This window comes from Lycorma delicatula, chromosome 1 (assembly GCF_047948215.1).
Source record: "Lycorma delicatula isolate Av1 chromosome 1, ASM4794821v1, whole genome shotgun sequence".
NCBI classification, from domain to species: domain Eukaryota; kingdom Metazoa; phylum Arthropoda; class Insecta; order Hemiptera; family Fulgoridae; genus Lycorma; species Lycorma delicatula.
The window spans coordinates 7,115,118-7,235,742 of record NC_134455.1 but is presented as its reverse complement, the minus strand read 5'-3'; the positions used below and the strand labels follow the sequence as shown (position 1 = coordinate 7,235,742).

The following is a 120,625-nucleotide window of genomic DNA, read 5'->3' as shown; positions in this document are numbered from 1 at the left end:
GTATTATACCTTGCTAACAAACAATATGTTTGATTATTTTTAGTTTGTGTTTCCCATGACTCCACAATAGCTTACATAGTTTTAGATCAAGTAATAATATCTTTTTATTTCAAATTGCAGATTTTCCCACACTTCTTTACAAAATTAAAAAAAACCTGACTCATATGGAACTCATATACCCAAGAATATTATTTGTTTTAGATTTATTCTTATTCAAGTAGTTTAGTAAGTGTGAATCCTGTTTTACTGTATATCTAATTATACACTTATATGCCTGCCATTTGTGCCATAATTGTACTAATATGCTAGGCTTCAGTATTAAATTTAAGTACTGCTAATATTAAGATTTATGTAATTGGCTTTTACAAGATCCATTTTGCATAGAACATAGGATTATCAGATTGTAAATTGGTGCTTTAAATTTTTCGTTCCCATTAGATTACTGCATAATAATACCATTATAGCCACGTATTGATTTTATTTTATATTAGGTTATCAGTATTATGTTTAAACATATTACAAATTTCATGTGCCATATGTATGTTGTCTTTTAATGTGCCATAAATGTAATTTAACAGAACTTAAAAGGAAATAATTATTTTTTAGTATTGAAGTTTTACTTGAAAAATTCTCCATTGTTTAGGAAAATGAAACAGACCTAAACAAGAAGGGTTACAACTGTATATAGTCAACCCAGTGTTGGTTTTTATTGTTGGTTTTTTGTTAATTATAACAATTAATAATTAGTAGCTTTACCTTTAATGTATATTAATTTATTTTCCGTTTTTATTCCTTGCAAGGCACTTAATTTAAAAGGATCACATATATAATGATATATTTTTAGAAAGTAAAATGTAAAGGATGTTTTTAAATTTATTTATTGTAAATCTATATAAGTAGTGTTTTATTTATTAGTTAAAATTTGTTATATTATTTAATTTTTATTAGAAATTATTACCTGAACTAAAAATTTTAAGTAAAAAAAGATATTGAATGAATGTTATTGATTATTCAAAGAGCAATAGTTTACAGTTTTTATAGATATGATTTATATTATTTATTTATTGATAAGTAATATATAAGCTTGCAATATTATATTGTATTAAAATATTTGATAAATGTAACACAAAGTAGTAAAAAGCTGTGTCATATTTATTTAATATTTTAAACTACATTTTTTTTTAATTTACTTCATGAAAATATTAAATAGAAAAAATGTTTTATTGTAAACCCCCTTTTAACGAAAACCCATGTTAACTGGAAAAGGATAAAATTAAAAATTGAGTTAACCAGAAGACAGTACAAAAATACCAATATAAAAATACAAATTTTCTGTGATTTAATTGTTTATATTCTTAAACTGAGGAAGTTCCTTTAAAGTTAGTAAACATATGAATAAACTATTGCTTTTTGTGAAGACATGATGCAGTTTGGATGATTACAGAAATTTGATTCAAATAGTGATCACAAAATACTGTTTTTTACTTATTTGGTTGGTTGCTTTCATAACTTTTTATAGCAGTTGTTGGCATTGTTCTGTATAACAATTACATCAGTTTGTATTCTGTACTTGGAGATGTTATAGTAGCTAATCAATATCAGTTGGTTGATTCAGTTGCAATTAGTTTGTATATTTTCTTAAATATGCTAGTCCATCAAATGTGTTATAATATTTTATTTATAGTAGTGTTTATTAATTTATGTTACTTTATTGCTAGTTTCATATGTGGTGTGAATCTGTGATTATGATGAAAAATAAAGGAATATCATTATCTCAATTGTTGAATAAATAATAATAATAATAATTAATAATAAATAATTGTTAAATAATAATAAATAATCAATTAAATGAATAAATAATAAGTGCTTTTAAAAAACATTACACCAAAATTTAAGTTAGAATTAACAATTTCAGAAGAAATGAATGTGAAAAATAAATTAGTTCTCTATTTGACAGAGTATTTCAATGAATCAGAATCTAATTTGAAGTGTAATTAGCTGAATGTGAACAGTCAAATGAAATAGTTTTTCTTAAGTTTGTTTAGCAAAGACAAAGGAACTTCTTTCAGGATCAACTTTGCCATTCAAAGTGGTTTTATTAGCTACTCCATATAATGTTTCACAATGTGGTATGTTAAAATGAATATTTTATGTAAAATATTTTTTATGGCAAAAAAAAAAAAAAGAATAAAATTCAGAAAAAAGTATAAATTTTTTTCAGATTAAATTTAACAACCCATCGGAATTAGGTAAGTTTTATATAGTTTCTTTATTCGATTATTTTAACTTTTATATTTTATCAACTTCTTCTGTGGTATTAGTTTTGAGTTTTACTTTGCCTTCTTGGCTTGTTTTAATAAATTTTTATTATATGATTAGTATTACATTTACACCTTATAAATTTTATTATTTTGTAGTTATTTTAACCTTTTATTAATAAAATTCCGGGCGATGATAACGCCCAGCCGTATTTCCCCACAAACAACAAAAAAAATTTAACATTTTTTGTGTATAACTTTGTATTTTATTAATTTTTATAGTCGAGTAATTTAAAAATTTAAAAATTTTTAATTTTAAAATTTTATTTACAGTGTGCATATAATCCTTTTTAGTATGAAACTTTGGATTATGCAAAATTCCTGCTTATCCAGATGAATAAGCCTACAGGCTACTTAGTTCTAGTTATATGGGGTTCTGCTGTAGTTCCCTTTGATGATACTTGTATAAATTCAGGCTTCTGTTCATCTTTACATTAAGATTTTTAGAAGCAGTACTGCATTATATTACTTTGTTGGTGATTGTAAAGTATTGTGGCATCTTAGGTATAAGAAGTGTAATAAATTCACATTATCTTGTAATAGGATGGTTTGATTTCATTTTTGTTATAAATTAGATATAATAAATTCAGTATGATAATAAAAGCTTTTTAATGTAATGTTTCCTAAACTTATTTGTTAATGTAAAATTAAATAGATTATAATCAGTTAATTATTAATTATGTTATGGTTTAAATAACACATGTTATGATGAAATCATAACATGATATGATGAAATCATGTTATGATGAAATCATAACATGATATGATGAAATCATGTTTTAAGATTGTGAATAAAATGTATAATAAACAGTAGAGTCTAAACAGTTCAGATGAGCAGAGTGAAACTTCAGTAAATAATACGTTACTGTAAAAGAATACAGAATTTTATGTGCATATGCATATTAGAATATTTGTAACCAGGTAGTGCTGTGAAAAGTTACACAATTCTTTTTTACCTTTTGATTATTTCAGTAAAATTCAAATCATTTTATTTTATCTGTCATAGTTTAATGAAAAGACATTTCAGAAGGTATCCATTTTACATAAGGTAAAGTTTTAATATCAGCTGTAATATCTTAGTTATAAATGTAAACGTTTGTATTAGCTCAGTACACAAGATGATATGTAGTGGGACGGTAACATACAATGCATTAAGCAATTTAATCAATCATTTACGTAATTCTGTTCAATATACTTCAAATACTCAAAATATTATGTGTATTATTAATATTCAATGTGTTCACTGAAATCAAATTACAACAAACAAGACTATCAAATATATCTAATCAAAAATGTATTCTACAAATGAATAAATATTACATAAATTCAATATGGATTCGTCTACTTATTCAAACTACAACTAATCAACATATTTTATCCTGTGAGAACCAATCGATCGACCGACCGATCCCTTTCAAATTTGCAGGATACATTTGTGTTATCCCAGAGAAGGTTTTAAGTTATAGATCAAGACCCTAACCCCCTTATGGGTGAATTTGTGAATTAAATATATTCATTAAAGAAAAAAAAATGAATCTTTAAAAAAAAAACAGGAGGTAGGTTGTAGATTTTCCCTCGTCAAAGGTCTGTGTGCTTTAGTTACTATTCTGTCTTCTGTAATTTTGTTTCTTTTTCAGATTTCTATAAAGCCTGAATACCGTAATTGTTTATCAGTATTATTCTCACAACCATGAGGGTAACGAACAACGCAGGGGGCCCAGGCTAGATGGGAATGGCAAGTGAAGTAGGCTTGTGGCCCTGGTTTTAGCCCTATGACTCCTTGTGGCCCTGGGGATCCCCAGGACTCACCTGGACCCTGGGGTCCAGGGCAGAACCCCCTGACTAGACTTTTTAACTACTCTTGTGAACATTGTGTTGGTGATTTCACTGTTATAACGATCATTACAATGTCAGTGATTGGTGATGCAGATATATAATATCAGTTGTCAGTGACGCCTGATACATACTATGAAATGAATCGATTAGTGATAATTCCTCACAGAAATTGCTATGAAACATTCAATTTTTAATGAAACTTAAGTTATTTAAACGATAATCCTATTAATACAAAAGTTTAATTAATTATCAGTTGTAATGTAAATACTACTGTGTAAATCAGATTTCATTCTGAAAGAAGTTTAAGCTATCCTGATTGTAATAATAAATTTGCTTAATTACCGAACTAGCAGCAGCAGCAACCATCTCAGCTTACTATTACTAGACATGGACAGTTTGGAATTTCAAACTGTAAAATAATGAAATAATTAACAAATCAGAATAAATTATGTTTGATTTCATTGTTTCAGAGCATCATCACTTTGATAACAAAAATATTTACTAGTTACAATTAAAATTAATAATGAAAATTAAAATGTCAAAGATTAACTCTACTTGGACAACATAAGCACCTTGGGCCTTCAATTGGTCAAACCTAAATATCTAAAGAATTAAAATACATCTCTACTGTATACAAGTAACAACCACAGTTCTTTCTGTTGACCGAGTGCCTATGTTCTTTGCATAACCTTTTACAGTTGACATAGCTAGGTGTCTCACCCTTATGCAGACAGTTGTCAAGCTTGTGGCCCTCATCACCACAATGTGCACAGACTGATGCAAACTTACAGAACTTGGCCCTGTGGCTGAACAGACAACACTTAAAATATCTCTGCACATAAATGTATTCCTTGATGCAACAGTTGTGAAGTTGACATACAATCTACCCTCAGACATAAACTTCTGGAAGAGACCAGCACCTAATTCAAATGCATCGTGATACTTTTGGGCATCATGCTTGCCTGCTTCAAAAAGAAGTCTACTTTCTTGTTTCTGTGCCACATCATCCAATTAGATGTTCTGCTCCCTGATGAGAAACAGAACCTCTTTGTCAGACAGGTGTCTGTCAATGTCGTACACAATGACCTGGGGCCTACGCTTCCTTTTAGGGTCCACCTTGACTTCTAGTTTCTTAACTGCAGGAGACTGTGGTGACTCCCTATCACTCGCAACAACCACCAAATCTTTGCCTGGACTCTTTGATCTCTGATTTAAGAGCCTTCCTTTTAGCACAAAGGACAATCTGAAGGTCCTCTTTTAGCTGGCTGCGTCTTAAAAGACCCCTCAGCCTTGTTCATAAAGACAACCTTGGGCTTTTTCTTTCCTTGGCTAGCTTCACGTTTGCCTCATACAACTTCAGCATAGCACCTTGATTGTACTGCGACTGGGACTGGTTTTTGGACAACTTTGACCTCTTTTGACTGGAGGCCAAACTGAAAACCCTCTGCCAAGGCAAAGAAGCATCTCACCAAACTGACGAAGTCATGGAGAAACCTACTTCATGCATTCATGCTTTGGGGGTTTTCCACAAAAGTCAGAAGGTTGCTTAAGCTTTCCTGAACAGCTTGCACTATTGGGATAGAACTGATGGTTCTGCACTTGGCTTTCTTGAAATCAGCAACTAAATTAGGTTTCTGTACCTGGTGGGTGACCCTAATCAAGAATTTTCATTTTCAGAAGAAGTGGAAGGAAAGCTTTTTGCCCTTCTTCTTACTCTGCCTGGACTATTAATTCTACAAAGTGTGTCATGGTTGAAGATACCCTAGCCTTACTGTCTATCATTGCTCACCTCCATCTTCCTTCTGTCTTTAATTTGTCCAAGCCCACAAATGTGACAACTACCTATAGCAAGGTACAGACAGCTGGAAACATAAATATGTCACTCTTTGCACCTCCTAGCCACTACTGGATTGCAAACGTAAAACATGCGACCACAAATTATGGCCATCATTCTGAAAAGAATGCAAGCAGGACTAAGGGCTAACCCTTGCTTGTTACAGGGACTTAAGACCAGGAGTCGTTGTCACTCTTTCGCCATGATGAGGTAGATGCACATGTATAAATGCACCTTGAAACTCTGTTCCTGTAAGAGGGATAAAGATAACCTAATTAAATTGATGCTAATCAGTAGCAGCAGTTCAGCACTCAATAAAACTCTACACCGGTGGAAGGTATACATATGACCACCAACTCAAAAAGCACTGAACATAATCTTGATAGCCACAGCATCTCTGAACGTATCAAAAGAGACCAGAGATTTAGCAACTGCGAGAATCTTGTTTAATCCAGTCATGTGCTTCACTAATTGGATGGAGGCATTTGGCTAAATATTTGTTTTATCTAATTTGCATCAGTAGGAAATAGCTAGTAGAAGAAGAAAAAATAAAGATGACAGAAGACTGAGAGGAAATGATGCAGAAATCCCAAGAAGAGAAGAGATCAAAACCAAACACACTAACCTATCCCTGCTCATGGATGTTGTCATTAAATGTCATCATCGATGCGATGAGTAGATTGAGAATGCTGTCTAAAAGTCATCTGCTGATAATAAGATATTTAATATTTAAAAAAAATTTTATTCTTTGGTTATCGTTTACTATATTAATGAAACACCGAATTATGAAATGTAATGTATGAGAAAAATTTTGAAAATCAGATGAGTAGATAGGATTCAAGATGAAGTCTTTAGACATATTTGAGAAAAGAGAAATTAGTGAAAATCTTTACAAAAGAACTAGATTGGTTGAGCTTTTTTTTAATTGGCCACTGTTATTTTGTAATAAAGAGAAGGAAAAATTCAAGGAAATATGGTTAGAATATAAAGTTTAGCCGGTTGTGGTTTAAAAGATTAGCACAAAAAAATGAGAGATGGGGAAGTGCATCAAAATAGCTTCACACTGACTTAGAAAAAGTTACGGTTTTGTGAAAAATTCATGAATTACTATATTACAAAGTAGTAGTTCCTCTCTCTACTTACACACTGTATAATATTCTCGCCATTGCCAGCAGTTACGTAGGATAGTTCTAATGCTAAACTTATCACAAATTATTCGATAATTATTTATTTTTATTCTAGCATTTTTAATTAAGCTGAATTCAGATCTTTGAGGTATTCAACATAAATTCATCCTTGTATATTTAATGTAAATTTTACACCATTGAAACATAAAACTATTAAGACTCTACTGCCTATATACATTTTAATATTAATAGATGTTACTGTAAAGTTAGTTAATTTTCTGGAAATTATAGTGTTCATTAAATAAAATAACTAAATGATGTAGAAGTACATTAATATTTTAATATATGTAGTGAATTTAGTTTTTAATAATAATTAGATCTGTTTAAACTTAAAATTGTACATTATTCCATTCTGGTATATTTTCAATTTATTTATTCTTTTATTACTCTTAATGATATGTGATATTGATTATTGTTATTATTTTGTTATATTTGTTATTTAAATTCATATTAAGAGATGTTGCCATTTTTTATTTCTTTATTTTTATAGTTAATTTGTTACAAAGTCAATTTTATGTACATTTTCATAGTGGCTTTGTTAATGTTTTATTTTTTGTTATTTCTGTTAATAATTAGTAATGTTAATTTGTTTTATTTGTTATTGTTGATCTTTTATTTAATAAATTAAACATAATCGATTACAAAATAAAATGTTTCAAAAAATGTTTTCATTAACAGATTGAATAACGTTAACTATTATCCATTTTGTTTAAATTTTAAATATCACTTTAGAATTTTGTAGTTCTTAATGGTTATGTTATGTAGTTTCCTAAAAGTTAACAGTACCATTTTTTATTTTTTTATATTACGTTAGGAATTGAGTTAAAAAAGACTTTTTCTCTTATATAATATGTATTTATACATGTATAAATTTATTTATTAAAAAGTCAGTTATCTTATTTACTTAGGAATGGCTTACCATCAAAACTTTTTAATTTAATAAACATATCAGAGTTTTATTTAATAGTAGTAATATTAAATAATAGTAATATTTTCTATTTATTATTAAACTGTATCGTAATAGTCATTATACTATTTTTAACTTGATAATTTCTTTTAGAACTATCAGCATGTAAGCTGACATAGAAAACTACTGGCATTCAGGAAACATTTGGCATAGTACTAGGGCGACTGAAAACATTGTCAGTTTAATTTAGGTGATATTTATAACTAAAAATACATACAATGCTATTTAATTAAAACCAGTTTAGTAATCCAATTAATATTATTATTTTAAAGTACTTTAAATTGTTTTAAAATAGCAATCAATGTCCATAGTTCAACACAACACTCAGAAGCTATTTGTTATCTATTGTACTGGTATGCTCAGAAAGAGAAAAAACAAAAAATACGAATATGTGATTTTGTAATAAAATCTTTTACAAAACAGTATGAAAATTGCTAAATAACCAAAGAACAATAAACTAACATTACATAGACAACTTAAAAGAATGGGTTTGGTCAAGCAGTATTGCCACAACATAGATATAAACAAAAAATTTCCTGCTTTCAGATTAATTTGCATGCTACTGTATGTAATATAATAATTATGTGAATATAAATATTATTTTACCAAACACTTTAATAAAATTTCATTATTTTTATATTTTTAACTTGATTTAAAATAATAAAAAATAGGTAAATGTATTTTTAATTAATGTAATTTAAAAAATGGCTGGTATGTACGTATTAGTATTTAATTTATTGTAATAGGCAATGAAAAGTATGTGCATTACTTACTTTATTCAATTTTAAATTAGTTAACATAAAAAAAATATACATTACAAAACTTTATATAAGTAAATTAATCATGTATTCAGAACTAGTCATATTCTGTTTAAAATTTGTAAATAATTTTAAAAATTCAAGAACAACATAGAAATGAAATAAAATATTATTAATAAACATATCAATCACCCATATAAACAATCACCCTTATAAACATATCTTGGGCATTAACAGGCATTAACACCCCTAACAGAGCGCTCACTAAATGCTATTTAGTATTCTTAGTAATTAATCAATATTTGGTCTATTCTTTCTAAAAGGTGCAACCTAAACGAAAGGATGTATTTCATAAAAATCAAGTAGCTAGATATTTTGAATATTCAAAGATAAGAAGATGCTCTTAATTTTAGAGAAGCAGGAATTGTTTTATTCATAATTACCCTTATGCCTTTTGTTCCAAACAATTTTTATATTATATATTATTACAAAACATAAATAGTTATCGTAATGTACATTTTATCAGGACATCTGAATTTGTGTTCTGCATTTTAGGGCAATATCAAATGGACTGAAGAGACTATAATATTATTTTTTATCGAATGACTAGAATTACTGAAATCAAAAAACAATATATACTTCAAATTTTGTTTATTGATAAAGCTTGTGTTAATAAAATGTTAAAAAAATAGATATTTTGTCTGTAATTAACAGCAAACATACTTATATCATATTTTTATATGATATCTAATTTTTTACTACATGTGCTACATTTTTATTTTATGGCCAAGATAAACATATATATTTAAAATTAAAAAAATGTTTAATTTTATAATTAAACACAGTTATGATTGTAATGATTTTTATATTTCTTAAAATCTGTTTTTTTTTTTTTTTATTTATAATATGCACTGTGATTATGATAGATGAAACATTATTCACTTATATTTGTGGTTCTTGTAATTTATCGCCTGATAAATATGTGAATTAAACTTTATTTTTTCAACTATTTCTATTTTTTTTTTTAATAATTTCATTTAAGCTTTTTTATTAACAAATCATTGAGATGTTTTTAAAATAAGGAATATTTATATTTAGGACTTTTTAACTAAGGTTCATAATATCCCTCTTTTGATTTTTATGGAAACAAATACAACATAAAAGAAAAAAGAAAGAGAGAGATTAGAAATAACGGTTGGGTCTCTTACAAGAGTGGAAGGTTCATGTAATCACTTGCTTTAAAGACAATATAAAATTATTTCAAATGTATAGTAAAATTTAAAAGGTATAAAACATGTAAATATGAGTTGCTTTTTCTGTATTACACTATGTTTCTCCGTTGTATCTTTCAATGTATCTTTCAGCAAACATTTTTCCATTTTTTATCAGAGACAAACCCAGATACACTAGTGTATACAGATGAGTCGAAGCAGGATGCACTTTTGTTGTAAATGACAGAACTTATTTGTTTGGTCTACTTGGTATTACAAGTGTATAATGCTGAACTGTATGCCATCAAAATGGCCTTGAATATCATTAGATCAGAATATAGTCGCATCCTTATTTGTAGAGATTCATTTAGTGCTCTCCAAGATTTAGAGATTCTATTTTAGACATCCTATTTTCACCAAAATACATAATACAATTGCCGAATTAAATCGTCACAATTTTAATTTTTATTGGATCCCTAGCCATGTGAGAATCCTAGCCATATGGAACGTGTGGATTCTACTGCTAAAGATTTGGATTCCACATCTTTCTCCACTTGAGTTACTACTACCAAATCGGTAGTAGTGTAAGTGTATGTTTAATGGAATTGATGAAATCCATCAATTCCATTAAACATACACTTCGAAGAAGGTAGCAAGATGATTGGACTGCTACAGCAGATAATAAACTCTTGATACATAAAAGACACAGTGTTACCATTGGACTTTTCATGCAGGTAAATTCGCTGAGAGGAAGTGGTCCTGTGTTGATTGTGATTGGGACATACCAAAGCTACTTATGGACACCACCTTATGTTAACAGAGAGCATACCACCACTGTGTATCGGATACGAATGCCGCTTGATTGTGCACCTACAGAACACTGTATCTCGCCTTGACACTGGTCCAAAGTTATCAGCTTTACATTTTCATATGAAAATGTTAACCTGATAATATAAATGTCTTTACTAGCCTGCGGGACCTCTTTATTCCGCAAGTGTTTCTCGGTGGAGAGCTAATTGCTATCTCTCTCGATGTCAGATTTTCAGGTTTATTCACTGAAAACCACCTTACGTGGTCAAACATCAAAGAATTAAAAACGAGGTGTTCCAAACTTTTAAATATGCTGCGAGCCCTTAGCAATACCAATTGAAGTGCCTATCGGCCATGTATGTTGCGTTTTTACTATTCCTTAGTTCGTTCCCGTTTGAATTATGGTTGTCGTCTACTCTTCAGCCCGTAATACGGTGCTTAAAATGTTGGATGATGTACATCATATATTCCTTCGGCTTGCTACAGGTGCCTTTAGATCAAAACCTGTCGTAAGCATTCTTGATGACTGGGGTGAGCCGTCACTAAGGGATGGACGGAACCAGGTTTTAGCATCTTATTTTACCCGTTTTAATGGAGAGCCAAATCACCCAGCTTTTGACGCAGTCCTTGGAAATCCTTATTTTCGAAGGTATGAGGACCATCCATGTTATACTGCACCTGTAGGTATTCGTGTCCGACGTTTACTGCACCTTCTGTATGTTGACGCACCTTCTGTATGTTGACGCACCTTCTGTATGTTGACGCACCTTCTGTTTTTCCATTATATCCATGTACATATCCTTCGTGGAGAATCAACCTTATAAATTTTATGTTTGACCTCACAATATATAATAAAAAGAATCAACACCACCTATTTTCTTTCAGTAAATGTTTCACCATATTCTCTCCAAGACAAACCCAGACGTGGTAGTATACACGGATGAATCGAAACAGAACGATACTCTTGGATGTGCATTTATTCTTAATGGTGGAACCTATATGTTTGGTTTACCTGGTATTACGAGTGTCTTTACTGCAAAATTATACGTTGTAAATAAGGATTTCAATATCATTAACCTTGAGTACTGTCATATCCTTATTTGTAGAGACTTGTATAGTGCTCTCCAGGCTTTAGAAAATTTTTATTCCAGACATCCTATTATCACCGATATTTACAATGCAATCGCCGGGTTTAACCGTCGCAACACACAAGTGAATTTCTGCTGGATCCCAAGCCACGTGGGGATTCCGGGTAATGAACGTGTGGATTGCGCTGCTAAAGACGCATGTTGTCAACCATCCATTACTACCAGTGTTACTGCAATGACTTTATTAGTTGTGTAAAACTCACTCTTCACGCAAAGTGGCAGGATGACTGAACGGCTACAGTAGATAACAAACTCCGGCACATTAAAGGTTCTGTGTTGCCATGGGGTTCCTCATACAGGAAAATTCGTCGTGAGGTTGTTCTCTGCCGATTGCGCATAGGACATAACGAGAGCTAATCACGGATATCTGATGTCAGCAGTAAACGTACCAGTATGCATACTTTGCGACTAACGCTTGACTGTGCGCCACATCCTTGTGGATTGCATATGTTATGCGGCCTTGCGTCGAAAATTTAAATTGCCCACCAACATTCGTCCAATCCTGGGCAATGACAAAGAAGTTTTGGGCCGGGTGTTTTTATTTCTTCTAAATGTTGGTATTTTAGGTACTTTTTAGTAAGGTTGTTTAAATTTTTTATTTTATTTTTATACTGTTATGAATTCCATTTAATGTTTTAGTTTCAGTTTTATTTTTGTTTCTATAATTCGTATTTTAATTTAAGTTTTAATTTTATTTTTAAATTTCTAGTATGTTTTATTTTCTATTGTTGTTTTATTAGATTTTATATTTTGTATTATTGTTTTCCGGTCAATGATAACGTTTTTCACCAAAAAAAAAATAATTGTAACAATAATATTATTATAATATAATATTTTAACAATAATATATATAATTTTTTTAATTTACCATTTGGCTTAATTTTATCACACCCTTATTATATTCTATAAATACTGTAGAGTTAATAGTTTTATTTACGGCATTAGAAAAAGAGACAAGTCATTGCAAAATCAGAATTCTATGTCTCAAGAAATCTTTTATGTTATTTTTGCCTAAATAAATGAGAAACTTCAAAACATTTTTTTTAATTTACCCACCTTATCACTTTACATAACAAAACACTTTTGTCATGTAAATTTGAAATCTGAATAAAAATATAGAGAAACTAATTCAAACCGTGATATTTATTCATTTAATTTGTGAATAATATCGCTTTATAATGCAATTATTTGTTAGTAATTTATGATAGTTTTTAACTTCTAAAAATATTGTATAATAAATGTTTCATTAAGAAAATGAGAGTGGATAAGAATCTATGTTAATGGTTCAAGTTGGTGTTTGTGGGATCAGAATTTTTTGTAATATGAAACAATTTTATGAAAAATGCCTGAACATTTTCTACCTTTTTTTGACCAGTTTTGGTAACAGAATGATATCACACATATTTGTAATTGCAATAAAAGAGGGTGATATTCAAGATGAAATGTCCATTCTCTTGATTCTGAACAGAGTTATCATATACTACTCCTTGTTTGTAGATATTTTTTTGAGTCTGAATATTCTTTTAATATACATAAAACTTTATTGCTTTAATGATTAGGATCAGATTTTCTAAGTTTTCTCCAAAATAACAATTTTAACAAAAGTCAGGTTGAGCCTCCACATGGTGCACCTGGATATATAGCTGGTACAAATGGAGAAATTTATTAGTTGAACTGAATCTAAACAAACTATAAACCTTCATTTATCATCAAATCACACCTCACTAGATCACATCTAGAGTTGTAACTCAGGACCTAGTCTCACCACAGGTAACCCCTTGGCAGTCAATCATGAAAGGTCTTTTTAGGAATACCTCACTGGCTGAACCAATCAATACCAGAGTTCAGAGAAGGCAGCATTTGGATACAGTGGCTGCCACTTAGAAGATAACATGTGATGAGAAGCATTGGAATGCTCCAATACTGCACACACAAGGAAGAAAATATAAAGTCCAAAATCAAACCAAAGTAGATCACAACACATTTCCACACACAGTGTAAACTAAAAATAATAACTGGCCTAATGAATGAACACAAAATTCTCATGGGTCTGCAGGAACTAATAAATACTGACCAGAACAGCATGGAATTTCAAGGATGTAGGCTCCACAAAGATATACCTGGGAAGAGAGTGATGAAAAATGCCCCACAGTTTAGAACAAACTTTTATTCAGCCTCAAAATAATAAACTTCATACAAGAATTCAAGTCACAATCTCCCAAGAATCTCAACACTCACCATTTAAAAGCATATAATAAAATCTACATTGTAATAAATGCCTATATGCCCACTAATAATAAAAATAACTCTTCAAAAGACTTTACAGAACAGAAAAATTCTGGGATCTACTTGACCTGACTATAAATAACATCTCCAAAAACCATGTTAAACAATTAATTGGAGACTTAATGCCCAACTAAGCAGAGAAAGAAGGTACTGCAACATCATCAGAAAATGGCCCACCCAAAAGAAAACAGACAGAGACTCGTCGATCTCTGCAGAAACCAATCTCAAAATCCACATATTTTGAGAGGAAACCTCAAAACCTGGAAACATCCCAACTAACTAAAGGAGAATGGCAGCTAGACCATATCTTCATGGACAAACACCACCACAAGGAGATCTACAACGTAAAAGTCCTCCAAGGAGTAAACACAGGCTCAGGCCACTAATGAATCAAAATTAAAATTAAATTTGCTCCCAAAGAAAGCAACAAAACCAAGCCTCTAAAACTAAAAGATAAATGGACCCTACCCAACTAATTAAGAATGAAAATTACAAAAAAGAACCGAAAAAATAACAATCACGGATAAACTTGAAGAACTAGATCTAGATCTTAAACAAATCGTAGAAGAATTAGCCCCAATAAAATCTTGTAAAAAACATTAATAGTGGAATAGTGAATGTGATGAAACAGTGAGAAAAGACATCAAGCATGGCTGTTTCACCAAACCCAAAAATCAGAAAAATCCTTAAAAACTCTAGTAAAATAAAGAAAAGAAACCATCCGAACCCTAAGGTGAATAAAAAGACAACACACAGTGAATAAAAAGTCAACAGAAAAAGTATTCAATAAAATAGTCAGAGACTACAAAACCTTAAAAAATCAGCTCCAAAAATACAAACCTTTAATAAAGCCTAATAAAAGCCTACTAATAAAGAATGAAAACAATTAACTGGTCCATAACAATAAAGACAATGCAGAAATCCTAGCTAAATATTTCAACAAACTCCTAAATTGCGAAGAACCGACAGAATTCCTAAACTTCAACACCAACACTCCAATAACAACACCATCAGAAAACATTTATCCTCCCACAATAAAAGAAGTCTACCAAGCACGATGAGATGATGAATTACAAAGCAGTGAGAGAAAATCAGACTTCTGTAGAGATCTAGGAAACATGCAGTAAGATCAGTAGAAATTGCCCTTCATCAACAGCTTGTCAGTATCTGGATCAAAGAAGAACTAACAGAGCACTGGATGACAGCCCTCATCCATCCGCTATACAAAAAAGGGGATGAAACAGATGCTACAGTTGCAGGGGAATCTCACTCATAGACACAACATACAAAATTCTTTCAAGAATCATTCTCAGCAGGATCAGTTCACAACTTGTGAAAGAACTAAGGTAATATCAGGGAGATTTAAGACCCTGGAGGAGCTGTCCATATTAGATCATGAGTCTGAAGCTAATAATGGATTACAAAAGGAAAAGAAACAGAGACTTGGTGATAACATTTGTAGATTTTAAGAAAGCTTATAATTGCAGTCACAGAGAATCCCTATTAAAAATTCTAAGACTCCTCGAACTGAATACCAAATTAATAAACATGATAAAACTGACCCTCACAAACACTAAGTCGAAGGTAAAATTTAGAAACGAGGTCTCAGAACCATTTGAGATCAAAACAGGACTGCGCCATGGCAATAGGCCCTCACCGCTACTGCGCTGTCAAAATGGTAATGTGGGAATGGCTAAAAAAATACCTCCCAAGTAAATATAGGTCGAAAAATATAAAAAAACTGTCTTAGTTTTGCAGACAATTTGGCACTGCTACCAAATTACATCAATGAAGCTAAATCACAGATATTAGAACAAAACATTGTGAATAAAATTGGTCTCAAAATATAATCCGAAAAGATAGAAAGTGTATCCCAAAAACCAACACAAAAGTAGTAAACATAAACAGTAATAAAATCATAATAGTAACCCAAATTAAATACCTCTGAGAAATGATAACAAACAACCTAAACGAAAAAACCTGAATCAAAGTAAGAAGAAACAAACTAGCTAAAGCTAAAAACTTAACCTGATACACTTTCAATAAAATATGTCTATCAATAAACGCAAATATAAGAATTATGACACAGTTATAAAACCAGAAGCCACTTATGCAGCAGACACACTCTTTCACCTGAATGACCAATCAAAGACAGACTAAAGAAAATCAAAAGAAGAATTGGAAGTACCTGCATCAATAAAAAGGACCAGAAAGATGGCCAATGGTGGATTGTGACCAACAAAGTCATGTACAAAGAGTTAGAACCCATCACTGATAGCATGAATAAGGGGGAACTAGGATTCTTTGAACATATCATAAGGATGTAAGATTCAAAACTTCTGAAACAGCTTGTACAGTACAATCTCAAAAAACACCAAGAAAGAATGCAGATGGATCAGAAAAATAATAGAGGATCTGAAGGAAATTTGCCTTTCACCAGAGGATACCACAGATAAAATAAAATTAAACAAAAAAATCAAGAACAAAAACACTTACTTCACAGTCACAAGAAAAAACTCACAACACTAGAAAGGGCACAAAATTGGAATGTATGAAAAACTAATGGGAGGATTGCAAGACCCAAACAGTCCAATCAAAGAGACTTGGATAATGGACTGACTAAAGTGATCCTATCCTATTTATTGTTATTATCTTTAATTGTCATAAAAGATAATAACAATACATAAAACTTTTATTGACTGAACAATTGTATCATGATTAGCATGTTTGGCTTTTAATTATCTGGTCTCTAATTCAAGGGTGGGTGTTCTTATGCCACACTTCATCCTTCTCACTGAAATGTATTTTTATATGTCAAAGACTGTTATATTAACATAAAGGATAAAAATATCACACCAAAAGAAATGATTATTATCTAATGCAATGGGTTTAAATTTGACAAAGCATTTTGTAAAGTTTTTCGTACATTAAGTACAGAGTATACTTCTGTTTGTTTGTAAAGCATGGATACTAAGAAAAAGAAAGGCTGGAGATTTTTAAAAGGTGAGTATGGAGGAGAGTGAAGAGTAAATGGATAGGCAGACTTTAAAAGAAATGAGAATAGAAGCTTAATCAGAATAATGCAGAAAAGGAAAATTTATTGACTGAGATATCTCATGAGGGGTGATCGTTGATTAAAACATAACAGGCTCAATGAAGAGTATAAATAAAAGATTAAAAATTATACATGATTTAATGGAAAATAGTATATCAAAAACTTAAATGTCTTGTTAGAAATAGAAGAGAATTTTGAAGATGTGGTGCAAGGGACCTGCCTCAATATAAATAATATTTTGACAATGATTATTGTCAAATATTCAACCGCTCACATTAATTTTTAAATGTATATGTTATATGATAATTTTTTAATTAATTTATTTGGGGAATTTTCTTCTTGTATATTTATTTTACAATTTTAATGCAAAACGTTAGTGCACTGATAAAGATAAAACATGTACCAGTTTTTCTTATGGCTGTAACTCATGTGAAGTACCATGTACAAGAGGCACCAGACAGAGTTGGTTTCTCTGTGGGTAATACAATCAGTTAAAGGATGAAAACGATTTGGTGCCATCACGTGAAGGGCTGAATATCACTTGCATTTTAAAGGGCTTGGCTTGCTTATATGCAACTATATATTTGAAGAGAAGAAAACCTCTTCATTCTTCAGTAAGTTTGACATTGGCTATTCTTAAGAATGGCTTAATCATTTTGGTGCTGAACTGGTGTCATGTTACCTACAAATTGATACAGTTGTGGTACTTTGCAAAGGTATATGAATTAAGAAGATAACTATTAAAAATGTAATCTGTACAAACGATAATTTTTTACTTAAGTTTTTCAAGCTAATCTTCTTTTTTTATGCAAAAATAACCTAAATATCAAAGTGATGTCAAGCTTATTCATTATGCTGGAACAATTCATTGCTGAGCAATAATAATTGATTTAATCATATACCAAGAAGCTGATGCACCATAATAGTTACTATGTTGGATGATAATGATTTATTTTTTAGAATGTGAAAAATTCATGCCTGATACTCAAACCCGTAAGAGAGACGACAAAAAAAATTAAAATTGTATCAAATTGTTTTCATTGTATTTTTCAATGGAGTAAAAACATTTTTTCTTAAAATCTGCACCAGACTTTACAACAAAAACAATTTACTATTTCATCATAAATAATTAATGAAGTCTTATCAACATTGTACATCTTCAAAAGATGTACCAACTCCTTTTATTGGTTTAGTAGAAAGGTGAAAACACTGAACATAGCTCAAAATTAAATGAAAAAAAAGTATCAGGAATTAGTTTAATTTTAGATTTTAATCTGGGCTATAAAACAAAACAGTTTTAATATATTAGATCGATGTAAAGTAATGAAAATTACTCTCTGGTGGACGTGAACGATTATGTATAACTTAAAATAAGAATTGTTTTTTTTTTTACAATCAGTGATCGTCTTAATCAGGCTAACGTACACCAGCTTAATAAGCATTACTAATTGATTACAATATACATCATGATCAAATTATATTAAAAAATTCATTGCCCTTGGTATGACTAAGCCTAGTTAAACAAACGTTATTTTTATGGGAAATTACACAACTATCCGCTATCATTGCTTTGAAAAACTGAAAACGTTACAGCATTAATTTAGAAGTTACAAAACTAAGAGAAAATTTATTTTATGCTGGTGGCAGCACTGTCGGCCAAGTGCGTCATTTGTTCATCTGCTGTTTCTGTGTCAAGATAATTATTATCATAGGGAATTTCTGTGCCAAATTTTTAGTTTATCTTTGTCTTGTTTTGTAGTCAATTATTCTGAAATCTTTTGTCTTCGTTTTAAGAAACAAGGTAAGTAAAATTGCTAGTTTTGCTTTCTTTAGCTAAATGATGTGTGTGAAATTATTTTTTCGTTCGTGTGTACTCAATATTTTCTGGCTTTCAAGTTTTATTTTTGACTACCAGTTGATCACTCCGCTTAGTGACGTATGTTTTTTACATTTCCTATTATTCTAAAACTTGACAAAATTTAGAATAGCTGTACTAAGTTAGTTTTAAAATGTGAAATGGCAACTTATCCCTTCTCAGGTAATAGAGTAAATTAATTTTACATAGCAAGCATTTTGTGAAAGTTAAAGTAATGTTAGTTGCAGTTGTGTAATAAACTGCCACCATATCTTAACTGATATTAGCAGCTGCTAACTTAAAATTAAGGAATTGTTCTTTTATCTGTAATAGGTAACAGATAGCAGCAGTTAAGTAGATGTGGCCATGTCCATTTCTTTCCTAAATTCCTAAGTTAATGTTTTCATTAATAAAAAAATTTATTTTACATAAATATGGTCTATAGAACTACTGTGTACGTTTTAATTTCATCACAGATTTAAAAAAATTTACATAAGATTTATTGGGGTTGGCATAGAAATGGTATATATAAAATAACTAAATGTGGTTTAGCGTTGATTTACTCATCGTGTTAATTTTACTTTCTTACTTGTCTGTTAATTAATCCAGGATCTAAATCTAGAGTGCTGTTGATGTATTTTTGTCATGTCACGTACAATTTATTTTCCAGTACTTTGTTTATTCTTCTTTGTTGTTTTTTTAATCACTAATTTCACATTAATTAATTATCAGTTCAGGTATATTTGTATAATTTTAATGTTACATGTTCATTGCAGATCCTTGTAGCGTGCAAGCTACTTGTAATATATTATTAGTACTACTACATTTTGCTTGTATCTTAGATACTACACTATCTTACCCTATTTCCAGCATTCTTCCAGCTGCTGTTTTGCAATATATAGAATACATATAACTACTCACAGCAAACCTGCCTTCAAAATAATGCCACATATATTTTTATGATTTCATCTTAATATATCAAGATAGTGTGAACAGTTATTAATCAACAAATTAATCTGTACAGTCGAATGTAGATACTGTAAACTAATAAATTCTAATGATGACCACCATTGCAAAAACACAACCAACAAAATAAACTAAAACAAACAATGACAGACATTCTCTTATTGAGCACCATAAAACATCCCACCTCATGTAAACTAGACCTGTCTACTTTTAGATGTATGGTGCAGTCAACCCAGTTACGCAGTCTAAAGAGCATATAGAAGAACTTGATGCTATAAAATACCTAACAGACATAAATGGATATAATGCACACTCCTATTCAAATCATAAACAAAGAGAAATGAAAGAACAACATTGTTAATGTTTATAAGCAAAAATAACATTTATAAGCTACAAATTTCCATTTTCTTATTGCCACATACAAGCTTCTTTGTCAGTTTCTGTGGTGAATTAATTCTTCGGTTCGAAAGAAAAAAAGTTATATTTGGCATTAACATACCTTAAAAAGTGTAATTGAAATAATGGATTAAAAGTTGTGCTCCGAAGAAGTTATTGATTAACAAAAATGTAAAGTTATAAGACATTTTTGGTAAAATGTTGAGTAAAATGTATTGCAGTAAATGGAAGAATGGAATGGAATGGTAAATGGAAAAGTTTTTCAACCATAATTTATAATAATGAATTTTTCATACACTTCTTAAAAATAATTTTTTAGGTTATTGGATTTCTCTAGATCGGTAACAAAATTTCATTTTCTGTAATTTTTCTTATTTATTTTTAAGGTATTAAGCAAATGCATGTTCTCCCAATTTATGTAATTGGGGAAGATTAAAAATAAATTCTCTGTAGTGTAAGTTTTTGCTGTTTGTAATTCAACATTTATTACAAGAAAACAAGTGTTTTTCATGTTGTGAAATTAGTGTGCATGTTTATATCTTGTGTTTTTGATAGTTTTGAGTAAATATGGCCGTGGAGTACTATGTTTGAAAAACAGTTTTTTGATGCTAATATTTAATTTCAAAATGTTTACATTATCTTATATAGCTAATTATCTGTTGTACTGGTCTTCTATTATAGGTTTTCTTTTAACACAGCTCTCTATTGATTCATTAAACATAGATATTTACTGTGTTATCAGCAACTTAGTTCTTCCTTTAGAAAGTTCTCCTATAAGGTCCTCTCACCTTATCTTTACATACTTTATCAATCTATCTGATATTTATCAGCCTACATTTTAAAAATCTCATATCTTTCTTTTCTGCTATGCCTGTCTGTTACGTATAGTCTTTATAACATTACATTTTGTAGAAATGTATATTTTTTATTTGTTTTTAGATTTAAATTTGATTCTAATAAATTAGTACATGGAAGCTTTCCTTGCTTGTTTAGTCATATTTTTATTATTTCTTACTTCATGCAAAGTTTTGTTAATTTTATTTAAGTGGCAAATTGTATGACTTGTGATATATGTTCTTTCATAAAATTTAATTTTGCTTGTAGTCCTTTTGCCAGGTTCCATCATCATTATTTTGTTGCTGCTTATTAAAAAATTTATAAGTGGTGAGAACCGATGCTGTTCAGTAAACATATAAATTGATATTTTGTTTCCAGATTATTCAGAAGTCATTCAAAAGAATGACATCTAAAAAATCTTCAGGCTTTATTTTTTCTGCTAGGATTGTTTAGATGTATCCACAATGTATGATTGAACATGAACAAGCATCTTGTTCATTAAACATAAAAATCTTTAGTTTTTATGAATCTTTTTGCTCAAATTGTTGAATTTTAAGTTTAAATAAAACACTTCACTTTAATTCAAATAAATTTTTCATTCCAAGAGTCATACACATTAAAAAGTGAAAATGAAATTATTTTATTATTAGGTTGTTATATATTTTTTGAGCGGCCATTTTATTCAGGCACCAGCCAAGTTTACATCTTTTTTTTGGTTTGCAGAAGCTTTTGAAATTTTCTTGTTTTAAAAATATCAGGTTCAAACAAAAACCACATTATTGAACATAAAGCACTATATTTAATGCTGAGAGTGTATTTTGCCTACATTGAAGGAACTGTTACAGTAAAAACTAATTTAAAATCTAAGTTATAAAAACACAGAATCCCAATCTTGAAGCTAAATAATTTTGGGGAAAACTTACTGATCCAGTTTTTTTTTTTGGTAGAGGTATTATTGTACTAGACTAACTCCTGAAAATTTATGAGACGTTGGAGAATTATCCTTAGTTTTTTGAAACCTTTGAGTATTGTAATTTGTGTAAAGTATATTCAAACTTAAATAACTCTTGAGTTTCTATTATTTTTACTATTGTATCTTTATTGGATGTATTTTCAATCCACAAGATTTTCAAATGTTCCCAATAACTTATATTTTCAAGCTCCTGCTTTCTTTTGTTTAGTAAAAATTCTAGTTCTTTTTGTTGAAATTTGATCACAGTTTTCCAGTCTTAAACATTATGCACCAATTATTCAGTCCTGCTTTTCCTCTACACCATAATAATTTTGAAAAGATATCATCCCCCCTCCCCTATTGCTGTATTCTTGTAAAATATTTTAGAGCCTTTTTTAAGTAGTTCTAAGAAAAGAATTGCGTTGTACCCTCTTTCTACAGAATTTAAAAAACTTTGCTCTATAATGAAGTGTAATTAGTAAAGAACCGAGTTTTTACTTGTAATTGATTGTGGAATGGTTAACCAGAGCTACAAATAGTTTTACTGCATTAGCAGTAATGTAAACAAGTTTCTAGGTGTTATATGTAGTTTACTGATGCTTGTTAAAGAGCGACTTCTTCTACATGTGTCTTCTTTTTTGCGTCTATTTATCTTTACCTGTTTTAATTTTCGTTTGATTAATGAGGTGTACAATGGAAAAGAATAAAAAGGTTTATTAAAAACCAATGTTAGAATAAGCATAATGAGAAGTGATATTGCTGTATGGTATTTGGGTCAGTATCAGTATTAACAATTTTAGAGATGAAATTTTGACCTAAAAATGAGTAAAACATTAAAGAAGTAAAGAACCACTTTGTGTAAAAGTATGCTTCAGCTACACAAAGCTGCTGAAACGAAATAGAAGTAGTGAGTGACATGAGGAGTGGCGGGGAGACCATGTTTTGGTGACTGAAAATTTTCCTCCATTGGAGCTCTTCAACTTCTGTCTAAGAAAGATAGCACCTACCATTTTGAAATGAAACATTTTTTTTTGAAAAACCATGAACATACATTCTTTTGCCTAAGATTACTTAAAAATGTCATAAAGATCAGAAAATGTGTTTCCCTTAATGGTGTTAAAAAAACTGATCAAATGTCAAAACTTCAAGTTAAAATAGGATATCGCTTTTCTTAGTAAAAGGTCTTCTCTGATATTATTGCCAACTTTTTTCAAACACAGCATCTCATCAGATAATTTTCCCTGTTAATATTCCGTCTGATAATTTCCTCCAACCAATCTTTCTGTGCTTTTTTGGAATTTTTCTTTAATCTTGTTTTGAATTGTCTTTGTAAGAAATGGAAAATTTTCCTTTACCATTAATTTTTTCATTGTTTGACTTTGCTTATCCTATCTGTAGTATCTACAATTTTTGTGTTTTTTTTTTTTTATTAACTTCTACCTTTCTACTTATTGTTTTCTCTCCACTTTCCAATCTTAATTTAACTTTTTTAGGATGTCCATTAACTTTCTACTGTAGAATCAGTGATTTAATTATGAAGTTTCTTCTGCATATTTTGCCACTTATTTAAAAATAGTCAATGGAAAATGTTTGACTATAAGTATACTTTTATAAAGGAAAAGTTCTTTTGAGATGTAGCACCTCATCATATACCTCCCCATCCTGGCATCTGAAAAAAAACCATTGTATATACATTCTCAATTATTAATTAGTTAAGGTAATGTTAATGTTACTTAATTAAGGTATGTTAAATTTCACATAACTACATTTATTAATGTATGTTATTAAAATACAGTCAATTTAATAGGAAACATTTCTCAGATCATTGGTGTTAAATATGTTATCAAGTGCAATCGAGATAACAGTTCTTACTAAACTGGCTGTAATTTTTAAATTTTAGACATTGCAGTTATTCATTTAGTGTAACCAGTTAACTTATTCAGGATCCTTTTTATTATAATAATCCAAGTTATTTTAATAACTGAATATAAGGGTGAATACATGTGCCCATGAAACCATGGGGACTGTAGTCGCATTATTTATTTTAAATAAGAATATATTCCTTCTTTTTCATCACACCATTTTGCGGTTCGTCAATGATGAGTGTTTTTTATGCAAGTGTACTGCTTATAATATTGGGCTAATTACTTATAATAGTGTTCAGACATTTTCTGAAATTGACAAGTTATATATCTGTGCTACTTTCCTTTTATTTTTAACAGTTATTCAGTGTGGCACTTATGGATCTGACTGAGTTATTGCTGGAAAGTTGGAATCCCTCTATTTTTATTTTATTCTGTTTACTACATAAATAATGTTTATAGATTTTATAATATAAATTAATAAATTTTTAGTGGCTTACACTCGCATCTTTTCTTAACAGAATTCAGTTTTCTGTTAATGTTTAATCCACTTTTTTTTTTTCTTACGTTAGTGGTCCAGAATTAGATTTTTTTTCCAGATCTTTAGTGGTGTTGATATATCTGTGCCTCAGAGGCTACACCATGCGTCATTTTCATGATTTTACAGAACTATTTGAAATTTTAAAATGTAGTATTTAGTGAATTCTTTCAGCTTTTCATTTCAAAAAAGTTTTATCAATAATTGCTCATTCCAATACATTATAAGGTATGTGTATTAAATCAAATGAAAATTCTCATTTTCCAGTTGGAATGTTGCATATGGTATACCTCTTGATGTACACATTTTTTGCTACAGTATGTGCTGGTGAAATATATTATTGCCAAAGAAAACACACACAAGAAAAGAAAGTTGAACTTTATCATAAATTAAAAAAAGAAAAGTTTTTAAAATTTAAAAGAAAGGAAATTTTTCCCCTTGCTTACAGGAGCTGGATATGCATTAAAGCATCATACAGCTTCGGAAAGTGCCTTTGCCTCCCTTGTCCATGAGGGTGGACATCTAGGCCCAGCTACACTATTCCCAGCCACCCCACCTCCACAACCAGGTCTTGGTCTTTGTGCCTACCTCTTAACAGGGTAACCCCGAGGGAACCCCTGCAGGTCTCGGTCTTAATAGCTCAGGGGCTCAATAGTCCCCGACCTTCATCGCCGCCGCCCACCCGTGTAACACATTCCCACGGATGGACGATGACTCCAGTCGAGGCTGTCTCTCACCCCCTCGTTTCCCCCTTTTTTCTTTTAGTATCCCCGACACAAACGTTGCTATCATGTGAAAATCTTCACATGTGCCAGCATGGTCTCTGCTATGGACTCTACGTCAATCGCCCCTATGTTTGCGACACACCCTCGCCGCTGCACCTCCCACTTTGGGCACTGGAATACCTTGTGCTCGGGTGTGTCAGGATCCCCACAATAAGGGCAGTTGGGATCCTCCGCCTGCACAGGTAGGTCCTAAAGACCCCATACCTGTCAAGAATTGTGTGTGCCAGAAGTTGGTCTCACCAAACCTTCTCCTGACCCACACCTTGATCTGGGGTATCAGCCAATGTGTTCACCTGCCCTTGGTAGACACATCCCATCTGTGTTGCCAATCACGGATTAAAACAGCCTGTGCTTCCTCTCTTGATTCGTTGTTATATCTTAGAGCACGTTGTTTGGCTACTTGCTGCAGAGGCGGAATTCCCACTACAACCATTACCACCTTGTTGATACAGAGGCGTACGCTGAGATGGTCTTGAGAGCAATACGCATGTGCACCCCCTCGAGTATTCGTTTATTGCACTCCACTTCTAAAGCTCTGTCCTACACAGGAACCCCCATACAATAATAACAAGTTCACTACATGGATATATTCTTCTTTTGGATGCCCGGGGTCCTCCAATGTTGCAAAGGTGATTGCATTCCCATAACTGGATGCCTTTGTTGTTTTCTACTTTCTTGATTAATCCTAGATTTCCTCATTATTTCCTGAGTTTTTTCTTGATTATTTACATCTTGAATGTTTTCAGCTCTATTTTTACCCTTACTAATAACATTGGCTTCATTGTCTGATTCTGAAGAATAATCAGTATCATTAGTTGGTATATAATCTTCAATTGATGTGTCATCTGGCTCCGAGCCAGATTTAGACCAAGACTTTTTATTTTACACCATTTATTTTACACCAAGACTTAAAAATAAGTCTTTGTGTAAAATACTTATTTTATCTCATATTTAAGTTTGAAAATTATTTGCTGAATTGAAGGAAGAGCCTGCTGTTCCAGTTGAATGTGAATCAATTATATGGTCATTTTTATCAGGCTCATGAATGTGCTTCTCAGAAATATCATGTTCTGCAAATAAAACAGAACCCTGACAGTAACCAGAGCAACAGTGCAATACTGAAGCATAATAATTATTACTACTTAATTATCTACTGTGCCTAAAAATAAACAGAAAAGGTATTCATAAAATAAACATCCCAAAATATTTATGACTATAATTAATTAATAGATTTATTAAACTTAAAATATTTTAAAGTAAGAGTTTATGTACTTTTCATTAAAAAGAAAATGTGTAAATGTAATTTAATAGGCATACAAGAAAGTCATATGTTGTCCACATCAGAATTTTTATTGTCAATGAACTAATTTCATAATCACTACATTCATAAGTACCCCAAGAAGATAAGCACTTTTGATGCAAATGTACCTGCTTTATGATATATTCTTTAAAAAAAAAAATACTGTTGTAATTATTAATAATTAAAGTTTATTAATTGAACTGGTTATGTTGTTGCGTCGGTACAAAATTATCACAAAACAGTGTGCTGAAGGAAACACTGTTTCCTATCTTTGTTTGTGTTCCAAGTGTGTTATCAGTCAAATATTATCCTTACATACTGTACCTAAGGTCGAAGCTACATAACATATATGCCACATGATGACCTTGCAACCAGTCAAAGCCTTGGCGACCAATTTATCTGTTTTAGATTACTAAGTCTGTTTTAGACTAAGTCTTCTGATTGATACAAGTTACAAATAGCTGCATGAATGACCATGAAGCGCAGCATCGCTGGAGCTTTGGCACTTCAACTTAATATTATTTTATTCCTTAAAAGAGAACATTAGTTTTGAAGACCTTTTCTATTATAATTTATCACAATTAAAACTTTACTGCTTTATTTACTTTTGTTGGAAACCATTCGACTTTCTTTCTGTTCCTCTCTACATTGTTTCTTAACCTTTCAATATAAATCAGCTTTCAGTATTTGTGACCCAATTTTCAATGATAATTTTCATCATGCCCCATCTCATATAACAATAATGTATTTTGACACTAAAGCTACAATTCAACCTTAATTATAGACCATAAAAATTACCAAGAATAAGTAAATTTATTGATGTTTGGCAACACCAATGTGCCGCATTGAAAAAACCAGAATTGATGCCTCTCTGTTGCTCTCTGTCTTACATCCACCATATCAAACACTCTTGCGGCTTTGCAAGAAGTTCTGATTTGTCCCAGACATTCTGGAATGTCTGTGTGACCATCTGCGCAAGTGTATATAAATGCTGCACCTCGTTCAGTTCCAGCCAGTCTTGGTCAAGTTGATCCTTTAATCGTGAATGTGTATGTTGGAGTTTGTATGTTAATTGAAATTCACAGTATTTAATATTCATGGCAGTTAGATTTATACAGAATCATGGATAAACTTTTAAGTGGGCGTAAGGGAGCATAAGATGATAGTGAAGCATCAAGTGCACAGACGAGCGTGGTTCCAAAAATAAAATCAAGAATACTTAAATTTTGGGTTTACCAGTGCTCAAGTAAATGAAGAAGAAAAGTCCCCTGTGTATTATTTGTTAAACATTTTGGCAACAGATAGCATGAAACCAAATAAACTTAAACATTTGGAAACACTTAGTGATTATATTAACAAACCCCTACAATACTTTGAATGAAAATTAAAATCATATGAAAAGCAAACATCATTTTTAAAAAAACTGTCTGTGAATGAAAAAGCATTATTTGCATGTTACAGAATTTCAAATAAAATAGCCTGATGTAAAAAGCCTCACACCATTGGTGAAGAGCTTATTTTGCCAGCTGGAATTGAGATTGTAGAAACTATGTTTCGAGATAATTTTGCCAAACAATTGCAGTCCATACCTCTATCAGATGATACTGTTGCGTTGAATTGGTGGTGTAGCTGAAGATGTACAGTATCAGCCTTTTCGGAAAATTGCATGACATTGTTTTCAATTCAGCTTGATGAGGCAACAGTTAGCAATAAAGATGTTCATTTCATTGCATATGTTCGATTTTGTGATTGTATGTCAGCAGTAGAAGAACTACTTTTCTGCAAACCATTAGAACTCAAAGCAACAGCACTCGCATTATTTGCTACCTTTAATGATTTTATAAACGAGGCAAACATAGAGTGGAAAAATTGCGTTGTAATATGCACTGATGGTGCTCATTCAATGTCTGGAAGATTCCAAAGTATACAAGCACTTGTAAAACAAAAATCGTTACAGTTTGTCTGGACACATTGCATGATCAATAGAGAAGCTCTGACTTCCAAAGAAATGAGCCCTGGTCTGAATATTGTGCTAATGATGGTTGCAACTGTGGTAAATTATATAAAAATGGGACCTCTAAAATTAAGAATCTTTTCTGTACTTTGTAAAGACATGGAGCAGTACATTCAGCATTATTATTTTATTGTAAGGCAAGATGATTATCACGTGGGAAATTTTTGCAATGTGTTTATAAATTAGGAATTGAGATTGCCATTTTTCTAGAAGTGGAAAACTGACCAAAAGCTGAGAAGTTTTGAGATGTTTTATTTGCGATTGAATTGAGCTACTTGGTCGACATATTCAAGAAATTAAATACCTTGAATCTTCAACCCCAAAGAACCAAATACACTTACGTTAGGTACAAGTGATAAAGTTAATGCTTTTTGTAGAAAATTGGAATTGTAGACCAGAAATTTAAAACAAAAACTTAGAAATAGTTTGCAAATGTGGATGAATGTGTTAAAACTCACAAGACTGAAGAACTACACGTGAAAGTTGTTTTTGTAACCATTGAAAATCATGTAGCCATGCTAGCAAAGAATTTTAAAAAGTTTTTCTTGCTGACTGCAACTTGGTAGCAAGTTTCAAGTGGGTTAGGCATCCATTTCAATATACTCCCAAAGGGCTGTCAACTGCCGAAGAAGAAATCTTCATAGACTTCACAGCAAGTGGCAAAATAAAAAGACAGTTTAGTAATAAATCACTCTGAATTTTGGGCAGGGTAAATGATGAGCTTTCTGCACTGAAAACAAGAAAATTTCATATACTATTACCATTTTCAACTTCCTACTTTTCCAAAGGTTTTTGGTGGTAACTGCTTTGAAGGCTAAATATATAGAAAAAGAACTAAGATTGTCTATTTCTAATATCAAACATTCCTTTGAAAAACTTTGCTCTGCAAGACAGATTCAATGGAGTCATTAATAATTATTAAACTTGCTTTTCATTTAGTAATGATAAGTTAATTACATTGTGCAGTACTGATACAGTTCTATTAGTAAGTGTATTATATCAGTGCAAATATGTATTTTATTATTTATTATGTCAGAATATATTTTGTTTTGCTTTCCTTTCAGTAAATCATTAAATTTTTTAACGGTTTTTCTTTTTGATATGCTCGTGCTCCCCATTTAGTGTTTTCACGTCTCCTGTGGGAGGGGGGCTCACCACAGGTTGAGAAACACTGTTCTATACAATTCATAATTTTGTAGTTGTTGTTATAAAATATACTTTACTCGTTATAAAACAATAACATTAACTTACACAGAATAAAAAGAATAAAATATGTTTTAGAAAAATAATCACACAAAAATATTTGCTACACTTTAATCTGGATTTAACATACTCTTTATTAGACTTTAATGGATTTATATATTTTGAAGGTCCTTGAGTCTGAAAATAAACTTTTAAAAGTGATGTGCTTGGGAACTAAGAACAATGAACTGTTGGCAACTAACAAGAACAAAATGGTGAAGAATTGTGTAAACTCATTTTAGATTTGTACTTGTATAAATATGCATATATGACATTGATTACACATCCTGAACATTCTGAAGAAAAAACAAAGTATGAGCCATACTGTGTTAGTAATAATGACCTTTAACAAACTCATATTGCGCAAATATTGTTAAGAGATATTGTATAACACTATGTGCATATAAGTTTATAAAAAATCTAGTTTTCAGAGGTAAGTGCATATGGTGTTGCATACATAGATTCCCTTTCAGAGGTGTAGAACATCATGTGCTTATAGTGTAAAAAAGACTTTCAGTTCAGAATGAAAACTATATATATATATATATATAGTTATATACATATAATTCTGTATATCACAGTTAAAAGAACCACATAGTGTTTGTTTAAGAATATTTCTGTTAATATTAGAATCTGAACATAGTCCAGTATACCACTAGAAACAGCAAAAAATGAAACTTTAACGTAGTGCCAAAAACTCAATTTTGTTAAAAATGGACATCATTTATAGTATAGCTTCGAGACTACAGATAATGTATAAACAGTGTTTAAAAAAATATGTTAAGACTAATTTAATATAATTAAAATTATGGATGAAAAATGATTGAAATTAAACTCAATATGTTATAATATAAATATTTATTGTTACTGCATTTATAAATATGTCATTGGCCAGCATTGATGATGTAGTTTTATATCTATGACATGTATACATTTTTTTAATAATCATTCTATGACTCATGGCTAATAACACACATTGTTAAGTTATTACGTCATACATTATTTATAAACTCATTATAATATGAATCATCGTAACCTTTTAGATAAAGATGTAAAGAATTGTTATCTCTTTTATTAACATTTTAAAATTCCTTTAAATTAAGGATTTAGAGTTGATGGTTTAATGTTAACAGTGAAGAGGCATTGCTATTATTTTGTTTGTGAAATAGGTGTGATATTAAAAGATAGGTTATTTTAAAGTGTAACTATATATTTTTTTTGTTACTGTTAATTGCTGTGTTTATTAATATAATAATTTCATTTATGATTAAATTAAAATAATTTTTTTTTTTTTAGTTTTATTAAAAGTTGAATAACGTGTGTTAAATGATGCTTTAATGAAACAGAACTAAAATGATTTGCCGACCTTGGTAATAGTGGAACAAAAGTAATTATATAATGCTTTTTAGTGATGTTGTGTAATAAATAGCTCTCAATAAAGTGATTCATTTTTTATTGTAATTAATTATGTTTCGTATTTCTCTGAAATATTAAATGAATTGCACTATTTTTTCATGTACAAATACGAAGAGAAAATTTTGTGTGATCTTAAATTTATTTTAATGGATTAATACATTTTGAAAGTCCCCGAGTCTGAATAAATTTTTAAAAGTGATATTCTGTCTATGACCTTTGAGATGTGAACCTTTGTAGAACTTGAACTATTGGACTTATGTACAAAATTGGCCTCTGAGTTGTAATTTGGAAAATAACCTCTGACCAGAAGTAAGTTTTTGAGAATTTTTTCTTAAAAATGGTTGCATCAGTTTTGAATACGATGCATTTACAATATTAATTTGTTTGTCAGTCACGTGCTTGTGTAGTAGTCGGCATGTTGGAGAATTTATGGCTTCTCATGAAGCTGTAGTTGAACGAGTTTGTGCAATGAAAACTGTTACGTTTATTATGTTTCTTATTCATTGCTAAATAATAGAAAAGTTTTGTAAAACTCTTTTAACAAGATTTTGATGATACACTACCACTAACAGGACTTGTCACTATCAAAAACATCTGATCTAATAAATTGCATTCAGTCTGATATACATTTAAAGAAATCATAAATAAAACAAAAATTATTTTAGAATAGATCGGTACCTCAAAATATAATCTGTTAATAATTGAAAATAATAAATAAACAGGATAAAAAATCCTATTAAAGGCAAATGTGTTGGGTTTATTGAAACCCAACCACCAAAGAACACCAGTATCCATGATCTAGTATTCAGATCCGTATGAAAATACTTTCCTTTACTGGGATTTGAACCTCAGAACACTCGACTTCAAAATCAGCTGATTTGTGAAGACGAGTGAGTTCACCACTAGACCAATCTAGTGCGTACATTATAAAATCTACCAGATATGAAAAATAAAACAGATGGGAGAAAGAAATATTTAAATGTTTGGAATCATACCCAAAACACATAAATCTATAGATTTAATTTCAACAACATTGTTATTGTGTAGAAATATTAGAAGCAGAAATTAAGTTTATATCAGCAGTTGATAAAATGGCATATCCAGTGAGGGTTCTTACATCTTTTAATACCCCTTATAACTAGAAACATTCTGCGGTTATGTGTACGTGCAATATTTTGTTTAAACAAGGGTTAAATTATTATTATTATATTTTTGTTGCCAGTCACAGACCTTAAAAAACTTATTTTACAATTTATATTGAAGTTTTTTTTATTTATTAACTTATCGTTAAGGTTGAGATTTGGTGATTAATAGAGTTGTTTATTTTTTCAAATATTTGGTTTTTTATTATAAATTTCTGAAAATCGATCATTTTAGTAACTCAAATTGTATTTAAGAAAACAAAAAATTGGAAAAAATTGAAAACCCCTGATTAAGTAATTATTAAAATTATTAATCGGTGAAAAATATTGAAAACTTGAATATATTATTGTTGAATAATTATTTCAAGTTCATGTTAAATTGATGAAAGAGTATTTTAACATCAAATTTCACTAGTCTTATCAGTAGTGATAATAAAAATAAACATGAAGTGAATTCAAAAGTAAATTTATTGTTTTTAATTAATATATTATTATTTTGCATTAAATTCTACTTCATATTCAGCAATAAACAAAAATCAGATACAAATTAATATCTGTTGTTAGCAGTCTTGAGAAAAATAATACTTATTGCACTAGTACAGTTGGTTACTGATAAGCCTACTACTGCCAGAATAATATTTGATTAAAGTTTACTTTGATTACCATTCTCTCAGTTGAATTATTTGTGTATGTATATGAAAATGTTATGAGAATAATTTATTGTATTTTGGCATCCTGGTTGCTTAAATTAACTTAAATTTTTTTCTTGATTCCATTGAATTTGAATTGTATTTTAACCTTTCGTGGGTGAGCTTACTTAATATTCCAGCCAATATCTATGCAGTCACACTGGAGCATAATTTTTTTTTGCAGAAGGTGCAAAATATTTTTTTGTTTTTGTGATATTTCTTGCTTAATAGTACGTATGACGTTTTGAAGTCAGTTGTAATTTTTTTGTTGAGTTTGTAGCGTAAAAAAATGTAACTGGATATTTCTGCATTAAGCTCTTACAGGCTTAATATATTTTTATAAAATATGAGGTGTATTTTATAAAGATATATCTTTACTAGCAGATATATCCACAATGCTGCGGTCATTGTGGATATATCTCCTAGTCCTTGAAATAAAAATGAGATCTTAATGCTATTTTGGTTAGTACGTACAATATTTTTTGTAATTATACATTTAGTGAATTTTTTGTACATCTAATGTTATAAACTAATATATAAACGAAAAGTATGAAGATATAAAAACGTTGAAGGAAAAAGTACAAATAAAATTAGTAATGAAATTATCATAAAAACATCAAAAATTATCTTTGTTATAATAAAAATAAAAAATTAAAACTCAGTTTGTTGAAATACAAATAGAAAAATGTTGATACATGAATAAAATGGTAGAAAACAGTTACTAGTATAAACTAAAAAAACTTTGTTTGTAGCGAATACAAAATTTCAAGATATGAAATAAAAAAGTTACAAATTGTCAATTACGTAATATAAATAATAAAAGAAAACAAGTTTTCAATAATATGTTTTTTGTGTTTCGAAACATTTGTTTGGGTGTAGATAAGGCTTGTCAGGGCATGTGGTGCAGAAATATACAGTCTCTTTGCACATTTTACTTTTGTAGCAAACATAACAGCAGATCGACCCCTTTCCTGCATTTCCAATAAAATGAAGTTTCCGTCAAGTCATTTTTCCATGGGGCCTTGTAAAGATCTTCCAGGTTTTCTTTTTTCTAAAATTTTCTGTGAAATTTATTAAATTCTCTCTTTAACCAGATCTTTGTTTAATTTGTATCAACTGCTTGTGAGACATTGGTTTATTGTCATTTTGTCGATGTATGTGTTTGTAGAGTACATATTGATTAATTGAAGCAACTTCTCGTAACCAGAACATTTTATGGTACCATTTCATTATGCATCTCAAAAATTGGTAACACAATAAAATGGTCACTGCAGTCTACACCTTCCATATGCTTTTCGTGTAATCTGCTACTGCAGTTTGGTTTTTAGTGGATGGTTTATTTGGAAATTTGCTGGGAACATCTGCCATGTGAAGCCTACTAATTTTGTGTTTATTAGTTAAAACCGTTACAGGTCTTTTGGCTTTCCAACAAACAACTGCGATACGTTTTTTATTGCTGTGTGTGTATAAGTTACCACACTTTATTTTTTAAAACTTATTTTAGGCATATTCTTTCTACGTAGCATGACAGTCTTTGTGATGAACATTTTTTTTTATAGCAGCTCTTCAGCAAGTTCGGGGTTATTGTAATAACTATCTACAAATACATGATGGCCAAATAGAGGATTAGCCTGATCCTGATCTGTAGTTAAAGACTGAACTAATGCTGATACAATCTAAGTTGTTTTAACTATTCAGAACTAGGAATTATTTCTTCTCTGCAAATATGAATTAAAGTTGTAAATGTAACTGTTTAAACTTTGAAGGAAATCGTACTTTCATCAACTGATAAGTGAGAACTAGAATTATAGAATAACTGACATTTGTTCTGAATCATATTTGTAAAAGATTGTATTTTTATACATCGATCAGGGCTCTCATCAATGCTAAATGTAGAATCCAAAATAGCAACAGCAAATGATCTCTGGTAAAGACATCGCTAAAGAAATGTATTTGGTTGACCCACTTGCCTGAAAAATAATCTTTCAGCTCTGATAATGGATGCAGATCCATACTGATAATTTCTTCCTGAAAAGGCTTCAAATTGGAAACCATTGCATTTTTCCACTTTTTCATTGAACTTAGGGTTTGTCAAGGCAAGTTTTCGCTTGTTAGTGAAACTATTTTTCTCCGAACATATCATTGTAAGTAAATCATCATCAAAAAATTAAACAAAAATAGTTTATGGGCAACATGTTTTCATTGAAAGACATCTGTAAAACTGCAGACGGTTGGTTCTTGAACTTTTAATTGCAGGGCAAATTTGGATGTTTCCATTCCATACTCTGCCGTTTACTCTCCGGCTCGTAATAATAAATCCATGTATAGGGTCTTGTATAGTCTCAGGTTGATCACTCCTAGGATGTGTGGTTAATTGAAACCCAACCAGCAAAGAACACTGTTATCCACAATCTAGTATTCAAATTTTAAAAAAGTACTTGCCTTTCCTAGGATTTGAATTCAGTTGATTTGTGATAACGAGTTTAACTGCTAGACCGACTCAGTGGGTATCATTCACACTCTTCAATTGTGATAAAACACTTAACATTATTAAGATAGAACTTGCAACACTGTCACCGTATTCCCCATCACTGTTCAATGTCCATTCCCTCATCATCGCTGTTGATTATCACCCTCTGACATAAATCTATTTAAGTATTTTGATGATATGATCAGAAAAATTTGAGCTATTTACATGAAACGCCATCTTACTATCACAGACAAAAAGACATTACTCGAGTGCCACTCCCAACAACCCACCTCAGAAAGCCATTCTTGCCCCAATTTTCATTGCTGGCAACTTGATTTAAAAAGAAACCTAAACACAATTGCATTAACGACAAAAATGGTGTAACACTACTAAGTATGTAACATTAACTAATATAATAGCTCCAGTAATATGTATTAACTTTAGCGGATATATCCGCTAAAGACCCATAAAATCTAGAACCACATAAATCCGCAAATCGCCCTAAATGAAAATTTTCTGTAAGCAGATATATTCGCTATTGCCTATGAAAAGGTAACATTGAGTTTAATGAACATTTAATTTTTTTGATTAGAAATTTAATTTGTTGTTGCCTTAAAAGATTTTAATTATGTATTAATAAACCCGCCCAGTACTTGTTATCCTGATGTGAGGAATAAGTTAATAAATATTTAGTTTAATAGAGGCCATTTTATATAGATATTGAAAAATAGTTGGTAATAGGATATTGTATGAAGGGATATTATATTATACTAGTGAATTGTATGTACTTATGGGAGATTACTTGTTAAACTGTTGATGTTAACTTGTGGTTTATTTTCGTTTAGTTAGGGGTATAACTATGCTACTGTTGTTTGTTGAGATCAACATGCTTGCCTTTATTCAGTATTATTTCTTTCATTGTATTTAGTTTGGAAATTTAACCCTGATGCCCTGTTAAGTTAACATGTTACTTTTTTTTATCAAATGTGTTATTTCGGTACTTAGCAGGAATTATCCAGTTTTGGGTCTGCTATTGCCGTCGTTGAGAATTTTGATTATTTAATGTGTTTTAAGATGCAGCAAGGTCATCCGTCTGAACTCACCATCTCATTTTGTTATCATAAACATCTGTTTGGTCTTTATTAAAATTGATTAACCTAATTATAATTAACTTTTCTTTTTCTCATTACTGTAATTTCGTAAATTTCACACAATTCATAATATGAATTTCAGTAGTGTTAAGACATTTTGTCCTGATAAATCAAATTTCAGCCTTGACTTCATAACCAATGGGATTGTCATAATTTGCATGCTACTCACTGTTATAAGAAATCAAATAATAAAAACTACTGAAAAAGTAGTCGGTTGATAATTACCAGATTTGACTTGCACAACTTACAAAAGGTGTACTATTAAGTTAAAAAGATTGTTTTTTCTATTAAATAGGAAAATCATGTGTTCATTCTTTGTTATATTTTGGGGACAAATCTTTTTTTTTGTGTGAAAATTCAACAAAGTTATTGGCTATAAACATTAAGAGACTGCCTAGTCCGTGTAGTTTGTATCAATGGCGACTGAAAATTAAGTGAAAATATTAGAAAGCCAAAAATAGTGTTTGTACTTTTTATTAAAAAAAATATTAAATTACATTTCTATAAATTGTTAAGTAATCTGGTGTGTTCCTTATCTGCTGCGGCGTACTTTCATTTACAGAGACTTGTAAAATTGTTTGTACAATGTTATCTTAAACTATTTAGCAGCTTTTATATATAATGATAAGTTTTCAAGGCAAAGAAATTACTGATTGTACCTAAATATTTCATTTGACTAAAATACATAGACTTAAGTAGTGTATTGAATTTAGTAATTTATAATTTTAAGCATTTATATTTTGATTCTACTTACATTATTTATTCATAAGGGTTTTTTTCATAATCTAAAGTTTTTTACTACTTTATGAACTAAGTAGCTTCTTTTTTTGTGTTGAGAACAAATTTGTAAAGTACATCATGAATTTTATATAATGTTTTTGTGATAATTTTATTTTATTATGTTAATAATTTAGTAATATTCTGTTCTCATTATATAGAACTAATTTGTTGAGTTCTTTGCATTAATCGATTACATATGTAAGATACCTTATTTAGTACCACCTCAGTCAGTACTTTGCCTTTTTTACAAACCATAGATAGGAATCCAATGTCCGTAGACAGCCTCTTGGCAGAGTAACTGCTGTAAACTGTGGTGAGCCAGTAAAGAAGTGGTTGCCTCTTCAGTTACTGGAAGATGCTAGGATATCAAAGATACTTGGTTGGTGACTGTTATAAGCCATATGGTGTTGACAGAGATAAAGAATAGAACAGAGATAAGGAGTAGGATAGTTTATTATCTTTTTCAGGACCAGTAATTAAAATAGTTTGCCTACGTAAAAAATTTTAGAAATTTATTTGGAATTGTCGATTTATGATCGAGTACATTATTTTATGTATGAATTAAATTTCAGTAATTCTCCATCTTTATGTTGAGATTCTACTGCCTTACACAAATTTAAGTCTGTTTAAGATATTGCTTCTGCTAATCTTTTTCAAGGTGTAGTTGTAAGTTTAATGTCAAATACTTCCCATGGTAGTGGTAAATTAAACCTAGAATATATTAAATTGTACTGAGGGTATACGATTCACCCATTTATTATATTCTTCTTTTAACATTTAATTTTCATTGTTAATTATGCTTTTAGAAATTAGAAGAGATTTTTTTGGTGTTGTTTGTTTCAGCTGATAAATTATTTTTATTTTTTAAGTTTTTATAATTGTATTAGTCTACAATTGCTAATCAAGAAGTTATTTAATTTTTCTGAATTCAGTCCTAACTGCATGAAATTATCTGTTTTGATTAATGACTACAGTGAGTTAGTATTTGCATGTTGTGAAATTTTTCTGACCGCTACACTGTGTTTTTCCAGATGAATTCTTTGATATATCTTTATTTACATTTTTAATGAGTTAGTTTTTAATAACTTCAAATAATGTTTTTTTTTTTTTTTTTTTACTATAATGTATAGTTAGCAGGATTTTATATTCAGTTACCAGAATATGTAATAAAAATAACACCTACAAGGAAGTTTCTGTTGGATACTGTGGGGGAAGACGAATTCAGTTTGTGAACCAGTTTATGAGCAGCATACTTACTTGATAATCATGGTTAATAAAGTAGCTGTCAAAACATTTCCCAGAATATTTACTTAGTAATTTTAATAAATAAAATAATCAAGGGCAGGATTATTATTATCTAACAATTACACGGCAGGCTAGATGGGATGAGACTATTGATGGGGCAATATTTGCAAGACCTGTTCCCAGACATTAGAAGTTTCAGGGTACCTTATGGGTTCCCCTTAACAAACACATAACTCAGTTTCTTACCAGTCATGGGGGCCTTCAGGCCCCATAGACTTGCAGTCTATGCCTGCAGTGTAGGGTGCAGGACGATGTGCCTTCCATGTGTTGTATGTACCAAATACAATCTGGAGCGCATCGCAGTAATTTGTGGTTTGGATATCGGAGCAATGATTGACATCAGTGAAAACTGGAAGGATCGGGCTTAATGGTCAATGGTTGCAGAATCTCTGCACTATTTGACTATGGAAATGGATTGTGGAGGGAATCTTGGATGCTGCTTGGTCTTGTTCCTGCATACTTTGTTTGTTATGATTTCTTTTTAGTGTTGTTTTTGTTTTGTTAGTTTTATATCTTTTGTTTGTTTTGTTATTAGTTTTATTTTCATCTTTTTGTTTTTCCGCGTATGTGTCGCATGTGAACTCATTTTATCTTTCAGGTAGGTAGGTAGGTGATTCAGTTCCTTCGGCGAGTATAATTTTCTGTCTTGCTTGAGACTGGACATGTTTAGAGGGGTGCTTTATTATTTTTAGTAATAGTTTCACTGATGGGAATGTCGCCTGTGGCATCCTGGCCAATGTGACTGAAAGAAGTCATATGCTGTGGTTTAAAGGATGAGCTCCAGTAAAGTCCATTAGGACTAGGTATTGAGGGGGGGGGGGGGGTTGCAGGGTTTCTTCCCTTATTGGATCAAGATAACAGTTATCATTCATTTTAATTAACTTTTTTTTCATTAATATGAGAAAAAAGTAAAAAATATGGAAGATTATTAAATTGGTTTTTTAATGCAGTCAAATAAAAGTTTTCAACTCCCATAAAATTAATTCTATATTTTTTTCCTGTGATGACATAAATTCTCAAGAAGTATCCAACTTTTTGTTGTAAAATTGAAAAAAATATTAGAAGAGTTGTTATGTAAGTTTTGTAATTGCTATATTCTTTTCCTGTTATTAATAATGTGCCTCTTTTTCTATTATAAATTTATTTTCAGTAAATACTTCCATCTGTAATTGATGTTCAGATACGTTATCGTTAAAATAAAAATCTACTTGAATTTTATCCTTAATTAGTTGATTGAATTTTTTTGGGGGGATAAACAAAAAACTTCATTTTTTAGGTTACGATATAAGTGATAGTCACTGGTAGCCAGATCAATCTCATCAACTGTCACACGACATAAAAAATTCCTCTGGATTGTGCCAAAAGAGCTCAAGACAATCACTTGAAATGTTTTTTCAGCACTCTTTTGGATGAGCGTGAACAAATGCGGCACCTGTTTACCGTACAGCTTGTTCATGCAAAATATCACGTGCATCTGTTGACATGACTACAGACTCTGCTAACTCGTTCACTGTCACTCGTTGATTTGGCAAAGTGATTTTATTCACTTTTTCTATCATTTCTGGCATGAAGGGTGTTAAAAGCACTGTAATGCTTTGATTTGTAAAAACATATAAATCAAAACATTACAGTTAGAAAGAATGAAACAATACTGGGCTAAAATAAAGGCACAGAACACAATTAATTGATTGAACCAACGTACCCCCCAGGTCGGGATAAACTAAAAAGAAGAATGAAGTAGTTAATAAAATAATCAGAAATAAAATAATTAAATTTGATCACTTAACTATTAAGAAATTTTAAATAAGTTTAATTGTAATTGTTGGAAGCATATATAAATTGGAGACACAAGTTTTGTTAAAGCTCCCTTCTCGTTGAAGATTTTCAGTAGTTAATTTTGAATGCTTATTGCGAGTATCAGTTTTATTTTGATGTTAATTGTTAGAACTTTTTCTGATACTTTGAAACCTCTCCAAATAAACTTTTCGGTAGTTAAAAAAATCCTGTTAACGCCAATGACATAGTATCATATTTTATGATTGTAGCAATGTTAATGTTTGATTTCCATAAAATTAAAAATTAAAATTCCAGAAAAATTGAACTGTTAACTCATTTATAATAACATCTCCCAGCTGACTTGAATAATTCAGCCAAACCTTTTACCAGTTTGCCTGAAGACAATTTTTGGACTTGAGCAAATTATGATTTTTAAGAATGTCGGATGCAGAAAAATCAATTACTAGTACAGACATATAAGATAAAAAATTTTTTACATTCTTTTAAGAAGATGATCAGTATATATGTGATTAAAATTGTAAGAGCATTATTAATGTATTATGAGAAATAAAAAAAAAATTGTGAATACTTTTTAGGTTGCTTTCAATAAAAAAAATAACCAATTTAAACATTAAAATAATAATGCATGGGCTGCTGTAGTTGTAAGATCTAGCTCTGTGCTAAGGAATGTACATGAAGTTTCAAAATTTAGATTATCTTCCAAAAATTACTCAAAAGATTACAAATCGATTATGCAATAGTTATTTGTAATATTAAAGTGTTGTGTTGCACTAATTTAATATCTAAATTCAGATTCAAGTTAAATCTTATAAAGAGAATAAAAATGAAAGAGGATTTGATAATAAAGTGAACAAAACCACTTAATCAAAAATACAACAGGACTTCTTCCATTATCTCATCTCATACTTTTGTAGCTGATGAGTTCAATCAATTCTTTTCTGATATTTCATCCTAAAATTTCATCTTTTGATAACACATAGGTTTTCTTACCTGGAAAAGAATAATTGAATTTTTCTATATATAAAAAATTTATTTTTTGCCTCACTTCATGTTACAAAATGTTAGGGTGCCACAGGGACATGTTCCCTCAAATCCATCATTTTTGTTATTGTTAATAAGCTGCCTGAAAATCTCAATTCATTTTTACCTTTTGCAAATTATACAGCTGTATTTATATCCATAGATAATCATTGATGGGACTAGAAGATTGTATGTTGACAGTTCAAAATATTATTCATGAGATAGGGGTATATTTTATGTAACTTAATATGGATAAAACCGTTGCATTATGGTAGACATAACATTGCTAATTTGAGTTTAATTTTGCTGTTTTTTTTAATGTTATTATTTCTGTTGTCCATATTGTAAAATTTCTAGATGTCCTATGTCTTAATTTATAGCTGATAAATTCTTATGGGAAAATCAAATTAATTTTCTCAGTAGCACAATGAAATCATACTGTTTTTTACTTTGGCGCATCCTAATAAATTACTAATTTTGGGATTACTAACATTTGTTATGTCTGCATTTTCCTATCTGAAATGTAATATCTCCTAGAACTTTCTCAAAATGTAAAAATGAGTTTTCAAGATATAAAACTGGGTTTTTAGATGATTGTTTAACTATAAATTTTAATCTATAGATTTGTATCCATAAGTTAGTCATTTAAACATGCTAATATATTCATACATTTATTTTAATGAATATATTACATTTGCTAAAAAAAAAAAAATGTTTTATTTTTGTAAATACTAATAATTACCACCTTTATCAAACAAGATAATAGACCTGTTTTTTGTTTGTTTTTTTTTTGTGTATCACTACAATTCTTTGGTGTATGAGGAAGGTCTTTATTAAATAAACTTCTGCTGCCATGTTTAATAGTTACCGACTTATTTAAAAGATGTCATCAATTTATCAAAAATGAAATGAAAAGTTTTCTTTTACAGAATCCATATTATTCTTTTCAATTAGTTTTTAAATAATTTCAATAAAATTTTCTGCATCTATGTGTAACATATACATGTAGCTTCTTCAAATATTATTTTATTTATGTAGTATCTTTAGATGTTAAAATTTTCTTTTGCATTTATTTCCCACGATCCATCCAGGCGAATGCAGGTGCAGTTCTTTTTTTGTGGTGTTTTTTTTTTTTTTTTTTTTGTGGATTAGCATACTTATCCATTCTTAGCATGCTAAGTTATTTTGTACTGATCAGAATAACAAATTTATTTATTTAGTTGTATTTTAAATTCAAATCAAGTATACAGTTCAGTTATTGTGAGTATTGTCAATGAATTAGAAAATTATGGATAATCATATAAAAAAAGATTTACAAAGTTTTCCACATAAAGATTAAAATTAGAAACCTTACTTACAAGACAGTGTAGCCAATCCATTTGACAAGCAGTTTCAGCAGTTCTACTTTCATTTCCCTTTTATGATAATCATAAAGATATATGAAAAATTAATACGTAAAAGTTTATTCATATCCATATGATTACAAGAGTTTTTTTATTTTTGGAGCTAGTATTTATTTTGGAAAAAAATAAACTTAAATTTTTTTGTCCTGGATAACCAGGACAAAACAAATAAATAATTTATTTATTAAATTATATATTTTATATTTAAGTTTATTATTTACTTATTTGATGTTAAATAATCATCTATGGCGGCAATAACTTAATCAATAAATTTAGTTTATCTTCTGTACTTTATGTATATGTAATCATGCTTCTCTGTTCATTTTTTATATGGGTTATAAAGATTTTTTTTATAAAATTTCATCATAATTTTAATGTTTTATTATATGTATATTGTGATTTTTTTTTTAATGTATAAGGCATTTACGAAGTCTGAATTTGTTAGTTCATAGGTAACAATATTTTTTTTTTAAATTCTGTTATGTATTTAAGTTACTTTTCAGATTTATATAACTGTATCAGTGAATTGATAATTATATAAATGTTTCTTTGTTATGTTTGTAAAACTTATTTATGAAAAATAAAACAGATGGGAGAAAGAAATATTTAAATTTGGAATCATACCCAAAACACATAAATCTATAGAATTAATTTCAACAACATTGTTATTGTGTAGTGTCTAATCAGTTGGATCCTATGGCTAATCTGAAATATTAGAAGCAGAAATTAAGTTTATATCAGGGGTTGATAAAATGGCATATCCAATGAGGGTTCTTACATCTTTTAATACCCCTAGAAACATTCTGCGGTTATGTGACGTGCAATATTTTGTTTAAACAAGGGTTAAATTATTATTATTATATTTTTGTTGCCAGTCACAGACCTTAAAAAACTTATTTTACAATTTATATTGAAGTTTTTTTTATTTATTAACTTATCGTTAAGGTTGAGATTTGGTGATTAATAGAGTTGTTTATTTTTTCAAATATTTGGTTTTTTATTATAAATTTCTGAAAATCGATCATTTTAGTAACTCAAATTGTATTTAAGAAAACAAAAAATTGGAAAAAATTGAAAACCCCTGATTAAGTAATTATTAAAATTATTAATCGGTGAAAAATATTGAAAACTTGAATATATTATTGTTGAATAATTATTTCAAGTTCATGTTAAATTGATGAAAGAGTATTTTAACATCAAATTTCACTAGTCTTATCAGTAGTGATAATAAAAATAAACATGAAGTGAATTCAAAAGTAAATTTATTGTTTTTAATTAATATATTATTATTTTGCATTAAATTCTACTTCATATTCAGCAATAAACAAAAATCAGATACAAATTAATATCTGTTGTTAGCAGTCTTGAGAAAAATAATACTTATTGCACTAGTACAGTTGGTTACTGATAAGCCTACTACTGCCAGAATAATATTTGATTAAAGTTTACTTTGATTACCATTCTCTCAGTTGAATTATTTGTGTATGTATATGAAAATGTTATGAGAATAATTTATTGTATTTTGGCATCCTGGTTGCTTAAATTAACTTAAATTTTTTTCTTGATTCCATTGAATTTGAATTGTATTTTAACCTTTCGTGGGTGAGCTTACTTAATATTCCAGCCAATATCTATGCAGTCACACTGGAGCATAATTTTTTTTTGCAGAAGGTGCAAAATATTTTTTTGTTTTTGTGATATTTCTTGCTTAATAGTACGTATGACGTTTTGAAGTCAGTTGTAATTTTTTTGTTGAGTTTGTAGCGTAAAAAATGTAACTGGATATTTCTGCATTAAGCTCTTACAGGCTTAATATATTTTTATAAAATATGAGGTGTATTTTATAAAGATATATCTTTACTAGCAGATATATCCACAATGCTGCGGTCATTGTGGATATATCTCCTAGTCCTTGAAATAAAAATGAGATCTTAATGCTATTTTGGTTAGTACGTACAATATTTTTTGTAATTATACATTTAGTGAATTTTTTGTACATCTAATGTTATAAACTAATATATAAACGAAAAGTATGAAGATATAAAAACGTTGAAGGAAAAAGTACAAATAAAATTAGTAATGAAATTATCATAAAAACATCAAAAATTATCTTTGTTATAATAAAAATAAAAAATTAAAACTCAGTTTGTTGAAATACAAATAGAAAAATGTTGATACATGAATAAAATGGTAGAAAACAGTTACTAGTATAAACTAAAAAAACTTTGTTTGTAGCGAATACAAAATTTCAAGATATGAAATAAAAAAGTTACAAATTGTCAATTACGTAATATAAATAATAAAAGAAAACAAGTTTTCAATAATATGTTTTTTGTGTTTCGAAACATTTGTTTGGGTGTAGATAAGGCTTGTCAGGGCATGTGGTGCAGAAATATACAGTCTCTTTGCACATTTTACTTTTGTAGCAAACATAACAGCAGATCGACCCCTTTCCTGCATTTCCAATAAAATGAAGTTTCCGTCAAGTCATTTTTCCATGGGGCCTTGTAAAGATCTTCCAGGTTTTCTTTTTTCTAAAATTTTCTGTGAAATTTATTAAATTCTCTCTTTAACCAGATCTTTGTTTAATTTGTATCAACTGCTTGTGAGACATTGGTTTATTGTCATTTTGTCGATGTATGTGTTTGTAGAGTACATATTGATTAATTGAAGCAACTTCTCGTAACCAGAACATTTTATGGTACCATTTCATTATGCATCTCAAAAATTGGTAACACAATAAAATGGTCACTGCAGTCTACACCTTCCATATGCTTTTCGTGTAATCTGCTACTGCAGTTTGGTTTTTAGTGGATGGTTTATTTGGAAATTTGCTGGGAACATCTGCCATGTGAAGCCTACTAATTTTGTGTTTATTAGTTAAAACCGTTACAGGTCTTTTGGCTTTCCAACAAACAACTGCGATACGTTTTTTATTGCTGTGTGTGTATAAGTTACCACACTTTATTTTTTAAAACTTATTTTAGGCATATTCTTTCTACGTAGCATGACAGTCTTTGTGATGAACATTTTTTTTTATAGCAGCTCTTCAGCAAGTTCGGGGTTATTGTAATAACTATCTACAAATACATGATGGCCAAATAGAGGATTAGCCTGATCCTGATCTGTAGTTAAAGACTGAACTAATGCTGATACAATCTAAGTTGTTTTAACTATTCAGAACTAGGAATTATTTCTTCTCTGCAAATATGAATTAAAGTTGTAAATGTAACTGTTTAAACTTTGAAGGAAATCGTACTTTCATCAACTGATAAGTGAGAACTAGAATTATAGAATAACTGACATTTGTTCTGAATCATATTTGTAAAAGATTGTATTTTTATACCTCGATCAGGGCTCTCATCAATGCTAAATGTAGAATCCAAAATAGCAACAGCAAATGATCTCTGGTAAAGACATCGCTAAAGAAATGTATTTGGTTGACCCACTTGCCTGAAAAATAATCTTTCAGCTCTGATAATGGATGCAGATCCATACTGATTATTTCTCCCTGAAAAGGCTTCAAATTGGAAACCATTGCATTTTTCCACTTTTTCATTGAACTTAGGGTTTGTCAAGGCAAGTTTTCGCTTGTTAGTGAAACTATTTTTCTCCGAACATATCATTGTAAGTAAATCATCATCAAAAAATTAAACAAAAATAGTTTATGGGCAACATGTTTTCATTGAAAGACTTCTGTAAAACTGCAGACGGTTGGTTCTTGAACTTTTAATTGCAGGGCAAATTTGGATGTTTCCATTTCATACTCTGCCGTTTACTCTCCGGCTCGTAATAATGAATCCATGTATAGGGTCTTGTATAGTCTCAGGTTGATCACTCCTAGGATGTGTGGTTAATTGAAACCCAACCAGCAAAGAACACTGTTATCCACAATCTAGTATTCAAATTTTAAAAAAGTACTTGCCTTTCCTAGGATTTGAATTCAGTTGATTTGTGATAACGAGTTTAACTGCTAGACCGACTCAGTGGGTATCATTCACACTCTTCAATTGATAAAACACTAACATTATTAAGATAGAACTTGCAACACTGTCACCGTATTCCCCATCACTGTTCAATGTCCATTCCCTCATCATCGCTGTTGATTATCACCCTCTGACATAAATCTATTTAAGTATTTTGATGATATGATCAGAAAAATTTGAGCTATTTACATGAAACGCCATCTTACTATCACAGACAAAAAGACATTACTCGAGTGCCACTCCCAACAACCCACCTCAGAAAGCCATTCTTGCCCCAATTTTCATTGCTGGCAACTTGATTTAAAAAGAAACCTAAACACAATTGCATTAACGACAAAAATGGTGTAACACTACTAAGTATGTAACATTAACTAATATAATAGCTCCAGTAATATGTATTAACTTTAGCGGATATATCCGCTAAAGACCCATAAAATCTAGAACCACATAAATCCGCAAATCGCCCTAAATGAAAATTTTCTGTAAGCAGATATATTCGCTATTGCCTATGAAAAGGTAACATTGAGTTTAATGAACATTTAATTTTTTTGATTAGAAATTTAATTTGTTGTTGCCTTAAAAGATTTTAATTATGTATTAATAAACCCGCCCAGTACTTGTTATCCTGATGTGAGGAATAAGTTAATAAATATTTAGTTTAATAGAGGCCATTTTATATAGATATTGAAAAATAGTTGGTAATAGGATATTGTATGAAGGGATATTATATTATACTAGTGAATTGTATGTACTTATGGGAGATTACTTGTTAAACTGTTGATGTTAACTTGTGGTTTATTTTCGTTTAGTTAGGGGTATAACTATGCTACTGTTGTTTGTTGAGATCAACATGCTTGCCTTTATTCAGTATTATTTCTTTCATTGTATTTAGTTTGGAAATTTAACCCTGATGCCCTGTTAAGTTAACATGTTACTTTTTTTTATCAAATGTGTTATTTCGGTACTTAGCAGGAATTATCCAGTTTTGGGTCTGCTATTGCCGTCGTTGAGAATTTTGATTATTTAATGTGTTTTAAGATGCAGCAAGGTCATCCGTCTGAACTCACCATCTCATTTTGTTATCATGAACATCTGTTTGGTCTTTATTAAAATTGATTAACCTAATTATAATTAACTTTTCTTTTTCTCATTACTGTAATTTCGTAAATTTCACACAATTCATAATATGAATTTCAGTAGTGTTAAGACATTTTGTCCTGATAAATCAAATTTCAGCCTTGACTTCATAACCAATGGGATTGTCATAATTTGCATGCTACTCACTGTTATAAGAAATCAAATAATAAAAACTACTGAAAAAGTAGTCGGTTGATAATTACCAGATTTGACTTGCACAACTTACAAAAGGTGTACTATTAAGTTAAAAAGATTGTTTTTTCTATTAAATAGGAAAATCATGTGTTCATTCTTTGTTATATTTTGGGGACAAATCTTTTTTTTTGTGTGAAAATTCAACAAAGTTATTGGCTATAAACATTAAGAGACTGCCTAGTCCGTGTAGTTTGTATCAATGGCGACTGAAAATTAAGTGAAAATATTAGAAAGCCAAAAATAGTGTTTGTACTTTTTATTAAAAAAAATATTAAATTACATTTCTATAAATTGTTAAGTAATCTGGTGTGTTCCTTATCTGCTGCGGCGTACTTTCATTTACAGAGACTTGTAAAATTGTTTGTACAATGTTATCTTAAACTATTTAGCAGCTTTTATATATAATGATAAGTTTTCAAGGCAAAGAAATTACTGATTGTACCTAAATATTTCATTTGACTAAAATACATAGACTTAAGTAGTGTATTGAATTTAGTAATTTATAATTTTAAGCATTTATATTTTGATTCTACTTACATTATTTATTCATAAGGGTTTTTTTCATAATCTAAAGTTTTTTACTACTTTATGAACTAAGTAGCTTCTTTTTTTGTGTTGAGAACAAATTTGTAAAGTACATCATGAATTTTATATAATGTTTTTGTGATAATTTTATTTTATTATGTTAATAATTTAGTAATATTCTGTTCTCATTATATAGAACTAATTTGTTGAGTTCTTTGCATTAATCGATTACATATGTAAGATACCTTATTTAGTACCACCTCAGTCAGTACTTTGCCTTTTTTACAAACCATAGATAGGAATCCAATGTCCGTAGACAGCCTCTTGGCAGAGTAACTGCTGTAAACTGTGGTGAGCCAGTAAAGAAGTGGTTGCCTCTTCAGTTACTGGAAGATGCTAGGATATCAAAGATACTTGGTTGGTGACTGTTATAAGCCATATGGTGTTGACAGAGATAAAGAATAGAACAGAGATAAGGAGTAGGATAGTTTATTATCTTTTTCAGGACCAGTAATTAAAATAGTTTGCCTACGTAAAAAATTTTAGAAATTTATTTGGAATTGTCGATTTATGATCGAGTACATTATTTTATGTATGAATTAAATTTCAGTAATTCTCCATCTTTATGTTGAGATTCTACTGCCTTACACAAATTTAAGTCTGTTTAAGATATTGCTTCTGCTAATCTTTTTCAAGGTGTAGTTGTAAGTTTAATGTCAAATACTTCCCATGGTAGTGGTAAATTAAACCTAGAATATATTAAATTGTACTGAGGGTATACGATTCACCCATTTATTATATTCTTCTTTTAACATTTAATTTTCATTGTTAATTATGCTTTTAGAAATTAGAAGAGATTTTTTTGGTGTTGTTTGTTTCAGCTGATAAATTATTTTTATTTTTTAAGTTTTTATAATTGTATTAGTCTACAATTGCTAATCAAGAAGTTATTTAATTTTTCTGAATTCAGTCCTAACTGCATGAAATTATCTGTTTTGATTAATGACTACAGTGAGTTAGTATTTGCATGTTGTGAAATTTTTCTGACCGCTACACTGTGTTTTTCCAGATGAATTCTTTGATATATCTTTATTTACATTTTTAATGAGTTAGTTTTTAATAACTTCAAATAATGTTTTTTTTTTTTTTTTTTTACTATAATGTATAGTTAGCAGGATTTTATATTCAGTTACCAGAATATGTAATAAAAATAACACCTACAAGGAAGTTTCTGTTGGATACTGTGGGGGAAGACGAATTCAGTTTGTGAACCAGTTTATGAGCAGCATACTTACTTGATAATCATGGTTAATAAAGTAGCTGTCAAAACATTTCCCAGAATATTTACTTAGTAATTTTAATAAATAAAATAATCAAGGGCAGGATTATTATTATCTAACAATTACACGGCAGGCTAGATGGGATGAGACTATTGATGGGGCAATATTTGCAAGACCTGTTCCCAGACATTAGAAGTTTCAGGGTACCTTATGGGTTCCCCTTAACAAACACATAACTCAGTTTCTTACCAGTCATGGGGGCCTTCAGGCCCCATAGACTTGCAGTCTATGCCTGCAGTGTAGGGTGCAGGACGATGTGCCTTCCATGTGTTGTATGTACCAAATACAATCTGGAGCGCATCGCAGTAATTTGTGGTTTGGATATCGGAGCAATGATTGACATCAGTGAAAACTGGAAGGATCGGGCTTAATGGTCAATGGTTGCAGAATCTCTGCACTATTTGACTATGGAAATGGATTGTGGAGGGAATCTTGGATGCTGCTTGGTCTTGTTCCTGCATACTTTGTTTGTTATGATTTCTTTTTAGTGTTGTTTTTATTTTGTTAGTTTTATATCTTTTGTTTGTTTTGTTATTAGTTTTATTTTCATCTTTTTGTTTTTCCGCGTATGTGTCGCATGTGAACTCATTTTATCTTTCAGGTAGGTAGGTAGGTGATTCAGTTCCTTCGGCGAGTATAATTTTCTGTCTTGCTTGAGACTGGACATGTTTAGAGGGGTGCTTTATTATTTTTAGTAATAGTTTCACTGATGGGAATGTCGCCTGTGGCATCCTGGCCAATGTGACTGAAAGAAGTCATATGCTGTGGTTTAAAGGATGAGCTCCAGTAAAGTCCATTAGGACTAGGTATTGAGGGGGGGGGGGGGGTTGCAGGGTTTCTTCCCTTATTGGATCAAGATAACAGTTATCATTCATTTTAATTAACTTTTTTTTCATTAATATGAGAAAAAAGTAAAAAATATGGAAGATTATTAAATTGGTTTTTTAATGCAGTCAAATAAAAGTTTTCAACTCCCATAAAATTAATTCTATATTTTTTTCCTGTGATGACATAAATTCTCAAGAAGTATCCAACTTTTTGTTGTAAAATTGAAAAAAATATTAGAAGAGTTGTTATGTAAGTTTTGTAATTGCTATATTCTTTTCCTGTTATTAATAATGTGCCTCTTTTTCTATTATAAATTTATTTTCAGTAAATACTTCCATCTGTAATTGATGTTCAGATACGTTATCGTTAAAATAAAAATCTACTTGAATTTTATCCTTAATTAGTTGATTGAATTTTTTTTGGGGGATAAACAAAAAACTTCATTTTTTAGGTTACGATATAAGTGATAGTCACTGGTAGCCAGATCAATCTCATCAACTGTCACACGACATAAAAAATTCCTCTGGATTGTGCCAAAAGAGCTCAAGACAATCACTTGAAATGTTTTTTCAGCACTCTTTTGGATGAGCGTGAACAAATGCGGCACCTGTTTACCGTACAGCTTGTTCATGCAAAATATCACGTGCATCTGTTGACATGACTACAGACTCTGCTAACTCGTTCACTGTCACTCGTTGATTTGGCAAAGTGATTTTATTCACTTTTTCTATCATTTCTGGCATGAAGGGTGTTAAAAGCACTGTAATGCTTTGATTTGTAAAAACATATAAATCAAAACATTACAGTTAGAAAGAATGAAACAATACTGGGCTAAAATAAAGGCACAGAACACAATTAATTGATTGAACCAACGTACCCCCCAGGTCGGGATAAACTAAAAAGAAGAATGAAGTAGTTAATAAAATAATCAGAAATAAAATAATTAAATTTGATCACTTAACTATTAAGAAATTTTAAATAAGTTTAATTGTAATTGTTGGAAGCATATATAAATTGGAGACACAAGTTTTGTTAAAGCTCCCTTCTCGTTGAAGATTTTCAGTAGTTAATTTTGAATGCTTATTGCGAGTATCAGTTTTATTTTGATGTTAATTGTTAGAACTTTTTCTGATACTTTGAAACCTCTCCAAATAAACTTTTCGGTAGTTAAAAAAATCCTGTTAACGCCAATGACATAGTATCATATTTTATGATTGTAGCAATGTTAATGTTTGATTTCCATAAAATTAAAAATTAAAATTCCAGAAAAATTGAACTGTTAACTCATTTATAATAACATCTCCCAGCTGACTTGAATAATTCAGCCAAACCTTTTACCAGTTTGCCTGAAGACAATTTTTGGACTTGAGCAAATTATGATTTTTAAGAATGTCGGATGCAGAAAAATCAATTACTAGTACAGACATATAAGATAAAAAATTTTTTACATTCTTTTAAGAAGATGATCAGTATATATGTGATTAAAATTGTAAGAGCATTATTAATGTATTATGAGAAATAAAAAAAAATTGTGAATACTTTTTAGTTTGCTTTCAATAAAAAAAATAACCAATTTAAACATTAAAATAATAATGCATGGGCTGCTGTAGTTGTAAGATCTAGCTCTGTGCTAAGGAATGTACATGAAGTTTCAAAATTTAGATTATCTTCCAAAAATTACTCAAAAGATTACAAATCGATTATGCAATAGTTATTTGTAATATTAAAGTGTTGTGTTGCACTAATTTAATATCTAAATTCAGATTCAAGTTAAATCTTATAAAGAGAATAAAAATGAAAGAGGATTTGATAATAAAGTGAACAAAACCACTTAATCAAAAATACAACAGGACTACTTCCATTATCTCATCTCATACTTTTGTAGCTGATGAGTTCAATCAATTCTTTTCTGATATTTCATCCTAAAATTTCATCTTTTGATAACACATAGGTTTTCTTACCTGGAAAAGAATAATTGAATTTTTCTATATATAAAAAATTTATTTTTTGCCTCACTTCATGTTACAAAATGTTAGGGTGCCACAGGGACATGTTCCCTCAAATCCATCATTTTTGTTATTGTTAATAAGCTGCCTGAAAATCTCAATTCATTTTTACCTTTTGCAAATTATACAGCTGTATTTATATCCATAGATAATCATTGATGGGACTAGAAGATTGTATGTTGACAGTTCAAAATATTATTCATGAGATAGGGGTATATTTTATGTAACTTAATATGGATAAAACCGTTGCATTATGGTAGACATAACATTGCTAATTTGAGTTTAATTTTGCTGTTTTTTTTAATGTTATTATTTCTGTTGTCCATATTGTAAAATTTCTAGATGTCCTATGTCTTAATTTATAGCTGATAAATTCTTATGGGAAAATCAAATTAATTTTCTCAGTAGCACAATGAAATCATACTGTTTTTTACTTTGGCGCATCCTAATAAATTACTAATTTTGGGATTACTAACATTTGTTATGTCTGCATTTTCCTATCTGAAATGTAATATCTCCTAGAACTTTCTCAAAATGTAAAAATGAGTTTTCAAGATATAAAACTGGGTTTTTAGATGATTGTTTAACTATAAATTTTAATCTATAGATTTGTATCCATAAGTTAGTCATTTAAACATGCTAATATATTCATACATTTATTTTAATGAATATATTACATTTGCTAAAAAAAAAAAAATGTTTTATTTTTGTAAATACTAATAATTACCACCTTTATCAAACAAGATAATAGACCTGTTTTTTGTTTGTTTTTTTTTTGTGTATCACTACAATTCTTTGGTGTATGAGGAAGGTCTTTATTAAATAAACTTCTGCTGCCATGTTTAATAGTTACCGACTTATTTAAAAGATGTCATCAATTTATCAAAAATGAAATGAAAAGTTTTCTTTTACAGAATCCATATTATTCTTTTCAATTAGTTTTTAAATAATTTCAATAAAATTTTCTGCATCTATGTGTAACATATACATGTAGCTTCTTCAAATATTATTTTATTTATGTAGTATCTTTAGATGTTAAAATTTTCTTTTGCATTTATTTCCCACGATCCATCCAGGCGAATGCAGGTGCAGTTCTTTTTTTGTGGTGTTTTTTTTTTTTTTTTTGTGGATTAGCATACTTATCCATTCTTAGCATGCTAAGTTATTTTGTACTGATCAGAATAACAAATTTATTTATTTAGTTGTATTTTAAATTCAAATCAAGTATACAGTTCAGTTATTGTGAGTATTGTCAATGAATTAGAAAATTATGGATAATCATATAAAAAAAGATTTACAAAGTTTTCCACATAAAGATTAAAATTAGAAACCTTACTTACAAGACAGTGTAGCCAATCCATTTGACAAGCAGTTTCAGCAGTTCTACTTTCATTTCCCTTTTATGATAATCATAAAGATATATGAAAAATTAATACGTAAAAGTTTATTCATATCCATATGATTACAAGAGTTTTTTTATTTTTGGAGCTAGTATTTATTTTGGAAAAAAATAAACTTAAATTTTTTTGTCCTGGATAACCAGGACAAAACAAATAAATAATTTATTTATTAAATTATATATTTTATATTTAAGTTTATTATTTACTTATTTGATGTTAAATAATCATCTATGGCGGCAATAACTTAATCAATAAACTTAGTTTATCTTCTGTACTTTATGTATATGTAATCATGCTTCTCTGTTCATTTTTTATATGGGTTATAAAGATTTTTTTTATAAAATTTCATCATAATTTTAATGTTTTATTATATGTATATTGTGATTTTTTTTTTTAATGTATAAGGCATTTACGAAGTCTGAATTTGTTAGTTCATAGGTAACAATATTTTTTTTTTAAATTCTGTTATGTATTTAAGTTACTTTTCAGATTTATATAACTGTATCAGTGAATTGATAATTATATAAATGTTTCTTTGTTATGTTTGTAAAACTTATTTATGAAAAATAAAACAGATGGGAGAAAGAAATATTTAAATTTGGAATCATACCCAAAACACATAAATCTATAGAATTAATTTCAACAACATTGTTATTGTGTAGTGTCTAATCAGTTGGATCCTATGGCTAATCTGAAATATTAGAAGCAGAAATTAAGTTTATATCAGTGGTTGATAAAATGGCATATCCAATGAGGGTTCTTACATCTTTTAATACCCCTAGAAACATTCTGCGGTTATGTGACGTGCAATATTTTGTTTAAACAAGGGTTAAATTATTATTATTATATTTTTGTTGCCAGTCACAGACCTTAAAAAACTTATTTTACAATTTATATTGAAGTTTTTTTTATTTATTAACTTATCGTTAAGGTTGAGATTTGGTGATTAATAGAGTTGTTTATTTTTTCAAATATTTGGTTTTTTATTATAAATTTCTGAAAATCGATCATTTTAGTAACTCAAATTGTATTTAAGAAAACAAAAAATTGGAAAAAATTGAAAACCCCTGATTAAGTAATTATTAAAATTATTAATCGGTGAAAAATATTGAAAACTTGAATATATTATTGTTGAATAATTATTTCAAGTTCATGTTAAATTGATGAAAGAGTATTTTAACATCAAATTTCACTAGTCTTATCAGTAGTGATAATAAAAATAAACATGAAGTGAATTCAAAAGTAAATTTATTGTTTTTAATTAATATATTATTATTTTGCATTAAATTCTACTTCATATTCAGCAATAAACAAAAATCAGATACAAATTAATATCTGTTGTTAGCAGTCTTGAGAAAAATAATACTTATTGCACTAGTACAGTTGGTTACTGATAAGCCTACTACTGCCAGAATAATATTTGATTAAAGTTTACTTTGATTACCATTCTCTCAGTTGAATTATTTGTGTATGTATATGAAAATGTTATGAGAATAATTTATTGTATTTTGGCATCCTGGTTGCTTAAATTAACTTAAATTTTTTTCTTGATTCCATTGAATTTGAATTGTATTTTAACCTTTCGTGGGTGAGCTTACTTAATATTCCAGCCAATATCTATGCAGTCACACTGGAGCATAATTTTTTTTTGCAGAAGGTGCAAAATATTTTTTTGTTTTTGTGATATTTCTTGCTTAATAGTACGTATGACGTTTTGAAGTCAGTTGTAATTTTTTTGTTGAGTTTGTAGCGTAAAAAATGTAACTGGATATTTCTGCATTAAGCTCTTACAGGCTTAATATATTTTTATAAAATATGAGGTGTATTTTATAAAGATATATCTTTACTAGCAGATATATCCACAATGCTGCGGTCATTGTGGATATATCTCCTAGTCCTTGAAATAAAAATGAGATCTTAATGCTATTTTGGTTAGTACGTACAATATTTTTTGTAATTATACATTTAGTGAATTTTTTGTACATCTAATGTTATAAACTAATATATAAACGAAAAGTATGAAGATATAAAAACGTTGAAGGAAAAAGTACAAATAAAATTAGTAATGAAATTATCATAAAAACATCAAAAATTATCTTTGTTATAATAAAAATAAAAAATTAAAACTCAGTTTGTTGAAATACAAATAGAAAAATGTTGATACATGAATAAAATGGTAGAAAACAGTTACTAGTATAAACTAAAAAAACTTTGTTTGTAGCGAATACAAAATTTCAAGATATGAAATAAAAAAGTTACAAATTGTCAATTACGTAATATAAATAATAAAAGAAAACAAGTTTTCAATAATATGTTTTTTGTGTTTCGAAACATTTGTTTGGGTGTAGATAAGGCTTGTCAGGGCATGTGGTGCAGAAATATACAGTCTCTTTGCACATTTTACTTTTGTAGCAAACATAACAGCAGATCGACCCCTTTCCTGCATTTCCAATAAAATGAAGTTTCCGTCAAGTCATTTTTCCATGGGGCCTTGTAAAGATCTTCCAGGTTTTCTTTTTTCTAAAATTTTCTGTGAAATTTATTAAATTCTCTCTTTAACCAGATCTTTGTTTAATTTGTATCAACTGCTTGTGAGACATTGGTTTATTGTCATTTTGTCGATGTATGTGTTTGTAGAGTACATATTGATTAATTGAAGCAACTTCTCGTAACCAGAACATTTTATGGTACCATTTCATTATGGATCTCAAAAATTGGTAACTCAATAAAATGGTCACTGCAGTCTACACCTTCCATATGCTTTTCGTGTAATCTGCTACTGCAGTTTGGTTTTTAGTGGATGGTTTATTTGGAAATTTGCTGGGAACATCTGCCATGTGAAGCCTACTAATTTTGTGTTTATTAGTTAAAACCGTTACAGGTCTTTTGGCTTTCCAACAAACAACTGCGATACGTTTTTTATTGCTGTGTGTGTATAAGTTGCCACACTTTATTTTTTAAAACTTATTTTAGGCATATTCTTTCTACGTAGCATGACAGTCTTTGTGATGAACATTTTTTTTTATAGCAGCTCTTCAGCAAGTTCGGGGTTATTGTAATAACTATCTACAAATACATGATGGCCAAATAGAGGATTAGCCTGATCCTGATCTGTAGTTAAAGACTGAACTAATGCTGATACAATCTAAGTTGTTTTAACTATTCAGAACTAGGAATTATTTCTTCTCTGCAAATATGAATTAAAGTTGTAAATGTAACTGTTTAAACTTTGAAGGAAATCGTACTTTCATCAACTGATAAGTGAGAACTAGAATTATAGAATAACTGACATTTGTTCTGAATCATATTTGTAAAAGATTGTATTTTTATACCTCGATCAGGGCTCTCATCAATGCTAAATGTAGAATCCAAAATAGCAACAGCAAATGATCTCTGGTAAAGACATCGCTAAAGAAATGTATTTGGTTGACCCACTTGCCTGAAAAATAATCTTTCAGCTCTGATAATGGATGCAGATCCATACTGATTATTTCTCCCTGAAAAGGCTTCAAATTGGAAACCATTGCATTTTTCCACTTTTTCATTGAACTTAGGGTTTGTCAAGGCAAGTTTTCGCTTGTTAGTGAAACTATTTTTCTCCGAACATATCATTGTAAGTAAATCATCATCAAAAAATTAAACAAAAATAGTTTATGGGCAACATGTTTTCATTGAAAGACTTCTGTAAAACTGCAGACGGTTGGTTCTTGAACTTTTAATTGCAGGGCAAATTTGGATGTTTCCATTTCATACTCTGCCGTTTACTCTCCGGCTCGTAATAATGAATCCATGTATAGGGTCTTGTATAGTCTCAGGTTGATCACTCCTAGGATGTGTGGTTAATTGAAACCCAACCAGCAAAGAACACTGTTATCCACAATCTAGTATTCAAATTTTAAAAAAGTACTTGCCTTTCCTAGGATTTGAATTCAGTTGATTTGTGATAACGAGTTTAACTGCTAGACCGACTCAGTGGGTATCATTCACACTCTTCAATTGTGATAAAACACTAACATTATTAAGATAGAACTTGCAACACTGTCACCGTATTCCCCATCACTGTTCAATGTCCATTCCCTCATCATCGCTGTTGATTATCACCCTCTGACATAAATCTATTTAAGTATTTTGATGATATGATCAGAAAAATTTGAGCTATTTACATGAAACGCCATCTTACTATCACAGACAAAAAGACATTACTCGAGTGCCACTCCCAACAACCCACCTCAGAAAGCCATTCTTGCCCCAATTTTCATTGCTGGCAACTTGATTTAAAAAGAAACCTAAACACAATTGCATTAACGACAAAAATGGTGTAACACTACTAAGTATGTAACATTAACTAATATAATAGCTCCAGTAATATGTATTAACTTTAGCGGATATATCCGCTAAAGACCCATAAAATCTAGAACCACATAAATCCGCAAATCGCCCTAAATGAAAATTTTCTGTAAGCAGATATATTCGCTATTGCCTATGAAAAGGTAACATTGAGTTTAATGAACATTTAATTTTTTTGATTAGAAATTTAATTTGTTGTTGCCTTAAAAGATTTTAATTATGTATTAATAAACCCGCCCAGTACTTGTTATCCTGATGTGAGGAATAAGTTAATAAATATTTAGTTTAATAGAGGCCATTTTATATAGATATTGAAAAATAGTTGGTAATAGGATATTGTATGAAGGGATATTATATTATACTAGTGAATTGTATGTACTTATGGGAGATTACTTGTTAAACTGTTGATGTTAACTTGTGGTTTATTTTCGTTTAGTTAGGGGTATAACTATGCTACTGTTGTTTGTTGAGATCAACATGCTTGCCTTTATTCAGTATTATTTCTTTCATTGTATTTAGTTTGGAAATTTAACCCTGATGCCCTGTTAAGTTAACATGTTACTTTTTTTTATCAAATGTGTTATTTCGGTACTTAGCAGGAATTATCCAGTTTTGGGTCTGCTATTGCCGTCGTTGAGAATTTTGATTATTTAATGTGTTTTAAGATGCAGCAAGGTCATCCATCTGAACTCACCATCTCATTTTGTTATCATGAACATCTGTTTGGTCTTTATTAAAATTGATTAACCTAATTATAATTAACTTTTCTTTTTCTCATTACTGTAATTTCGTAAATTTCACACAATTCATAATATGAATTTCAGTAGTGTTAAGACATTTTGTCCTGATAAATCAAATTTCAGCCTTGACTTCATAACCAATGGGATTGTCATAATTTGCATGCTACTCACTGTTATAAGAAATCAAATAATAAAAACTACTGAAAAAGTAGTCGGTTGATAATTACCAGATTTGACTTGCACAACTTACAAAAGGTGTACTATTAAGTTAAAAAGATTGTTTTTTCTATTAAATAGGAAAATCATGTGTTCATTCTTTGTTATATTTTGGGGACAAATCTTTTTTTTTGTGTGAAAATTCAACAAAGTTATTGGCTATAAACATTAAGAGACTGCCTAGTCCGTGTAGTTTGTATCAATGGCGACTGAAAATTAAGTGAAAATATTAGAAAGCCAAAAATAGTGTTTGTACTTTTTATTAAAAAAAATATTAAATTACATTTCTATAAATTGTTAAGTAATCTGGTGTGTTCCTTATCTGCTGCGGCGTACTTTCATTTACAGAGACTTGTAAAATTGTTTGTACAATGTTATCTTAAACTATTTAGCAGCTTTTATATATAATGATAAGTTTTCAAGGCAAAGAAATTACTGATTGTACCTAAATATTTCATTTGACTAAAATACATAGACTTAAGTAGTGTATTGAATTTAGTAATTTATAATTTTAAGCATTTATATTTTGATTCTACTTACATTATTTATTCATAAGGGTTTTTTTCATAATCTAAAGTTTTTTACTACTTTATGAACTAAGTAGCTTCTTTTTTTGTGTTGAGAACAAATTTGTAAAGTACATCATGAATTTTATATAATGTTTTTGTGATAATTTTATTTTATTATGTTAATAATTTAGTAATATTCTGTTCTCATTATATAGAACTAATTTGTTGAGTTCTTTGCATTAATCGATTACATATGTAAGATACCTTATTTAGTACCACCTCAGTCAGTACTTTGCCTTTTTTACAAACCATAGTTAGGAATCCAATGTCCGTAGACAGCCTCTTGGCAGAGTAACTGCTGTAAACTGTGGTGAGCCAGTAAAGAAGTGGTTGCCTCTTCAGTTACTGGAAGATGCTAGGATATCAAAGATACTTGGTTGGTGACTGTTATAAGCCATATGGTGTTGACAGAGATAAAGAATAGAACAGAGATAAGGAGTAGGATAGTTTATTATCTTTTTCAGGACCAGTAATTAAAATAGTTTGCCTACGTAAAAAATTTTAGAAATTTATTTGGAATTGTCGATTTATGATCGAGTACATTATTTTATGTATGAATTAAATTTCAGTAATTCTCCATCTTTATGTTGAGATTCTACTGCCTTACACAAATTTAAGTCTGTTTAAGATATTGCTTCTGCTAATCTTTTTCAAGGTGTAGTTGTAAGTTTAATGTCAAATACTTCCCATGGTAGTGGTAAATTAAACCTAGAATATATTAAATTGTACTGAGGGTATACGATTCACCCATTTATTATATTCTTCTTTTAACATTTAATTTTCATTGTTAATTATGCTTTTAGAAATTAGAAGAGATTTTTTTGGTGTTGTTTGTTTCAGCTGATAAATTATTTTTATTTTTTAAGTTTTTATACTTGTATTAGTCTACAATTGCTAATCAAGAAGTTATTTAATTTTTCTGAATTCAGTCCTAACTGCATGAAATTATCTGTTTTGATTAATGACTACAGTGAGTTAGTATTTGCATGTTGTGAAATTTTTCTGACCGCTACACTGTGTTTTTCCAGATGAATTCTTTGATATATCTTTATTTACATTTTTAATGAGTTAGTTTTTAATAACTTCAAATAATGTTTTTTTTTTTTTTTTTTTTTACTATAATGTATAGTTAGCAGGATTTTATATTCAGTTACCAGAATATGTAATAAAAATAACACCTACAAGGAAGTTTCTGTTGGATACTGTGGGGGAAGACGAATTCAGTTTGTGAACCAGTTTATGAGCAGCATACTTACTTGATAATCATGGTTAATAAAGTAGCTGTCAAAACATTTCCCAGAATATTTACTTAGTAATTTTAATAAATAAAATAATCAAGGGCAGGATTATTATTATCTAACAATTACACGGCAGGCTAGATGGGATGAGACTATTGATGGGCAATATTTGCAAGACCTGTTCCCAGACATTAGAAGTTTCAGGGTACCTTATGGGTTCCCCTTAACAAACACATAACTCAGTTTCTTACCAGTCATGGGGGCCTTCAGGCCCCATAGACTTGCAGTCTATGCCTGCAGTGTAGGGTGCAGGACGATGTGCCTTCCATGTGTTGTATGTACCAAATACAATCTGGAGCGCATCGCAGTAATTTGTGGTTTGGATATCGGAGCAATGATTGACATCAGTCAAAACTGGAATGATCGGGCTTAATGGTCAATGGTTGCAGAATCTCTGCACTATTTGACTATGGAAATGGATTGTGGAGGGAATCTTGGATGCTGCTTGGTCTTGTTCCTGCATACTTTGTTTGTTATGATTTCTTTTTAGTGTTGTTTTTGTTTTGTTAGTTTTATATCTTTTGTTTGTTTTGTTATTAGTTTTATTTTCATCTTTTTGTTTTTCCGCGTATGTGTCGCATGTGAACTCATTTTATCTTTCAGGTAGGTAGGTAGGTGATTCAGTTCCTTCGGCGAGTATAATTTTCTGTCTTGCTTGAGACTGGACATGTTTAGAGGGGTGCTTTATTATTTTTAGTAATAGTTTCACTGATGGGAATGTCGCCTGTGGCATCCTGGCCAATGTGACTGAAAGAAGTCATATGCTGTGGTTTAAAGGATGAGCTCCAGTAAAGTCCATTAGGACTAGGTATTGAGGGGGGGGGGGTTTGCAGGGTTTCTTCCCTTATTGGATCAAGATAACAGTTATCATTCATTTTAATTAACTTTTTTTTCATTAATATGAGAAAAAAGTAAAAAATATGGAAGATTATTAAATTGGTTTTTTAATGCAGTCAAATAAAAGTTTTCAACTCCCATAAAATTAATTCTATATTTTTTTCCTGTGATGACATAAATTCTCAAGAAGTATCCAACTTTTTGTTGTAAAATTGAAAAAAATATTAGAAGAGTTGTTATGTAAGTTTTGTAATTGCTATATTCTTTTCCTGTTATTAATAATGTGCCTCTTTTTCTATTATAAATTTATTTTCAGTAAATACTTCCATCTGTAATTGATGTTCAGATACGTTATCGTTAAAATAAAAATCTACTTGAATTTTATCCTTAATTAATTGATTGAATTTTTTTTGGGGGATAAACAAAAAACTTCATTTTTTAGGTTACGATATAAGTGATAGTCACTGGTAGCCAGATCAATCTCATCAACTGTCACACGACATAAAAAATTCCTCTGGATTGTGCCAAAAGAGCTCAAGACAATCACTTGAAATGTTTTTTCAGCACTCTTTTGGATGAGCGTGAACAAATGCGGCACCTGTTTACCGTACAGCTTATTCATGCAAAATATCACGTGCATCTGTTGACATGACTACAGACTCTGCTAACTCGTTCACTGTCACTCGTTGATTTGGCAAAGTGATTTTATTCACTTTTTCTATCATTTCTGGCATGAAGGGTGTTAAAAGCACTGTAATGCTTTGATTTGTAAAAACATATAAATCAAAACATTACAGTTAGAAAGAATGAAACAATACTGGGCTAAAATAAAGGCACAGAAATTGGCACAATTAATTGATTGAATCAACGTACCCCCCAGGTCGGGATAAACTAAAAAGAAGAATGAAGTAGTTAATAAAATAATCAGAAATAAAATAATTAAATTTGATCACTTAACTATTAAGAAATTTTAAATAAGTTTAATTGTAATTGTTGGAAGCATATATAAATTGGAGACACAAGTTTTGTTAAAGCTCCCTTCTCGTTGAAGATTTTCAGTAGTTAATTTTGAATGCTTATTGCGAGTATCAGTTTTATTTTGATGTTAATTGTTAGAACTTTTTCTGATACTTTGAAACCTCTCCAAATAAACTTTTCGGTAGTTAAAAAAATCCTGTTAACGCCAATGACATAGTATCATATTTTATGATTGTAGCAATGTTAATGTTTGATTTCCATAAAATTAAAAATTAAAATTCCAGAAAAATTGAACTGTTAACTCATTTATAATAACATCTCCCAGCTGACTTGAATAATTCAGCCAAACCTTTTACCAGTTTGCCTGAAGACAATTTTTGGACTTGAGCAAATTATGATTTTTAAGAATGTCGGATGCAGAAAAATCAATTACTAGTACAAACATATAAGATAAAAAATTTTTTACATTCTTTTAAGAAGATGATCAGTATATATGTGATTAAAATTGTAAGAGCATTATTAATGTATTATGAGAAATAAAAAAAAATTGTGAATACTTTTTAGTTTGCTTTCAATAAAAAAAATAACCAATTTAAACATTAAAATAATAATGCATGGGCTGCTGTAGTTGTAAGATCTAGCTCTGTGCTAAGGAATGTACATGAAGTTTCAAAATTTAGATTATCTTCCAAAAATTACTCAAAAGATTACAAATCGATTATGCAATAGTTATTTGTAATATTAAAGTGTTGTGTTGCACTAATTTAATATCTAAATTCAGATTCAAGTTAAATCTTATAAAGAGAATAAAAATGAAAGAGGATTTGATAATAAAGTGAACAAAACCACTTAATCAAAAATACAACAGGACTACTTCCATTATCTCATCTCATACTTTTGTAGCTGATGAGTTCAATCAATTCTTTTCTGATATTTCATCCTAAAATTTCATCTTTTGATAACACATAGGTTTTCTTACCTGGAAAAGAATAATTGAATTTTTCTATATATAAAAAATTTATTTTTTGCCTCACTTCATGTTACAAAATGTTAGGGTGCCACAGGGACATGTTCCCTCAAATCCATCATTTTTGTTATTGTTAATAAGCTGCCTGAAAATCTCAATTCATTTTTACCTTTTGCAAATTATACAGCTGTATTTATATCCATAGATAATCATTGATGGGACTAGAAGATTGTATGTTGACAGTTCAAAATATTATTCATGAGATAGGGGTATATTTTATGTAACTTAATATGGATAAAACCGTTGCATTATGGTAGACATAACATTGCTAATTTGAGTTTAATTTTGCTGTTTTTTTTAATGTTATTATTTCTGTTGTCCATATTGTAAAATTTCTAGATGTCCTATGTCTTAATTTATAGCTGATAAATTCTTATGGGAAAATCAAATTAATTTTCTCAGTAGCACAATGAAATCATACTGTTTTTTACTTTGGCGCATCCTAATAAATTACTAATTTTGGGATTACTAACATTTGTTATGTCTGCATTTTCCTATCTGAAATGTAATATCTCCTAGAACTTTCTCAAAATGTAAAAATGAGTTTTCAAGATATAAAACTGGGTTTTTAGATGATTGTTTAACTATAAATTTTAATCTATAGATTTGTATCCATAAGTTAGTCATTTAAACATGCTAATATATTCATACATTTATTTTAATGAATATATTACATTTGCTAAAAAAAAAAATGTTTTATTTTTGTAAATACTAATAATTACCACCTTTATCAAACAAGATAATAGACCTGTTTTTTGTTTGTTTTTTTTTGTGTATCACTACAATTCTTTGGTGTATGAGGAAGGTCTTTATTAAATAAACTTCTGCTGCCATGTTTAATAGTTACCGACTTATTTAAAAGATGTCATCAATTTATCAAAAATGAAATGAAAAGTTTTCTTTTACAGAATCCATATTATTCTTTTCAATTAGTTTTTAAATAATTTCAATAAAATTTTCTGCATCTATGTGTAACATATACATGTAGCTTCTTCAAATATAATTTTATTTATGTAGTATCTTTAGATGTTAAAATTTTCTTTTGCATTTATTTCCCACGATCCATCCAGGCGAATGCAGGTGCAGTTCTTTTTTTGTGGTGTTTTTTTTTTTTTTTTGTGGATTAGCATACTTATCCATTCTTAGCATGCTAAGTTATTTTGTACTGATCAGAATAACAAATTTATTTATTTAGTTGTATTTTAAATTCAAATCAAGTATACAGTTCAGTTATTGTGAGTATTGTCAATGAATTAGAAAATTATGGATAATCATATAAAAAAAGATTTACAAAGTTTTCCACATAAAGATTAAAATTAGAAACCTTACTTACAAGACAGTGTAGCCAATCCATTTGACAAGCAGTTTCAGCAGTTCTGCTTTCATTTCCCTTTTATGATAATCATAAAGATATATGAAAAATTAATACGTAAAAGTTTATTCATATCCATATGATTACAAGAGTTTTTTTTATTTTTGGAGCTAGTATTTATTTTGGAAAAAAATAAACTTAAATTTTTTTGTCCTGGATAACCAGGACAAAACAAATAAATAATTTATTTATTAAATTATATATTTTATATTTAAGTTTATTATTTACTTATTTGATGTTAAATAATCATCTATGGCGGCAATAACTTAATCAATAAACTTAGTTTATCTTCTGTACTTTATGTATATGTAATCATGCTTCTCTGTTCATTTTTTATATGGGTTATAAAGATTTTTTTTATAAAATTTCATCATAATTTTAATGTTTTATTATATGTATATTGTGATTTTTTTTTTTAATGTATAAGGCATTTACGAAGTCTGAATTTGTTAGTTCATAGGTAACAATATTTTTTTTTTAAATTCTGTTATGTATTTAAGTTACTTTTCAGATTTATATAACTGTATCAGTGAATTGATAATTATATAAATGTTTCTTTGTTATGTTTGTAAAACTTATTTTTTACATGAATGTTTGTGTTGTTTATTATATGATTTTTTTCTGTATGAAGGTACTGTATTTACAATTAGCTTATTTGTGACAACCTTCAAATTGATAAATGTTAAAGAAAGAAAAAAAACATATATCATATTTTCTTGTCAATGTGCATTTTGAATGATATTTTCTATGATCTGTGATCTCCATATCTGTGCATATATGTGTTGAATGATATTTTTGTTGATAAGTTTATTTATAAACTGTGATTTCTGAGTACAATAATGTTTGTTTTAATATGATTCATATGATATCATGGAATTCCTCTCAAGTTTCTTTGGAGAGAAGAAAAATAATAGTATTTCTTTTTATGAAAGTTATGAGATTGTTATAGATTTTTACATCTATGTTTCTGTTTCTTTGTTTGCGTGCGCGTGCGCTTTAGCTTAGACAAGCTTATAACATCTTAAATGAAAATGTCCATATGTCCACTGTTTGAGTCTATATGCCAGTGAGTATTCTCCAATTTTTCTGTAATAAAAATATGAAAAACCTGTTAAAAATATTCCTAAAAAAAGCTTGATAAGAAGAATTTTGGAGATTTCTAATGACCAGGTAATCAGTTAGTAAAAGTTTTGTTTTTCACATTATAAAACTGGTAGAAACTTAACAGTCAATAAATTTACTCTTTGTTATGTAATTTCCCTTCCAAAGCGTTGAAATTTCAGTTTACTGTTCACATTTATTTTGAGTTGAAAGTTTTGCAAAACTGAACTTGTTCTGATCAGTTACAGTTTTAAAGGGAGGGTATTGGCTTTGTACCTGTTATGTGTGCAAACATGCAATGATATAATTATTAGTAATATGATTCTATAAGATAACTATGTTTTCTTGTTACAGTAAAATTTCATAAAAAAAATATGGCTGAAAGAGCACCACCTCCAACATATGATGAAGCAGTCAATAACAAAGTACCACCACAAAGTGAGTATTAGAAAATCTGTCAAATATTTCAGCATTTTATCTTTTTTTTTTTTTCATAATACTTACCAAAATCTTAAACTGAATTATTCAGAGAGAGAGAATACTTACAAGCCCTGCTGGCTGTATTTGCTAGTTCTCATCTCTTATCTATAAATAATACAGAGTTTTATTATTCACTTGCAAAATACACAAACTCTTATTCAAACTTATATTTTGTATATATATGAGGGCAGGATGAAAATTTCCAGGCTGGCCAAGAAAACAATATTTTTCTTGGTACATTTTGATTTGCTTTACAATATAGTCGCTGTTAGGTTATATACACTTGTCTAGTATTCCACAAGAGCGCTTATGCCAGTTCAGTACATCGATTTATCCAACCCCTTAAAGTAATCATCTATGGCGACAATAACTTCATTATTGTTGAAATTTTCTTCACTCCAAGCCATTTTATTTAGATTAGGAAACAAATGGTAGTCACTGGGAGCCAGATCAGTCTCATTAACTGTCACATGACATAAAAATTCCTTTGGGTTGTGCCAAAAGAGATTGAAACAATCATTTGAAACATTTTTTCAGCACTGTTTTTGGTCAGGTCTGAGCAAACGTAGCACCCATTTATAGCGCACATCTTGTTCCATCCAAAATATTGCACATGTGTTCTGTTGACATGACTACAGACTCTGCTAACTCGTTCACTGTCATTGTTGATTTGCCAAAACGATTTTATTCACTTCTATTATTTCTGTCATGAAGGGTGTTCACTGTGTGGTTCATCACTAGTGTGTGTTGACCCATTTTAAACTCTGCAACCCAGCATTGTATTTAATACAGAAGAGTCTCCCAGTGTTTTAAATTAAAGGTCTTCTTTAATTTACTTTGCATTTAAGCATTTCAGAAAAAAGTATTTAATCACTGCATGAATTTCTAGTTTTTCCAAAAACTGTAAATACTATACTAAGTAATGCAGCAACCTGAAAATCTTACAGTAAACTAATGAAGAATGGAATCATGGATGCCAGCTTTCTGTGAGGCCTGAAATTTTTCGCCCCATCCTCATGTGAGTGTGTGTATGTAAGTTTGTCTAACATGTTATTTATTTATATGTACAATGATAGTGAATAGTGAAACGATGGTGATAATTTGGTAACTGCTGGATACAGTCTACCTTGATGAGTGGGGAAGAAGAAAGTACCTTGTAACCTTTGTTTTACCATTCAGTCACAATTGGATTGTAAAGCCTTGCACTTTATGCTTTTGCTGTTAAAGTGTATCACAAGAACAATGATAATTATGTGATCATACAGTGAGTGTTTAGAATCCTTTTAACATCCTCTGTAATAATCTGGTGCCTCCTGCTTGATTAAAACTGTGAGGAAATCAGACTCTCCAATTAAAAGAACTGGAAGCGTTAAAAGTATGCACACTAGGAAATTTGTGAGAGTGGAGACTGTTCCACAACAAAATCCTGCTCTTGTCAACAAAAGGACATGCAGTATCACATGCATTTCTGATTGCAATGTAAGTAAGATTTTACATCAAGACCTCCAGTATCATCTAAAAAATTCAGACTGTGCATGTGTTAAATGATGTTGATCATGTAACCTACTTGCTTTCATTTCTTTATTGGACATGCTAATTGTTAATCCAGACCTCCTAAACAATCTTTTAATGATAAGCTTTTGCTACTGGTCAGGAGTAAATCCTCAAAAGATTACATGAAAAACAGCCTCATAGTGTCTATGTGACTAACTGTTTGGGGTTTTATTTCATAATTTGAAATTATTGGGCCATATTTTTTTTAGCATGTTATTGAGCATGCAGTTACTGTAAATTCACAACACTATTTAACATTTTATAAAACTTCCTTTAGCCTGAATTAACTCATCATCCTGTTAATAAACATGTCATTTCTACAAGATGGTGTTACAAACCATACTTCAAGGACTGTTTCCATTACAGTTGTAAGGAATTGTTTCCTAATCACATCATCTAAAGAACGGGAACATCTTGGCCGACCATCAGATCTATGTGCATTGATTTTTTTCATTAGAGGTAGTTGAAATCACACATTTACCATGCAACCTCAAAGATGTTAAAAAACAAAAGAATGAAAAATAGGAGGCTTGAATCTATGTAGACGTGGTGGAAAATGTGATTGGGTAACCTATGCACTAGACTGTTGGAATGTGTGAAACAAATTGTGAAGCCATCTTTGAGATTGTCATTTTTAAAGAATTGTTTGTAAATAATGTGTTTTATTTCATATGTAATAAAGTAATAAAATAATACTTTTATACTTGTTTATGATGCATTTTTAATCATTCGATTCAATATTGGATGTATACATTAAGAGAAAGCTGGAAGTGGTGTGTCTAAATGTGACTTTTTAGTAGTTAATGTACTGATGGTTGCAGGGTTCATTCCTCTTTTTAACATTTAATACTTGTTTATTATTGCTCTAGAAACTAGAAAGAATTTCTAGATTTTTTTGGTAGTGTTTGTTTCCACTTGATGGGATTAGTTTTATTTTTTAACTTTTTGTCATTGTTTTGTTAATACTAATTGTTTTGTCCTTGTTTAATAGCTAATATTCAGAATGTTTGTTATATCATTTTTCTGAACTGATTATCTTAACTGCTTAAAATTTTCTCTTCTCATTGATTACAGTGACCTAGTGTTTGCATATTGAAATCATACATTGATCATCATACATATCATACATATTGAAATAAAATAGATTGCTAATTACTAAGATATATTATTTAGTTAACAGAACTTAAAAGTATTTAACAAAATAACATTTTAAAGAATATTCAACTGATAATCACAGTTAATAAAGTGGCTGTCAAAACATTTTTCATAAAATATTTATTTTGTACTAATTAATTAATAAAATAATGATTCTGTGGTTATAGTTATCTATAACCACAGAACAACTAACATTCATTTTAATTATCTTTTCTTTTCTTTTTTATTGATAATGGAAAAAATTATTTTAACATGGTGAATCTATGAATTTTCAAGATGATCATTCTTGAAATCAAACTAAAAATTCCTTCCTTCTTTAAACAAACTAAAAATTTCTTTATAACAAATTGGGCCAAGTGCCTAATTTCATTATAATTTTTTACAAACTTTATTTTCTAAATCTGTAATTTTATGCCTCTATGTGCTTGATTCTCTAATCGGCAGCATTTAAATTAATTAAATGGATTTCTAATATTTCATTTAACACTATAGTAGATTCAGTTATATTTGCTCCAGAGTCTGTTTCCGACTTATTGTAAACATTGCTATAATCTCAAGTAGTTTTACTAAAATATTATGACCTTAAGGTAATGTATCTTCTGAGACAAAGTTCATAGATTTTCTGGTATATAAATGTTGTCAAAGTTAATGTAAAAGTCACAGTTAATGTAATTGAGGGTGTGGTTTGTAAAAGTAAATAGTAATTATTATAGCTAAGAAAAAAAACTTGTTCCCTTGTGAAGTTATCCTGGGAAATAGCCTGCAAAACTTGATGGATCAATTCAGTCATTAAAAAAAACCCAAACAGGTTAATGTGATCAAATGACTTGTAAAGTTTTTTTTTCTCCAACTCCCCCAAGACGACCAGCCCACGCTAAAAAGCTTAACACAGTCGCCTCAGGGTTTCATGGCAGCGCAGTCTGCCCCTCCCTAGCTCGTCCGAACTCGGACATCCCATCGGGGTTTCCCTTGCCTCCTCGAAAACATACTAATCACCTCTTCCGGTGATCAGAATTTTTCTCCGCTGGAGAGCACCCTTCCAGTCCCTATTGTGATCAAATGTAATTTGCCTCATTTTCCTTCTTAGTAAAAAGAGATCTGCACTATGAAAAAATCTGATATGGACACCACATGACTTCCTTGTACATCTATTAAATTACATATACACATTTTTGCTGCACTTCATTTAAACTTATTTCATTTGAAACTGAGATATGATCCTTCAATTCTTTAATAAAAGTCGACAGTTATACAATTGCTGAAATATAAGTTTTTATTAACATCAAATATTTATACAAATATTAATTCAACAATCTTACCTTTGGTATCCAATATTAAAAACGTTACTTTAAGCATAAGTCAAAATTAATATTTGTAACCAGTATACATAAGTTCACTAAATGGAAAAGTTTAATTATTATTAACTTTTTTTAGTTTAACTTTAATTATACGACACACCAGAAATCTTATGCATATTATGCACAAGTGAAAAAAATGTTCAATAATCGCTTTAAATTAAACACAATTTAAAAATGTATTTTATTTTTCTTCAAATAATTAAATAAAAGGATTTTTTTAAAAATAACTATACAGTTTTTATAAGAATTTGCTAAGAAATTACACAAATAATACGATTTTAAATTATAATTTTCAATTAATATTAAATAATCAGATGTTTCTGCAAATCTATTATTTTTATTTTATTTTACTTCTAATTTTATTTTATTAATAATTTTTTTTATACATATATATATATATATATATATAATAAAACTATATATATATATAGTTGCATCAACAATTGTAGTCATTAGCGACTACAGTAACACTATCATGTAGTATTATATAAAACAACAAAAATCATAAAGAACAAAAATAAACAATAAAGAAATAGGAACAATAAATAACAAACGTAGACAAGTGACAACAATAAATACAAAATAAAATACATAAATTGACAAAAATCACTAAATCATATTCTTCATTCCACTGTAGGAGAAGAACCGCAACAGACATTTTATACCTTCGTTCTGGTGTAATAGAAATTTCATATCCAAACCCAGGTCTAAGTTTTGTCAGATGGTTCCAAAGATTGGGCAATCAACAAGCAGGTGGTACATGGACCATTTGACCTTGCAAGCTTCACAAATCTTCCGAGGAGAGCCAAGTAGGTGAGCATGGGTAAGCCTGGTGTGTCCAATCCTTAGCCGAGATAAGATGACTTGGTCTCTTGTGTTGCTCATGTGTTTCTCAAGCACATCCTCCCGGATGTTGTACTGCCATGGGAGGACTCAGCAGCCAGAATCTATTCCAATGAGCCCACAATTTTACACGGACTGATCTCATGAAATCTCTCTCCCATGTCAATAGTATTCGGATGCCATTTATTGCAGCTCTCTTGACAGCCTCATTGGTCTGTTAGTTCCTGAGGATGCCACAATGGCCAGGGACCCATACCAGTATCACAGTCTTATTTATCCTTGAAAGGATCTGAATAATCTGGACAATGGATTCAGAATGTTTGTCGCCCAAGCTCTCAAGTACACTCCTAGAGTCTAATTACTAGGAAGCTGTCATCATTATGGGTTTCAATAACTTACAAGGCGGAGTAAATCGCAGAGGCCTCGCAAAAACACAGAAGAACAGCCATTAAGTGTATATAATATCTCGGTGTCAGGAAGAACAACGGAACAGCCTCATCCATCAGCCTAGACAGACCCATCCATGTAGATGAGAGTGTACCCATTGTACGTCTTGGCCATGTTGTTAAATACGTCTCTTAACAGACTGGAAACCTGTGTCCCATTTATGACTTTCAGATTGGTAGATTTCTGGAGACGCTTGTAAATTCCCTTTTCAAGGATCTTTGGGGCAGGCAGATCTAGTTCTTGGAGATAGCGAAGTAGCCTGAGGCTGAAAGACTGGTAAGGACATCCTTCCTTCAAGTAGCGAAGTGCGAGCGTGTCTGGTCATTTGCCATGAGCAGTTGATCGCGTGTTTGATGCTCTCTTATTTCCTCCTGTAACGCAATGGGAGTTCATCCGATTCCACCAGTAAGCTTGGTATAGGGGAAGTGGCGAATGCTCCTATTGACATATGAGTGCAGGTGTTGTGCAAGTGGTCAAGTATGCCCTTAATTGTCTCTTTCGCAGTCATATACTATAGACCCGTATTCTAACTTCAAAAGAACAATGCTTCTGTATGTGTTCAGGATGATGGATTTATCCGCATTCCAGTTGCAAGATGAAATGAGTTTAAGGACATTCATTCTCCTTAGACATTCAGCTTTGGTACTTAATGTGTCTCAAAAAGGTCAGTTTCTCATCAAAAGTTATGCCAAGAAGCCTAATCTTGTTTGTTCCCTTTATCTCATCTTCACCTAAGTGCAGTCTCACCAAGTCTTTGCATCCAACTGGTTGCCTAGAGAAAACAATAAATTTGGACTTGGTTACAGACAATTTGAAACCACTACATTGTGGCCCATCTGTCCAACGAATTCTGCATTATTTTCCTTGTAGTTCCAATTTCCTTACCTCTGCAGGTGATAGTGATATCATCAGTGAAGATACATTTCTTAACTGGCAGAGTAATATTGTCAGCCACCCCATTTATAGCAACCAAGAAGAGCAGTACACTTAGGACAGATCCCTGTGGGACTTCGTTTTCAATTTTGAAGATCTTTGAAAGGACTCCATTAGTTCTACAAATCAGTCATTTACTCAAAAAATTGGCTATAAAGCACAACATATTTCAGTTGAACATCATTTTGTAACAAGGTAGCAATTACCTTCTCTCTCCAAGCCATGTCATAAGCATTTTCAATGTCTAAGGTTACAGCAAAAAGGTATCCTTGGAGGTGAAATGCCTCATACACATCTGTCTGTATAGATACTAGGTGGTCCATGGTAGATCTCTTTTCTCTGAATCCATATTGGTATTGGGAGAAGAATTTGATTTTCTCCAGATGTCATTTCAGTCTGTTATTTATCATCTTCTCCATCACCTTGCAAAGGGTGCACATTAGAGCAATCGAACGGTAGTTCTCTGCTGAAGTGATGTCACTATTGGGCTTAGTCACAGGGATGACTACAGCCTCCCTCCAGATCTCCAGAACATCCCTTCCTCCAATATAATGTAGAACAGCTGTAAAAGGTGCTGAAGACCCTCATTAGAGAGTTCACGTATGAAGACATGCAGTATTCCATCAGGTTCAGAGCTAAAAGATTTTAGATGTGCAAGTACATCTCCTAATTCACTCAAGGTGAGATGGGCAATCAGATCCTAGTTGATGTTATTCCATTGAAGTATGTCCTCTAAAATGAATTCAGGGCTGTTTTTAATCCTCAGAAAATTGTTATCAAGGTTTGAGTCACTCGAGTTCCATGAAAACCTGTCACCCAGAATATTTGCAATGTCATAAGGGTTGTGAATTACACGACTATTCTCAATCAGATCATGTATATGATTGGTCTTATACATTCCCTTGATTTTGTGGATTTTGTTCCATACCTCACTTGGGAGTGTTTCTATTAAGTGAGGCTAAGAAATTGCACCATGCTAGACATTTACTATCTTTATATGGCCTTCGAGCATCGTTTTTTATATTCGACAAAGGTTGCCTCATTCTGATGCCATTTTTATCTATGAAAAGCATTTTTTGATGCCTGCATCGCTAATTTGCATTCATTACTCGTATCGTTAATTTGCATTCATTTGAAACGTATTGCACCAGGGAATACGTTTCTTACCAATGAATCCAGACATTTTGGGTATACTGAGTTCAGCACGCATCACAAGATCAGCAAAATCTTTAACATATTCATGTATTTGAGCTCCGTCACCTGTCAAATGTAAATCTTCAACGTTTTTAGTAACCAGTCTCTTAAATCTGTCCCAGTTAGCGTGCTGTAGTTGCCACCTAGGGTTCGCTCTTCTTGGAATACTGGTTACACTGCAGTGTTTGATCACTATTTCAATGGGGAAATGGTCACTGCCGTATAGTTCATGTAGGACTCCCCATTCGTAGAGGTGGGCTGAGGAGACATCACAGATTCTTAGGTCGTGACACTAAAAGTCTCATATGAACTGTTGAGATGTGTATATTAGCCCAGCATAAGGATCTGGCCTCTCGAGGAATCTTTTCACTAACTTAACCGTAGCGTCCAACTTATTGCAGCCCCAACCAGTGCTGTGAGCATTAAAATCACCCATCAGTAGAAATGGTTTTGGAAGTTGCCTAACTATGTCTTCAGTTCCTCTACAGTAAAGTCCCAACTGCTGGGAGATAGATATTACATACTGTAAACGTTCCAGGAGCAAGCGTCAAAGTCACAGCTATAGCTTCAAGGCTAGTATGCAGTTGAATTTCTCTATAGACTAGTTGATCACTAATGAAGATGGCTACACCACCGCTGGCGTGGGAGACATCCAATCTGTTTGTGAGAATGACATTGTAACCTTTCAGAACTATGTAGTGGTTATCCTTAAAATTAGTCTCTTGCAGGCATATCAGAGAAAGACTGAGTCGATTGATTAGAAATTGTAAATTTTCTCTCTGGAGGATTGGGTGACAGAGTTGGAGAATTTTGTCTATATAAAAAGTTCTCCGCAAGTGTGACTAAACACTATTATCAGCGAGCGGGCTGCCATTGAGACTCGGTGGTGCTGTCATTACAGTTATCGTCAGACATGCTCGTAACTTCAGCAGCTTCAATTGACTCAAGACAAGACGTGCCAATTTATTTATTACACGCGTGAACCTATTTTTAATACTTCTTTCTGGTACTTTCAGGTATGTTTCCCAAAGCATATGTATCAGTTCCATCGTATTAGATGTGTGTGATCTCGTGATAACTCTAGTACTGCTAAGTTATCCCTGTAGCATTACAGGAAGCTTTTGAAGTCTACGTGATTCAAGACAAGGGTTGTTATCCTTGGCTTGCAAGATTTCTGCTAGGGGTTCCAGACCCGCGTCAAGCCTGTCATCATCCTTTTTTGGCTTCTTGCATCTTGTTTTGCTGACAGGTCTCTGGCTAGGAAGATCGTTCAGCGCCCCTACTGCATTCCCAATGTCTCCATGATGATCATATGTGCTAGAGTTGGTGGACAGTGTCCTCTTCTGCGCCTTACTCGGAGCACCTGGAGGTTGGCAAAGATAAGGAAAACCAGTCTCTAAAATCTGGTCTGTACTCCCTTGAGATGTTCCCTTGCTGGTTGCAGACTTGAGATGTTGACAGGTTTCCCTCTTGCAGGTTGCAATTTGCCCTGGTTGTTTACAGAGGAAGCAGAATACAGCATCAGCCGAGAGATATATCCGGTTCTGTGAATTATCGTAGGTTAGGTCCATGGTGCTTAGTAACTTTATAAGATATTCAGGGTGTGCATATACCTGGCGACGAAAACTCAGAACACGTTCGTAGCCCAGTACTGGGACAACAACACGCAGGGAGGTAATAGCTGATCCAAGGTGGATGCCAGAACACTTAAGTTCTTCCTCTAATAACTTATTCAGGATAACTGGGCACACATTAGAGAGGACTACTATTTGAATTTAATTAACAAAGGGTGAATCTCCAGGAGGTGGTTCCCAACATTGACTTTGTTGTACTTCTCGGTAATTGATTTAACAAGATAACTGTTTGCCAAGTAGATCTTAGATGTATATACAATGTTGTTAGGAGTAACCAGTTTACCAATGGTCACGATATAATGTACTAATCAGAATATCTCCTACGGCATCCAGTATGATGGCTTGAGTTTTGCTTGGGTAAAGTCAGTTTCTGGGCCATGGTAGCATAACTTCCTGGTCTCTTTGTCTGTCCAGTAAAACGGGTGTCATTCTCTGAGTGATCAGCATCATTCAATTGGTCACCATGTTTACTCAAGATTGTCTGTGGTTCACTTTTGTCAGATGTCTTCCCACAAACGTTTTTACAGATCTTTTCTTGGTCGGTCACACTCATAACTATTCCCTTGTACTCAAAGGAAACAGCACAGTTGAGATATTTATTTACGACGATTAGCTGGGCCGAATGTCGAAACAGTCAAACTTGAAAGGTTATGTAGGGTTATGTGGCTGTGTTACCCCAATTATAGAATATTAATGCTCCAGCGGGCCATTTTAAATATTGTCTAGTACTTACCAGCCCCAAGACCAATATAAATACAAATAAAGTCACAAGTAAAATAAAAATAATTAGGAAATGGGTCACTAAATTAAATATATAACTAGCACATCACATAGACAGCTGCTCTATTTTTTTTTTATTGTTAGTGAATTTTTATTTATTGTAAAAATGTTTTACAATCACGGGTTAGTAATTATTAAATCAATATATTTGAATTAAAAAAATAAATAAAATTAAAAAAAAATTTAAAAAAACAAAGGGAGATGAAGTCTGATTTGAACCGATGTGCCTTCCCTTTAATATCCGAATATTTCATTAATTAAAATTTTAATTTTGATTGCAATCAAAAAGGGAGGTGCACAACTAGATGTTGCAACAGTGCTAAATCCAAAATTTCAACATCCTACAGCTAATCGTTTTTGAGTTATGTGAGATTCATATGTACATACAGAAGTCACACCAAAACTAGTCAAAATGGATTCAAGGATGGTCAGAATTGATATTTCTGTTGAAATATGAAAACTGAAATGTTTTGTGATCACAGTACATCCTTTACTTTGTACAAGGAAGTAAAAATAGTGATCTGAAAATTTTGATCCTGTTTTCACTTCCTTCACTAATTGTAATAAAAATTATTAATAATTTTCTAGGTCAAGGTACATTATTGCTGTATTCATTATACTGGCTCCTGAATTTCCATTATCTGGTTTGTGCTATTTTTTGTAATACCAAAATACTTAAAATTTATTCATCTTTTGCTTTACTTTATTAATTCCTACTGTATCTGAACTTAATCTAGCCATTTATCTTTTTAACTTGCCTAGCTTATCATTCATGTTCGAAGTTCTGGCATTTTGTGCTAAAGTTTTGAGTCTTAGTCTTCTTGTTGAATTTGTAATGAAATCCTCATGAATTGTCTCCATCCAGAGATTCAGTTGAAAAGTATTTTACGTAACAGAACATCATAGTGGTTTATTAAAAAGAGGAGTGAAAAAAAAATTTCCAGAAAGTACATCAAAGCCTAAAGAAATCCAAAGAGTACAGAGAGTACTAAAAGCTTAGTGCGTACAATACTTACAGTCTGTTGTGCAACCCAAATCCGCTATTAATGTTTGGAAGTTATTGAAAGTATTAAGCCAGTTATCAGCAACTACTCCTTTGTCTGGCCTTTCCTCAGAGTTACACGCAAGCTTCCTCATCAACATCAAAGAGGTTACAATGAGGTTTTATAGGTTAAAAATTTTTATCTGTATAAAATTGTTTGATTTATTAATATTTTAAAATATGAGGTTCTCTGTTTTATAAAATTTGCAAGTAGTTTTATGTATTGTATATTTGCACAATTTAAGTGTGTGAAAATAAAGAAGATAATTAAATGATATCCATGGAAAAGTAAACTAATTATTTGAAATGATGATGAGTTGTGAAGATTTATCATGGCAGACACTCTCAGGTAAATAATGTGAGTTCTTAGAGTATCTTATTTTGCATATTTTATTAGATCTTAACCGATTGTTATAGGACCAGTTACAGTTGTTGTAGAACAAGGATTTGCACCATTTCCACAACGGATGACTTGTCCTTCTTGTCATTGCCCTATTGAAACCAGAGTCGAATACCGTCCGAATAGTAATACTCATCTTATTGCATTGCTTCTGTGTTTCCTGTAAGTATTGGTTTGTAAAAAAACCTGATAATCTATAACTGTTAAGTGTATAAATTATTCAAGTGTTTTTTGTATTATGTAATTGCTGATGATTTTTTGATAATGTGATTTTTTTCTGTCTCCTGGTTAATTTACTTTCAGAAATCTTATTTTGGTGGCACCAGTTATAAAGTAGTGATGTGAGTGTTCAAATGATACTTCTCTAATGCTTAGTTGAGGACCACTTGTATAACATTTTCTTGTTTAACCGTAAGTTGCTCTACGGGGCAATTAACAGTAAACTTATCCATTGAAAAAGATTCCTGAGATTGTAAATGATGAAAAAGTTATGCGATGAGGAATTTTTCTTTGAGAAATCTTTTTGTGTTTTGACCAGGGATTTTCTGAAAAATATAAATAAAAGCAATAAGTACATATTCTTTCTTTGAAAATTGAAATGTGATCCTAAAGTCATGTATTACAAAAGATACTGTACAAAATATACTGAACTGTATATTTAACTCAGCATACAGTTAATTCAGTTAATTTTATTACGGGGCTACTTTATTATGAGGTCATTCAATAATTAAAAAGACAAATGGCAACAATGGAAAAACTATTCAGTAGAAAAACAAACTGTTTGACATTCAACTGGGGGCACCGCTGATGTAGACATTATCCATTTGAAAACTCTTTTGACTATTTCAAAATGTCAGCTGTGATTGAAATATTTATCACAAAAGAAACAGTCTGCTCTGTACAAGTGGATTGAAGAGTTAAAATCTGCTAGCACAAACGTTACTGATTCTCATCATATCAGAAAACCAGTAAAAGTTTTGACTGTTGCATTGTAAAATTGCACTAATGATCTTATTCTCAACAATAAGAACACTAATGCTGAAATGGACAGTGTCTATTTCATTATCCATGATTAACTGAATTACTACAAAATGTGTTTAAGATGGATTCTGAGACATTAAATCAAAATCATGCAGATAACCAAATTCACATTTTTTCAGAACTTAAGAACAATTTTTAGTGGAAGGTAATGCTTTTCGTAGATCTCATAACAATTTATACTGAAACTTGTTTTCGTCATTTTGAGCCAGAATGCAAACTTCTGAGTACAGAGTGGAAACATGGCCAGGAAAAATTCAAAAACTACGCATCAGCTGGTGAAGTGATGCTAATGGTTTGTTGGGAAGATAAAGGCCCAATTTATTGCAGTTATTTGGAAGACCAACATATAATCATCAGTTAATACTAATGTGAGATGCTAGAAAATAAAGTGAAACCTTCAGTGAGAAGGAACCATCCTGGTTATCTCAAAATGTGTAATTCTTATGCATGATAATGCCCAATTCCATTCCGCTTAAAAGAAGTAGGAAGCTATTTAAAACTGGATCAGGAGGTGTTGGCACATCTACCTTACAGAGCTAATCTTGCTCATCAAATTCTTTTTTTGTTTGGTTTTCAAAGAGTTTTTATATTTTACCAAGTTTCGCAACAATGATGAGGTCAAGAATGGCTCAGACACCAAAGTGAACAATTTTTTACTACTGGAATAAGAAAGCTCACAGTAAGATGGGACAAGGGCCTAATTGTAGCTGGGGATTAGTGTTCATTTTATTGTCATTGATTAAATAATAATTTTTTTGTACCCAATTGTCTTTCTTTAATAATTGAACTGTCCGTGTCAGAATGAAATTTTGAATAAATATTCCAGTATTTTTTATCCACCTAGGCAGTTAAAGTTTAAGGAAAATATTTTTATCTTAATCATTTATGTCTATTTTGTGTTGAAAAATGTATTTTCAGAGAGACCTCAATCATTGAATTCATAGTAAGCAGAAATTATTTGAGTTAAGATACCAAAAGCTTAAAATTTAAAATGCCATATTACTTTGAAAAATGTTTACATCCAAATTAATTATTTTATCAATATATACATTATTAACAGTGCAGCTAAGATTATTAAATATGTTTTCATATTTTCTGATAATAGTAATTATAAATTTTTTGTTATAATCATTTTGTTTAGAATTTTTATAACAATGTCTTAACTTGTGTAATTTTAAAAATTTAGTATTTTTTTTGTATGAGAGAATTGATATGGGGTACAATGAGGTACCTTCAAAATGTATTCTTAAGAATAAAAATAGGAAAGAATTCATTGAGATTAAGATCTTTAAGATCTCAATTTTTTTTCTGCTAAGATGAAATACCAATATGTGTATATTTATATATGTATATTTTAATTTTACATGGTATTAATTATGATAATTCTACCGAATTACTCTTAGTATTCATTATACTGTTAACTTATTTATGGCATTAATCGATTTCTGTATTTTGAATGAAATTAAAGGGCTCTAATGGTATAGAAATATTGGTACGTACGTATTAGCCTGTTGACCAATAAATTGCAAGCTTTTGGGTTATTGTTAATATCCCCCAATGTAACCATTACATTACCATTTTTATAACCATTTATATTTATTAATTTTATAAATATAATTTAACCAAACCTAATTTTTGCTTGCTAACCTTGACTAATTAACACAGTAATGTTTTGAGTATTTAAATAATAAATTCAGTAATTATTATTTTTTTTTTTTTTTGTTTCACATACCCCGGGCCAGATCCTGCAGTTAAGTATAACACAGCTCAGGGGAGTGTCCTACACTCTAACAGGCCTCCACCAGGCCCGGCTATGCCAACCCTGGGTCCCTCTTGGGGAGCTGGGAGCAAATGAAACAGACTCGTCCTATCCGGACCCAAGCACTGTGACGCTAGGTATCCCACTCCCCATGACCTGAAACATCTGACCTCAACTTCCTTGACATAGGTGTGGCAGTGGACCCACTTTATCTTAATTCGTTCTTCCATCAACCTCTTCATCGCACGTTGGCTAGTGATAACCGTATTTTTAGTTGAGCCATATGCCAAATGCACCAACGTGATCCTTAAGATCTGTGCCTACTACTTTCGCCACTGCAGGCTGTGTCTCTTGGTCAGAGGTCTCAAGCTCGATGTCCTGTACATGGACAACCGCCCTCTTACCTCCTCGTGATTTATAATAATCAACTTGGAGGCTGGCTGCTTTACTCTGCAGAGTGCTCCTCAACTCTTTCGCCTTCTGCACCTCTTTGACCCTGATACACAGCCCCTCGTTAACTCCTTTCCTTATTGACAAAACCTCACCAGCCTCCTCCTGTGATACAGTCTCCTTCATCCTTCGCCACAAGTTGTAGGTCTTCCCAGCCGCCTTCACTATAATTGTGTGGGTTTCACCAACTGCTGGAGTGGACCTTGCGATCCCCGCTGCTGTAGTTCCCTGGGCACCAGTGGTCTGCGGTGGGGTAGGACTGGATGCTGACCTGATCCCCTCTCCTTTGAAACACATATAAGACCAGCCATTGAACATACTGCCCAATTCTGCCCACCAGCGGCAGAAAAACCGGCATCGGCGATTCATATTGGATTTTCCTCAAGGACTGTAGAATAACCCTTAGGGCAGGCAGGTCCCCTGCTGATGAGTCAAAATATAGACAGAATTTCCTATGTCTTTGCAGCTCATCATCTTGCCACAGGATCTTCGACTTCTCTTCCATAATGTCACCCAGTCTAATGTCATTCTGCAAGCTCGATGGATCACCAGAAGACCAGGCTCCCGATAAATCACAGAATTGACAAACATCAGCCTGTATTATTGCAAAATTTTCCACCCGCATCACTTCTCTTGGCCAGCTCAAAGCCGCTGCCGCTATTAATTTATCATCAGACATCAGCCGTGTCAAAATGCTCTTCATTTCCTGGTCCCTCCTTGAGGTCTGGCTACCTCCATTTGACTTGAAAACCATGCTACACAGACACTGCAGGGCGGTTTGGAAGTTGCCAAACCAGCCAATGTGACCTCCATCTTCCTTGTCAGTTTGCTTAAAGTCCTTGAGCAGGGCCTTAATCTTTTGTCTAGTGTTGCTGGTCTCCCCCACCAGGGCTTTCAGCTTCTTATCCTGTGCCACTATTCCCTGAAGGACTGTGTTGAAGTCACCGTAGAAGCCTCCTGGCAGATATCACTGCATTGTGGATGGACGTTAACACCACTGCCAGCGCCTGCTGGCAGTGATGTTGACAAAGGAATTGCCCTTCCTTTGTCAACTCTCCTTTTGAAGTACAAGGACTTGCAGCATTCCCACAGGACCTCTTCTTTGACCCTGTCTCTGTGGCGATTTAGGCTGCTGTCGCATAAGCTGGTGTTGTCTCAGCTCACTCTTTTCCATGTCTACTTCAGATACAGCCGTCATCGTCCGTGAAACTACCCAATTCTGAGTGCACAATGCCAGATGGCAGCCGATGATTCAACTGCCTGATTGGTCCCTGGAGGTGTTGTGACCATAGTTTAATTGCCTCAGGTTCACCATCCGAGTAATTTCAGCATGAACTGCTGTGGCAGAACCCAAACTATGGCCATTTGATTGAAGGAAACAAATGTCCTGCATTTGTGCTCCAGTCTCAACGGCTCCTGTCGGAGAATTATGGGTTAATTCACCGCTGGCCAATCAAGACACCAATAGAAACGGGATGATGATCCTCCTCAGTCTCATAGTCCTCTATATCAGTCATCTTACTCGCAAAAGTTGACAAAGTTAAAAAAATGAACAATCAGGTGTAATGAACAGACTAGGAAATGAAGCAGTTTATACTACTAAAATCGTTATAGATCCTCTCAAATGCACTAAAATAATTCTGCATAGCCTTGTTGCACTGTTAATAATCGCAGTTAAGGACAAAAATGTATTTATATTGCCAAAAACAATAAAATCGAAGTCTAGCCTAGATTACCCTGACAATGGTAGACTGTAAGAAAAAAGTTAATTTTAACACCAAAACACAAAGGAATGCAAAAAACAAAAATGAGAATGCAAGAAATAACAAAACTATCAGAAAACTATTTAAATAATCAAAACATTACTGTTAATTAGTCGAGGTTAGCAAGTGTAGGTTAAGTTTGGTTAATTTATATCTATAATTATAAACAATAATGCTTATGTTTTTAATATGTAAAATATGTTAATGATCTCTTCATTTTGAATGGTTATGGTCGATGACCATAATGTATACGGTTATGGGACCATAATGTATACGATTATGGTCGACAGGCTAATATGGAAGTACCCAAATACTACACACTCAAGGTAATAAACTGTACCCAGCATTTTTAAATTTGTTATTCATTAGAGGAACTATTAGATTACAAGGGTGAATTTTATCGTGTTGCCCAGGACACAGTGTTGCTAATTTGGTTTTATGATTGAAATCAGAGGATATGTTACTGATGCAAAATAGTAGCCACCTGATTTTAGAATAACATTGACTTTTGTTTGTTGCTGTGTTTTTGTTATGCTTTAATCATAATTGATTTGTCATTCAAAAATTATTTGTTTGTCTCCTGGCAATTTATTTTTATGTTTCATTTGTATTACTTCAGAAATGTTAAATGTGTAATAGAATTAAGGACAAATAAAATTATATATTACTGTCACAAACATAAAATCAAATTTAATTTAGGAATTACTTAAAAAACAATTGGCAAGATTCATTTTTAGATATTTAAACGGTATGATATGTGATTTTTTGGCTTAGCCGATTCTACATATGCTGGGAAGTACATGGATAATATTTTCTTAACCTAATCATTCAATCAACTACCAATTTGCCTCTCAAATTTGTTAATAATTGGTAACCCCACAACCCAAGTTATATCTTAAATTACTGTTATTATTATTATTGTTGTTGTTTGTTTGTTTATTAAAAGTGAAATATTTAAAAAACTTTTTTCCAGATTTTGGCCTTGTGCTCTATATCCGTATTGCATAGACACTTGCAAAGATGCATTGCATTATTGTCCAGAATGTGGAACATTTTTAGGGACCTACACGAATTGATAATTGATGATGTAATAAAAACATTCTAAACATCTAACTTTCCATAAGCTGCTCATCCACTACCAGTTTGGCATCAGTATATAATGCTGATTTTTATGATAGTAATATATTAATTTTTCTATTTTTCATTATTTTAATTACTTAATTGACGAAATCAGACATTTACTTGCTAATGAATAGTTGATAATCTTTATTCATAATGTTTTATTTGAATGTATTTTTTTTAAATTGTATACTCTGGTATTAAATATCAAATTATTACATTTGAATATACTTACTGTTAAGTGTTGATATTTTTTCTGTAACTATAAAAAGTAGTATGTTATGTTAAGTAAAGGAAATTGTCGACTACTATTAATGGTGTTGTTAGTATATGTATTTGTTTAATTTTGCACTGTGATTTTTTTTTATTTATTACTATTCATTTTTTCAGGTAGAGTAATTTATGTTTTATTATTTTCAAAACTGAAATTATTTTGTGTTTGTTACATAGTGGTTGTCAGTGCTAGCTGTTGTATGATGAGTGACAATCATTAAATCTAAAATATCAAATTTAGTAAAGCGAGCTGTTAAATTCAATTTCATTAATAGTCTTAGTTAAGAACAAATCAGTTTGTATTGATAGTGAGGCTTAAATTATATGTGATCAGTTTTTACAGCTTTGGTTCTGCTTTCTTACTATTTGTGAAGTAATTAGAACTTATACTGGACTGCAGCTAGCATTAGGGTTCCACTGTGTTAATGAGTTACATTACTTGTGTATCACTACTACTGTCATAGGTGTTAGGGTATCTTTAAGAATATAGTTTTGTGTCGGTAATTAAGAAACGTGATCGGTTTATTTTAATGTACTTTTTCCTTATTATTAAATGAAAATATGCGTATTTTTTTTAATTCAGTTCTACTTACATGTAAGATTGTCCAAACATAATTTATTAAAAATTAAATCTGAAGTAATTGTGTTTTAGGCCTTCTTTGTTTTAGAATATCATATCATGTTATAGATGCAATATTTTATATTTTTTAGATCTGATCATATTTTTAAATAAGTTGTGTAGCTACTATAGATTAGTTTTTATAAAAAATTATCACAGTGATTATTACGTTATATAAATTTATTTTTTCTTGTGCGTAAAATTAATAATTTTGCTATATTTAATTAAAAAGTTGATAAGATACTTTACCTTGTTTTAAATTATAAAACCACAAATTAAGTAGTAAGTTACTACTTACTATTACTTTACTGAATTTGGTGGCTTTATACTTATATTTTATTTTAATATTTCTTAGTTTTTTCATTTTGTGATTATTAATTGTTTCAGAAAATCAGTCTTGTTTGACCCATTTCTGTCTTATTATGTAATTATGTCAAATATTACAATTTAACAATATAAATACAGTGCATGATAAGTACAGTCTATCATTTATAATGAAGGCTTCAGTAGGTTAGATAGTATGTGGTGAGATACTTCAGCTTTCTTACTATTTGTGAAGTAATTAGAACTTATACTGGACTGCAGCTAGCATTAGGGTTCCACTGTGTTAATGAGTTACATTACTTGTGTATTGAAGTAGAATAGTAACTTACATTAAGAAAAGAATATTTGTTTCAAACTAAATTAGGAATTAGTGCTGCACTTTTTTGTGTGTTAACAGTGAAGCACCTGAACTAATGTTAGGTGCATCTTGAAGCATCTTTCACTACAAAACTGAAAGAAGTGGTGGTTCTGTAGGCAATTTTCTGCGGCTCAGCACATTTCACTTGTCACTTGTGAATACGTGCCCCTCTCCTCCTTCACCAAACCGTTTGCATAGTGGTGCTTTTTTTTTCCAAAAGCACAATTTGCTGTGTATGACCATAGATGAAGGTTAAAAGTTGCTTTCAGATGAATTTCATCTCTTACAAATTAAATACACACTAACAATTCTATTTACTATAATTTTACAAATTTATGGCCAGAATCTGACCACATTTTATAATATGACACTTCATAATATATGTAAATATGATAAAATCAAGAACCATATTCTATAAAAAAATGAAAAAAAATTCTCAAATTTTACATTTTATGATATTTATTTTTCAGCAACACAAGAAAAATATATGAAATAATTATTAAATTTATCATGTTTTAAACTTCACATCATTAAATATGTTTAGTTTCCAAAATAATCATAAGTTTTGAGAGGAAAAAGTGCTAGTAGAGTTCAAAGAGAAAACTAGTTTATATGAATACAGTATATTTATTTAATATGCCAACACTGGCAGGATTGGAAATGCGTGTGTGTGTGTGTAGTGTATGCGTGGTTACATCATGTAATTTTGATGACTAGCCAAAGGTTTTAGAAATTGTCCTGAAGTCTCCATCCAGTTTCAGTTGAGTAATAGAGTAATACATAATGCATATAGTGAGCAAACACTTGTAAATTTTGCTTAACAAAGTTTAAAGTTTATTTTGCTTTAGCCACTAGTTCTAAAAGCTCTTACAAAAGAATACTGTTAGATTTTGAATCCCGCCTGCTTCCATATTCATATGACAACTATTCTTTTCTTAATCTGTGAACAAGAATTAGACAGAGAATGATGATAAAGAAAGTGGATCAAGAATGTAAAAGCCTTAAAAGAAATGAAAAAATAAAGAATTTTATTTAGCAGTTATATGTTGTTCCCCCATTATTTATTTACTGTTTATATTTTATGTTTAAAGTGCATCTTTATCTCTGCTAGGCTTAAGTCTTTAGATGAAAATATGTAGACAGGAATGGATTAAACATGTTATTTGTCATTTAATTTATTTTTAAATAACTTAAATTTTATGCACACTTGTGCCTTAGTATGGTGTTCAGAAAAAAGCCAAACATTCTGTGTGTGATATGGTGTTAATGTATTATTAATAAATGTATTTTAGTTAGTGCATCACTCCTGGAGGAGGTGGTAAATCCCAATCATAGACAGTGGATCGTCTCCTTCTATCCTCTATCTTGTTTTCTTTCTTCTTCCTTGGATAAATACCATGAGGATTGTGTTAGCCACTGCTGATGTGCCATGGACAGTACGTGTTAGTGAAGCAGTCACTTTTTCACTGGACTCTGCTAGGTGGCAAATGTATCTATGGGACCATCCAGGGATTTTCCTTCTTGTTTAGGGCTGTACCAAATTCCAAACTAGTAGGTAAAGCCAGGCCTTCTATTCCTAAAATCGAAAACTAGTATACTGTATCATTGTTATTTCGATTTAATTCCATGAAAGTAAAAGTATTGTTATCTTTTTTATAATTATTTTAATAATTTTTTTTACCTAGTAAGTAATTTACTGTTATTTTTAAAATTACATTCCATGTATCTGAATTAATTTTTCTTATCGAATGTAAAAAAAAAATTCTTTTATATTATCTATATTTATATATAATTTTGTTTTGATGAAATACCAGATTGTTATTACTATATTTTTATTATTTTAGTTATTTTAAAATACTATTGCATGAAGATTGTGTATTTTGTATATAATTGTTATTGCTGTGTATTTGTATAGTAAATTGCATTAAATTGATCTTTTTCAAATAACTATCCCAGTTAATAATATGAATGTTTTTTTTTTAAAAACCTAGAGTTAAGAAATGAGACCTCAGCCATTGCAGCAATTTTTTTATCCTTAGTAGTCACTGCCCTGTTGTCATTTTTAATTAATTACATTAATTGCTTTTTTGTGCCATTTTCTGCACAATGAAAACATGTTGAACTACGTCAGTCTCAAGTCTTATTAAAAGTATTGAGAGAAACAGTATATAAAATCAGCCAGAATTTGGTAAAGCTGTGGAGTTAAAAAAAGAAAATATAAGGAAGTTACTGAAATATGTAAGAAAACGATCAGTTATAGTAAGAAATTTGCGATAATGAAGGTACAACACGTACAGCTGATTGATATACAGATGGCTAGAAATTTTTAACCCTCTTAACCCTTTAACATATTAGTTATGCAGGTAACTGTAACCCCCTATCTGCGTGGGTTTTTTTTAAATAAAAGTACAGAAATGAGCATGTTTGTTGAATTTACTTTATTTTAACTTGTGTATAATATTTCAAACTTTAATAGTAAACATTCTAGAATACCGATTAATAAATCCTTTAGCATGAAACAGGAGGTATGTAATTAGCTTAAAAGGTTTTGTTAGTGAGACATATCTCAAAATGTGGATTAATTCACAAGTCAGCTTCACAGTTAGGACACCAGTAGGAAGAATCCTTCCTTTTTTACGTTTTTATAGCAAACAACACATCTCTTTTGAGGATTGCTTTTTTACCTACAGCTGTAATTCTCTTTGGGAAATGTTGGTCAGTCAGTCTGGATGGAGAAGGCTTGATTGTTGGCCGTCCACAAAGGGTTTTTGTTCTTACAGTGTTGTTGAATAAGTTCACTGATTAGAGATAATCTAAATGACAGATGATTTATTGTTTGGCGATTCTTCTTCCAAATTATATAAGAATTTAAAATTGTAATATTTATTAATCTTTGAAAAAGTTTCATGTAACACTTTTTCTTACATTTGCGTTCAACAGATAACATTGTAACTGTTAGTCATGTACATCTTCACCACCCATCTACTTGTAATGTAAAACAATAAATGGTTTCACTTCATTTACTTTTGTGTGCTTGTTAGTCCTTTCTACAAATTCCACATTGTGATATGTGGGTATGAATGAAACTAATCATGTTTCATGCCATTTGAGGATGGACACATCATCAGAATGTGTTGCATACAATTCACCTTTCAGTCATTTTTTTTTCTTGTGGTATATTCTTTCTTCTCAGGTTAAGTGTACCAACACAATCAGTATTTTTATTTTTTAGTAAATGGGCTAAATTAGGATTGTTGTATCAATTGTCCATCCACAATGTGTAACCTTTACCCAAAAGTTTTTGTTTTTCTATGAGTGTGAGAACTACACTTTCAGATTTAGTTAGCCCATCGTAGATTAGATTTGAATCAAACCGCATATCTTTTCCAGTACACACAATGAAGGACCATGTGTAACCAATTGTTGATTCACAAACTTAAATGTTTTTTTGCCACATTTTGCTGCCTTCTTAGGCATGTACTGACGAAAAGACAAGCCTTTTCATAAAAGCAAAGATTCATCAGTGCAGATATGTTTCGATAGAATATAGGCTTCTTGAAACTTATTGTTAAGGTGAGAAACTATAGGATGAATTTTGAATTTTTGAATCTTTTTGGCCCATTAAAATTTTCTAATTTTGTATTGTCATTGAAATGAAGAAATTTTGACAGTAACTCATATTTCTTACATGACATGATTGAAGAAAAAATTCTGCTTTCCAGTAGTGGGTTTTTTAAAAGATGGGATTTGAAAGTTGGTCTGTTAATATGCTCATGAGAATAAACATAGATATTAGTAGGTGTATTTCATCAATGTCGCAGCCAGACCATTTACATTGTCATGAGAATAACATACACAACTTTGTTCTCTCTTGCTGAGCATATCTGTTGGTCTAATCAACATTGATTGACCGTCGGTCAATTATATTTGTAATAGTCTCATCAAAAAAGAATTTTAAAGTCTCTGAAATGCTATGGGAAATCTATCTGTGGTCCAGCATTACAAACAGTAAAATTTTCTACTTTACCCTGATAATTTTCCATTCCATCCCAAACAACAGTAGTGTTTCCCTCATTGTTTTTTGCAAACTTAAACCCCAAGTTGTTATTATCAGTGACTTGTAATGCATCACCAGAACCATTATGCATTATACTACCAAATTCATCCTCATCATCAGTCTCATCTAGTGTAACAATATCTAAATGTTCAGCATCAGAGCTGATGCTAAGTCATCTAATAACATTGCTACTTCATTATCAATCATACAAGCACTATTTTCTGCCATGTTTAACTGTTTACTTTCTACAAAAAATATCCCTGAAACACAAATTGAAAACAAGTCAAGCATATACAGATTCACAAAAACAAATTGCAGTAAAGAAAGAAAACTATTATAAACACGCTGTTTTTATAACCTCATTTAGGAAAGAAAACGTACTATAAACACAGCGTTTTTATAATAAAAATTGTGAAAACGTAAGAGTAAACTGAACAGCAACATTGAATGACATGATAGAAATATGGATGGCAGCATGGTGGGGGGAACAGGCTACAGTAAAGGAACATTCAAAACAGCCATTTATTTTTCTTGGCAGTTGTTAAAGAAATTAGCCTATTCCCTTATATTACTAAATTAATTAAGTCTGAGTCATTTTACCACAGCAGCGGCAGACAGCAATACATGAAGTGTACTATGGCAAAACACTGTTGGACTGAATTTTCACTGCCATAATAGTACGGCAAAACACTTCTAAAGTTAATTGAGCAAAAAAGCTTGTGAGCAAAATTTTGCTTCAAGTGATCTGATTTTCATAGGTGTATGAGAGGTTATATCTAAAGTAAAGACCATTTCATTGTAAAAATATTTATTTTGAAAACCATAAATATTTTTTATTTCTCTTAAACTGCATCCCTTATTTATACTACTTCTCTATATAATTGCCACGTGAGTTAAGACATTTATTGTAGTCATACACCAGCTTCAATATACTGTCATCGTATTTTTCTGCCGCTAGTTCATTTAGCCACTGATTTACAGCAGTTTTAAATTTGACTCATGAATTGCGTACTACTCAAAAACTTTCCATTTCCCAAACAAATGGTAATCAGAAGTCCGGACTGTATGGTGGGTGATAGTTAATTTCCCATCCAAATGTTTTAGTAAATCACGTGTCAAACCTGCAGCATGTGGACATGCACTATTGTGCAGCAGGACAACACCGTTGGTCAGCTGCCCACGTTGCACCATTTTGAATGGTGCGTCGTAACCTATGTAGAGTTTCGCAGTATGCTTCTGTATTTATAGTCGTTCCATGTGGTATGAAATCAATCAGCAGTATGCCAAACCAATTCCAAAAGACTGTGGCTTGACTGTTGTTGGTCTGATTGGTGATTGAAGATAACACCATTCACTTTACTGCCGTTTTCTCGCTTACGTGTTATACAAAATCCATGTTTTATCATCAGTAACAATTGAATTAAGGAATTCATCACCTTTTTCTGTGTAGCACATCAAAAATTCCAAAACAGATCCCATTTGGATTTTTTTGTGATGTTCCGTTAAGATGTATGGCACCCAACGTGCACAAACCTTTCTGAAGTCTGAATGGTCATGAACAATGTGATCAATAACACAACTCTTGAAACATCAGGAAAAAAGAAAAGCCAGGTCGGAAATCGTTGAGTGACGATCTTTTCTGATTTCATCATCGATGCGTTTCAACAAGTCCTCGGTGATTATCAAGGGCCTCCCTCAACGTTCTTCATCATGCACATTAATTCTGTTATTTCTAAACCTTTCACCATTTTTGGACATTTCTTTCATTCATTACATTATCACCGTACACAGCAACCAACTGCCTATGAATTTCACCCGGCTTAACGTTTTTATGGTTTAAAAGATGTAGCTGTTTAAAAACTGTTCATGTAGCCACTAAGGTGAAACGTCACCTCATCAGTGAAGAAAACACGTTCAAGCTCTGCAATTCCATGGTTGTCAACAAATGAACAAAACCATGTACAGTGTACATTACGCTCTTCTCTTTATCCAGCTCCTTCAATTCCTGAACTCTGCAAACATGATATGTATGAAAGTGCATATAACCGCTTCATCGCTTTCTGCATCACATTCTTAACCTTCGATTGTTTAGAATTGGTCAAAATAGCCAGTCTCTTGATTCTCTTCTTGTCTGCAACTGATCTGCATTCTCTAAAACGGGCAATTAATCTCATTATGGTTGAATTGTTAGGTACTGCCACATCTGGATATTTCCCACAAAATTCGTCTTCAACACATGCATAACAAAGACTAGAAAAATAATGTTCAATGAAAACTCGTTTTTCTTGGGTAAACGACATGTTTACCCAGCAATAAACACAGCACTCCTGCAAGCGTTATGTGATCACTAGACATCGTAGTGACATCTAGCTTTGTTGATGTTAATATCCTGATGCTATCTTGTAGTAGCTGATAGAATTTTTCAACTATACTATTTGTAGACACAACTTTTGGATCTCTCTGTATTAAGTATATTTTTAAACTTATTACTATGCCTATAGATTCCAATCTATAAATGGTGAGGCAGCAGCAGTTGTATGCCTCCTCTCTCTGGCGCATTCCATTCCAAATAATTGTCCAAAAATACATTGAATCTAGAGTGTTGTCTTAAAACTTTGCCTCTAACAGTCTGACTTTAAATCGTGTCGGGTGTTGTTTGTTTATAGTAAAATGTACATTTTTCAGATTTAAATAGTTAAATCCTAATAATTTATTATAACATAACAGAATGTCCTTTGTGGCAGTACTAGTGTTTTCACCTTTTCAAAGGTTTTGGATTTGATTCTCATCAGGGCTTGGCATTTATTATGTACTATAAATATTACAGCTGTAACTGAGCTCTTTGGGGCTGTTTATTCTCAAGAATTATGCAGTGTGATAAATAATCACACAAGTCATTTGTATAGGAAACCTCATACCCATTTGTCATTAGATGTTATTGGCAGATCTTTGTGATAATTGTTCAGAAAGAAAAATCTTTTGAACAAGAATTCATGGTATTGGAAAGCCAGTTATAACACATCTCAGTAAATATATGTTCAGACAGTAGCATTTCCTATCAGATTGATTTGAATATAATTCTTCGTTTATTGGCAGATTACTTGACACAAAAGTTAAGAACTCAGTATATACAGTTGGAATACTCTTGTTTGCTATTGATTATATTTTATCTACTATGAATCTTTGTCGACCCAAGTTATAGAAAAATTAACTTAAAATAATTAATTTTTTTTTTAAATTAGCAACAAAAAAAAAATATGAACTCTTACAATGCATAAAGTTTATGATTAATTAAAAAACTGAACAAATGTTAAACTTCTTATGGTACTTGTCCATATACAGTTTCAGAATTTGTATAAAAACAATATATAGTCTAATATATATTAGCCAATATATGTTGCTAGACACAAACTCCTTGAATTATATAATATTCAGCAACCTTCAACATGCACAGTCATCAAAATTTTCAACACATGTTTATACCATAGAAAAATTACAACCTTTTAATTAATTACTTTTCTATAATGCTAGGTTCCAGACTAACAAGTCGCATGTTAAGTAGGTGAGTGTCGCATATTAACTTATTAGGTGGTGAATTCCAGCATGCAACTTAACAATTATCCACTGATGACAATAAACATTGCAAGCAATAAAATATACACAATATATATATATATTTTGTATATTAAATAAAGTCACATATTCTGGGCTACAATTTTTACCAGTATTTTATATATTGGGGTGGGCTGATAAGTCTTCAGCCTGAAATAGATATGGTACCAGCAGGTCTAATATCTTACTGGCATTCTACACTTCTATCTTTCACTAGCTTATATATATATATATATATATATATATATATATAATTTCAGGTCAGTAACTTGGTTAGTATACATTTGAAGCTAGTTGTCTTTGTTTTATTCATGAAGATGGAGAAAAACACTATAAAATATTTCTATTTGCAAGGTTTAATGTCATTTCAGATCAAACAAAAACTGGACTCAACACTTAAAGACTTCTCCATCATATTCAACAATAAAACAGTGCATTTCTGAATTTAAAAAAGTTCATAAGAGCACTGTGAACGAGCCATGCTCTGGATGCCCTGCTGAAGTGACAACTCCCAAAATGATAGAAAAGATCCATAAAATTGTGCTGGAAAACTGCAGATTTAAAGATTATGAGATAGCTGAGACTGTTAAAATATCAAAAATGTAGGTTAAAAAAACTACCACAGTTAGCAAAAAAAAATCTTGTGTCACCGTGTGACGATCACCAGCACATTCGTCAGTCATCGCAATGACTAAAATCAATGAACTAAAGTTCGAATTGCTTGCTCATCTACCAGGTTTAGCACCCAGTGACTGCCATCTATTTCCTAACCTCAAAAATGGCTTGGTGGACAGTGATTTAAGAGCAACAAGGAAGTTATTGAAGCTGTAAATAAGTATTTTGAGGACTTGACGAATCACATTTTAAAATTGGTATAACTAAATTAGAGAACCAGTATGAAAAATGTTTTTGGAGATTATATTGGGAAAAATCCCCTAAAAAAATGTTTTCTTTATAGGCTGGAAACTTATGACCCCACCCTTGTAAAAGAGAAAATCTTTAGTGTAAACCAACCTAATTATTTAAAATAAGAAGAAATGTGATCAATCTGCAGATAAAAAATAAATCGAATCATAAAATTTGATTGCTGTTTTTATCCTAATATTCAGTTCAGAGGAGATACATTTTACAGGACAGCAATAATGAACCTAAACACAGCTTGTTAAGTTGAAATTCTGCATTATTTTCTTAACAAATATAGACAATATGTTTACCAGTTCCTTCATTGATTCATTAAGTTAGTAATAATATTTTTGTTAGCTTTATAAAAAACACATAATCATAATTTAGTTCAATCACTAATATATATTTTAGATATATTAAAAAAAGATCAACAGCAAGTGACCATAAATAAATTTAGATTGATTGATAATAAATGTAGGCTTATTTGAGGTGTTTAGTAAATTAATGAACCTTTGCCCACATAGTCAAAGATTTAATCAAGCTCTTATCGGCAACTATTTTTACTCATTTTGTTATAATTTTTCCAAGTGTAAATTTTTGAATGATTAGTATACTGTTGTTATGCAGAATTGTTTAATACTAGAAAAATTTAATTAATATACAAGTACGATAGTAAAGGAAGTGAACAAAGAATGGAATAATGATATATCTCTTGAGAGGAGTCTAATCGGTCAGCTTACCCCTCTGTTCATCTGAATTGAGATGAGCAGAGTTACTCTGTTCATCTGGTGAGACGAGTCAAAAAAAAAAATGAAGATCCAGCAAAATAGGAAAAATGCTATGAAAATTTACTTTATTCCAAAGAATATTTGGTTTCACACAATATTGAAATCAAACAAAACTAACTACATTTCCGTTCACCTAATCTTTCATAGTCATCCTTCAGTAATTTTTAGTGGTATAAACAGCTCTTTCAGTATTGTTTACTTGAATGAAATTCAGCAAACAACTGTGAATTATTTAAACATGTGCAGACTTGTCCATGAAAGAATTACTTTAATACTTTCGATTTAAACATAAAGTAGTACTTAAAAATTATAATTTTTGCTATGACAATGAACCAGAATGTATAATAAAATATTAAAAAAAATGTTTTTAGTCTCAGCGGCTGAGGATATTTATAAAGATAGAAAAATTTTGTAATAAGTTTTTTGAAGAATTCTAATTTTTTTTTAATTAGTATCAGAATGGAGGAAAACGGCAAAATTAAGAAATGCTAATTTGTCAGTAATTGGAATTTGGTAATGGACTACATTTTTCCTGGAATAGTATGAATTTTAGAAAATTCTTATTTCTGGGAGTAGGCAGACTAAAAAGAAAAGTCATATGGATTATATAGAGCAGAACTATTATATTTTTTTTTATAATGAGTGTTAGGAAAGTCAGAATATACGATCATTTTTATATAAAAAAAGGCTTCAGCTATTTTAGAAGGTGTCAGAAATTAAGTTGGAGTGCTATAGAAAATTGATTAATTAACAGGCAATTAAGAATCTACAATCATCAGTTATTGTTTCAGAGAAGCAAAATTGATTAATTTCATACAATGAAACTACTACAGGTGTTCTATGTACCATGGGCAAAAACATATTACTGCTCAACATTTTTGACAATTTAGATGGCAATTTTTTATGTTAGCATTTGGAAGGATGTTATCACTCAAAGAATTCAAGCATACGTACTTGTTACCTATAAAAAAAACTGACTACACCGTTGTAGGACTTTTCTGCCATGCAGTTAAAGCTGTGTTCCGGGAGAGTCCTACAACTGTGGGTTGTTTCTGATGCACAACTTACACACACAACATAATTTAAAATATTTATCATTTTATTAAAGTATAAATTTTTAGTTTATTTAATTCAGTGATTCTAACTAAAGCGCACACACATACTATATTTAATTCACGCAGGTAGTAGCGGTGATGGTCAACACTAACTAAACCAATATAATTTTTAGAACTTACATAGAATAAATTTTGCTTATGCAGTCAGCAGACATGCAGGGCTTAACACACCAGGTACCGATTCAACCAGGCAATCAAGTTTGTGACCCAGCCGAACTGAGTTACTTTTTTATACTTTATTCATTTATTTAATTCTACTGCCACCTGTGATATCACAACACAGCAGACTATTACTACAGCTTTTTTTGGGGTGGGTGTGCGATTTTGAAAAAACGTTTTTGCAAGTATTGTTATTTTTTTAATTCTTAACAAATGTGCTTAAGAAAAATATGATCTTAATTAAGTGAAATCTCGAGTTGCTGCGGGTGACCTTGCTCTACAGCCTCATCCCTGTTGACCTTATAAGTTGAAAATTTAATGGCATCAGTGCCCCATTTATAGAAGTAATCTGACCAAAATCAGTCCAGTAATCCTGGAGATAAAAGGTGATTTATAGGCTAACACTGAACACATAAACATTAACATCTGGAAAATTTCCATTCGGTTTTTTGGATTTCTTAGGTCTCAAAACGTCAAGATCACGTGAAAACTGCATATAGCCAAATTGAACCAATTTCAATACTTTCCCTTCTACAGCTATCTAGACAAGAAATACTTTACCTTCTATATAGCTCTAGAAAAATTAAAAAGAAATAAACATAAACATTCACTAATATCATTTTGCAAGAACCAGCATACATGAAAAAAAACAAAAAATAAGGCGTGGTTCACACCGGTTCATTGTATTAAAATAGAATATTCCTTTCAATGATTTCTGTACTCAGAAACTGCCTATTTAGGCAGTTTCTTAGTATAGAAATTAGCACAATTATTGAGTTACAGTGAACAGAACTGTTTTGTATAACTCAACACAATAGTTCAGCTTAAGAGAAACAGCCATATTATGCTTCCATTGGTTGCCATTTTTAATAATTACTGGAAAAAAATGTTCATGTCAATTTATTTAGAATAAAATTAAAAAGATTTACTTTTACACTTACAATAATTACTTTTGATGAATTTTTAAACTAATTTAGCAAAAATACCTGAGATTTTTGCATATCTGTTTAACATTTATAAAAATATGTACTCAAATAATTCACAACTTATGAATTGTGATTTATTTTGTATATTTGGTAACTTCATTATTTACTTTACTATTATTTCTTGAGTTTATAATTAATATATTTTTGTGTGGATTGTTTTCCCTAATGTGTACATTGCAATCTGTTCCAACAAGTGAACAATAAGCAATCCCTCCCATGGCCCAATGAGAAGAGAATGATATACAAATGAAGTCTAGTCTTGTACTGACTCAGGCTGACTATTCCTGAGATGTGTGGTTAATTAAATCCCAATCACCAAAGTACACCAGTATTCAAATCCGTGTAAAAGCAACTAACCTTTACTAGGATTTGAATCTGAGAACCCGTGATTGGAAATCAATTAGGTGTTAAATAAGTGATTTGCAATCTGGTGGATTTTAACCACAACTATTTTTATTTTTTGATTCTGTCCTTATCAAGGATTCACCATAGTTTTTCTTACTCTATTCAGCCAAATAGAACCTTTTTTATCTGTGCAAGTAATATACCTACTTAAGCTTGTTGTGATGTATTACCAATCAAAATAAAAGGTTATTTATTTTTGTAATATGTCAGATGTTTGGATTGATTTAAACGTAGCACTGACCCAACCCCGTGTTGTTCCTTAATATTTTAAATCTGTTCATACTGGAATCAAATTATGTTCAGTTGAAAGTCCTACTATTTTCTTGAATATCACGAATTTCCTTTCTCCAAGAAAATAGCTTTAGTTTCTTATTCTTACAAAGTGTACAGAAGCATATTTGTAAAAGCATGAAACTTCAAAATCTTATCATTAACAGTTTGTAAGTATTGAAACGGGTCCAAGAAAGAAACCTGCAGAGAGCTTCAGCTCTGGCTAATGGGAGTGATGATTACCATCTACTACAACATGATGTAAGAATTACAGCAAGAAAATTCAATTAACTTCTTTCAGTCTAACTTTTAACATTTAACCTGCTTAAGGTGATGTGCCCTCTTCTAAACTGAGTAACCAAGTGGAAGACTGTGTACCCAATCTGAGCGGGAAACTGTCAGCGAACAGATTTCAGTTTGGTGCTGAAGATTTTAGGCTCATTTAGAGAGCTTGAACAAGTAGAATGGGTATAAACTTCACACTATCTCAGGATGCAGGCAATGAATTTGCTGTACTGACTTTGCAGAAGAAACTCCTCAATTGTGCACTTAGGCACTGAGATGGCAGTGTACCACTAGGACAGGATAATGGAAGTCTATAACCCGTATACTGGAGTTTTAATTCCACAGAAAGAAATATTTTCTTCAATCAAGAAGAAATCTGATTTCTTTTGTGGAGGCTTTGAGTTTGTTAATGTTAGGTCTGCTGATAAACACTCTTGACCCTAGATATCCGCAGAGGAAATAGTTGCATACTGACAGGTTTGGAGAACATGTCAGTTTGCAGAACCATGCAAATTGACGTGGCCTGAAATCATCTATCAATCAATGCGCTGGCATTGTGGGCTGTTGTTGCTCCATCCTGCTGAAATTCTACCACAATCAAGTTGATCCCATGACAAAGCAGTTCAGGACCAAGGAAATCTTTTACTGCTGTTGTGTATCGGTTAGAATTGACCGTCACCACGCGCCCTTCCTCTTCAAAGGAATAATGGCCTATGATTACAAAACTTGCCAGCACACACCAGATAGTTGCCATTGACTGTGAAGAGGACGCATATGACGCTGCTTATTATTTCTATCAGACAAGTAATGAAAATTTTGTTTGTTCATTGTGTTCAATAGATTATAACGCGCTTCGTCACTCATCAGGAGGACCATTTCATCGGTAAACACGTTAAAATCTGTCTTAAATGTCATCAGATTTCCTTTGTCACGCTCACTTATCTTGCACCTTAATTTTATACAGATGAAAGTTCAAATCCTTGTGAGAATTGTTCTGACACTTCTGTGGGATAAACGAAGATATGCAACGCACTTTCTGTTTGAGCACTGAGGGCTGCTCATCATTGCTTGCCTAACTGTCAACGTTTGGAGGAGTTATAATCGAGTGCACTGGATCGGGTGGTTTGTTTTTCGTTTGAAAAACAGTAATTCGGAAATTTGTTATCTGCAGCTTTATCTTATTGCGCCAAGGAACGAACACTACTCGATTGATATTGAAATGGCATTTGGTGGGCAAGGTCATAGTAATTTCCATTAACGTCTACACGTCAGGATTAAGAACTTATCTTGCTTTAAAAACAACGTCAGATTCTTGTGACTCAGATCGGTAAAACTTATAAAAACTTAGGCCTAGCTCTTGATATCTTCTGGTTTATATACTGAATGGATGACCGGTGAACGTCAACTGGCATTTTGCAGTCAAAATAAATTCGCTGTTTATAAAATATATAAGAAATTGTCCTTTTGAAATTACAATGTATAAATCCTCTTCAATTGGGTTACCGTTCAAAATTGGTGTTCGTCATTCGAAGCTATCTAAAAAACATTGAACTAATAAATATAAGTATTTTAAGGTAACTTCTGTATCATAAATTACTTATACCAATTAGCCTGATAGACTATTTCGTATCAGAATAATCCGTAGTATAAAATACCACGGATTACGAGTATCCTCTTAAAATTTTATATTATCAAAACCTAATTGTGCAGACCTGAAATTATACCATATTCTTTTTATTTTTCAATATCCGGCAGCCCTTTAACTGATACCCACTCATACAGATACAATGTATTGATAAAATGAGATAAAAAGAAATCTTTGAAGAGAGTAAGGTTATAGGTTTTTAAATGGGAGTCGAGAGTTCCAGCGTTCAAGTCCTAGTAAAGCCAGATATTTTTACATGGAATTGAATATTAGATCGTGGATACCGGTGTTCTTTGGTGGTTGGGTTTCAATTAACCACACATCTCAGGAATGGTCGAACTGAGATTGTACAAGACTACACTTCATTTACACTCATACATATCATCCTCTGAAGAATTATCTAAAAACGGTAGTTACCGGAGGCCAAACAGGAAAAGAAAGAAAGAAATGGAGAAAAGGATTGTCAGCCTCTGTGGCGCGAGTAGTAGCGTCTCGGCCTTACATCCTGAGGTGCCGGGTTCGAATCCCGATCAAGCATGGCCTTTTCACACGCTACAAAAATTGTCATTCATCTCATCCTCTGAAGCAATGCTTAACGGTGGTCCCGGAGGTTAAAAGAAAAGATGGAGAAAAAGAGAGTGATTGAAAAAAGTTTTTTTCGCGATTATTATGCATAAAATACGACAAAAAATAGGTTTATACGAAAGAAAGTTCCGCTAGTAAAGACCTCACGAAATAGTTTGTACATAGTATTTTAATACGAAATACAAGTGAATACATACATGATTATTTAAAATGATGTACCATTTTTATAGTTGCTACGTAAATTATTCCGAAATAAAAGCAATTAAAGAGGAAAATTGTAATGAGATTTTCATATTTTTGGTCTATTATCGACAATTAAAAGAATTGTTGAAAGATTTTTTATCTCATAAATATTTTTCAAAGAGATGAAACTACCTTTGTACTATAACATTTACTTTTCATTTCGATATTCCCGTAAAACGTTTCCCAATTTTAGGACAATTTCTATATTAACCATAATGTTAATGTAAAAAAAATTAAAAAGTGAGCGTTTTTACACTGCTGAATATCATCTCCAGAACTGTAATGAACATGTTTGGCGATAAAGGGTTACTTCGTTTTATATCTTTTAATATTCTAAATTCCGAGCGCTTTCATGCGTATTTCCCTTCAAACAACTCTTTTGTTAACAGAATGTAACTTTCTTCTACACCAATTTCCCTCAGCGACTGGAAAATTGCTTTTCGTAAATACCAGTATCACGAATTTTTAAGAAATCGCGAAAGTTGTATTATTGCATATATATATATATATATATATATATATATATATATATATATATGTATAATATGCAATACAGCTTTCGCGATTTCTTAAAAAAAAAAAAAAAATATATATATATATATATACAGTCAATCACGGGAACCGGATGTTTTTAAAATAATCATAAAAAATTGAATATTTACTTTAAAAAGTTTTATTGGTACTGAAACACTTGTTAAATCAAAGCATTTGTTACTTACTCATGAACGAAAAATTATGTCCGGCAAGTGATGTCCATTTTGGGCAATACATTGTTGTAGCCCAAAAGAAAAAGCACACTTTTCTTGCTTCACGAAGAAGAAGAAGCTTTCTTTGCTTCTTGAATCAATCTGGGTGACGTGATGACGAATTGGGATCTTTAGGTCCTCCAATGTACGCCGTTTATTGCCGTACACACGCGATTTCAGAAACCCCACAGAAAAAAATCACAACTACTCAAGTCGGGGGACTGAGGGGGGCAAGGAATGTCGCCGAATCTGGAAACAAGTTACGGAGAACAGTCATCGTTGCCCTCGCTGTGTGCGCTGTAGCTCCATCCTGCTGGAATAACACATTTTGAAAATCGATTCCCCGGTTTCATAACTCAGGGATGAAAAACGTATTCAACATCGCATTTTAACGATCAGCTGTTACAGTTACGGCAGCGTCATTTTCTTCAAAAAAATATGGTCCAATAACACAGACCTTTCCTATTGCACACCAGACAGTCACCTATGGGCTATGAAGTGATCTCTCGTGAAGCTGATGTGGGTTTCTTTCTGCCCGATACCGGCAATTCTGTTTATTGACGAAGCCATTCAGATGAAAATGGGCTTCGTCACTCATTAACGATAACAAATTTTCATTTTCTTCAAAAACGGTAAGGATTTGTCGACAAAATTGTAATCGCTGCGTGAAATCTTGCTCGTTTAACTGCTGCACGACGGCTATCTTGTAAGGATGGAAATGCAGGTCTGTATGCAGAATTCGTCTTACCGTACTTGTGCTCATTTGAAGCGCTGCTGAATGCCTCTGAATAGAGCGGCGTGGGCTTCTGACAATGGCTTCCCTTACTCGTTCGATGTTCTCCGGAGTGCTAGCAGTTCGTAGGGGACCCAGTGGTTTTTTCTTCAATATTGAACCGCTTGTTCGAAGGTTGTTTACCCGTCGCAATATTGTGTTACGAGAAGGGACGCTTGCATTACGATGGATATTAAACTCGGCGGAAATCTCGCTGAACAGAAGTTACGGATTCGTCATTTCGCACAAAACTGTCATACGCGTACAGGCGTTGGTCTAGCGTCCACTACTCCATCTCAACGACTAAAATGTAGATGCTATGAACAAAAGAAATGTCAGACACCAGCCACGTGCCCCTCCCACCACGAACGCCCGAGTACAACCCACTTCAAAAACATCCGGTTCCCGTGAATGACTGTATATATATTACATTTTTCGCTTTATTAATTGGTCGATTAATACATGTAAGTGATCGGCAACAGTATATTTTTTCCTAAAATCTCCATGTTGCTACGATAAGTTTACTGAATTTTATTTGAAATTCTAACCTGAGTATTATTGTGAATATTTTATAAACGGCCGGGCATAAAAATATATGGTGATAATTATCATTAACCTACCGATTTTTTTCTTGAATAGCAATATTATTTTAATTCTCTTCTTTTTTCACTCCTTAGAATATCGAATCTTCTTGATAACTTCATTGAAAAATATTTACAATATACTTCAACGTTCCTCAGATCCTAATCTTAACAATTTATTATCTATATTTTCCTTACTGTTGTTTTTTTGTTGCTTTTTATAACCCTCTCTCTTTCCCTCAAAGTGATTTTTAGGAATCTTTTTTTCCTTATCAGTTAGGCCTACTTAACACGTCTTTAACAATCCCATTTCTTTTTCCTTACATTTCTCTTATTATCTATCTGCATTTTCTTTTAGTCTTATTCTTTCCGTTTACATGAGCCTTTAATTCCGTCCTTCCTTCCTTCAGTACTTAATCGCTATCTGATAACGCATAATGCTCGACATGCACTTCGTTATGTGTAGCCGCTTCCCTTCTTCATCACTTTTACCGGCCCACCTTTCACAGTCACATATCCATTCAAATTATCAGCACTTCTTTTCTCTTTGATCTCAAGCCGAATATTTTTCTGCAGGAGATCTTTCCTTACTTCCAGTTGTTTACTTTTACCAAAATCCTCTACTTCAAACTCTAGGAATACAATATAGTTTGCTATCAATTTATCATTTTTCATCAGCACCTAATCTTTCTTATAATCGATCGGGTAAGGAAATAAGTTGACTAATTTTTTTGACGTTCGGATTTTAGTCCTGCTTAATTTTGTATAATTTTATATCGCTCGTGTTTACTTAATTATATTTAATTTTCAAGCATCATCTGTCAAATATTTAGAAACAAAACTTAATAGAGTGCCCTTCATATTTTGGATTCACTTTAAATATACTATGGATAACATACCTCCGTAAATCTGATGTTATGAATTTAAGAATATTAAATATGTCTTTTTGGAAAACATTAAAAATTATCTTTCCTATTTAAGCGGTAAATTAAAATATTTTTTTCCTTTTATTAAAATCAATCTTTATTTCATTTAATTCTATTCCCATTATCTCTACGTTTAGCGATTCTAACTGTTCATCAAACCTTTTGTTATCGATTTTAGATTCTAACGAATTCAGCTTCTCTAATTGGCATTTAACTTTTGTTCCAAATTTTTTAAATTTAATGATAGCGACGTCAATTTAGTTAATAACCGATTTTAGGCTTAATGAATAGCGTATCTATTGTTTAAAGCGTAATAGTATCAAATATATAGAAACTGCATCATTCGTTAATAAATAACTGCCTGCGCTTTTCTCCCTTCTTCTTATTCTTGAATTCCCCGACCACGCAGCCCACAGCTAATAATAAATATAAATTATCAAAAGCACTAATACACTTTTATAAATTCTTTATAAAAAAAAATCGGTATGAGTTCGAAAATTATTGAATTACTTTATTCGATTAGAGACACGACGATATAAAACTATGCCGCATAATTCCGTTACTCGTATTCGATTCTGATTGTGGATAAGCAAATCTGGCAATCTTTTTGGTTGTTCACCAAAACCTAAAAATTGGTGCTCCCAATTATCCTGCCGGCCAACTTCATAAATATTTTGGAAATTTTCTAGAACAAAACTTTTGCAAAATATCTGTTTAACTTCGTCATGCGGCAGATCTAATTTCGTGTTAGGATGCTCATTGATTCGATCCGAATTGAAACTTTCTGAACTGTACCTTGAGTGACGAATAGGCTGACAAGTTTTCAGGAAGGATTAGTGCAGTAATCATTCACTCCGTCTTTATGTGATTAGTATATTCACGATTCTACCTTCCTCCACACGCACTAACATAAGAATACTGGAAACTACAGGGCTGAATTGGAATCATGTGTCATCTGGAAAGTGCATAGCTTTTATCTGAATATTTCCACATTATGCATTGATATTTTATAGTAAAAAAAAAATATTATTAGTGAATTCCTAAATTTTATCATCTATAAATAAAAAATAAATCGCTTATAATATTGATTATTATCAAGTAATATAAGTATATCTTTTTTTGAAAGTGCTTATCGAAAAGAACTTTTGCATGGTTCGGAACATTCTTGATTTATACTTATAATTAATCTTACACGTACGTATTATCAATCGGTCAATCTTTTAAACCGATTAAAAAAATTCAGTAAATTGGAACGGTAAAACTTTGGCATTACATCAATATACAGAGTGTCCCATATAAAACGCAACCCAACCTTATATTGGTAGGTATTGAAATAATAAAAAGGCATATGTAAATGTAATTTTTATTATTACCATCCATTACCTTACATTTAGAGTAAATGTTGGAAGTGGCCGCCATCTTCTTGAATACAAGCTTCAATTCTTTTTACAGCGTTTCTTGCAACTTTTTTCAAAGTTTGTGGCCGGATATTTAATACAGCTTGTTCAATATCGACTTTCAATCGTTCAAGTGTTCGTGGTTTATTGCTGTAGGCTTTTTATTTGAGGTAACCCAATAAAAAAAAAATCCGCCGCAGTCAAATCTGGAGATCTTGGTGGCCACAAGCCTCGACCGATAACACGATTACCAAAGAATTCCTCGACGAAATCAGACGTTGAACCTGCGTAGTGCGATGTCGCACCGTCATGTTGTAGCCGGGAGTGTCTGCCTTCCTCTTCCAAGAGTGCGATGAACTGAAATAAAATATCCTGATATCGTTCTACATTAATGGTGTACTCGAAAAAAATAGGACTGATTATTTTCTTCCGCGATATCGCGCACCACACGCCCGACTTCTGCGGGTGTAATTGTTTTTCGTGATAAACGTGGGGATTTTCAGCGCTCCAAATTCTACTGTTTGGCTGTTTACGTAGCCGTCAAAATGAAACCGTGCTTCATCTATGAAAAATAACGAATCCATAACATTAATTCCCTCCCGCAGAAATCGACGGAACCATTGACAATATTGTAGCCGGTTTTCTTTGTCGGGCTCAAGAAATCGATGAACCGTTTGAACGCGATAAGGTCGTAATTGTAATCGTTTGGTCGCCCGATGAACAGTCGATTTAGACAAATTAATTTCAGCAAACAAACGTCTGATCGATTTATTTGGCGAGGCGAGTAATCGGTCTTTGATTTCAGTGATTGTATCTGTATTCAACACTGACGCAGATCTTTTCTGTTCCTTGTTATTAACAGAACCGGTCTCTCTAAATTTTGCGACTAACCTTAATACTGATGTTTTGTTAGAAGCCGGTTTATGTGGGTACTTATGGCGAAACAAATCTTGCACTACAACCGCTGATTTCGTACTGAAGTACGACTCGACAATGAAAACACGTTCATCTACCGAAAACACCATCTTGTCTCTAGCAACACACTGAACGTTATGATTGCATTTTTGTTACTATCGGTAGTGTTCTACTGCATCGCCGCGATGTTCAGATGTTGGACGAGTCCGTTTCAGAAACGAGTAGGGGAATAAGCTAGACTTTTGAAATTTCATGGATGAGTGATTGATGGGTTGCGTTTTATATGGGACACCCTGTAGTAAGTCCCTTTAATCAATCAATATTTTTAAACGGCAGCTGATTATCTTTAGCGGTTTAAATTGAAAATAAATGACTTTTCTTCTATAGTTTTGTAAAAATTAGTTTAAATTGTAAAAAAAGTACACGATAGATGAAGTATTTTAAACATTTTAACAAAATTGCAGTAACTATTTTTAAGAAATATAATTTTAAAATTTATCATTATTTAAAACTAAAATAAAAATATATTGTTTAATAATTACGTGAATATTGCTTAAAAATATATTCTGTACAAAAATGATGGCAATGTACATAAAAATGAACATTGTAAAATTTATAAAAATTTGTCGAGTTATTTTTATGTACTTCAATAAAAATATGTTCTCAATTAGATGTAAATGTAATTTTTCTCTGCATATTGATCCAAATGAATCAGTTTCATTACGATTCCTTTTTTATTTTATTTCTTGTAGAAATTCCTACATTTGTCCCGTTTTAATTTTTTCCTAATTAAATGGACGATTTTTTTTTTGTATGAAAAATTTAATTGTCTATTGTTATGTAGACTTAAGAAAAACACTCCTTAAATCGTTTACGATTTAAGGAGTTTTTTCTTACATCATTATTGCTTAATACGGGTTATTTTAGAACAACAATATGCAGTCTAATGTTATTGTGATAATAAAAACATTTTTGTACGAAAGTTTAAGAAAATTAGTAGGATACCTTAGGTTCGAGTACTTTGATCTATTAATTATTAAGTTAAAAAATAATACATATTATCGCATTCCAGAGATCCTTACCTCACACTCATTAGCTAGCAGTCTACTTGTTTCGTTTTTCTGCGCTGTTGCTATTTTCATCAAGATGCAGTTCTCGGTTTTTTATATCTTACAAATGATACGGACAGAGATTTATGTAAGCATATCCATAATATAAATAAAAATAAATCTTAAAAAAGTTTTAACTAAAACATGTTTCTTGCAAACATAAAAACTGCTTAATAAACATCTGACGTGGACACCACATAGTTCCTTGACTATTAATTACACATACACATTTTTTTGAAATGTAAAGTACATAAAAATCTATTTAACTGATAACTTCTGATATTTTTCATATTTTTTTTTTACTGCTATTATTGAATTATTACTTATCGTAAAAACGTTTTTACAATTAAAGGTTAATAATTTATTAATAAATCAATATATTTAAATAAAAAAAAGCTCCCTTTTTTAAGTCTGATTCGAACCGATGTGCCTTTCCCTTGTAAGATCCAAATAATTCATTAATTAGAATTTTATTTGGCTGTAACTCTGGAACTAATGAAAATAAGTATCACTTATTTGAAAGCTCTCAATGAGAGCTTATTCTGCAGTTAAGAAAAAGCCCAGATTTTTTTGGTTTTCGGCTTTTTTGGACACTTTTTATTCAGTCGAATTGCAATTAAAAGGGAAGGTGTTACAATTAGATGTTACAACAGTCCTAAATCCAAAATTTCAACATCCTACGGCTAATCGTTTATGAGTTAAGCGAGATACATACTTTTCTGAAAAGCGAAATTTTTCGCGATCACAATACTTTCTTTACTTCGTTCAAGGAAGTAAAAACGGCCTCAAACGAAATATGTAATTCTTTTTCTCTTCACTTTACTTCCTTGTACGAAGTAAAGGAAATAATGTAATCGCGAAAAATTTCGGTTTTCAGATTTTAACGGAAACATTCATTTTGACCATCCCTGAATCTATTTTAATTAGTTTCGCCGTGAAGCCTGTACGTACATATGTCGTATGTACGTACAGACTTCATGCATCTTGCATGATTCAAAAACGATTAGCCGTAGCATGTTGAAATTTTGGATTTATGACTGTTGTAACATCTAGTTGTGCACCTTTTGATTGCAATTGACTGAATAAAAAGTATCCAAAAAGCATAAAATCCCCAAAAATTTGGATTTTGGACTTTTTCTTAACTGAAATAAAAAGCCTTCATTGAGAGCTTTTCAACGAGAACTTTTCATTGGTTCCAGATTTATAGCCAAATAAAATTTTAATTAATGAAATATTTTTGTCTTACAAGGGAAGGCACATCGATTCGAATCCTACTACATCTCTTTCGTTTAACTTTTTTTTTAATTTAAATATATTGATTTATTAATAATTTTAATCTCTGATTGTAAAACCAGTTTTACAATAAATAATAATTCAATAATAACGATAAAAAAAAAAAATATGAAAAAATATCATAAGTTATTAAGGAAATCAAATTTTATTTACTTTTAAAAATGTATATGTAATTTAATAGGCGTTCAAAGAAGTCATGTGGTGTCCACATCAGATTTTTTAAATTGTGACTTTTTAAATTAGAAGATTTTAAGGGTTAGTAAATTTTTGCTTGTTACATTTAACTTGGTGTCGACTGCAGTAAGCGAAATTTAAAAACTGAAAAAAGTATTTTTTTTATTAATGTTAGGACTTTTTTTTACATTTAAAACAAAGATATTATGTTAAAATTTGGCTTTACGATTTTGTCATCTTAACTAGATTCAGGAGATACGATTCGTCGAATAGCAGACTATTTTTGAGATTGTTTTTCCGGAATTCTTGTAATTTAATTTCCGGTAATACCAAAAATTCTAGAACAATATTGAAAATGACTCATTAAAAATAGGAATAGAGTTATTTCGAATCACTTGTACTTTCCTTTTTCACTACAAATAGTTCTATAATATAAATTTAAGTAACCTAAAAATTTAAAATAAATAAAAATTTGTGCTATTATTGAGTGAACATATTCGATCATGAAGCAATTGTTTTAACATATTTGATAATTTTTTTAGTGTCGACTAGTAAGAACTTGTATGAAGCGATCATCCTAACATTTATTAAAATACACATTAAAATATGTGTAAACATTTATTAAATGGCAGCCGATAACAATTGCTTAATGAAAATATTAACTTTTTATAATTCGATAGAAATGACCTTCAGGAGCTAAACACATTAATTTTTTGAACTATATTTTGAAATTTAAAAAATAAACCTAAGTTGTCTCCTTCCAGTCAGGTAAAACGAGCCAGTATGCAAACCTAACGTGCTAATGTTTATTTCAATAAAACTTTTAATTTTATTTTATAACGTAATATATTTCGCTTCCTCTTATCAGATCATAATGACTAGTTTTAAAACTGAAGGTCGACTATCTGGTTCCGTGGTAAATGGAGGAAACATACCCCATATAATTACTCTTGCCGCAGGCTACGTGTAGAATTTGTTATGCTGAGTCACTTAACAGCAGCCGCTTCATGGTCATATTGACGTAGGTAGGCTAACCCATATATCAGTCTACCATTCATAATATTTATGATAGTAATAATGAAATGTTCTTCGCTGCCTAAATCATAAATACACTAAAAAAAAAACAGTTTTTTTCATTCAGTGTGCCGCTATTAAAGCTTCGAGCATTAAAGCTATTGAAGTTTCAAGTAATTAAAATAATGCAGTGAAGCATAAAACTAAAGTTTCACTTAGAAGGTTTTATCTTTATAAGAAATGTTTCATTCGTCTCCATTTATAAAGTATAATTGAATAATAATAATCGAATAGTATTATAAAATATAATATAATAGTTAAAATCTTTATGTTATGTACCTGATAAAAATAACTGTATTTCACAGCCGACTTTAATGTAAAAATCATTATTAAAAAATATAAATCAGTAGTTAAATATAAGCCTTAGGATGAACACATCAAACTTAGTCTTTCAGTAAAGATAAACATATAACGATGTTCGAAGTGTCTAAAAACGATAATCGTAGTAGACCTAAAATCTAACAACATCTTTAAGCCGAATTAAACGCCTTTCAAGGAAATGTGATTGATATCATGTACTGGTAATTTGTTTAATTTTATCGGGCAATATGTAACCGATTATAGACTGGAGTATAATTATTGTTACTGACTGGTAAAAGACAATGCTTTTTACTTGAACAACAATCCTTTCAGTGAAAAATAATACTACAAAGCAGTCATATCCCAAACACCGGAGCCGTAAGATTGGCTATAAAGTTACATCTAATTTGGGTTTCACTTTCTTAGTCCTATCTAGATTTCTAACTGATGTTAGATTGAACCGTTCTTGAGCTACTTGTCATAATCGTTATCAAGACAGTAACCTGTCTCTTTCTATGTTATTTATACGGAGTGATTCAGGGAAACGGGAAATTTATGTTGTTAGTCCTGGGCGAGTGCCACCACTGAATAACTTATACAGGATCATTCACGGGAACCGGATGTTTTTAAAATAATCATAAAAAATTGAATGTTCACTTTAAAAAAGGTATTGAAACACTTGTTAAATCAAAGCATTTGTTACTTACTCATAAACGAAAAATTATGTCCGGCAAGTGATGTCCATTTTGGGATATACATTATTGTAGCCTTTCACGGTAACTGGCCTCAATTCTTTGCAGCATGTCTAAATCAATCTGGGTGACGTGATGACGAATTGGGATCTTTAGGACCTCCAATGTACGCGGTTTATTGCCGTACACACGATTTCAGAAACCCCCACAGAAAAAAATCACAACTACACAGATCGGAGGACCGAGGGGGCCAAGGAATGTCGCCGAATCTGGAAACGATCCGTCCCGGAAACAAGTTACGGAGAACAGCCATCGTTGCCCTCGCTGTGTGCGCTGTAGCTCCATCCTGCTGGAATAACACATTTTGAAAATCGATTCCCTGGTTTCATAACCGAGGGATGAAAAACGTATTCAACATCGCAATGTAACGATCAGTTGTTACAGTTACGGCAGCGTCATTTTCTTTAAAAAAAAGTATGGTCCAATAACACCGATCTTTCCTATTGCACACCAGACAATCACCTTTGGGCTATGAAGTGGTCTCTCGTGAAGCTGATGTGGGTTTCTTTCTGCCCGATACCGGCAATTCTGTTTGTTGACGAAGCCATTGAGATGAAAATGGGCTTCGTCACTCATTAACAATAACAAATTTTCATTTTCTTCGAAAACGGTAAGCATTTGTCAACAAAATTGTAATCGCTGCGTGAAATCTTGTTCGTTTAACTGCTGGACGACGGCTATCTTGTAAGGATGGAAATGCAGGTCTGTATGCAGAATTCGTCTTACCGTACTTGTGCTCATTTGAAGCGCTGCTGTATGCCTCTGAATAGAACGGCGTGGGCTTCTGACGATGGCTTCCCTTACTCGTTTGATGTTCTCCGGAGTGCTAGCAGTTCGTCGGGGACCCGGTGGTTTTTTCTTCAATATTGAACCGCTTGTTCGAAGGTCGTTTACCCGTCGCAATATTGTGTTACGAGAAGGGACGCTTGCATTACGATGGATATTAAACTGACGGCGGAAATCTCGCTGAACAGCAGTTACGGATTCGTCATTTCGCACAAAACTGTCATACGCGTACAGGCGTTGGTCTAGCGTCCACGGCTCCATCTCAACGACTAAAATGTAAATGCTATGAACAAAGGAAACGTCAGACACCAGCCACGTGCCCCTCCCACCACGAACGCCCGATTACAATCCACTTCAAAAACGTCCGATTCCCGTGAATGACCCTGTGGAAGTCAGCTCACGCCATCTTGCCAATTAGTTACCGTGGATATATGGAGCGTTACGTAACGCCCTTTTGCCATCATTCCTTTTATAAAAATAAAGTGTGGATGGTGCGCGTAGAGAATTTTGCCGCCAGTTTAGTTTAGGACGCCAGGACCGTGTACCGTCACCGTATGCAATTAACACATGGATAGGTAATTCTGAGGAAACAAGTTCAGCAATGAAAAAGAAACCTCCAGGCCGTATGCGGACCGTTCGTACACCAAACAACATCGAGACTATTTGACCTGCTGTAATAGGAAGCCCACATCGTTCAATTCGTCCCCATGCAGCGTCTTATAAGTTTCATAGTTCAAGCGTTTGAAGAATACTGTTGCAGGACTTTCTTTACCGTCCGCACAAGTTGCGATCGTCCAGAAACTAAAACCAAACGATAATATAATGCGTTATCAATTCTATAAACGAATGGTCGTAAAGATAAACGAGGACAATGACTTTTTTAACAAAATGTGGATGTCGAACGAAGTCCATTTCCATCTTAACGGATTTGTTAATAAACAAAATTTTCGTTTTTGAGCGCAAGAGAATCATGCACAACTACAAGAGTGCCCTCTACGCAGAAAAAAGTGTGATGTTCTGTCATCATATGGTATAATAGGTCCTTATTTTTTTGAAAACGAGGGTGGCCTCTCGATTATAGTCACATCAGATCGATACATCGCCAAGTTGGAAAACCTACAGACATTTTCACAAATTATTGACAATGTTTGTTTCAAAAAGATGAAGCAAGCTGACAGTCAGAGCGAATATCGATCGTTGATGTACGCCAGTTGTTTGGCAACCGTATAATTTTGAGAAATGGTGACATTCCATCAGGAGACCTGGATCTCCTGATTTATCGGTGTGCAGTTTCTTCTTGTGAAGCAAAGTGTGTAATATTAAAAGTGCAACAGAAATATTAAAAGTCAAGATCCGAACAGCAATTCCTGAAATTACTGTTAAAATATTGGTCGAACTATGCAGAGTTCCACTTCGAAACTGCAGAGACGGAGCTCACCTCAAGATGCGATCTTCAAAAAATAAATATTGTATATGTATTCATTAATGGCATGTCTTTTCCTGTTTAAATATTATAAATACATTTATTTAATATAACCTTTTTTAAGAATATTTAATTTTCAAATTCTCCGTTTGCTGAATCACCAAAGTGTTCTTCCACACTTTGCATAGTGCAATGGAACGATGAGCTGCACAGCGAAAATATCATCAATGATTTTCGAATAGGATTTCAGACCGCAGAATCTTTGATTCGGTATTTCGGGGCTTACGTACGACTTGATCCTTGCCGTTTTTTTTTATGTGCTGCTTAATGGCAAAAATAACATCCTGAAAGGGAAAAAGAAAACGTATTTGAGCTCATTGAACGTAGGCATTAGTACCGCAAGAATTTCTTACCGCACAACGGTAAACACAAAGTAAGGTATGGAAAATACTTCGAAAAAATAAACTCCATCCTAATCTACAAAAGGTAGACAACTTTCTTTCTAGAGATCTTCCTGTACGTTTAAACTTTTGTCACTGGATTCTGGGCAATTTGAATAACGTAGACTGTCTTGTTTACCGATGAAGCCAAACTTACTCGAAGTAGAGATTTTAATTAAAGTATCTGATGTGGACACTACATGACTTACTTGTACGCCTATAAATATACGCATTTTTAAAAAATGAAAAGTACATAAAATTTTATTTCATTAATAATTTCTGATATTTTTTCTTGTTATTATTGAATTATTATTTATCGTAAAAGTTTTTTACAATCGGAGGTTAATAAATTATTAATAAATCAATATATTTAAATTAAAAAAGGAGAAATTGACTGAAAAAAGGAAATTGCTCTGTAAATTTACCATAGTCCAGTTTTTGTTTAAAAAACCTGATAATTTAATCACAATTACTTTTGACCCGGCAAATCAGAAAGTGGTGAAATTCATAAGCAACGTCCTGCTATTGCATGCAATTCCCTGTACAAAAACCTTTTATTTGTCCTTATCTTGTGCGTAAGGATTTATAATATAACTAACTATAAATACAACAAAAGAAACAAATATGTTGTTCTCAGTATTTTAGGAAGAGATTTGATATATTTTGTGACTTAATAAGAAGAAACGTTTATGATTTGTTCAAAATAAATGTAGTTTCAACAACTAAATTGATAAAATCCGAAGTTAAAATTGAATTTCCGTAGTATAGAAATTTAAGAATTAAAAAATTAAATTAGTTTTTAATTTAAAGACCCGGATGTACATGAAACGGCCAAAGACTCACCAACTTTAGCAGTTACATTATTTTTTTTTTTTGTCTTCAGTCATTTGACTGGTTTGATGCAGCTCTCCAAGATTCCCTATCTAGTGCTAGTCGTTTCATTTCAGTATACCCCCTCTACATCCTACATCCCTAACAATTTGTTTTACATATTCCAAACGTGGCCTGCCTACACAATTTTTCCCTTCTACCTGTCCTTCCAATATTAAAGCGACTATTCCAGGATGCCTTAGTATGTGGCCTATAAGTCTGTCTCTTCTTTTAACTATATTTTTCCAAACGCTTCTTTCTTCATCTATTTGCCGCAATACCTCTTCATTTGTCACTTTATCCACCCGTCTGATTTTTAACATTCTCCTATAGGAGAATGTTAAAAATGAGAATGAGGTGCTATAGCACCTAATTTCAAAAGCTTCTAATCTTTTCTTCTCAGATACTCCGATCGTCCAAGTTTCACTTCCATATAAAGCGACACTCCAAACATACACTTTCAGAAATCTTTTCCCGACATTTAAATTAATTTTTAATGTAAACAAATTATAGTTCTTACTGAAGGCTCGTTTAGCTTGTGCTATTCGGCAATTTATATCGCTCCTGCTTCGTCCATCTTTAGTAATTCTACTTCCCAAATAACAAAATTCTTCTACCTCCATAATCTTTTCTCCTCCTATTTTCACATTCAGCGGTCCATCTTTGTTATTTCTACTACATTTCATTACTCTTGTTTTGTTCTTGTTTATTTTCATGCGATAGTTCTTGCGTAGGACTTCATCTATGCCGTTCATTGTTTCTTCTAAATCCTTTTTACTCTCGGCTAGAATTACTATATCATCGGAATATCGTAGCATCGTTATCTTTTCACCTTGTACTGTTACTTCGAATCTAAATTGTTCTTTAACATCATTAACTGCTAGTTCCATGTAAAAATTAAAAAGTAACGGAGATAGGGAACATCCTTGTCGGACTCCCTTTCTTATTACGGCTTCTTTCTTATGTTCTTCAATTGTTACTGTTGCTGTTTGGTTCCTGTACATGTTAGCAATTTTTCTTCTATCTCTGTATTTGAACCCTAATTTTTTTAAAATGCTGAACATTTTATTCCAGTCTACGTTATCGAATGCCTTTTCTAGGTCTATAAACGCCAAGTATGTTGGTTTGTTTAAACATTATTAAACATTAAAGTAAATATTAAATTTATTATATAATTAAAGATTCCGAATTGTTAATTTTCCTCTTCTAAACAGTCTCAAGGTTTTGCAATCTCCTTCTATATTCGAAAGTAAAGTATTACATTTGACTTTGGGCCAGTATTAAACATATTATTATACAGTAGAGGTTTTGGGGAGAGAAATTGCCTTGTCGCTCTCCTTAACCTGCTAATTAAAGATAGACTTGGTTTGAATGTGTATGGAGGCCAGATTTTGTAAATTTACTGGTTAACTAAATAGCGACTTTTTCAGTTTTTTTTAATTTTCATTTTTTATGAAACTATGAGAACTGTTGTGGAAAATATTAAACTCAACATATTTCGGACATCAATAAAAGTGAATTTCATTTTATATTCTTATTTTGTTAATGTTGTTAATTGTATCTCGAATAAAGTGGTCGAAATTAGAGTCTGAATTTTAATTAATGTTAGATTTAAACAGCGTTTTAGTTGCTGGTTTATTTTTTTTATAAAAAGTGAACACTTAAGTTTTAATGTCTTGTTTTTTTTTAGTCACTTGAACTTTCGAGTTCTGTTTGGTAATGATATTAATTTTACTTTGTTAATCGTTTAAACTGTTTGTATTACTTTATTTATATTTCATGAAGTTTAAACTGTTTATATTACTTTCAAAAGAACACTTAATACATGAATTTATACGGTTGATGTATAAGCGACGTAACTCAAAAGTATTTTCGAATTCGTGATAAAATTTGTGCGCTCGGAATTTTACTTCCTTGTACAAAAAGTAAAGAAAGTATTGTGATCGTGAAAAATTTCGGTTTTCAGATTTCAACGGAAATATCCATTTTGGCAATCCCCGAATCCATTTTGACTAGTTTCGGCGTGACGTTTGTACATACGTACGTATGTATCTCGCATTAACTCAAAAACGATTAGCCGTAGATGTTGAACTTTTGGATTTAGGACTGTTGTAACATCTAGTTGTGTACCTTCCCTTTTGATTGCAAATTGACTGGACCAAAATTGTCCAAAAAGCCAAAACCTAAAAATTTTGGATTTTGGACCTTTTCTTAACTGCAGTAATAAGCCCTCATTGAGAGCTTTTTAATGATATATCATAAGTGGTACTTATTTTCGATGGTTTCAGACTTATAGCCAAATAAAATTTTAATTAATGAAATATTTGGATCTTACAAGGGGAAGGCACATCGGTTCTAATTAGACTTCATCTCCTTTTTTTTTAAACTTTTTTGTATTTAATTTAAATATATTGATTAATAATTATTAACCTCGGACTGTAAAAAAAAATACAATAAATAATTCAATAATAATAAAAAAAGTGAACAAAATTAGAAGTTATCAGTGAAATAAAATTTTATATACTTTTAAAAATGTGTATGTAGTTTAAAAGGCATACAAGGTAGTCATGTAGTGTCCACATCAGATTTTTTTAAATTCAATATAATATAATAATTATTTAACACCAGGTATTTTTTCAATATTAAATACCGGAGCAACCAACTCTACCGTAGCAGGAGAAATATTTATGGGATTGTACTTGTATAATATACAAATACTGTTTAGCCAGCACAAGAATAGAGTTGCGGTATGAGGAATGCGGAGGGAGGGAAGTAGCAGTCCCCTTCGTCCTTCGATAAAGTGAAAGCCTACTAATATTAATAACAAATGTAGGTCTATGATACAGAAATAAACTATTCACTCCATTTCAGATTGCGTACAGTTTACTTTTAGTGCAGTACAATACAGTTTTAATTTGTTACCCATCGGGTTGGTCTAGTGGTGAACTCGTCATCGCAAATCAGCTGATTTCTAAGTCGAGAGTTCTAAGGTTCAAATCCTAGTGAAGGCAGTTACTTTTATTCGGATTTGAATACCAGATCGTGGACACCGGTGTTCTTTGGTGGTTGGGTTTCAATTAACCACATATCTCAGGATTGGTCGAACTGAGACTGTACAAGACTACACTTCATTTACGTTCATACATATCACCCTCATTCATCCTCTGAAGTAATACCTTACGGTGTTTCCGGAGGCTAAACAGGAAAAGGGTTTTCATTTGCAATTTACGTACAGTTTTGATAAGAAAACAACGTTTTTGCAGTTTGTTGTGATACGTTGTTCGGATGTAAGACTACTATCAAATTTCTGTTACATTTTGTAAAACCGTATTAGTTTTTTTTTTTATTACAACCTATTTGATAAATGTCTCTTCGTAAAAAAGGCCATAGCTTCAAAAGAAATGTTATTTCCCGGGAAATTAAAATATGCACTAAGGAAGCTAAATATAGCAAACTTTCTTTTCCGCCAAAAAGGTGAAACGACTGGTAAGATATCTTAAGGTCACTGTTGTTTTAAATCTAACTGAATTACAGTAACTAACAGTGGAATGATGAGTGTGACAAAGGATGAATGGGAAGGTTACATAAAACATACAATAATAGTAGAGGAAGAATACATGGAAAAAGATGGCGTTTTAGAAGATACAATAGACTATACAGAGTCATTCACGGGAACCGGATGTTTTTAAAATAATCATAAAAAATTGAATATTTACTTTAAAAGGTTTTATTGGTACTAAAACACTTGTTAAATCAAAACATTTGTTACTTACTCGTGAACGAAAAATTATATCCGGCAAGTGATGTCCATTTTGGGCAATACATTGTTGTAGCCTTTCACGGTAATGGGCCTCAATTCTTTGCAGCATGTCTAAATCAATCTGGGTGACGTGATGACGAATTGCGATCTTTAGGTCCTCCAATGTACGCGGTTTATTGCCGTACACACGCGATTTCAGAAACCCCCACAGAAAAAAATCACAACTACTCAAGTCGGGGGACTGAGGGGGGCAAGGAATGTCGCCGAATCTGGAAACAAGTTACGGAGAACAGCCATTGTTTCCCTCGCTGTGTGCGCTGTAGCTCCATCCTGCTGGAATAACACATTTTGAAAATCGATTCCCCGGTTTCATAACTCAGGGATGAAAAACGTATTCAACATCGCATTTTAACGATCAGCTGTTACAGTTACGGCAGCGTCATTTTCTTCAAAAAAATATGGTCCAATAACACCGACCTTTCCTATTGCACACCAGACAGTCACCTTTGGGCTATGAAGTGGTCTCTCGTGAAACTGATGTGGGTTTCTTTCTCCCCGATACCGGCAATTCTGTTTATTGACGAAGCCATTCAGATGAAAATGGGCTTCGTCACTCATTAACGATAACAAATTTTCATTTTCTTCAAAAACGGTAAGCATTTGTCGACAAAATTGTAATCGCTGCGTGAAATCTTGCTCGTTTAACTGCTGCACGACGGCTATCTTGTAAGGATGGAAATGCAGGTATGTGCAGAATTCGTCTTACCGTTCTTGTGCTCATTTGAAGCGCTGCTGAATGCCTCTGAATAGAGCGGCGTGGGCTTCTGACGATGGCTTCCCTTACTCGTTCGATGTTCTCCGGAGTGCTAGCAGTTCGTAGGGGACCCGGTGGTTTTTTCTTCAATATTGAACCGCTTGTTTACCCGTCGCAATATTGTGTTACGAGAAGGGACGCTTGCATTACGATGGATATTAAACTCGGCGGAAATCTCGCTGAACAGCAGTTACGGATTCGTCATTTCGCACAAAACTGTCATACGCGTACAGGCGTTGGTCTAGCGTCCACGGCTCCATCTCAACGACTAAAATGTAAATGCTATGAACAAAGGAAACGTCAGACACCAGCCACGTGCCCCTCCCACCACGAACGTTCGAGTACAACCCACTTCAAAAACATCCGGTTCCCGTGAATGACTTGTATTATAATCAATATTGGTGAAGACAGTGAAGAAGATTCTGATACGAGACTGATTACAGTGCAGACGAAGACATTCTTCATCTTGTGAAGAATCAGATTCTGACCTAGCATCACCGTCGGTTGACTAAACGTTTTTCATGTTCCGTTATAACGCTAAAATTCGGTTTGTACATAATTACGTTTATAATTTTATTATGTGAAATGCAAACGTGTTAATAAGCCAAACTCTGTAAACTAATTACACAAGCCTGCGATGGTGTGATTTTTAGTTTTTGATAATCGATTCTTATATTTTCTT

The 120,625-nt window shown here is 31.4% G+C and overlaps 1 protein-coding gene across 2 annotated transcripts; it reads left to right on the top strand.

The window, feature by feature from the left end:
- Nucleotides 1-19,411: 19,411 nt before the first annotated feature.
- LOC142323314 (lipopolysaccharide-induced tumor necrosis factor-alpha factor homolog) lies at nucleotides 19,412-88,708 on the top strand. 2 transcript variants are annotated; one of them, XM_075362832.1, is made up of 4 exons: nucleotides 19,412-19,448; nucleotides 67,587-67,670; nucleotides 79,070-79,214; nucleotides 85,039-88,708. In XM_075362832.1, exons 1-4 carry the CDS (start codon nucleotides 19,427-19,429, stop codon nucleotides 85,139-85,141), a joined length of 354 nt encoding a protein of 117 aa, XP_075218947.1. In that variant the 5' UTR covers nucleotides 19,412-19,426; the 3' UTR covers nucleotides 85,142-88,708. The 2 variants fall into 2 exon arrangements, with proteins under 2 accessions (XP_075218947.1, XP_075219034.1); XM_075362919.1 differs by lacking the exon at nucleotides 19,412-19,448 and adding an exon at nucleotides 31,623-31,882.
- The last annotated feature ends 31,917 nt before the right edge of the window (nucleotides 88,709-120,625 follow it).

Excerpts from the sequence above, each read along its gene's own strand:
- LOC142323314 (XM_075362832.1), top strand. The coding sequence starts at position 19,427 with ATGGCAACTTATCCCTTCTCAG. Across the intron at positions 19,449-67,586 it reads GGCAACTTATCCCTTCTCAG|TAAAATTTCATAAAAAAAAT; the intron begins GTAATAGAGTAA and ends TTCTTGTTACAG. Across the intron at positions 79,215-85,038 it reads GCATTGCTTCTGTGTTTCCT|ATTTTGGCCTTGTGCTCTAT; the intron begins GTAAGTATTGGT and ends ACTTTTTTCCAG.